Genomic DNA, 124,122 nt, shown 5'->3' with positions numbered 1-124,122 from the left:
TATGTATTATTTATTTATTTATTAATTTATCTATTTATTTATTTATTTATTATTTTATTGTTATTATTTAAATATATTGATATTGGTTGGTCTTCTAACATAGCAACATGTAATTTAAATACTTCATCTCATACATACATTTGTATACATCAAAGTTTGGTGCTCAAAGACATAAAGTTAATTACAAGAGTATATCCATCATCACACATCATATATATATATACATCAAAGTTTGTTTGTGTCCTCTAATAACCCTCTTTAGTAAGTTTGAGCTTACTAATCTCTGTTAGCACTCGGAACTCTGGCCTGGATAATTGGCTTTCATCGTCATGATATTTGCCTTCACGTGGAATGACATGCTTCATGATGAACGAGCAGATGTCCTCAACTATGTTGTCTAAAGCACGTTCGTCCATGCGCTCCGCCGTCCCTTGCTTATATACCTGCAAAGAAAGTTTATAAACATTATATATTTTATGACTTCTAACTTTAATAGACTATTACTTATATTACCTTGTCAGGGTTCCTTGCATATCGTCCGTTTTCTCTCATGTTCTCGCACACGTAGTAGCCACAGAGGACAGATAACGGTGGTTGCTTCATGCACTGTATAACAGGAGAGTGGTTATTTAATTATAGTTGCAATTGTGGTCGTATGTGTATGATTTGTATTCATAATAGTAAATTTTTATACGTACCGGTCAGTTATGTATAACCTCCAATGGTTGCCCTGGTCTCTTGGACTCGCACTTTCCATGATTTATCTAATAGAACCTGTATGCCCTATGATCTCAAATAGAATCACCATGTTATTGTCAAATTCTCACTATGCTTAAGTATGCATGCATAGCTTGACTTACAGCTCTAGCAGTTTGATGAATGGAGCATAGCTTTCTTTTGGGTAATCTGCGGAGTCTAGTACCAACACCCTTCCCTCCTTGGGATAAATGATGAAGCATATACAGTGCCTCCTGCTCGAATTAAATCCATGATGCATTTATGCATAGAAATAATTTAGATAGATATTTGTAAACTCACACTTACCCAAAGTGGTACGGGGCCACCACCGCTTTCCTGTCTTGAAACTTTATTAGTGAATGTCCAATATAGAAGGCGTATTTGGCTTCAAAATCAAGTTTCAACTTTCAGAGTTTCTCATCCCGTTCTGCACCTTCCAAACCCTATACCTCTGTGCTGTCATTCCCGATCCGAAATGTGTGCCGATCTTCGGCTATATCTATTGGGCAGAGATAGGCATTCCTTTCTTCGGCACAATAATTAAGGTCCGAACCAAAATACATATCTTGTTGATCATATAACATTGTGCAAGATAGAAGCATGTCAGATATTCAAAATTGATTCAACTACAATGTGTGTAACTATGTAACACTTACAATGCAAATGTCGTTACGATCTGTACATCTAGCATCTCGTGGTTCATCAGTGCCCACATGTCATCAAAAGTGAGCATGCATTTGTTAGTACTCTGGCTGAGAAATGCTATTTGCGGTATTCGCATGCTTATGGTGTCGATGCCAGCAGAAGAGGCTCTCATGTACCAGTCATGAAACCTTTTTATACCACTTAGTTTCTTCATAAGTTTAGTCCGACTGAGTAGAGGCTTTCCCCACACGTACTTTTTGGGGATATTCTTGTAGTCTTCTGCAGTTGGCACCTTGAAATTGACAGGAGTTATGACCTTAGGCGCCGGCACCTCTAACTTTGCTAGCTCAGAAATCTCATGCTCTTGTATTTTGCGTTTTGAAGCAATGCCTGACAAAAATCTCACTTGCCCAGCTGATTTTTTCTTTGGCTCGAATGGTGAAATCAACTTAGGTATCGGAAATACTTTCTTCTTTGTCACCTTTGGTGGCTCACTTCTTGGTTCTGGATCTTTGAGTTGTGGGGAAGGGGTGGAATTGAATGGTGGTGGAGATTGTGTTGACTATGGGGTAGAAAGATCATGGAGAGGAGATGGTTGATGGACAGGGAAAACATGGAGAGGTGATTCTGGTGGGTCAGGAAGAGATTGGGGAGGTGAAGGCGGTGGGTTAGGAAGAGGATCGACATGAGTTGACGACTCCTGGGTTAGTGGCATCTCTTGAGAGGGTGGTGGTGGCTCCCTTAGTTGCACGTCCCTCCGAGGCCAAAGGATGAAATTGTTTATCGCCTGTCCTAGTTTCACAATATCCTTGGGACCAGGGATGTCTAGAATCTCGTCCTCATATCCTTGGACCACGGTTGATACCTCTACTCTGCAGTAGTCTTTAGGGATGTCAGCACCATGGTATTTAGGTCCTCCTGGGATCGCTTTGCCCGTGGCTACTTCCCTTGTACGATGATTGTTAATCCCATATCTTATGACAAGGGAGCAAGGTGTAGAAGTAACAATGTCGTCAACTGGATAGTCATCCTTGTTTGCCGTAGATGCGATACTGCTTGGAATGATTGTTTCACTTGATGCCACCAACGGTTACGACACCACTGGGACTAGCTGCATTTGGGGAGCTTGAGTGCTCATTTGGGTAGCTGCATTTGACATGGCACTCGCTAGTTTCTGCATCAACTCAGGAGGAGGATTTTCTAGCAACTTCCCCATCATCTCTTGGAAGTCTTTCTTAGCCTCTTCCTGAAAATAATTTGCCATTTGTTCCTTGTACCGATCATGTTTCTTATACTCATTTGCCCATTGAGGGCCGAATCCATCCTTCCATCCTTCTTTGGATGAGATGCCTCGAACACGGCCAGGATGCTCGGGGTTACCGAGGCCAACACTAAGGATGTCTCTCTCCCTTCGTGGTGTAAACTTGCCTTCCTGCTGCATGCCTGCCACTGCAAAGATGCTCTTCATTGCTTCATCAAGCATTGGGTCTTCAAAGGACACACCCGTCTCGGTTTCCTTTGGCTTCCGAGCACGGATCCAATTCGCGGACCTTTCACCGACTTGCTCGGACAGCACTGGCAACCCTACGGCCTTCTTCGCAGCCTCTTCTTGCCTCCATTTAGGAACTTGGTGCCGGTAACCACCTGTGCCTAGATGGTGGTGATACTTGTTCCTCTTTGCGAGCTGGGAGTTGGCTTCGCTCCGAGCTAAGAAGTTAGGGTCATTTCTCTGCTCTAGAAAAACAGCCCACTACCCTTTAGTAATATTGTATTTGGATGTCGGATCCATCCTTGTCTTTGCATACTTGACATTCATCTCCGACCTCCAATTTTGGAAACTAACCGCACATTGCTTCATTGTATATGTCTTCACTAAATCTTCTGGCACATTCCTAGGAAACTGGAACCTTGTCTTAATCTTATCCCAAATTTTGATCTTGTGATTATTCGACACACCAGCCCAGTTCTTAACTGTGATATCAAAAATGTCCCTCACATAGAAACCAATTGCGTTCCTGTATTTGGGTAGGGCCTCCTCAAGAGCTAGGGGTTGTCCGGTAGGGCTCACATCTGTGATGGCATATGTGTCATCTAGAAATTGGTTCAACCCTCTCTCGCCTCGTTTCAAACCTAGCCGCTACCTTTTCCTAGACTGACATGGCCTCTCAGGGCTCGTCGTTGCGGTCGTCGGTTCCGGTGCATCTTCGTGTGCCACTTCCTCCTGAGACATCATCTCTCTAAACTGAGACATTGCCTCCTGAGTATAGACATGTGAATCATGGGCGTGTTTATATGTAGAAACTATGAATAGAAATCATTTAATTACATGAAATCATGAATGTCTCTAATTTACCTCATCGGCTTCTGGATTGTAATCAGGGTCACGTGCCAATTCACGACGAGTCTTCCTCACTCTTAGAGGCTCCATATCGTCGCTAGCTTCTTGTTCATAGGACGATCCTAATGCTTTGCCCGTTTCTACTTGTTTCGTGACCTCACGAGCTTGTTCCATAGGGTCGGATGACCCTTCTATTTGCTCCGTGGGTTGGGACTGCAGTGCTTCGTCCTTGTGCGGAGAACTCATCGCAGAAATCTATGTAATTTATGCATAAAATTAAATTTATGTATCTTGGGGTATGAAATACATATATAAAGAGAAATACCTACACTAATACATATACAAAGAGAAATAATAACAAGTATTTATAAAAGGATTAATTATGAATCCTATTACATATACAAAGAGAAATAATAACAAGTATTTATAAAAGGAATAATAATGAATCCTATTACATATATAAAGAGAAATAATAACAAGTATTTATAAAAGAATTAATTATGAATCATATTACATATACAAAGAGAAATAATAACAAGTATTTATAAAAGGAATAATTATGAATCCTATTACAAAGAGATTATAACAAAGAGATTATATCATACCTGCTTTTATTTTTATTTTTTCTGATTTTTCTATTTTTTGCTATATTTTATAACATTATAACATGTATTTACAAAAATAATAACAATTATTTATACAATAATAATTATGAATAAAATTACATGTAAAAGACATAATAATATACCTGATTTTATTTTTAATTTTTCTGATTTTTTCTAATTTTTTGCTATATTTTATAACATTATAACATATATTTATAAAATGAATAAATCTAATTTTATTTATAATATTTTGCACTCGTTTCCGGGCCAGCAGGCCCAGCACAGCCCGTGCCCTCTCCCCTTCTCTCCCTCACGCTGGCAGGTGGGCCCCACATGTCGGGGTTATCCCCAACCTCCAGCCGCGCCCGCCGCTTGCCACCACGCCCGCCGCTCACCGCCACCGCTACCATCGTCGTCGGGCCCGCGCACACCACTGCGCCTCTTCTTCGCGGTCCGCCACCACACCACAGCCACCACCGCCGCACACCATAGCCACCGCCGTCAAGCGCGCACACGCAGAGAGAGAAGAAGAGAGAGAGCTCACCGAAGTGCTTGACGCGGCGGCGAAAGACGGAAGACGTGCGAGGAAGAAGCTCACCGCAGATTTGGACAGCCTGACAGCGTGGTTTCAAATCAACTGGGCGCCAGACTTAGAAAAATTTCGAGCGGAGGACCGAAGGTTATATACAGAGGCATTAGTACAGGCGGTTGGCTTAGTCAACCGCATGTAGAAACCATCTCTATAGGCGGTTGACTAAGCCAACCGCCTGTACTAATGCATTTGTACAGGCGGTTGACTAAGCCAACCGTCAGTACAAATGCATTAGTACTGGCGGTTGGCTTAGCCAACCGCATGTAGAAATGTATTTTCAGTTTATTTAAAGTTTTCCTTATATATATTTTTAGAAATTATTTAAATGATTCAAAAAATCATATCTTCAAAAATATTTGTCCTAAATTAGTGAAAAAATATTTGTTGTGTTCCTCTTGACCAGAGACACATGTTAAAATTATGAAATTTCATGTTTGAGGTACTTTTATATGCAGCTTTTTTAAAATGATTTAAATTGAATATGTGCCTCATATCTTGTTTAATACATAAATAATTCTAGGAATACCAGAAAAATATAAATCTAATTTTGTTAGCTTTATTGTTATGTGTAAATGCTATGAAAAATATATTCCTTTGTGTAATTTATCGTTGACAATATAAATGTGAGGAACCCATATGTTTGAGCATAGTTCGGTGGAATGACTCTTATACATTTGTGAAGCATGTATGTTATGCCTATCTCCAAATGTCTTGAAATTTTTTTGACAAGCTTCTACACTCAAATGATAACCCCACACAAGATCTTAGGATTTTATAGTCATGCAAGCTATTATTACATTTTTCTTTGTGTTAAATGAGATGAAAAATGGTGGACTACACCTAGATCCCACTAGGTTTTTCCACCAACCACAAGGAAGTTTTATTTCCTATGGTATATAAGACCCTGTGAAGAAGTTTAGCACCATTTGGAGTCATTTTAGGGGTAGACTTAGTTCAAGCGCTAATTAGTGGGTGATATCGCACAAAAATTCAATTAAACCGGATAAAGTAATAAACCACATCAGAAAAATCCCAAATTTGGTGGATTGAATATCAATGGCACTAGTAACCCTTAGTAAAAGTTTGAGACCAATACGACATCAATGGCACTAGTAACCCTTACATGTAGAAATAGAGAAGGGCACATAGCATAAGGTACAAATAGATTACATGGCAAATGACAAATAAAATCTAGGCAGCTACTGTTCTTCCTTGTCCATCGTGACGCACCCAGGGCAACGAGCTCTGTGGAATGCTTCGCTCAACATTCCTTATCTTTACTGGATGGTCGTCTACAAAGAGAGACATGTCACTGAACTGGTTAAATTCATCCAAGTCAGATACACCATCAACTCCAATGGCTTGTTGCTTTCCAGGGAAAACTATGTGCTTTGGATGGTCCGTAATTTTCTTCTTATCATTAGGAGAGAGGACCTGCTCAGCATAGAAGACCTGTGCAGCACGGTTAGCCATTATCCATGGATCATCTTTGTAGCCTACCTTGCTTAGATCTAGAACTCTAATCCCATAGTTGTCCATTGTGACATGTTTGTCTTCAACCCATTGACACCGAAATACAGGGATCTGAAATGTACCATAGTCTAGTTCCCATATGTCCTCAACGAAGCCAAAGTAAGTTGTTTCCTCACCAGTTTCAGAGTCTAAGGCGTCGCATCGAACACCACTATTTTGTGCCATGCTCTTTTGGTCTTTGGACTTGGTACAGAACGTGAAGCCACTAATGTCATAGGTTTGCCAAGTCGTGACCTGGCGTGATGGCCTAGATGCCAAGACCTTGATGGTGCGATCCTCGAGTGTTTCTCCATCTGGAATGTCCTGCTCCCTTAGCCATGAGGTGAACTGATTCTTATGTTCCTTCATTATCCATTCATCTGTGTGCCCATGATTATGTTTTTGAAGCTCTTCAATGTGTACATTGATCAAAGGCTCCATTATCGAGAGCTGATGTAGGACGCTGTGATGTGCTTCGAGGACTGAATTGTAATCTTTTGGGACGTATGATTTCTTTCCCATCCTACCTCTTCCATTCAGCCTACCCTCATGTCGTGACGGAGGCAAACCTATTGCAACCTGGTCTTTTAGGACCCTATTGCAGAATGGACCTCCGGACTCAATGGCCTCTTCGGTTAAGTACCCCTCTACCATAGACGCATCTCGACGAGCACGAGTTGATACATAGCCATTTAGTATTGACATGAAGCGTTCATACGTCCACATCTCATGCAAATACATGGGACCCAATGCCTCTATTTGTGAAACCAAGTGAACCACAAGGTGAACCATCACATCGAAGAATGCTGGGGGGAAACACATCTCAAACTGTGAAACTGTCTCCACTACGAATTCCTTAAGAGACGCCAACTCATCACGTTCAATCACCTTCTGTGAGATCTTGTTGAAGAAGTAGCACAATAGTGTAACTGCAACCTTTATCCACAATGGGTTTATAGCCCTAATGGCAATAGGGAGAAAAGTAGTCAATATGACATGACAATCATGTGAGTTGTAGTTGGTGAGTGTAAGGTCTTTCATTGACACAATAATCCGTATGCTAAAGCAGAATCCAGATGGGACTTTCAATTTCTTTAACCACACACACATCTCATGTTTCTCTTCATTGTTGAGGTTGTAGCTTGCTGCCGGGAGGTGGTACTTCTCATTTTCTAGCCTAACAGGGTGAAGTTCTTTTTTTATGCCTAACTGTACCATGTCCAAGCGTGAATTTAATCCTTCCTTTGTCTTGCCCTTCATGTCCAACAAGGTGTCAATTACGCTTTCAAACACGTTCTTCTGAACGTGCATACCATCGATCGCGTGGCGGACATCTAACTCTGGCCAGTATTCCAAATACTCGAAGAAAATTGACTTCTTCTTGAATGTAGCCCCTGGAGCTGGCTTGACATTCTTTCTTGGTTTTCCATCTGTTGACACCATTTTTGGGCACGTGTCCAGGATGGCAGGACAGGGTGGCAGTACGATGCGGGTTGCTGGTAAGGATGGTTACCGATGAGGGAAAGGTTGAACGTGGCTAAGTCCTCAGACAGTAATATGGTGCCGATGACCAAGTAAAAGGGTCTGCCGATGACTATGGCAAGGGGATTGCCGACGACGCGAAGGAGGAGTCCGGAAGCTGCCAGTTGTCATGTAGAGGAGTTTCGGTTTGTCACGAAGGATGGTTTTATTATTTCCTTATGTTATTCATATCGTTTTGTATACGGGTTCCGTGTAATTTGGAATTCGAATTCTAATCGTGTCTGGTCGTAGCTCTTTGAGCAGGGTATAAATATAAGCCCTAAGACCTTGTAATCGGGACATCTATCAATCAATCAAACACACGTTTTTACTCATATTCTAGCATTTACTTTTCGACGACTTCGTCATACGTTTTCTTTTTGTTACGAGTTCTTAGGAATTCGTCGACTCAAGCTCGGCGTATCCTTAAGTTCCGTGTGAGTACCTCTTAGCCGTGACATCCGGGCGCATCGCTGTTGTCAGGACTAAAGTATTCGAGTTATCACCTTTGCCGATAGTAAGGTCAAATCGGCTGGCACGCCTTAACGTTTGAATCGGGTATTAGCCCTTTGTGTTTGCAGATTAGTTTTGCATCAACACATCTTCTGGCACGCCCGGTGGGACAGATTCAAGATCAAGATGTCGATCTCTGACCTCGACCAAGACAACGTCATCCCCGTGACGGAAGCTAACCTCAAGGATGAGCAGAAGCAAGCTATTGCCCAAGCCATGGAAGAGTTCAAGCAGCAGTGCCTGAAGTCTTTCAGCATAAACAGGAGCGGCGAAGTGGTCCAGAAAGATGCACTGCCGGCACCACGGCAGGTCACCTTTGACGCTAATCCTGGCAAGCTTCAAGACATGGTTGACAATGCCATCAATCGAGCGCTGATCAACCAAGCTGGTGTACTGTCTAATACGGTTTTCAACGCCGTGGCAAGAACCTTCAAGGAAGGACAAATCCCGCCGGATTATGTGGGCCCTTCCCATCATCAACCCACAGCACCAGAGGTCACGGCTCCATCGGCTGCCTTGACGAGTGCAAGTGCACAGTTTGCCGTCCCTCCAAGTACATTGGGGACTACTGGTGCACTATCTATGCCGATGGTAACCAACCCACAAATTTCAGTTGGGCAGCATAAACTGACAACAGATATGTTGGCATCGGCAATGTCGGGGTTAACTCTTCCTCCTAACTGGTGGGGTTATGGTATGCCTCCAGAGTTGACGCCGGGAACATCACAGATAACTGACATGAGGGGTAAAACTCCTATGACATCAGTACCTTCCAATGTGCCGGTGAACCAGAGTCCTCGGTATACCACAACTACTACTGCAAGGCCTCACGCCGGAAATCCTCAAGATCCAATGTTCCAGATGCCTAACGCATCGGCAGAATCAATGCTGGTGCAACAGAGGCCTATGGCCCAGTCAGGGTATGTCAATTCAACGACGGTACCCAATTACCAATCATCGGCAGCACCTATGCCGATGAACGCTAATAATGGATGGCTTGGACAGCAAGTCTTTCCACAGTCGCCCCAGCAGGGTTATCAGACTACAGGGTTCCAGCAAGGGCAGGTTTATCCCGGGTTCCAAGGTCAGGGAATTCCCAACCAGCCAATAAATTTTGGACAGCAACTCGGAGGACAGCCAATCGGTGGACAGCAGTTTGGTAGTCCGTAGATTGGAGGACAGGTGGCCAATACGATGTTCCATACAGGTCACGTCCCAAACAGACACGTGGAGGTTCGCCACCAAGTACCGGATCCGCAGCCGCCTCATCGGCAAGATGCCGATGCTTATTGGGCCGATAAGATTGCTGAAGTAATGAGGGAACAATTTGGGATAAAACCCAAAGTCAACACTTATTCTTATCGGACACCGTATCCTCCAGCGTATGATTTGATCCCGCTTCCACATCGATACAAGGTACCAGATTTTACAAAGTTTTCCGGGCAGGACGACACGTCAACCATGGAGCATGTCAACAGGTTCATTATTCAATGTGGAGAGGCTGGTAACAGGGACGAATTGAGGGTTCGTCTATTTTCGTCATCACTGTCTGGATCGGCCTTTACTTGGTTCATATCGTTACCTCCCAACTCAGTAATTACTTGGGCCGATCTAGAGAAACAATTCCACAGATACTTCTTCTCAGGGGTTCATGAGAAGAAGATCACCGACTTGGTTAAGTTGAGGCAACGTAATGACGAGTCGGTTGAGGGATTTGTGCAGAGGATACGAGAGGTCAAGAATAAATGCTATAGCCTGGTTCTGGATGATCGGCAGCTAGCCGATTTGGCTTTCCAGGGTTTGTTGCCACATATCAGGGATAAGTATGCATCTCAAGAGTTCGAGAGTTTAAGTCATTTGGTGCAGAGGATATCTGATCAAGACATCAAGCCTTTCGAGCCTAAGAGGGCATGGAATAAGAAAGTGTCATTTGTTGACGAAGCAACAAGCTCAGATTCCGACGAGGAACCAGTAATCGGTTTGGCAGAGTGGGTAAAAAACAAGAAGCCGATGTCTTGTCCTTTTGGGCAGAAAGAACCAGAGAAGTTTGCCTTTGACACCGCCAAGGCCGATAGGATATTTGACTTTCTACTTCAGGAAGGTCAGATCAAACTGTCACCTAACCATGTGATCCCGTCGGCAGAAGAGTTGAAGAGGATGAGATATTGCAAGTGGCATAATGCAACTTCACATGACACCAACGAGTGCAAAGTATTCAGACAACAGCTGCAATCGGCTATAGAGTCGGGGAGAATCAAGTTTGACAGTTTTAAAGCCCAAAAGCCGATGAAGATAGACCAACATCCTTTCCCGACAAACATGTTGGACGCTAAGGGGAAGGCTAAGGTCTTAACATCGGAGACAGCTGAGAAGAGTGCATCGGTAGATCCTCGGCATCAAGTTACTACCGCCGATGCAAGAAGTAAGGGCTTGGTCCAGGAAGGAGCTAGCTCAGGAAGACTTCCTCGGTCTGGTATTGTTATAACTCATAGAAGGCCTCGAGAGAGATGGCAACAACGGGAAGATCGATATCGGCGCCAGCAGGAAGATTATCAACGGGAGGAAGAAAGACGTCGGCAGGAGTGGAATCGGCACAGGGATCATTGGAGTTGCCCATTCTTCATCCATTGTTGGGAGGAAAATATCAAGCTTCCTACTGTCAGAGACTGCCCTGAATGCAACGGTTATGATCGGTACGATAGGAACGATCGGCGTTATCGTGATGATGAACGGCGATTTAATGGGCCAATCAGAGGAAGAGCGTCAGTTCATGATCGGCTGGGGGGCAGGCTTAGTGTTCGCGATCGGCTCGGTGACCGTGTCCAATATTTTCCCAGGAACCAGGAAGAGCTTGAGGAAATGGCTAATGCGCGGGTTCCCGATGAGTTCATATTTTGCAGAGATGCTAACACACATCGTATGGAGTCAAGGGAGAACCGACGCCCGGCAGTAAGGCAAAGGCCACTTCCTCCATGGTGCCCTCAAGGTTTAACCAAGACACAGAAAAGGAGGTTGCAACGAGAAAGGCAGGAGGAGTTAAATAAAGGAGAGAGTTCTGAAAATCGGCAGCCGGCAGACACTAAGAAGGAAGGTCCATCGGCAGGCGTCAACATGGTATTCATGTTGCCGATGGAGTTTCTTGCACCAGCCAGTGATGATGAGTTGGGATTTTCTGATCAGATAGCTCAGTTGGCTCTGGATCCGATGACGGCTATCTTTGAGAAACCTGCCGATAACGAGAGGCAGCATCTTAAAGCTTTGTTCCTCAAAGGAAGGGTTGATGGGCAGCCAATGACCAAGATCCTAGTTGATGGTGGAGCTGCTATTAATATTATGCCGTATGCAGTATATCGGAAGCTTGGGAAAGGGGATCAAGATTTGACCAAGACCGATATGATGCTCAAAGACTTTGAGGGAAACGTGTCTCCGGTCAAGGGGGCGATATGTGCAGAGTTGACGATCGGCAGCAAAACCTTGCCGACAACCTTTTTCGTGATCAGCGGAAAAGGTGCCTATAATTTATTATTGGGGAGAGATTGGATTCATGCCAATTGTTGTGTCCCATCTACAATGCATCAGTGCTTGGTTCAGTGGGTAGGTGACAAGATTGAAATCGTCCCAGGGGATTCTTCTTATGTTATCGCATCGGCAGAAGCGGATACTTATGAAAAGACTAGGTGCATTTCAGGAGAAGTTTGGGAGAAAGATTTTCTCAAAGTTGCCGATTATGAGATTCCACCGATCCAAGCAGTCGGTTCTGACGACGGTTTTTAATGGATAGATTCGCCGATGATGGAAAATTAGGCCAAGGATTCACATCGGCCGACGATTTGGTAGAAGTAGATATAGGTAGTGGTGATAAGCCTAGGCCTACTTTTATTAGTGCTAAACTAGACCCTGAGTGTAAACGGCAATTAACTAGTTTGTTGAAGGAATATAAAGATTGCTTTGCTTGGGATTATACAGAGATGCCTGGTTTAGACCGATCAATTGTTGAACATCGGTTACCCATCAAGTCTGGATTTCGGCCACATCAGCAACCAGCCCGCCGATGTAATCTTAACATTCTACCTGATATTAAGGCCGAAATCACTAAACTTATTGAAGCTAAGTTTATTCGGCAGTGTCGGTATGCCGAATGGATTTCCAATGTTGTTCCGGTTTACAAAAAGAACGGGAAGCTTCGAGTGTGCATTGATTTCAGGAATCTCAATAAAGCTACGCCGATGGATGGGTACCCAATGCCTGTCGCCGATCTACTGGTTGATGCTGCGGCTGGCCATCGGGTCATCAGTTTCATGGATGGTAATGCGGGTTACAATCAAATATTCATGGCAGAGGAGGATATTCCAAAAACCGCATTCAGGTGTCCTGGTCATGTTGGATTGTTTGAATGGATAGTCATGACTTTTGGGTTAAAGAATGCTGGTGCTACTTATCAAAGGGCTATGAATTTCATATTTCATGAGTTCATCGGCAAAATCGTAGAAATTTATATTGATGATGTGGTGGTTAAGTCTGGAGATTTCTCAAAGCATCTTGCCGATTTACGAAAAGTGTTGGAGTGCACCAGGAAGCATGGATTGAAGATGAATCCCAACAAGTGTGCATTTGGCGTATCGGCAGGGCAGTTTCTTGGTTTTATGGTACATCAGAGGGGTATTGAGATTAGTCGAAGATCTATTGATGCCATCAATAAAATAGTGGCCCCTACCAATAAAACCGAGCTCCAATCCTTGATCGGCAAGGTGAATTTTATCAGAAGATTTATATCAAATTTATCTGGGAGAATTCGTGCTTTCAGTCCCCTTCTTAAATTGAAAGCCGATCAGGAGTTTGTTTGGGGGGAAGAACAGCAGTTGGCTTTGGATGAGATCAAAAAGTATCTAGTGAATCCTCCAGTTTTAGTTCCACCCCAACAAGGGAAACCCTTCAAATTATATTTATCTACCGATGGATCGGTTATTGGTTCAGCTTTAGTTCAAGAATTTGAAGGAAAGGAGAGAGTAATTTATTATTTGAGCAGGAGGTTGATTGATGCTGAAACCAGGTATTCGGCTATAGAGAAGCTGTGCTTGTGCTTATATTTCTCATGTATCAAGCTAAGACATTATCTGTTGTCGGCCGAATGTGCTGTTGTTTGCAAAGATGACGTGGTCCGATACATGCTATCTATGCCGATTATGAGTGGTAGGATCGGTAAATGGATTTTGGCGCTGTCGGAGTTCGATTTGCGTTACGAATCGGCTAAGGCGGTCAAAGGGCAGGTTATGGCCGATTTTGTGACTCAGCATTGCGGTCTAGTGGAAACCTTGGAAATTGCACCCTGGACGCTCTTCTTTGATGGATCTACCTGTGACCAGGGAGCAGGAATCGGCATTGTATTAGTTTCTCCTAAGGGGAGGAAGTATGAATTTTCCTTGCCGATTGTTGCTACATCAACAAATAATCAGGCTGAGTATCAAGCTCTGATCAGGGGATTGGAGTTATTAAGAGAAGTTCATGCTGATGCTGTTGAAGTGTTCGGAGATTCCATGTTGGTTATAAATCAATTGGCCGGAAGCTATGAATGCCGGAGTGAAGTTCTCATAACCTATTTCGAGAGAAGTATACAACTGTTAAAGGAATTCAAGAATTTCCAATTGGAGCATATTCCCCGATTGCATAATGAAGACGCTAATCGGTTAGCCCAGCATGCCTCGGGATATCAGCCAATGATTAATGCGACATCGGTAGTTAGTGCCGGTGATTGGAGGGAAGAAATTATTGATTATCTAAAAGATCCATCCAAAAAAGTTGAAAGACGGGTTCGATTTCAAGCAACCAAGTATGTGATCCTTGAAAATGAATTGTATTATCGAACTATCGACGGAATTCTTCTCCGATGCTTGGGTGACGATGGAAGCCAGAGTGGGAGCATTGTGGCCGATTGAGGAGATCGGGCCTGATGGGAATAAGTCGATCGGCTTGCCACTCCTGCTAACCGATGGGGGGGTGTTGTCAATCTGCAAAAAGAATACAGGGGTAAGTTACCGATGGGAATAGTATTGGAAAATGAGACATCGGTTTAAAATACTTACAGTGTCGTCAGGGACTTCGTATTCGGGGTCGATCATGCCGCGGTATGAGAGGGCCGATCTGCAGAATAGATTCTCCTTCCATTCTGCCCACCATAGCTTGTATGCTTGAGTGATAAAGGCAGCTGGAACCCATTCTGACAGATCTACATCTGTATCGGCATTTGGTGGTAGCTGGGCTACTCGAGTCCACTCGAGGAGGTTAGCGATGGGTTCTCTGGGCTTTATTACATCGGCATAAGGAAGTGCGATCGGTAATTGGCCGAAAGCTAGCTGGCGAGCTAATGCCGATGGATTATAAAATTCATAGGTTTGGGGAGAGGTTTTCGTGCTGCCGAAGAAGTTCACTGGTATGGCTCTGGGAGTCACGATTGCCATCATCACCTCATTGTCCCTATCAAGAGCTTCGTCGAACGGATTGAAGGTCAGAGGGAGCATGCTATCCGGGTCGTCATAAGCCAGCCATGGTCGTTCATCTTTGGCCAGACCCTCATACAGCGTTTCGAAGAATCGGCCGATCTGATCCGGGGTGTTCCCTGAACCGGGTAGAACTATAACAGCTTCGCCAAAGTTCAGGGGGGCACGTGTTGCCGATTCCTCTTCACCCAACACATGGTTCTCGGCTATATCTCTTGGGAAGTGCTGAGAGAACAAGTTGAGATCGAGGCGCTTGTGCAGGTGCAGATTGAGCCACATATTAATAAACCACCAAGGACCTCCCAAGTTGCCGATAGGTTGGCCGAGCAGGAGTTTCTGGACTACCTGATGAAGAAGGTGATAAACGGCGCCGAGCAAATAACGGCCGAGAGGAAATTGACCACCGCTAGCCAATCTTTCTGCTGCCGATAGATAGACAGAAGTCGGTCCTGCCGATCGACCACAGAATACAAACTTGTCTAGCCACATGTTCAGAAAAGTGGTTTGTTCCTTTATGGTGACAGGCCCTCTCCCGCGGTACTTCTGGATGTACCCTGACCAGCCGCCGATAGCGCGAGTCTCCACTTTGGCACTGGGGGCGGTATCAAAAAAGTGGGTGCTATCGGCAGAAGATATGTCTAACCCAGTAAGCATGGCTACATCGGCAAGGGTAGGAGAAGCAGGGCCGTGGCCAAAAACAAAAGCGTTGAGAGTGTCTGACCAAAAGTAAGATGCGGCTATCAGCAATGACTCGTTCCTGTGCATATCGGCAATGGACAGCCTAATGCATTGAGCTAATTTCCTCTCACCCCATTGAACTTCATAAGAGTTGCTGACCCTCAAGAACCAGTCTTTCCACCCTACAGTAGGGCTAGGCCAAGAGCGAAAGGTGTCCTTCCATAGATCTAGAGCAAAGTTTTCAGCTCTAAAGGGAACCCTGTTGGTTTCTGCGTTGATAAGGTCGGTTGGATCTGGATCCCCTAGAGGGCCGAGGCATTGGAGATGTGGTTGATCGGTAGGAATGACGATTTTATTGGATAACTCCTGGTGTTTTGGGGAATAAAGATACAAAGAAAAAGGAGAAGGAAAATATTCGGTAAGGTAAATCGCAGATGAACAGGAATGCAGGAAAAAGGTACAGCAGATGAGATGGAAGTTTGACCTCAGGGACGACGAAGCCAACGGCCATCTTGTCGTGAAGGGGACGCTGGAAGACGCCGGAGTTGATGAAGAAGAATGCTTGTCAAAGATCTTGAGGATTGAGAATGGCGCCGCCGCTGGAAAAGTGAAGTTGGATGGCAGAATGATGTAATGGGGGAGGAGTACCCAAGAAGGAACTATTTATAGGGCAAGATGGACAAGGGCAAATCTGACTTATTTCTTTGCCGCATCCGAGAAACCCGAGGGTACTCAAGTGGATATGGTAACTGTTCGCACGATAATCCAGGGATTGTGCAGGTGATTTGACAGGAAGCGGTCATTATTTAAAGATATTTTACTGTGCGCGATCTCCTGGTCGGTCCATCGGTGATATTCTATAACGGTCGTCCTGCCGATGGACGGATAGAGGGAAAGTAACCGTTTTTGCGAATATCCTGGGCAGAGCATCGGCAGATCTTTGTAACGGTATTGTTGCCGATGTACGACTAAGAGAGATGCCCGTTTGGGAAGTTGTGGATTTCGAGGGATCTGCGGAGGATTAGGATCAGAGTTGCCCAGATTGAGGTTGTCGGTTACCAGGTTAGGAGCATTAATTGCGGAGAAGACATCATTACTGCAGAGAATTTCGGAGCATTAATAGTTTTATACTCCGAAACTGGGGGGCATGTGTTGACACCATTTTTGGGCACGTGTCCAGGATGGCAGGACAGGGTGGCAGTACGATGCGGGTTGCTGGTAAGGATGGTTACCGATGAGGGAAAGGTTGAACGTGGCTAAGTCCTCAGACAGTAATATGGTGCCGATGACCAAGTAAAAGGGTCTGCCGATGACTATGGCAAGGGGATTGCCGATGACGCGAAGGAGGAGTCCGGAAGCTGCCAGTTGTCATGTAGAGGAGTTTCGGTTTGTCACGAAGGATGGTTTTATTATTTCCTTATGTTATTCATATCGTTTTGTATACGGGTTCCGTGTAATTTGGAATTCGAATTCTAATCGTGTCTGGTCGTAGCTCTTTGAGCAGGGTATAAATATAAGCCCTAAGACCTTGTAATCGGGACATCTATCAATCAATCAAACACACGTTTTTACTCATATTCTAGCATTTACTTTTCGACGACTTCGTCATACGTTTTCTTTTTGTTACGAGTTCTTAGGAATTCGTCGACTCAAGCTCGGCGTATCCTTAAGTTCCGTGTGAGTACCTCTTAGCCGTGACATCCGGGCGCATCGCTGTTGTCAGGACTAAAGTATTCGAGTTATCACCTTTGCCGATAGTAAGGTCAAATCGGCTGGCACGCCTTAACGTTTGAATCGGGTATTAGCCCTTTGTGTTTGCAGATTAGTTTTGCATCAACACCATCTTTTGTCTTCTTTCCAAAAACAAATTTGAGTTTGCTGACTATGCTGAAAACTCTTTGGCATTTACACTGGCGGTTGGCTTAAGCCAACCGCCTGTGGAAATAGTTTATCACAGGCGGTTGACTTAAGCCAACCGTCAGTGTAAATGAAGCATTTACACTGGCGGTTGGCTTAAGTCAACCGCCTGTGAAAAACGTTTGCACAGGCGGCCGAAAATCTCTGACACCGTCCTATTTATACCAGAAGCGTGTCGTAACTGGAACCGTCTGTGGTATAAAAAGGAGGCGCCAGCTATGAGCCTGTCTACTAGTGTGAGATACAACTTCCTATAGTATTGATTTTTTTTCTCTTTAAGATTGTTAAGATGCTAAAAAATAATATACATTTTCAATAGCATATCAATCACGTACGGGGGCATGTCATCTTAGAAAAAAAATCAAGTCTTTTATGTACGGTGATACTTTGTACATGAAAGTTGTAGCGCTCGCTGAAATTTTGCTTATACTGATACTCAAAAATATTATTCGTTGAATTGTTATGAGAGAAAAACACCGCTGAAAAGTACTTTTTAGTTTTTAGTTTTTATTTGGAGTTGTTTAGATGTTCTAAAAAATGGTATGAAACACGATTGGCATGCTGCTGAAACATTATATTATTGTTCTGAGCATCTTAATAACTTTAAATGGTAAAACTCAAAATTAGAAAGTTGTAGATCGCATTGGGCATTATAATTTTCATGTACAAAGTAGTTTTATCCGACACCATCTAAGAAAGATATAAATTTTAACACAACAAAGCCTGGTATGCAATTATATGCTGCTCAAACTTTATATTATCTTTTTATCATCTTAACAATCTCAAATGACAAAGCTCAACTAGGAATTTATAGATTCAATCAAGATCTACAATTAATTTCTAGTTTTTGAGTTTTTTATTTGAGATCGTTAAGATGCTAAAAAAATTATACTCCCTCCAGGTTGGTAAAAGAAGTCATTTTGACAAGGTTTGAGTTAAATATTGGGAATGGAAATCATGAATAATTTTTAAGTTATTGAGTTTGGAAATATAAAAGTCATATAAATAGAATTGTCTTGAAATGTACTTTCATAAAATATATAGTTTTCAAAATATTTTTTTATAAAAATAAGGAGTTAAAGTTATGATTTGAAGACTGTGTCGCTATCCAAAACGATTTCTTTTACAAGTCTGGAGGGAGTATTAAGTTTGGGAAGCATATTAATTATTATATTAGAAAAATTATATTTTTCTTGCATGGTGTCAGATAAAGATACTTTGTATATCAAAATTATAACCCTTGATGAGATCCACATATTCCTAGTACTGATTTTTGTCATTTGAGATCGTTAAGTGCTCAACAAATATATAAAATTTGAGCAGCATATTAATCGAGTTCCAGGGCTTATCGTAATAGAAAAATTATATCTTTCTTTTGTCGTGTTTTGTAGGGAAAACTCATAAGCGCCTATGAAACGAGAAGGCGATCAAGGACAAAATACTATAATTCACTCTCCCCAATTAATGCAAGAGGTTCATGATGATCAATCAGATGATGAGATGACACAAATACACTGACCACAATTACACATCCAAATTCTTCCTGCAGTTTGGGCGCACATCTAGGTACACACACACGTACATGTACACCACCAGGTCGCCTCCTCATTTTGCTTCACCCCACTTCCAGAAAACGTTGGAGCCGCACTTGAACTTCTCCTTCCCCTCGCACTCGATCTCGAGGTCGTCGGTGATGAAGGGCACTTTCTGCAACAACACAAGCAAGCACGGACGACACACATGATATCTATATGGCACAACATGAGATCGAAGAAATCAATAATTCAGATTATTATCGATCGATCAGGTGAGGTTTCTTATGAGTATCGATCTCCTCTCAATGAAACACACATCAGCGAACTTGTTCTCGAAAAATAAAAAGTTTCTTATGAGTGTGATGAGAATATGTGAACAACCTTCTGCTTGGCGAGGTCCTGGCACCCAGTGAAGTTGTAGGGGAACGTGCAGCTGCCGAACTCGACGGTGTAGGCGCGCGCAAAGTTGGCGCCGCTGGTGGCCAGCCTCTTCTTGTCATTCAGCTCCTGATCGATCGATCGCAGCAAAAAAAAGGAAAATCCTGTCAGGTTTCACTTCCATGCATTGAAACAAGCTAGCAACAGCTCTCATAAAATAATACACACGAAACGACGACAGACCTTGTTGGCCTTGCTCTTCTCAAGGTACTCGTCGATGATCCCGGCCTTGGCCGATCCGGTGGTGGCGGTGACGGCGAAGACGGCCGCCAGGCCGAGCAGCGCGGCGCGGCGGCCCTCGGGCGCGACCAGCTGCACCCGCTTCGCCTGCGACGAGGCGGCGGCGGCGGCGGCCTGGGGCACTGCCGCGGCGGGCTTGAGTCCGACGACGCTGGAGTTCACGCCGGCCATGATCTTGGTGTGGTGTGGCTGAGTGGCTGTGCGTGCTTGGAGCTTGGAGCTTGGTTGGCTGGCAGCAGGGGAGAGTGAGGATGGTTTTGTTTTTGATCGTGGGTGCCTGCAGGTGTGGAGGCTGTAGAGGGTTGTGGTTGTGGTGCCGGGCGTGTGGATAGGGTGAGGCTGCTTCCATCCCATTGGCTGGGCTTTGCACACGTGGCACAAATTATCCAAATGTCGGTGGGCCCGTGTGACACGTGGCGGGTGACCCTTGGGTATGCAGATCTTGAGGAAGGCATTGCTTGCTTAGGTGGCATGGATGGAGAGGCCTGTGACTTTCAGAGAGTCCAACCCCATTCCAATTTTATTTAGTGGCATATTTTTGCTATATATAATGTTTCCTATAATATCTGGAGCCACGACTTGATATATAGCGTTCTACTTACATTACTTAGCATTGCTTTTTATTTTAAGGTCTAGCTGTTTGGATCATGACTTGGTTATTATAATCTGAATTATACATAATACTACCTTCGTCCCACAAATAAATGCATTTCTTTGACCGGTACGATTCATATTTGATCATTTGTCTTATTTAAATTTTTTATACAAATAATAAAATAACAAAATTATTGTAAAAATATATCTAACAATAAAATAAGTCATAAAAAATAAATAATATTTATTAAATTTTTTTGAATAAGACGAACAGTCAAACATGTATCGTAGAAGTCAAAGAAATACGTTTACTTGTGGGACGGAGGGAGTAGATTATAGTGATTGATAGTTGGTTAAAGTGAGAAATTTCTATTTTATCCTTTATAGTTTGGCAAGTTGGACAATTAGTTGGGAAAGAAACATGCATACCCGTATGTTTGTACAAAACGAACATAGTTTTATTTATGTCTCAAATCAAACTTTTCTAACTTTATTAAATAAATGTAGGGTGTGTTTGGTAGAGCTCGCTCTACTCTAACTAAAACTGCTCTGACTCTAGATCGATCTTTTGCTGGAGTAGTTTTCTTTAGATCTAGATAACTCCATAGAAAAATGTTTATTAAAACAATTTCTCATGATAAGTAAAAAGAGTAAAATATCCATAATGTTGTTTCTTTTTTCTATTGTAGTTTCTTTCTCCCTTTCCTTCCTCTCATTCGCCTCTACCTCAGCCACGCTCCCTTCTTAATCTCTGCCTCCTCACACGTGGTCGCCTCCCTCATCCCCACCCCGGTCATCGTGCCACCTTCTTCACTTCCACGATGCCTCACTTGCCTCATATCTCGGCGCCTCTGCCTCGTGCTCTAATCGTCGTCCACCATGCATCCAAGGAGGGATCCACATGTATGGACAGAGGAGCCAGACGAAGCAACTACAGTAGCTTTTTGGTTTCTATGGTTGCTTTCTAGCTCCACTAGTGAGCATGAATCCCAGACGATCGAAGCGAAGCGTAGCGCTGGCCCTCAAGCCCGTTTGGTTGGTGGCAACATGGACATGCGCTACCAAAAGCTAAGGGAGATTATATTATACAACAGGAAATCTAAACATCACTCCAGCATTAGTTATCTATTGCACACTATTAGCTGATCTTTCCTCGCCTATTGTTTTTCATGGTCTTGGCTTATTGGTCAAGATTAGAAAACTTTTGACTTGAACAAAATAAAAACATGTATTTTACCTACGTTCTAAAACTAATGAAGTATTTGGGGATTAATGACTTACCTTCACATCATCGTTTTTGTCATGTCATTTATGCTGCTGACATGTGGGACCCCTGGCACATCTCACGAGCGTGTGGTGTCGAGAGAGTGAGAGAGTACTCTCATAAGGAATGCCCATTCGTAGGCCTTGTTTAGTTCACCCTAAAAACTAATTTTTTTTTAAAAATTTTCTATCACATCGAATCTTGCGTCGCATACATGAGGCATTAAAAAGACATGAAAATAAAAATTAATTATATAGTTTATCTGTAAATCATAAGATAAATCTTTTAAGCTTAGTTATTTTATAATTAGACAATAATTATTAAATAAAAATGAAAGTGCTACAATATTTAAAACCTAAAAAAATCAGAAAGTTTAGAAATTTTTTTTATTTTGCCTACTCTGTAGTATTTTTGTTTGTATTTGATAAATTTTATCCAATAATAAACTAACTAGGCTCAAAAGATTTATCTCGTAAATTTTTGAAAAATTGGGAACTGAACAAGGCCACCAACATCCAATTTTCTAGGTAACAACGCCTCATTAATATATTGCAGTACGTATATCGTTCCAATAATGTTCTGTACTTATACCATCATTATTTATTTTTCTTCAGATCCCGACGCCCAAGAAGTCGAAGAATTGCACGTCCTTCCTGTTTGCAACCGCACCGGCACCGCCATCGTCACCGCCACGACGGCCATGGTCTTTGCTCATGTCATGACGACGATGGCCGTCCAATAATGCGACGGCAGCGGCGGCAGTGGGCACGTTGCAGTTCCTGACGACACCGTACGTTCCAGCTCGGCTGCTGCTGAGGCCGAGCGGCCCGGAACCAGCTGGCACCGCGAAGCACAGCGAGCGGGTGGTGGTCATCTTCGTCGTCGTCGCCGGCAGGCAGCAGCTTCCGAAATGGAAGTACTGATGATGAAACGGCGGCTGATGACGAGGCGGTACAACGGCGACATAGCCGGTGCTGGTGGCGGTTTGCTCGCCGTCGCCGACGAGGGTACGATGGTGGTGGTGGTGGCCGCGGCGGCGGCGCGCCGTGACGACGTGCCAGTGGTTCTTGACGGCGTTGTCGGTGCGGCCCGGGAAGAAGCGGGAGATGAGCGCCCAGCGGTTGCCGTGGGCGCGGTGCGCCTGCAGGAGCAGCTCCTCCTCCGCCGCCGTGAAGGGCCGCCGGTTGATCCGCGGGTCCAGCTGGTTGAACCATCGGAGCCGGCAGCTCTTGCCTATATGTTTCATCCGTGCCATTGCCATGTATGCATAAACACGTACGCATCAGTCACTCAGTCAGTAGCGTTCTGGACGTTCATCTCTGAAATGGAAAAAATTGGATGCGCAAGCAAGAAAATCTACTGTACATACTGATGCAGAGTTGCAGACATATATATTAATTGTCCTTGTGATATATAGTTTCTACTACAGTATATGCATATGGACGGGTCGTGGATCCATAATCAAGCAAACGGTGATGATGATGATGATGATGATATACATTTTTTTCTGCAGCACCAACATGTGGTACGTACGGCATGGTGAAAAGAGATGAAAATTTGTAAAGTAGGGCAGGCAAAGATGCATGGATGCCTCACGAACTTGAAATGAACCAAGGTGACATTCGAATATATAATTAGTATCTAGTAGTATCTTAATTATTACACATTCATAAACCAACTTAAACATTCTCCACATATGTGTACAAACACAAACGATGATGAACATCGATCAAACTTTTCTTGTCACTCGACCATCCAAAACGATCATGCATGCGAGAATTGACAAAAGCCTAGACGAACGAGAAGGAACAACACAAGTATACAAGATTAATTAAAGAAACAAAGCCATGGTGAGAAAACTTTTTCTTCACGTCATCATGCATGTGCATGCATGTATGTGCTTCAGAAAGCGGAGGAGAAACAATTAATCAGGAGAGCTTGAAAGAAGCCCTAGATATATACATACCTGATCTCCCCTCCAGATTCTCAGCAATGGAGTTCCAATTCTGAGGGCCATACTTGTCGACGAGCTGCCGCAGCTTGTCGTCCTCACCGGGACGCCAGTGGCCCCTCGATGGCCTGACCCTCGACGACTTCTCCATTGCAATCGATGTGTGGCCTGGTTTAATTTCCCCAAGAAACTGATCGATGGGTTTGCTACTTTGATTGATTAGCTGGAGCGATCGAGGAACAATTAAGCTAGCTAGCCAAAAGAACTAAGTTGTGAATGAGAGAGCTTTAATTTATTGCTTGGATGATCGAGCGCGCATGGTAATTAAATAGGATGTTTGTAAGGTTTGGATAATGGAGGTCACTCTAGCTAGCTTGTTTAGTTTTGCACGACAAGAGGGCGGCTTAACAAGCCTCTTTCAATCCACCACCGTACCTATATATATATATGTTCTCTATATTAACTTTGCGGAAACATACCCAGCTAATATATATCGTGTCTATACTATGCATCTCACCGACCGGACCTATGCGTGTTCAGCAATTGGCCAATGAGCTATATATCCTATGTGTCACAGCTCTCGTAAGACAATGGAGAATAGCTAGCGTCTTGCATGCTTAACTTCCTTAACAATATTCTTTCGTCATCACGTACGAGATATTTCTCTCGTGCATTAGTAGGGCAAACGACTGATGGTCTGCATCTACGCCGCCTCATTGGTCATCCACGTCATCGTCTTGATGTTCTTGTTCATGCCTGCACAATTTCGAGCTTAGTGAGTTTGTTTCATCTCCACTGTTAATTTGTTTCGAGCTTTACGAATGCTGCAACAGAAACAAGTTGTATTTGGCTAGCTGCACCACGTTGCATCCTTGCGGACGGAGTTCGACCCTCTACGGGAGCGAATTTGTTGGCCAGGGACGAAAAAAATCTTCTCGTCTATCTCATATCAAAGCACAGGTCTAAGGCCAACCAAATCTCACAGGAGCAGCGATACCGCTGTGTATGGGTAGAGCAGAGATTTGAGGGTTTTCTCAATCTATGTGAAAAGATCTTCTTAAGCACAATGTCCAGGGGCTGTCTTAGCCCTCGCAGATCGAGTTTTTTTCTTGCATTACAACGAACCATGAGTATACAAATAGTAGCAATCCAAGCAATTAGGATGTGAGCATGCAAGCACTAGCTAGGCTCTTTGAGGAATCGAAGGTGGTTGCACCCTCAAGCCTTAAAAATACAGGTTCTACATTATGTATATAACTATATATTGATGAAGCCAGGTATTATCTAAAAAATGATTTATGAAAGAAAAGGAAAGGAAAGAGGAACCAAAAAAGGGGGAAACAAAAGTATCTAAATGTATGTGAGTTTGCATTAGAAAAGTGGCGCAAGAAAGAAGAGCCGACACACTAACTAATAGCAAAATAAGTGGCATGCGCAACAAACTTCCGCTAAGTTTAACATAATTATATATTGTTGTTGGTAGTAATTGCATTTGTTTTTATTTCTTTTTTTGCATTGGTTACAGTATCGTTTAAAAGGGAGTTAACGATGCCGATGCTGTAACTTAGTGATTTTATTATTGTGGATCCCCATGTAAGCATTTGACATTTGAATTATAATAATTGGTTTATATTGTTCAGGCCTTGCTATCAATACACAACAAACAAATGTATGGGGAGTCTTTATATGAAAGCCCAAAGTTTTGATGTATATTCGTTTGTCATGTCGAATACTTACACTGATTAGAATGTTGCTTTCTCTCAGATAAGATCATGATAACCATCGAAACATGAAAGCACCCTTGCAACTGCTGGTAATAGAAAAATCATTTATGGTTACCAAATCCAAGCTTAAGAGTCACACTGTCAGTGTAAGCGTGACTTGGCTTTCTCAGAATGTAGCTTTAGCTTGTGATAGTGAAGAAGTGTTTTCTGAAGTATTGTTTATTGCAAAAAGTGGTATGGAAGGACTACATGAATGAGGTGTTGTTGGGCAAGTAGTTTCGTGTCTGGTAAAACTATGAATGGACAGTTCAGAGGCTGGCACGTCAGTATCGTGCAAGTCGTAACAATTTAGCATTTGTTAGCACTAGTTATTAGCTAACACCATGTAAACTGAGATTATTCTGGCTCAATAATTAAGTCAATAACAAAAACAAATTCATTTTGCTAACTACTAACAGTAGAAGATCAACTGTGCATCTGCTTAGCAGGCCAAAAAGGGAAATACACTGCAGAATGGAATTATAAGCATTCCATAAATATATATATGTTGCTTCAGGTGGTAAATGCAAATGCGTAGTCAGGATAACATTTTTTTTCTATTTGTTAGGTGCCATTAATTATATAGCTTTTGTAGCTGAAATGACTTTTTTTCCCCTTTCTCTACAAAACAAGTTGAGGTTACTTTCTTAGGTTCCGAAGGTTACCATTGTCACCAATTATAGTTTTTTTAATAGTAGGATGACTCGAAAGGAGCCCAAGTTCGAACCATTCTTGATCAAAGGCAACGTAACTGAAAGGGACAAACAACGAGTGACCAAAGGATAAAAAAAAGATATACCAAGAAAACTATCGAGCTAACCAAAGTACATCTCGACAACTGACCATGCAAGTTATGTTATGGTATAAACAACTGAGTTCACACCAACTTATATATATGGTTTGGTTCATGTGTCGTGTGAATGATGATGCACTTGTACAAACCAACTAGATTTGTGCCTTGTTTAGTTTCTTAGGTGAAAATTTTTTGAGTATTGTAGTATTTTTGTTTGTATTTGGCAATTATGGTCAAACCATAGACTAACTAAGCTCAGAAGATTCGTTTCGCAAATTAAAGATAAATTATGTAATTAGTTATTTTTTATCTATATTCAATGTTCTATATATGTGCCACAAGATTTGATATGATGAGGAATCTTGAAAAGTTCTCTAGATTTCAGGTGTAAGTAAACAAGACCTCGTTCTACCTCATCAATGTGAATGAGTTGGGGACATAGCTCCTGCATGCATGCGTACTGACCAGTGATTCACTTTGTTTTAGTTTCTAAACATTTTCAAGATTTGCTATCATATTAAATCTTTATCACATACATGAAGCATTAAATATAAATAAAAAAATAAGTAATTACACAGTTTATTTGTAATTTGCAAGACAAAATTTTTTAGCCTAGTTAGTCCATGGTTGGACAACAATTGTCAAATACAAACGAAAATGCTATAGTAGCCAAATCAAAAAAAAATCGTGAACTAAACAAGGACTAAATAAATTAAGCAACTCATAATGTTTTTTTGCCTTAGTCTCTGTTTGTAACAGCTCCACTCCACGTTTTTCAACCAAACATGTGTGGCTCCGCAAACTCTAGAAAAGAGAACATAAAATTTCTAGAACTCCTCTTTAGGTGTCTGTAGATCAGAGTTTGTGGATTACTCTCAAACAACACACTAATTAAGTCCATGAGGTTGGTTTGTTGGAGGTGTTCTCAATCGATTATGATCAAGTAGCTGACTAGACGTGGTGGACTTAGTTTCTGACATACTAATGACATGCAAAATCAGTTGTTTTTTATCGCACATTTTATATGTGTGTGTATTCTTGCTGAAATTATTGAATCATCTCAGGCTACATGAATTTCCATTATCAGTTCACACTAGCATTTGAGATGTCTGCTATAATGAACATGGTTCTTTTATAAAAGGTATAGAAAATATTTCTTACAATATAAGTTAGTGATGGCAAACTCCTCGATCAATCATGCTCCCATCTACCAATTTGTTCTTCCTTAAAAGATAAAACAAGCCGCGCATCAGTGGCAAGTACACCATCAACTAATTTAAGAACTTTCCAGAGAGCAGTCATGAACAGGTAACTAATATTTCTGTCACTGAAGGTAAGAAAGCCACATAGTTGGCTCCAGAACTACACCCAATTTTGTATTATACAACGAACCCACTTGAAGATTTGAGTGAGAGCAACAAGCAACCATAACATACTGGTCTAGCCATAAATTAATGAATTCAGCTCTGAGCTTCTGTCCATCAAGAACAGTTTGGGGTCAACAAACTCAATAGATGCCCATATAATTGGAATTCATCAAGCATTCTGCTGCATCCAGGATCAGGTTCACGTTTCATATTGTCAATTTACCGCGCTTCTGTCAGCAGTGGCTAAAGTTCTTTCTTTATGTTTTACCTCATTCCATTATCTAAAAAAAATACAAACATATCATTGGTGAAACAAATAAAAAGTTGTTTCGAAGGCACCATGTTGATGCCCAAAACAATTTTCTTCCCCTGGAGCAACAAAATTAAACCACTGAAACATGAACAAAGTTTCCTCGAGTGTAAATGGTAAGGGCCATATTATGAATTGCAAAACATGGTTTGATATCATATAATGATTGATATAACACAGTTTCCTCCTCTGTATATCAAGGAGAAGGGAATGCAATATATATATGCTGTATACACTTTAGCTTTGCTACATTTTTCGCAACTGTAAATGGTAAGGCTCATAGTATTATGGATTCCAGAACTTGATTTAATATCACAATAACATGGTTGTTACAACAGTTTCCTACATTCCTCCGTAATCCGTATATTCATCTGAAAACGAATGCTATCAATATGCTGACACGCTGCTTGCTAAGATACACCGATCATGCATCACTATGCCCTATGCTGACATCTACAGACTAATCCTAGCCTGACAAAAAAAGACAGCATGAGAATCTCTTTCAAAATTCAATCCACAAAACTATGTCAGCCAGAACTTTTCACATCAACAGGTCAGCAATTCAGCATGCATGCCTGACACCCTTCTATAATCGCTGAAGCCATGCCTGTTTAAAACAATTCAGAACGGTGCACTGTTCTGCTTCCAGGGAAAAAATTGTAGGAAAAGGAGGGCATAAAGACACTTACAATTAATGTTTTACGCAGCAGAAGCATAGAGCAACTTCCGCTTGGGCTTGTAAATCTCCCAAAGCTTGAACAATAGTTTCCCGGCTGTCTATTGTTTCTTCTTCATGGTGAAGCATTTTCCGTAATCTTCATGAAGTAGCACAGTTACAATGTATTGATGCATTGCATATGCTTTTTAAAGCATTAACATCCAAATTTTAATGTCGGTTATATGAGCATCATTTTTTGAGCTATAATGTCGGTTATATAAGCATCAACTTTTGAGCTATAATAGCAATTATATTGGAACAAATAAGATTCATCCAAATAAACTATATTTGACAATGCAGCCCAGCACGAAGCAACAAACACAAAGTGGCCCTAAAGGCAGCATAGTGATTTCATCACTCAGTAAGCAACCGCAATAGAACAGCTCTACAAGACAAACTGATAATGCTTCTACTAAAGGTAACATCGGACAATGACTTTGTAACTTAAAATAGCTTGTGAGCATCTTTTACTTGTATCTTAACAGACCAAATTATACTAGAAAGGGAAAAGGTACATGTATTGCTGATCTGCAATGACTATGTATTGCCAATTTGCCATGAGAAACTATGTATTGATGATTTACCACGAGTAACTTTACCTTTGTACTAGAGGAGTATCACCATGGCCAGTGCATACAATAAGCATAGCATTATCAGGTAGGGCACTATATAATTGCCTTATCTTTTTATCCAATTCACACAAAATTTCCTTTAATTCGGGACAAATTTGACTTCTTGCTTTTTTTGAAGCAGTTTTTCCATCACATGTTTTTAATGCAATAGCCTCTGCGACACATGATTTCAACTTCTCTGGATCTTGAGCTCTTCGGTGGAAGTAAGATATCAATCCTGAGAACTGAGTCCAAACGAAGGCAACTTTGTCATTCTTCACCTGCAGTAGGATTTCAACTTATGATTATGAAAACATCTTAAAACATTTTGGTAAGAATGTCTACACCTAGAAATGTATTGCACTAACCTCCTTCATTGATCTGGAGAGGGCATCATCATCAGAAAAAACAGCAATTGAATTGCAAGAAGTATCTGAATATCGCTCAAGAACAGACACGTCATCAATAAGGGAGCATTTTTTCCCACTCTCATGCAGTATAGATGTCAATTTCCGCCTTGACAATGATGGTTGGGAACCAAAATCAGGACCTGGTTAACAAGTTATTAGAAAGTACCAATGATATGCTTATGCCATGTTGTCTGTCTCCCTATCCGCATTAGCAGCTTACAGAAATGGATGTTATAACCAAACAAAAGCGATAGCAAAAATGCCTTCTTAGTCCTTACCATGTTTGATTTTCAATATAGCAAGTTCTAGAGCAGCCCTAGCATCTTCCACACTGTCATGCCCAGATCCTGTGTTCTGGATCTCCCGGCCGAGAAATTTTTTTGTCAAGACACGCAATGCAATCTTACAGCGAGACCCTCGATTATACTTGTACAAAACAGCTGTATCGATGATTAAACCATGGGATATCCGTAATGCCATAAGGTCATTTTCCAAGGAATGCCCGACAAGAATTGTTTCTTTATGTACAAGTCCAACAAACTCTTCCTGGAAACATGAACAAAATAGTGTAAAGCACAGGCAATGTTTCATGACATCCTAATATACACATGAAAAGATCACTAAAAAAATCTAAGAACTAACCTGAATTTCCTGTAGGGTTGTGGACACGTCAGCCAACATCTCAGCAGTGATTCCACTGAACCTGTGCTATTAAAAAACAATTACATCATGTAATGGACACTTAACAACCCGTTCAGAATATTATGACAAATGAAGTTCATATAACAAATAATCAGTTTTAATATTCATAATAGAATGGACAAGCATCAAAATACATCTGACATGTATTTTGAGACCAAGCTATAAAATAACCGTGCCAAAAGAAAAGGTTGGCATAAAAAACACAATATAGTGCATGCTAACTTAAAGGGGAGGTAAAAGCACCATATACCTTGTATTGTAATCAATGATTGGATTAGCAGGCTTAACTAGTTTATCTAGCACCACCTGAAAAGATTAGAACAAACTCAGAACTCATTGAACAGCGAAGTGTGATGAAAAGAATGGATCATACAGGAGCAACAAAGGAAAATGCCCTCATACTATTGACAGGAGGTGGAATTAAGCACTAAGAAAACAAATGTTTTAAGAACTATTAGCCATAAAAAAGGTAAGGAAAGTAGGAAAGAAAAGTTCATACCGATCCTTTAATATCAATTAGTGTCACTCTTGTAAGCTCAAATCCAGCTTCTGTCACGCACTGCAAAGGTTGAAAATTATCACTAGATATATTCAACAAATATTAGCAATAAGTATTTATGACACCAGCAGTCCGGCACAGTTGTAATAATGCCTTCTCAAATACAATAACACTAAAATAGTAGTGCAATTATTTAAAACAAAGCAGTGGCTTCAAACCATACATCATTACATTTATCAGGAGTCACATTACCATTTCACAATCAAGTGCAAGAACTTTATGTGGTGAGGAACCTGAAGGAGCTGAAACAGTAGGGACAAAACCTAAAATGGCAATGATAAAGATATGTCATTTGAATAATAGGCATTAAAGGGCAAGGAGAGGGACAATGAAATACTCCCTTCCAAAATATAGGATGTTTTGTCGCAAAAACAAAAAAAAAACAAGATGTTTCAGTTTTATCCATTAAACTTTACTAACTTTGATCAATTTTATAGAAGAATACACCAACATCGACAATAACAAATTATTTTCATTAAATCCACCATGAAACATCTTTATGGTGCAATTAACATTTTTCAATAATTTTGGACAAAACCAAAGAAGTTTGACATAGAAAAAAAACTGAAACGACCTACATGTTGGAACAGAGGAATAGAAGCTAACCTGGTAAATTGAAAGAGTAGCCATTATCTTCCAAGTCTTTCATCGAAAGTGTGTAATATGTAACAGGAAATGGTATGTCCCCAAGATCATCCAGACTTGATAGTTTTCCTGCGACCAAAATAAAAATATTAACCAGTTGCATAAAACATAAATTCTCAATCTAGGTTCAAAAGTGCCTGCTTTTCCATGGACAAAGATATATCTACTCTAATGTCAATAAACATACATATACAACAAATAAATAGAATAAATGCTACAGAAATAAGAGAGCATCTTCAGCTTAGAGAACCAGATAAAAAGTGGTCAGCAAGAGATGTATATGGCTGATACTACAAGATGAATTAAGAGGGAAATACTGCTATAGTCATAAACTTATGCAAGATGCCATACTGACAGTGATGAAATATGACTGATAAAAACACAATTAGCATTTAGATAAGTGTATAAAGAAAAATTCATCATCTGTAATGTCAGCTTAAAATGAAAAACTTGTGACCAAGTAAGGGCAATCAAAAGGATTGAAATTGTCAAATCAGTATGAGAATCTTTGAAATAAGAATGCCAGCTCTCCTCCATGTTCGAGAGAAGAAGAAAAAAAAGCATGCCATTCTTCATAGTCAAGCTCAAATCTTCTGGTGGCTATCACAATAATAAACAGACCAACACTAGGCCCAATAAAGCAGGACACTGTTCATCCTGAACCACATTGACAACACAGTGCCAAGATGTCAGGACATACCATCTATGTCAGGTTTAGATGACTGATTTGATGTTTTTACATCACGCTTTCTCTTTATTCTGCAGGTTAGGAGTGCATCAATGGTGTGCCTCTCATCCGGTATACAGCTGCTAGAATAGGATTAGATTATCAATCAATATAGGAAGAAGTCCCTAACTGTAGACTAACACAAAATGAACAACACAAACCTTGAAGCTAGAACAGGTTTTGGATTGCCACATAATTCTTTCAGAGAAGAAAGAAGTCGAGTTTGTGACATATATAAAGCTGCATCAAGGCCAGGAACATATAGTAGGACAACTCTGGGTATAAGAGGTTTGTTCTGAAAACCAACAGGAATATTTGTAGTGTTAATAAAGATAATATTTGTGAAAGCTGACAAATAACCTACAACTAAACTAATAGAAGAAGAAATCAAATGCATGAAGAGTGGGTTGATCACTGAAGTGCAGTGGGGGAAAAAACTCTGTTAAGATTCATAGAATGTGATGAAGATAACAGCAAGAAAAGACCAAGCTCTACAAATTGAAACTAAGATAACATATCAATACCTCAAAAAAGTAAGACATGTTTGAAAGAGCACAACCAGAAGGACAAAGTACCTTAATCTCAAAAAATAAGGGGGTACCTTAACAAACACCCAAGAAGGCAGCATGCCATCACCAATAACCCAAGTAACTAGACCCTGAACGTCCTGCATTACAACAAAATGGCTCTTTACTAAAATACAAGAACAAGAATAGTTTTCACGAGCCAAATTTCACTAAGCTTTTATTATGAACAAACCTGCAGATTTAGTGTGGAGTTTAAAGCAGCCTCCTTGAAAACAACATCAGGCTTCGCCTGGACAGGATAAACAAGAAGAGACAGTATGAGTTGGAAACCAAAAATACAAAAAAAAAAAAAGACAGCTACAGTGTCTATGAGCAAAGTAATCAGGCAGCAGCACAAGAATGATTCACCAACAAGCACACAACTAACAGCTAACTTTTCAACTAAATGAAGATTAGAGAGTACACTATTATAAATTAATAAATAGGCAGCATGCCATCACCAAATAGTCAATTATTATGCCATGTCGATAGCTCTAGTACAAACAACTGATATTGGATTCAACTTAGAAAGTCACTAATTTGATGAGCGATCCCTAAGTTGATGAGCAGGCTCCCAGTGCATTACTATTTGAATACAGATAGCATTACTACAAGTGCAGTATCACTTCACTATTTGAACTAGAGGAGCCCCATTTTGCTATCTATCAAGCAATCAATCTGGATTCACACCTTCGAAATTCAAAGTATAGAACTCCTAAATAAACAAGCTATGGAAGTTTCAAGCTTTGTCCTTGAAAAATGTTGAGCCGGCTAAAAGTTGATCAATGGATGAGTCCAGTAAGCCAGTCTCCCAAGTCCCAACCCACCATCATTGCTTAATTTCCATAACATCCATTTGCACAAATTTGCTTTGAAACAACAGTGCAAACTTCATAGGTACAGTAAGCCCCCCATTAGTAGGCTAGTAGCAAAATTTACACATAATCCCATGAACATTGATGTCAATCACAGTCCCCTCAGTCATGATGCAATACAACATCCCCTGTTTCAATCTCAGCAGAACTCCTACTGGAAGAATTCCAACCAATCAAATTAACATACTCGTAGCTAAAACCAACCACCGCAGCACCCAGTTTTGCCACACATCGGAGATTAAAAAAATAACACTAACAGAGAAACAGAGAACGCAAAAAATGCGATCTTTTTTTGCAATAACGGACCAACTCAGCTCAACTCGATGACAAATTCCCCTTCATGTCACACCACGCCGAAACCTTAATTTTCCGAGAGGGGACGGGGGAGCGGGAGGCGAAGAAGCAAGAGAGCACGTACGTTAGGGCCGTATAAATCGTAGAGCGCGGAGGAGGAGGTGGCGCCGCCGCCGTTGCCGTTGCCGGAAGGGGTCGACATGGAGGCCGCCGCCGCCGCCGAGGTGGATGCCCTAGTGCTTCTTTGCCGCTCTCGAAACTTGCAGGAAAGCCCTCCGAGTGTCGCCTTCTTTCGGGATGTCGGACTTGAACGGGGGCTTTTCTGCAAATATAGCATTTCCGTTGGGCTGTTTGGAGATTGGGAGGAGCCGAGGAGGGGCGCCGACCTTGCGAGTGTCCTGCCTCCGGGACTCGAGTGTCGAGTGTCGACTATAGAGTTGGCGAGTCTGAGCCGGTTGTTTGGAGGAAAATGTTGCGGATATTTTCTATTTGAGATCGAATTATTTAAAGAGATTTAGATCTGTTTATATCTGAGTTTGAATATTTAACATCCGATATCGTATCCGTATCCGAATACTTAAATCGTATATTTATGATGTCGACATTTAATCTTATCTTACATTATCCGTATTCGAATCCGAATCCGATCAGAAATATAAAAACAAATAAGATATCGGTGATATCCGTCCATATCCGATCCGTTTTCATCCCTAGCTGGTTGGATAGGCTTTCCAAAAGTATCTAAAATTTTTTAATTTTTTCATTATATCGATATAAATTATTAAATATATATAAAAATAGCAACTAATTATACAGTTTGTCTGTAATTTACTAGACGGATCTTTTAAGTCTAATTAGTTTATGATTGGACAATATTTATCAAATACAAACGGAAATGTTATAGTATCTTATATCAAAAATTTTACCAACTGAAGAAGGCCTAAGATTATTCTGATTGAACATATTTTTTAAATAAAAATAATAAGTTGATTTTGAATGATTTTTGGCTTTGGCTTGACTCGCTGAAAGTAGGTCTCAAATAAACCAAGTGACTATAATAAATAAAATTATGTTAATTTTTTAAAAAGAGCTCGAAGCAAAGTGTACTCGGTTCATTATACACAGCTCCAAACTAGGTAGGCTTAAACATGAAACATGTGTAGACGTATACTCAAAAACCCATTTTAACACTGCAATTAGACGTATTGAAACGCCCAGTAATACATTGAGACCATTGTTCGGTGGAAATAAGTTGTGAGAACATCTCTAACAGTTTGCTAAATAAGGTTGTCATCTTTAAAAATTTGGTAAAACACTAAAATTTCATCTCCAACAAATTACCAAATGAGGTTGCTATTTTTAACAATTTGCTATTCCACCCCTCCGCGCGCGCATCGCACTTCGCATCGCTAGCCACGGACGTCTCACCGTCGGTCCTGCTATCAGGTGTCAGGTGATGCACAGCACCTTGCCGTTCTTGTGATGTTGCTGTCCGCTGTTAGAGAAGTATAATAATACAGCCCACTTGCTGACTGTAAGGTTTCTTACAGCCTTCTCCCAGCCTATCCATACAATAGGTAGCTATTCACTATTAATACATGGCCTACTTATCTCTCTCACAAAGTTTCTTGGTTATTGTGTCTAAGCTGGCTGTAAGCTTACAGCCTGCTTCTCCTCTCTCTCCTCACTTCTCTCCTCCACATCAGCATTTAGTCAGCTTACAGCCCACCATAATACTTGCTATTAGGTGATGCACCACGCCTCGCCGTTGTCAGATATCTGCTGATGCTGCTGGTGGCCGGCCGGCAGTTTCTGCTTTGGCCCTTATTTAGTTCCGAAAATTTTTTGGTTTTCGAAACGGTAGTAATTTTATTTTTATTTGACAAACATAGTTTAATCATGGAGTAATAAGATTTAAAAGATTCATCTCACGATTTACAAATAAACTGTACAATTAGTTTTTATTTTCGTCCATATTTAGTGCTCTATGCATATGCCACAAGATTCGATGTGATACGGAATCTTGAAAAGTTTTTGGTTTTTTTTGTGAACTAAACAAGGCCTTTGTTCCGGACGCGGACGCACTGATTTTGCTGCCTATTTCTGAATGTGGATGCTCATTGTTTCCTTTTTCTGAATGCAAACCAAAATTTTCACAAGACAATAAATATTGTGGACATTTATTCTACTAGAAACTGAATGAAATATAAATCTAGATAATATGCAGGTTCTTTAAGTTGGGAACAGTAGGTTGTGGGCCTATTTTTTAAAAGTTTACTAAGTTAAAATAGCAAACTATTAGAGAGAGTCCGTTTTTTCACTTGCTATATATTTTAGAGAGTTGACAAATCACAATATTTGCTAAGTGAATTTTGGCAAACTGTTGGAGATACTTTATATGACTATTGTGTTAAATGCGAGCTGGATACCATTTTTTTTGAGTTCTGGAATAAACATTTCCGTCTCATTAGAATTGTTCTTATAGGAAAATGATTTTCAATAAACATAGGCCTTGTTTAGTTCTATTTTTTTTTTAAAATAGACACTGTAGCACTTTCGTTTGTATTTGATAAATATTGTTCGCATGGACTAACTAGGCTCAATAGATTCGTCTCGTAAATTATAGATAAATTGTGTAATTAGTTATTTTTTATCTATATTTAGTACTTCATGCATGTGCCGCAATATTCGATGTGATGAGAAATCTAAAACTTTTTGCAAAATTTTCTGACAACTAAACGAGGTCATAGTGTAGTTCGGCTTGCTGTAGGGTGGTACCCATCAACCAGGTTCCGCGAATTAGGCCTTGTTTAGTTCCTTCTAAATATCAAAAAAAATTTAAGATTCTCCGTCACATCGAATCTTTAGATGCATGCATGGAACATTAAATATAGATAAAAATTAAAAAAAATTGCACAGTCTGTCTGTAATTTACGAGACGAATCTTTTAAGCCTAATTAGTCTATGATTGGATAATATTTGTCAAATACAAACAAAAATGCTACGGTAGCCAAAATCAATATTTTTCGTAAACTAAACAATATTGTAATGAAAAAAATATGGTTGTAAGGATTCAAATTCTCATATAACATTTTAGATTAAAATTCTCTCAAAAACGTAATACACGATGAACCGGAATCACTTTCTAAGATTGTTTGGATAGTTAGCTAGATTCTAATTTAAAAAATAATTTTTTTTCATAAAAACCATATGGATGAAAATACTCTTAAAAATAAAAAACAGGTGAAGAACAATCTAAATACAACCCAACTTAATTTATTTTGCTTAAAAGATTATGTAAAAAATTATGGTTGCTAGTATAAATGGGGGCAAAAATAAGAATCATGTGAAACCTGGCAGCTCCTATTTCTCTTTACTAGTAGACAAAAAAAAAGAGAGAAACAAATCTAGTGATTGTGGAGTAAAACGTCATTGATTTTGTCTATTGTCGCAAGAATTAGAAACGATCAATGTGCCAATCCAATACTATTTCTACTAAAACGGTGGTAGCAAACCCACCTACAGGTAATTTGGATATTTTTATTTAATTTCTTTGCTAGCTTTGGGTCTGTTTTTTATACACATGTTAGTTACTTGATGAGGCTAATAATTAGTCTAAATTAACTATAGTTGACTAGCTAGTTAACTAACAGTTACTTAAAGCTAGTTTAAATGGTCTGTTTTTGATACACTGTTAATTACTTGTTGAGGCTAAAAAAAATAGTCTAATCTAAAACTAATTATAGTTGGCTAGCTACTTCCTCTGTTCCTCTTTGTGCGTTGTTTTAGGAGGGCCACTCAATATCCAGGTTCACTCAGTATTCAATGTATCTATACATAGGCCTAGATGCAAAAAGTTTTAGGATTTTGACACTGTAGCACTTTTGTTTTTATTTGACAAACATTATCCAATCATGGAGCAACTAGGCTTAAAAGATTCGTCTCGTGATTTACAGATAAACTGTGCAATTAGTTATCTTTTTTAACTATATTTAATGCTTCATGCATGTGCCGCAAGATTCGATGTGATGGGAAATCTTGTAAAGTTTTGGGTTTTTAGGTGTATCTAAACAAGGCCATAATTTATGTCTACGTTTATACACTTTTTCACTGCAGACGGAGGGAGTAGTTAACTCACAACTACTTAAAGCTAGTTAAAAAAACAATTGCTTAAAACTTTGGCTAAAAAGTTAGTCCAACTGTACTCCGTATCAGCTATCGTGTTTAAATATATTAAAATTAAAGTAAAATCCATCAACCGTCCTTAAACTTGTTCGAAAGTGTCGTCTTAGTCCTTAAACTCGCAAAATAACCGTTTAGATACCTAGACTTGTTCGATTATATCATCCTGGTCCGTAAACTTAAAAATCTCTCATATATGTCCTCAAACTTATTTACTTATGTCATTCCGGTCTCTAAACTTGTTTTTAAGTCTCATTTGGATAAAAACAGGACGAATCTAAAAACTATATATAGAAAAATAACTCATAACTTTTTTATATGAATCCAAATGAAGATAATTTTATATCAAAATTGTAGACAACAACGCAATCTACAACTTCCGCAGTTGAAATGTTTTTAAATTAAAACCGTTTAGGGTCCCAAAATATTTTTTTATAGGTTTATAGATTTTGAAATTTAAAATTTAAAATTGAATTTTTATAATACTAAAGGACTTCAAATAAAAAACTTTTCAACTATAAAATTGTAGATTATGTTGAGGACTATAACTTTGGTATAAAGTTTGTCTTCATTCGAGTTCATATGAAAAACTTATGAATTATTTTTTGATATAGAGTTTTTAGATCGCTTTGTTTTGACTCAGATGAGATTCAAAACCAAGTTTAGGGATCGGGATAACACAACTGAACAATTTTGAGGACCTAAAACGGGTGATTTCTAAGTTTAAGGACTAGGATGACACAACTAAACAAGTTTAGGGACCGAGATGACATAGATGAACAAGTTCGAGGACCTAAACGATCAATTTGTAAATTTAGTAACCAGGATGATATAACAATACAAGTTTAAGGACCGGTGGTAGACTTTACTCTTAAAATTAATTGGAGATACTCCGGTTGGAGATCCGGTTCACATCCTCGTCAGGCAATGAGGCTACGAGTGCCAGACCTGGTAGTCAGATTTTCACAAGCTCATTTTATACTAATTAGGTGGCTTGCTAGAAACACCTAATTCGGGCGTTTTCGCGGAGCCTGGCTTAGCTAGAGACGAGTGACGGTTCTCGTCACCTTTGGTCCCTCCCTTCGACTTTGGTGCTCCTCCTCCAAAAGACCCGGTCGGTGAGCCCTCCTCTTCCTCCACCCCACCGGCTGGCGAGCCTCCTCTTCCCCCTATCGCCCGAGCGGCGAGCTCCACATTTGAGTGAACGAGTCCTGCTTGTTTCCCCACTCCTTCCCATCGCCGGCGTAGGCTTGTCGAGCAGCGCGACTGTGAGGAGCTTGATGCTGTGGTGGTGGAGTTGCTCGACGGCCGCACGGAGGAGCGAGGTGGGTGTCGTGGTGTCCCTCCTCTTCGTGGCTCGCACCTGGGAGGCTGGGACTCCATCGGGGAGTTTCTCCTCATCGAGGCTGTCTTCGCACTCCTGCGGTGGCTTGACCCAAAATTCGCCCCCACCTCCAAATCCACGCCAACAAGGTCACTGCACACCTCCTCCCCTTCCTCCTCGCACAGCTAGGTCCTCGAGCGGGAGCCATGGCCGGGGGTCCTCGAGCCCATGCCATGGTCAGGAGTTCGTCAAGTGGGAGCCATGGCCGGAGGCAGAGCTCGTCTGCAACGTCTGCAGCATCGGCGAGGCAGAGCTCGTCTACAGTGCAATGGAGATTCTAATGCTCACCAACCGTTCGATGTAATCCCTCAAAGAGATAAAGCTACTAGAACAAGAAAGAGGTGATTGTATTCAAGTTGAGCAAGACAACCAAACATAATCAAAGTAATCCATATTTAGTTAAGACAAGTGAACCAAACAACTACCTCTTATGTTGGGAGAGCCAGATTGTGAGGTACCTGGCTTAGTTGGCTGGCCAGACCAAGTCGAAAACAAGAAGGCAAATTTTGCCAGGGAACACAGTTAAAATGTGCCTTTTGCCACAGGCCATTGAAAAAACTTGTCTTTGCCAAAAGACATTGTAAATCTGGACTAATATGCTGTAGGACACTAGACGCATTACAACCACGCCAGATGACGAATATGTCCTTTTCTTTTATCTCCTCCCTTGCAGCCGATTCCTGCGATCCATTGCTCCCTTCCTCTCCCCTTTTCGCTGAAGTCTCCGGCAAACGCCTTTGTCTTCCATGGCCTTTACAAGACCTAGCCCGACCTCCCAATCCACGCCCTGCTCTCCGACTGCATCCTGCCCGTCCACGCCACCAATGGGGGCGCCAACCATCGACACCACCACCACGACAACGATGGCGATGCGGCCTCTGTGTGTGATGACGACAGTGTGACCCGTTCGCATTCCCTACACATGATCAGCTGCAGGCTGCAGCGGGGCCAGGGGCTATCTCCGGAGGACCAGTTCCGCAACGGCACGCCGGCGTGGGGGCAGTGGTGTGTACGCGTGGGCGAGGACGCGGCGGGCCTATGTCGATGTGTGCCGCCGCTGGCTCATGTGGGTCACGCGGATCTCCGGCAGCACGCTGCATCCTCGTGAGTAGCTCAACTGGATCATCAAACACTATTACATGCTTGGATTGGATCTAGATTGTAGACTAATCTCGTTTTGATCTGATCTAATCTAATATAGACACCTAATAATCGCTTGATTTCTGGCTACATGTCTTCTAAGCGCTTGATTTTTTGTTACTTAAAAAGGGTATATTCGTCATTTTGTGTGACTGTCTATTAATATCAAATATAATAATAAGTTTAGTGTCTTGTAGCATATTACTCCAGATTTACAGTGTCTCTTGGCAAAGACAAGTTTTTTCAATGGTCTATGGCAAAAGCCACATTTTAACAGTGGCCTTGTTTAGTTCCCAAAAAATTTTACAAAATTTTTCAGATTTCCCGTCACATCGAATCTCTAGACACATGCATGAAGTATTAAATATAGACAAAAATAAAAATTAATTGCACAGTTTGGTCGGAATTGACGAGACGAATCTTTTGAGCCTAGTTAGTCCATGATTGAACAATATTTGTCAAATACAAACGAAAAAACTACAGTGTCGATTTTGCAAAATATTTTGGAACTAATCAAGGCCAGTGTCTTGTGGCAAATTTTGCCAAACAAGAACCAATCCAAACGCCCCCGAAGTTCTGGAACTCGACCGCGGAGAAACCTCGCTCGCTCCTCACAGCAGCCGTCCTGTCGAGCTCGGCGCTCGGAGCTCGGAGCTCGGTGCCCCTCCCTCCCCATCCGCGGTTTTCACATGTCAGGCCACCATCAGCACCACCATCGCCTGCACGCTTCCCCGTCTCCCGGCCTCCTGCACCACATCTCCCTCCCCATCCGCAGTCTTCACCGTACGCGGCCTCCCACGGCCTCATTCCGTACGCACCTGCCCCGGCCGCCGCAGTCTCTCCCTTCCCCTTTTCCAAAGAAACGCTCCGACCACGAAGCCGCGGCTGATTTCGGGGAGCTGGGCGGCGCGGTGGCAGATGATACGACAGAGGCGGCGGCGGAGCAACTGGAGTACGGGGACGGGGTGTACACGCCGAGCGTGGGCGCCGCTGGCCTCCCGGCGCTTCTTCGCGCGGGCCGCGCAGGACCGGCTGGCGACCCGGTGTTCTTCCTCCTGACCGCCGTAGCCGTCACGGTGAGACTCGCCTGGCCTGGGCTTGGCCTCTATTGGTTGGCTCCTTTCCTTTTGTGCAATATAAGCTCATCGGCTGTTCTGCCTTTTGTTGTGCGGCCGGCCAGACGTCAGTAGCGTTCTCGAGCATGGTGGCCGTCGCGATTCCGACGATGCTAGTAAGTCTTGCGATACTGATCCTAGCTTAACCTGTAAAGTTGAGCTCTGCAATTGCTGTTTCTATTGTGATTAATTTGCTTTTAGTTAGGAATGCTGCAATTGGTAACCATTCCAGTATTTTTCAAAAAGATTAGAATTTTACTGCTTTATGCTGCTTTACCCCCATTGAAGCTTTGAGGGTTCGTGGCGGTTAAAACTTAAAGGAGATATATATAGTCCATCATACTTACTGAATGAATGGGTAAAGGCAATCCTCTATGATGCAGTATATCTTCTATTTGGAATTAATAACAATGTCTGTCCCAGGAATAAGATTTGTAAGGGTTGTCAAAGTGCAATTATCGTGTTACATCTTCTACTTGGAACTAATTACATGGCAGCTCCTTGTTAGTTAAGAATATCAATATTCCTAAGCTCCATGACTCTTTCTTTAATGACCCAGACAAATGTATATACATCGGGCTGTGAGATTCTATCAACTCCAAACCAACTTCTCGGTGAAAAACCTCATGAAGCTAGTCCACAAGTGGTCAGAATTTCTCTAAGTTTTCGTGGGTGTGGGGGCAGAGACATTTTGTTCATGATCAAGCATTCAAGCTTGATAGAAATAGTAGCAGCCATATACCTGAACTTGTCTTTTTCTGTTTCTCCCAAATGCAATTGAGTTTGTTCATGATTTTTTTTATGCTCATGTAGAGACCACCATCCCCATATACCCACAAGTGATTTGAGAATTTTTCAATTGTTATATGCTTATTTCTGATGAGGCCACATGCCAGTTGTAACTCAGAAGTTTGTGCTGCTTCAGTTCGAAACAGTTGGTTTTGCCTATTATATTCCTTAACTGGTTATATATTCCCGTAGTGTAATTAGTCTGATAGAATTTTAAGACTTTGCTGCTCATCAGGCTATGAGGAGAGCTGCAAATTCATTTACCATGCTGGCAGATGCAGCTCTTGAGGAATTACCGAGTACAATGGCTGCTATAAGGCTTTCTGGCATGGAAGTCACTGATCTTACCCTTGGACTTAGTGACTTGAGGTAAGAGTGTAAAGATGGAGTACATATTGCGTGAAATGATGTTTGGGTTCAATATACTTTCTGACAAATATAAACCCATCTTGGTTCGTCTTTGCCCTAAGTCAAAATTATTGAACTTTGACCATTGAACTCAAAAATCTTATAGTAACATAAGATTGATAGTTCCAGATGCATTACAGAAAATACTTTCATATTCTTGTATTGTTCTATGTAAAATTTTAAATATTGTGGTCAAAGTTAAAAAGAGGTTTGACTTTGGATAAATCTATATGGACTTGTATTTTTTATTGGAGGGAGTAGTACTCCTGTCAACATAGGCACATTCTTTCCCTTTAGTAGTTCAGGCGCCAGTTAACATACACTGTAACAGATCATTCTAACATCTGCTGGTTTATAGTTTCAGACATTCATAAATTCCAAAGGACCTCAATTCCAGTTCATATCTTTGGACAGCGATCCTTGATGTTTAGTCTATATTATGTGATATATGGATTTGGTTGGGATAGAGGGAAGAACCAGTTAGTCGCCCTCCCTCTGCAGGCTCTGACTACTTTCTAGTTTTCTTCTTGCTTGATTCTAATCTGTTTCTGTTTACATAGAGGTGACACCTAATAAATCCTTATCTCTAGATAACCCTATCTTATTTGCTAATTAACATCTAGCCAACTGCCAACCTTATTAACTTGGGCCATTTTCCTTTTTTGGAGGCACACTAATCTCCTTCATGGGCCTATACTGCCCATGACATTACATGACCTCTCCAAGACAGCTTGTCCTCGAGGTTTGGTAGTGGTCAAAGTTGTTGGCCATTGAATCTTCAGAGTCAACAGATGGACGTTATGGCTTTTGCGAATGAGCAGTTGCTGCCACAGAAGATTCATGATGCTTGATGTTTTTTTTTTTTTTTTTTTTTTTTTTTTTTTTTTTTTTTTTTGCGAACGATGATGCTTGATGTTAGTAAAAAAAGCAGCACCTATGTGCCACCAGCCCACCATCATATGGCTGTGGCGGCCAAGCTTACCGAGGAAGCCAATAGCTTCACATGACAAATGGAAGCAAATGGTGGAGTAGCAAATTTTGGGTTGTTGGACTCCTTGCAAGATTGAGAATGCAGCACTGATGGAGAGGGCTCAACAATGACTTGGTAGCCAAAAAGCCTGCCCATTATGATATTGATGTGCTTAGTTCCATAAAATAGTTTAGCTGAATTAACTTTAGAAGCGATTTTGATGTATTCTTTATAAAGTCAAGTCACAGACTATGCATATTCAAGTAGGATCTGTTATCCTAAGACAGATGGCACTAATCTAGAACTAGCAAATGGAAAAGGTGCTAGCTATTTTTCTTTAAGAAAGGCATATACCGTCGTCTAACTAGTGTGTGGCATATCCATTTGCAGTCATGAGATAGCAGATGGTGTCAATAAGTCAGCAAAGGTTGCGCAAGCAGTGGAAGCTGGCATGGGACAAATGCAGGACATAGCAATGTGTATGTTTTCCTGAGAGAACTTCACCATTCATCTTTACCACATTTATGTTTTATAATTGTTTTTCATCATTCATATGCGCAGCAATGATTAAAGAGCGAGCAAGCTTGCAGACTATTCCCACTGCCGGACCAGATAATAGGTCCCATAAATCTTCTGGACAGCAGGGGCGACGAGAAAGAGGTGCAAATACTTGAAAGTGAAGTATTCAATTTCCTTCAAGAGATGCATCTTCTTCTTTTTTATGTTTTTTCCTTGCTCTGGAGTATGTACAAAATGTCAGATAGTAAGTCTAAATCTTTCTTCGAGGCCATGTATGTTTCTCAAACATTTTCAGCTTGATCTGACTAATGTAAGTTGAGCAATGTCTACCACGCATTCTATTTGTTTCTGGTGCCCATTTGTCTCTGGTGCCACAAAAATATATTTATGTAAATGTAATGTGAATGTGGTCTCAAATGACATGGCTTGCCTCAGAAAAGAAATTTTGCAGACTAGGTTTGCATGTCCGCAAGACCCAAACTGACATTAGGGTGACAACAAAGGGTGGACATGTATCTGTTCCGGCCACTGGAGTGACAACAGAGGCTCTTAAGCCTGATGTCCTAACCTAACAACTAACAGCCTGATGCCCTAACCTAACAACTAACATAGCAAGATTGAAATTATGCAGGTCTCAAAATCCCAGGCCACCTTTTTCTTTTGGCCTCATCAACTTCTCCCAATTCAACCGGTCATTTTTATGTTCATTTTGCTGGCTCCACCTGAACTTACCTGTCATTGTACCAAACTCATCACTGGATTTTGTGTGGTAGAAGCATGACAAGCATGCCGTGCGCTGGTATTGTTGCGACATAGCTTTGGTTAGAACTTAGAACTCCTACCTTCGTGAATTTTTGAACGGAGTGTGGCCAACCATGTGTTTTAGCATCTACGGTAACACTTCCAGAGCTCATATCCTCCTGTCATAGTGATCAAGGTAGGTCAACGGAGCATGTATTTTGCCTGTTCGTTTCTTCTCCATTGCAATTTTCTATATATTTCATGTATAATTTGATATTTATTGTGTGGTCAAACTAGTTTCTACCCCTATTTCGATCACTCCAAGATTCATGTTGGGACTAATCCAAGTATCCAACATAGGGCTCCAAACATATACTATATAAAAACAAAGTCTCCAACTATCAAACCTTGTGGATACAACTTCCCTAGCTATGGGGGTGATTGGTTGCTCCTTGGTCTGCCATCCGGGATGGAGGGCCTCTGCAGGCTCAAACTATTCCAGATGAAACCATGCACCTTGGTTTGTTTGGTTGCAAATGAGTGTAGCATACTGGATCATAGGAATCGTGTTTGGTTGCTTGTCTAGACAGTTTTGTGGTATGACTTGGTGTGACCAGCTGTGTTTGGTTTGGTGCATGATAAAAGGTGAGAGCACACGTGTATGGTTTTGGTGAGGTTACCACTCTAGTCACCAGCAAGAACAAAGACTGAACCATAGCAATAAATGATGTAGTATTGAACAGATTGGCCTCAGATATTAGATGCTCCTCGGTTGACCTTGAGCTTGGAGCATAAGAAACAAAGTTTTAGTACCTGAACACAAGCTCAAGGTCATCCGTTTTTGGTAACACACTTGACATGCAAATAAGATATCATCATTGGCAATTCGATAGCGCCAAAGTTCTATTAACCGCACAAAAATGCAAGAGAAGAAACAATACATCATTGCAAAGTGCCATAGGTCTCAGTGCTTATTACAGAAATTTACCCTTATCAGTACATATTAGAGAATGCAAGCAAAAGTTCAGCCATCACAAGATAAACAAGGCGCGGCTGCCACACTCAAAGGTGCTCCTCCAGCGCCTACAGTTACATTCACATCATCAACCATAGGTACTTTGCTCAGTTTGTAATAAATCAAAGTATCATCATGTGCAAGTGCAAGGGCAGACCACCACATGTCCAAAGCTCAAAAAAAGGGTTTAACCATCACAGATCTGAATGTAAAACATGTGAAATCACAAGTTGACTGGTAGATCTACACAAGCACCGCACAGATCTAACCGGGTAACATCAAGAACCCTAGCTCTAAACCGCAAACAAAATCACCGCACACATCAAAGCTCATACAGGGGGAGAGGGGAGGGGGAGGAGGGGGAGGGGGAGGGGGAGGTGACTTGTATACCGACGCGATCTAGGGAGGACCGCCAACGGTCCGCCAGAGATCGACGACAATGATGGCGGAGGGAGGCCGAGAAGGTGGAAGAGGATTCACCGCACCGGGAGAGGAGAGAAAGGAGAGGCACCAAATAAGGGAGGTAAGCCTAACACCCACCCGCGCGCGCTAGGACGCTCCAATCTCCCGCGCTCGCGCCTCCCCTTCCCGCCAAGGAGCGCACCGTCCGGGATGGCGAGGGAAGCTCGCCTCAAGAAGAGGTCTCAACCGGAACGGAGGGGGAAAAGAGAATGAGAAGATACACCAAACGATACAAGTTGAGGAACCAAACACGGGCTAGGTGCACAGAATCATATCGGATGGGCATTAGGATGCCACCGTCGCGGCAACCAATCACCCCCTATATACTCACTCCGTCCCAAAATAGATGTCATTCTCACATCCCGAGAAGTCAAAACGCTTTTTACTTTGACTAAATATATCTAAAAGATTATTAATATTTATAACACATAATTAATATCATTAAATAGATCGTTGAATGTATTTTTATAATAAATCTAGTCAAAGTTGCGAAAAATTGACCCGCATGCATCCCATAGCGACATCTATTTTGGAACGGAGGGAGTATGGTATATAGTTTGGGTCCCACGTGCTAACTTCATATATGCCATATAGTTCCTTTTTTTGTCAAATAATTTTTATGAAGGTTGATTACTGTTTGGCATGTTGTCATATATATTTGTAGAACTCTGCCTTGTTGGTTTTTGTGTTAGTAATCCTATTTCTACCCCAAAAAAACACTATTTAACTTGGCATGGTCTTCTTTGGATTTCAAAATGCATGTAATATGCACCTTATAATTCTGGATGGAGACCGGAGAGACTGACATATGTAGGTTTACTATGATATTTTTTCCCAAGATCTTTTTACCACGATATTACTTGAATTAGAGGTGGCCCAGGCCAGACAGCAGCGCAGAGAAATGTTACCACAAAAAAAAAAAAGGAAGATCATCACGTGCGGACAAGTGGACAGCGCAGGATCGGAGCTGAAAAAAACCACCTCATCCACATGCACAGCCGGAGGCTCCTGCCCACCTCACAATGCCACCCCAGCCTGCTCCCAAATATCCATCCAGTGGCAGGGAAACAAATCCTATCCCTTCCTACGCCGGCTCACCTGGAATAGTCACCACATTCCTTCTCGCCGCGGACGCGCGTGAGGTGAGTGTGAGAGACGACCACCACACCCGCGACAACAACAATGGCCCTGGAGACGTGCTTCAGAGCGTGGGCGCTGCACGCCGCCCCTGCCGCTGGTGGCAAGGACAGCAGGCTCCTCGTCGTCGGCAGCAGCAGCGGCAGCGGCAGTAACCTGGTTCTGCCGTCGAAGCGGGCCGCCGCCGCCGCGGTCGTCGCGCCGCTGTCCGTCGGCCGCGTCGCCACGCGCCGGCCGCGGCATGTCTGCCAGTCCAAGAACGCCGTCGACGAAGGTAACCATATATATATATATAGGAGTATTTTCCGGCGGCAAATATATAAAGATAGATAGACTGACGGTTGGGGCATGGATGCAGTGCTGGTGGCGGACGAGAAGAATTGGGACGGGATGGTGATGGCGTGCGAGACGCCGGTGCTGGTGGAGTTCTGGGCGCCGTGGTGCGGGCCGTGCAGGATGATCGCGCCGGTGATCGACGAGCTGGCCAAGGACTACGCCGGCAAGATCACGTGCTGCAAGGTGAACACGGACGAGAGCCCCAACGTGGCGTCCACCTACGGCATCCGCAGCATCCCCACCGTGCTCATCTTCAAGGCCGGCGAGAAGAAGGAGAGCGTCATCGGCGCCGTCCCAAAGTCCACGCTCACCACACTCATCGACAAGTACATCGGCACCTCATGAGCATATAATAGCTCACTGTTGTATCGTAATATTGGGATCGATCGATGCGTGCATGAACAACTTAATTAAATACATAAGTGTCCATATGCTCGCGCATATACACCACCCATGTATCTCCTCTAGTCTTGCATACGGATGTCATGATCGACGCGTTAATTAATTCAGGCAGGGCAGCCATCTGCTACTGCTCAGTTATTATATGTATGTATACTTCTCTATATGTCAAATCCAAAGTACATTAATTAGTTTATTAAGTGCATGATTTCACTTCATCATATGTTAGTATAATTCATATGTGTATATATTGTTGGTGATGTGCCCAGGAGGCAATCATGCCTATTATGGGTTGGATATCCATAAATGGGCTAAACCATAATTCATTAGTTTATAGTACTAATAATGTGCCCATAATAGGTGAAGATGAAACATGCAATATTAGTTTGTACCATATTTGCTGTTGCCGTAGAGATAGAAAGTTATCCGCTTGTACAAAAATGTACCAACACCCCATGAAAAGGACAACTTTTGGTCCTTCAAAGCCTATATATAATCATAAGCCCCTTTTCTCTCCCTCTCGGCAGCTCTGCCGGTGCTAGTGCTAGCACACGGGTGCTTGGGCTTCCATCTCCGCACATGTGGAGATTTGTGCTGAACCTGACGAGGTGAACTCGTATGTGTTGTCACACACGCATACTCTCCAGAACAACACATCTCCAGCTACAGGTCATAATACAAAGGCAACAGATCTAGTGCAAACTCATCTCCTGTGCAAACTCTAATCTGAACCGCAGGATGTTGATCCAAGAAGACGCATAAGAGAGGTGGAAGGAGGGATTTGTAAAAGTGTGATTAAGAGCAGACGGTTAAGTGCAAAATTACCCAATCTCTCCGCCCCTTAGATCAACATCCTATGGTCCAGATTAGAGTTTACACAGTTTGCACGGGAGATGAGTTTACACTAGATCCGTTGCCTAATACAAATGCACATGAATGATACACATAGTAAACTCAGAGCCCGGCTTCCAACCCATGTTAATCAAACAAAGGAAAAGAGGAAGCAAGAATGCCCTAGAGCGGTGTTTAGCAATACTAGTGAGTGTCAGCGAATGACAACACGCTGTGCTCATGTATACAGATCAACCTGCTGCTATCAAGCAACCAAACGAGATCATTCATCCGAAGAACAGGTACACAGATGAGACATCATGATTCACACCCTCTTTTAGAAAATTTTCCTGATGCTTTCCACTAGTAAATAACAGCTTATACATAGTATAGCACAGCTACAATGAGATTCTTGGCCATCAAAGGTGGAAATAGGTACTCATGCTTTCACAACTTACGGAGAGCCATGGTACACAAGAGTACAGACTGGAAGAGAGAAATCATCGTCATCCAACCCGAAAAAACAGGGGAAAGACGCTCTGATCTTCCCCCCAGTTTGGAATCCGCCAACACTTGCCCCAATGGGCACAAGTGAAAGTAGGCTCTCATTTCACAGATCTCATTTTTGCGGTAGGATCGCCTAAGCAGACATGAATTCCACAGGCGGAATACAAAGGAACACAGCCATACAGACAGTTGTTGTAACATGTACCGATCATCGCTAATGTTTCCTTTTTGCTGTAACATGTAGCATGCACCATCAGTAAGAACCCGCCACTTCCGAGGGAGGGCAGGTTGTGGCGACGTAACTTTTGTGTTGTCAGTGATGGACCCAGCAAGGATAACTGTATAATATCAGGTGCGACCTTTCTGACTCCTGCTCACTCTACTGAGCCGATTTCCAGTCGTATTGAAGGTTATTGAAGCTGTTTGCAGCTCTAAGGCCCCCGAGCAATTGGTTTCCTAAATCTCGCTGTTGCTGCTGGTGGCTCAACTGTGTCAGGTCATGCGCACTGTGATTCATCCCGGTCCTTCCATTCATTGCCAATGCGTTGGTCCCCATTGCCGTTCTCATTTGTTGACCAAGGCCACCCATAGCCCCAAATCCCATTCCATTGATTCCAGGGTTATTTGTCATAGGGTTACCAACTAAGGAGTTGACACCATTAAGACCAGGAGTAATTGTGTTTGCTCTCCTCATATCGCTTCCCACTGGTCCAACACCATTAATATGGGACTGCATCATCAAGTCTTGCAATATCCTCTGGACCGAGCTTTGAGACTCATTTGGCTCAGGTTCCTGAAGTCGACTTGTAGGTGTTTGCATAGGAGGTGGGTTTGATGACATGGTTGGCGAATTCATTTGGCTTGAGTGCTGAGGAGCAGGCATCATATTGCCATTTGATGCCGAGGGTGCTGGTGAAGGAAACGATGCTGGCCCATTTGATTGCATGGAGTTCGTTGAGTTGGCCTTAGCAACTGAAGCACTGTTTCCACCATTATACAGACCATTGCCACTGCTTGTTGGATGGTCTTGTCTGCCACTTACTGAGCCTTGGAGGAGACCAACAACAGATGAAGAAGATGGTGCGGAAGTAGATGGTGCACAATTGAGTGAATTGTTTGACGCAGCATCACCATTGACAGAGGCAGAGATTTGCATTCCAGTTGCAGGAGCAGAATTTTGACCACTCTGGTTAGAATTCTGTGGAACAGGTTTCTGCTCCTCAGATGGCTGCTGGGCTTGAACAGAACTAACCCCCCCTGAATTCCCCCTCCTAGGGAATTTATGCAAGCTCTCTGGAGAAAAAAAGAACATGATTGTGTATGTTAAAAACAAGCAGAAGAAACTGATTAATACCAAGGCTTGCCACATTAAAAATGTTAAACAACTTATGAATAATAATACTATAATAATGCATGCCAACTCATAGCCAATAACTACATGATGTATGTTCAATTGTATATTTCATTAGCTTTTCATCTAGACAAAATCCTAGAGAAACTAAGATACAGAAATTTGGATGGTTAAGAACTATATAAGAAACAAAGATATGATGAACATTAACAGATAGTGTCCATATGTTTTTTAGTTATCCTGATTTTGTTGGAACATCAAAGACATCCCTTACCAAGATAGTGTCAGAAACATATGGGCTGCAAAACAAAGAAACAGAACTGTTCCAATGTGATACGGTCATAGCCGGCAGGAGATATGTGTAAGTAGCATGGTTCAAAATCAATGGTAGAACAGACAAAATCCCTAATAAAACTTGTACCACTTGACAAATGAGAAATTAACATTGATACTGTACTTGAAGTTACAAACAACTGGAGTCAGAATTGAGTGAAGTGGTACAGATAACATTTTCCTTTCTCCATATTGAACAAATTATGTTTCAAAGCAAGAATACTTAAGCAACAAGAACGCATAAAAAAGGTGAATAATACTGCACCTATTGGACCAGACCCAGTCTGCCTGCTGTGATCAATCAAATCTTTCATACAATTGACCACCTCTGCAATCTGATTATCAATGTTTAGACAAAAGAAAAGATTAATCATGGTGATAACTTCACTTAAATAGGAGTGGCATAAAAGAAGACAACATTGGTAGCTAAATCTACACCGCTAAGTATAATGGAATCATGTGGAGTTGTGGACACAAATTGCAAGAAAGTAGGGGATAATATTAACTGAATCAAAAGTTAAACTTAAATGGAAATGCGTAAGGACCCATGAAATAGTCAGTACCTGGAGGCAGCGGACATATCTTTTCGTGTATCCTAAATCATTTACCAACGGCACTTCCAATGCCTTAGCCAACTGGCGAGCACATGCGACAAACCTAGTTCAATAATTTTTGTATATTAGAACAACTATATAATGCAGAGTACACGGAAGTGGCAATCACATGTGCCGATACAAACAGAAATTATAACAAGGGAAATAAAAGCAGTTCTCTTAATTCAGGGTAACACGACATCAAATATTGGAGGTTTGACGTTAAACTCCCCCATCCTAAAATATAAAGCATGCACGTATTTCAAAATTCAAACTTTGTTATCTTTGACCAACAAATACTTTAATCATATGAATTTGTATTTTAAAATATTTTCAAATGATCAAACTTTTGTTGCCATAAATTAAATATAAGCGGTCAAAGTGCAATCTTGAAGACTGCACTAAGTCAAATCCCGCCTTATATTTTAGGACCCAGGGAGCACTAGATTACAGGAGCAACAAACATCTGTACATACTACACACGACCAAACTTCATGTGGCCAGGCCAGCGACTTGTATGGCAAGGAATTATAAATCATTGCTCCCGTGAACCCATGCAGGAGCTACAGCCCAAAACCCATGCAGGATACATAGGCCTTGTTCAGTTGAGGAAAACTTTTGGTTTTGGCTACTGTAGCACTTTCGTTTGTTTGTGACAAATATTATCCAATCATGGGCTAACTAGATTCAAAAGATTCATCTTGCAAATTACAGATAAATTGTATAATTAATATTTGTTTTCGTCTACATTTAATACTCCATGCATGTGCCATAAGATTTGATGTGACGGGGAATCTTGAAATTTTTTGGGAACTAAACAAGGCCATAGTTATTACTAATGGTGCCCATTACTGCTCTCAACCCATTACTGAAAATCAATTCAGCAGCAACCAAGACGGAAATGCCATAAGTTGATAATAACAAAGCAAGTCAGGGGCCATTAATAATGAGGCCATATTAACTACAAGGGCACCACTTGAAGCATATAAATGTCGGCTATATAGAGAGCAGTATAATTGATCAAAAGAAAAGAAGAAAGAGCAGTATAATTTTTTAGGAGGTTGGGGAAGTTCCCCACCTATTTTTTTATAAATATTAGCAGGTCCTGCAAGTACAGGATAACAGTATCATTCAAAATCTAGGTGGCTCACAGCAGCATAGAAAAATATGTATGTGTTCAACAGCTTGTATACTACTTCCTCTGTTCCAAATTGTAAGACACGCTTTTCTACATACATTGCTATAAATGCCCATCTAATATAGGCCCATATAGCCCATGTAGCTCTCTCTATATACAGTCATCTCCACTACTGAAGTTATTATCTTCTGAATCCCCAAGGTTAATAACATGTATATCTAAGTGCACAGCAAAAGCTATGTATCTAGAAAAAAGCCAAAACGTCTCATAATTTCAGATAGTGTACTTATGTCAAAGGAAGCTCAAATGTCCAATAGCAACAGGTTTACTTGTTCATTCATTGCAGTATTTTGATGCTCCTACTCCTGCTCCCAGTTTAGTTTCAGTTTTTTTTTGGCTCAATAAAATATTCTTTTGAAACAGGAACCATGTTTCTGGTATAAGTGTATTAACTACTTACTAACGCAGCTGGCATGCATGCTATACAAGCAGCTTCCAACGCACACATAGGATGATGTCTATGCATGTTCTAGTTAACTTAACAAAGCACCTTGAAACTCTCCATTTTGTGCAGTGTTCGAATGCAAAGTACTAGATACTCACATGCACTAATATTTTATAAAATGAAGGTTATGGCATGCAAAATTTAAATCACGACTCCAGTATCTTGCCAAAAAAAATAGCAAATAGCAAATAACCGGTTCTATGATGAGGATGCAAACTATGGTTGATGTATAGAGGTACAACCATACAAGCACTAGAAGCGCTAATCAATAAGAGGCAAAATCTGCAAAGATCAAGAAACCATGCGCCACAAGTATGGATAGTTATATCAGCATAGGATTGTGGGGAGATTGCCAGACTGGATAACTAAGCTCAGAACAAAAGCTTGGCAAAATATTGAATTTAACAAAGAACTGGGTTTGAAGTTCAAAGTGTCCTTACGAGTTACAATTGTTTTGCAGGTCCTGACTTGAGAGCGATGCTGAACTTTGAACGGAAGACTGATACTTTTGCACCACAGAACCAAGTTGACTGACCTAATAGAAGAACAAAAGGTGCATGAAATTAAGTCCATGATCAGAATCACAATGCAGATGAAAAATACACATTCCATTATCTTTGGGAAAATAATACCTGTGGTATGATTGATCTCCGAGGAATAAGTTCCTCGTGACGCCGGGCACAGAACTCCCAAGATGCAATCTAATGAGTACAATGGGCAACAGTTTAACAGTGTTAAATTTAGCAGAAGTGTAACAAACTACTCGTACTACATAATTATGCTTCATTATAGGTCTTTTCTTCATTCACAAATGTACATCATCCTATGTTTTGAGGTGGCTTTACTAGTATCCCTTCCTTTAAACCCTTTTGCCTTCCATAACGAAGGGAGACAGAAAAAGGCTACCTTTGCCTTCCTCTGAATTATAGCTCTACGAGTGAATTCATGAGTGCATGCATGCATGGGGGCAAGAAGATTGCCTAGTGTAATAAATTTCAGTAATTGCAATATTTTAGTAAAATGTCTCTTTAATCACATGAGAAAAAAAGCACTAATGCTTGATGACATTAATTAACAAGGCTAGAATGGTATTTTCAGACCAGACTATCATTCAGTTTACCCTAGAATGCCAAAAAGAAAATGCGGGGAACACCAACCCAACAAAATAAGAAAGTATCTCAACTAGAGAACATATTACCTTCAGGTCTTGGTTGAATACAATTCTTAGATGCCCCTCACGAACTACTCGCAGTTGCTCAAAGACACTCTCCTGGATCGCTTTGGTATAGTCCAAAACAATCTGTCCAGATGAATTTTGGGACTCTCTTGGCATATCAACATACAGAAGCTCCTCAAGTGTACCACTGGCATATTTGATTTGGCACAACCGTGGCAAGACCTCAACCGTCGTTTCTATAAAAGGTAGGATACCATCAAATAGTTATTAGTGATGCATAATAGCACAGAAATAGAAAATGTCTAGTAGGATAGATTTCAATCACAATTATACCCACCAAAACCTCGGCCTGGCTTCCTATTGCATATCTCACAATGCCAAACATCCTAAAACATAAAATGAAAGTGTATACAGGTTAAAGAATAATCAAAAAGACCAAACTGGGGTATTCCCAAAAACATATCACATGCAAACAAAAGACTGCATGATTGCTATCAATCATAACAACACTCAGGACATTTAAATTGAACTACCAGCCTATACTCAACATTAAAATTGAACTACCAGCCTATACTCAATGTCAGAGAGAAAAGGTAAACCTGAGGGAAAACTCCAGTAGTTTGACGACCATTGCCATAGAGAGAAACGCACCACCTCTTCTTGGCACTTGGGGCAAAGTATTCATTGACAAAGTTTCTCCAGTACTCGATGTTATTGTCCTAATACCATATCTTTAATAATAAGCATCCACCAAGGTTGCAATAATGGAAATATTTATTTGTGAGAAATGTTTACCTGTGGCCTGTTTTGCTGGTGATACATGTAATGTGTCAATCTCTTTGCACAGGTCCCTGGTTCATAAGCAGGTGTTTTACCAGTTCGCATATTCAGACTTTGTTGACGAAGCAACTGCTGGTGCTGATGTTGCTGCTGCTGTTGTTGTTGCTGTTGCTGCTGCTGCTGCTGTTGCTGCAATTGGTTTCTCTGCAAAGGCAGGTTCTTGAGAATCTGCTGCTGCTGTTGCTGTTGCTGCAGCTGTAAGAACCGCTGCTGCTGTTGTAGGAGACTCAACTGAGTAGCTGCAGCCTGGGGGTTCTGCTTAGACAGCTGCATCATATGTTGCTGCTGCTGTTGCTGTAGGAACACAGATGGGTCTGAGCTTTGGTGCTCCATCTTGACAGCACCCAAGCTCCTCAACGCTTGCAACTGCGGCTCGAGCTTCACGCCGCCACTCGAACTGCGCAGCATCTGTGTGGAAACACTCTGATCAGGCTGCCCCATCTGCTGCTCCAGTTTGACCCCGCCAAGGACGCCTCCGTTCTCCAACTTCACTGCAGGCTGCTGCTGCTGTTGCTGCTGCTGAGTTTGTGGCATCATATGCTGCTGATTATATGCCATTGACATTTGCTGTTGCTGTTGCTGCTGCTGCTGCTGCTGATTTTGTGAATCTTGTGGTGCATCCAGCTGCTGCTGCTGCTGCTGTAAGCCGTCAGCACCAAGCTGGTTGCCCAAACTACCAGGGCCCGAGGACGAGAACACCATGGAATCGGGCCCTCCAGTGGCAACCAAATCACCAACGCCATCAAGGCCGCCTCTATGCTGCATCCCACCGATGGGGAGACCAGCACCGGTGCCCGGCATTGCCCCAGTCCCCCCATTCCCATACGACTGCTGCCTGCTGAGCATGGACGCGACGCTGGACGCGCCCGCCAGCAAGCCGTTCCCGCCGCCGCCATACTGCGTGCGCGGCGAGACGAGGGACGAGAAGGGCGACTGCGAAGGGAGCACCCCGCCGCCGCCGCCCATCCCCATCCCCATCCCCGGCTGTCCACCGGCACCCGCGCCGGCTCCGCCGCCGCCGAGGAGGCTGGAGCTGGTCCGGAGCAGCGACGCGCCCACCACCTGCTGGTGGCCCGGGCCGCCCATCGGGTTGGGCTGCCCCGACGGCACCATCAACAAAATCCTGCCGGAGGGAACCGTACCTTTTCACTCCGCGGCGCAGGAACAACGGTCGTCGAGATCCGCCGCGCGTCCAAGCAGCATCCCCCGCCGCAGCAAGGCAAATCTAGGCGAGATTGCGACTCCTCCGGTGGCAGCCGAAACCGGAGCCGCGCGAACGCGTCACCTCCCCACCACCTTTTTCGTCCTGTACGCCAGCGCGCGGAACCAAGCGAGCGAGGGAGCGAGTAGCGGCACCGAGCAGGCAGGCAGGCAAGGCAGGCAGGACGAGGCAAGGAAGCAAGCGAAGCAGGCACGGGAGCTCCGCCCCCTAGCCCCGCGTGTCGGAACGCAAGGCGGACACCGCGGGAATTGCGGCCGGCGTAGCCACAGCCCTCCGCGCCTCCTCGATCCGAGCGAGCCCGCGGCGGAATCCGGCGATCCGGGCCTCAACTCAACCCCTCCTCCTCCGCTGCAGCACCGCGAACAAACGACCCTCCCTCCTCCGGCGCCGAGGTGGCGCCCCCGGACTCCGCACTCCCGCGACGGCGAGACTCCGCTGGACTTTCCCCGCGAGCCGAGGCGCGCAGCAGCAGGAAGCGGAAGCGGAAGCGAGCGAGAAGGGAAGGGAAGGGGAGAGAAGCCGAGAAGGGCAGGGAGCAGTAGCAGCAGTAGAAAATCCTGCGACTCGGGTGCGTGTGTGCGCGTGTCCCCGGGGCCGGGGGGAGGGACCCGTCCTTGGCCTTGCGGACGTCAAAACGCTCACAACCGCATTGGATTCCGTCAAGGTACCCGCGCCCGCCGCGCCGCCTCCTCGCCCCGCGCCCGCTGACGCGCGGGCCAGACACGTGGCGGGCCCGGCGTGGACCCCAGGGACGAGGGAGACGTCACGCCGGGCGGGTTCGCTGGACCCCCGGTAGCAACCGCCTCGACTCGCTGTTCCGGCGCCCCTGCGGTTCGCTGCTCGCTCGCTTCGCGTTCGTGTTTGTGTGTGCGGCTTTGTTTTTTTTTTTTTCGGTTCGCCTGTCACATCAAATTTTTAGTATTAAATATAAACGAAAATAAAAACTAATTACACAGTTTAGTCGGAATTGACAAGATAAATTTTTTCAACCTAATTAGTCTATAATTAGACAATTTTTAGACGCATGTATTGAGTATTAAATATAAATTAATTTTTTAAAAACTAGTTCATGTATTAAAAACTAATCGTATTCATGTATTGAGTATTAAATATAAACGAAAATTTTTAGACGTATATATTGATTATTAAATAAAAATTATTTTTTTAAAAGGACTTTTTTTTTCTTTTCCTCCCCGAAGCGTCTTCCCTTTCCGCCGCTGGCGCCTGCTGCTGCGGTGTGCGAGAGGGGGGGGTGGGGGGAAGTCAAAAGGGACGCGTGCCGGGGGTCGGACGCAGCGTGGGCACGCGCGGAGGACACCGGTGAGAGGGGCCCGGCGGGTGGTGGGGTAAGTGGTGTCAGTGGCGTGGGGTGGCGGCGGGGAGGGAGGGAGGGCGAGGACGGACGGTGGCGCGGCGCGTGACGGCATGGTGGTGCGACTGGCGTCTGCGGTGTCAGTGAAGCGGTGATGGATGGATGGATGGATGGGAGCCGTCACGTCTACCCACGACTAGTCCTGTCGCTCGCCGTGTGAACGCGGTTGCGCGCGGGCGGACGCTCTCACTACATGACTCCCGTCATTCTGATGCCTCGACCACTGTTTTTACTGGTCCTTCAACGGTTCCGCCTTGTTTAGTTTTTAGTTTCGAAAAGTGAAAATTTTTTACCACTTTCATTTGTTTGTGACAAATATTATCCAATCATAGACTAACTATGATTAAAAGATTCGTCTCGTGATTTCCAGCTAAACTGTATAATTAGTTTTTATTTTCGTCTATATTTAATGTTTTATGCATGTGTTATATGATTCGATGTGACGGAAAATCTTAAAAACTTTTTACTTTTCAGGGTGAACTAAACATGTTCGGTAAAAAAAAAGGTCCACCGATGTGCAACGTGCCAGTGCCACCGGTTTGATCGGTCTTTAGTTCCGAAAAGATTTCGGTACCGTAGCATTTTCGTTTTTATTTGATAAATATTATTTAATTATAGACTAACTAGACTCAAAAAATTCATCTCATGATTTCCAGGTAAACTGTGCAATTAGTTTTTGTTTTTATCTATATCTAATGCATCATGCATGTGCCTCAAGATTCGATGTGACGGAAAATCTTAAAAAGTTTTTGGTTTTTAGTTGAACTAAACAAAGCCTAGTTAAAGTTTATCGTTTCATCACATTAAATGTTTGTTTAGATATATAAATATAGACATTTACAAAACTAAAAATATAGCTAGAGAGTAATTTACCAGATGAATCTTTTCAATCTAATTATTTCATGATTCGACACTAATTACCAAATAAAACAAAAATGCTAAGTACCCGGTAACTTTAACAACTCCAACAAAAACACCCCTAGAAATGAGTCTCGTTTAGGCTTTGTTTATTTCCAACTAAAACTCAAAAATTTTCAAGATTCTCCGTCACATCGAATCTTTAGACGCATACGTGGAGTATTAAATATAGACAAAAAATAAAAACTAATTGCACAGTTTGGTTGAAATTGATGAGACGAATCTTTTGAGCCTAGTTAGTCCATGGTTGGACAATAATTATCACAAACAAACGAAAGTGCTATAGTGTCGTGAATTTTTTTCCCTTCAGAAACTAAACACGGCCTTAGTTCCAAAAATTTTAAAGATTTTCTATCACATCGAATTTTATGGTACATACATAAATGAAGCATTAAATATAGATAAAAAATAACTAATTGTACAGTTTGTCTGTAATTTACGAGACAAATCTTTTAAACCTAGTTAGTCTATGGTTGGACAATAGTTGCAAAATACAAACGAAAGTGTTACGGTACCCAAAACCAAAAAGAATTCCAAACTAGACCTTGTTTAGTTTATCCCAAAAACCAAAAAAATTTTAAGATTTCTCGTCACATCGAATCTTGCGGCACATGCGTAAAGCATTAAATATAGAGAAAAACAAAAACTAATTGTACAGTTTAGCTGTAAATCGTGAGACAAATCTTTTAAGCTTAGTTACTACGTGATTGGATGTTTATTAGATAAAAACAAAAGTGATATAGTGTCGTTTTCCCAAATTTTTTTGAACTAAGGCCTTCTTGTTTAGTTCCCAAAATTTTCCAAGATTCTCCGTCACATCAAATCTTGCGGCACATACATGAAGCATTAAATATAGATAAAAAAGATAACTAATTACACAGTTCACCTACAATTTGCGAGACGAATCTTTTGAATCTAGTTAGTCTATAATTAAATAATAATTATTAAATAAAGCCGAAAGTGCTACAGTAGTGAAACTTAAATTTTTTTGCCAACTAAACAAGGCCTAAAACAAGTCCTAACTTCACATGAAGGGCTACGGCTCCGGCTCGAGCTCTGTCTACAAAACAAGACCATGTAGCTAGGGCCTTCATAAGATGGAGAAAACTCAAGGAACGTTTGGTTGCTAGTCATAGTCTATGACAACTAACTTAAGGCAATTGTGGCAAGCCATAAAAAGTGTGGTTAGCAAATTGGTTGTCACATTTTATCATGCCTAAAGGAATCTTGCCACACTTTTTAACTCTATGACATGTGGAGCCTAAAAAAAATCACGCCTAAACTTAGTTATCAACCAAACACATGCCAACTTAATCAAACTTGCCTAAGGTAAAGTGTGGCAAACTGTGGCTAGCAACCAAATAGCCCATCAATTCCTTATATTAGATTAAAGGGGAATTCAATTCCTTATATTTAGATTATTAAAGGAAATTAAGAAAACAAAACTCTGAATTATACATGGAATATGCTTCAACGGATTGAGAAAATCATCACCCCTTTCAAACTTGGGGTACACCTATTAGTTGGGAAAATATCGTTTTTCTCCATGTCTCTCTTCTCGCTAGTTCATGCACGATGCATTACTCGATTCCTTGCACGCTCAGACGCTATAAGCAGGGACGAAGCCAGCGGTGGGGCTAGGGGGGCTCCAGCCCCCCTACCGCTGCTGGCCCCAGTAGAACTCCTAGTGCTCTCCTACTGTTCTTAGGTGCAACGCCAAAGAGAGAAAAAACACTTAAATATGGTAATACTAGAATATGGAATGGGTTAAATCAATAGACGGGGCTGCCTAGACATGCGAGACTCGGTGGGGCTCTCATTGTAAAATTGTGGCCAATATGGTTGCTATTTATTGCACAATTTATGATAGACTCATAGCTCTTGGAGAAGATACTCACAAAGAAGTGAATGGCCAAAAATACGTACTATGGTTGGAGTTCTTGAGTCATTTTATTTTTTTTAGTGCTCATTTTATGCTTGAGATTCTTGGACACACAAATGAATTATTCGAGTGTTCATAAAGAAGAGACCAATATATTCCATGCAATGTCACTTGTCTGTTTGACAAAGAGTAAAAGAGACCAATATATTTGCCTCTCTACAGCACGTAACCAATCATCTGCGTCCATAGGATCAGCTGAGTGTGTAAACACCGAAGGTCTTCCCTTTATAAATTCGCCACGCTTATCTCTCACATGAACAGGTGGCGGTGGTGGTGGAGGTTGCTGCTGTAGGTGCTGCATGAAAACATGCATCATCTCATTCTGAGTTTGCATAAGCTCTTCCTCGGTAATTGGATCATTGACACCCATGCCACAGCCTCTGCCTCTGCCTCTTCCTCTTGCTGCCATCTGCATTCCATCATGATACAGAAACATGTCTTAGTAACGTCCAACATAACAATTACAAGAGCTAATGGAATCTAAAATTTTTCTGGTAGCATCCAACATCAGCAGATCAGAAAGTCAGTCATATCTCGAGTTCTAGAAACCAAAAGATTACATTCTATACACCGTTGGAAAGATAAATAAATTATATACAACTTTTATTTGGACCATATTAACAGATTCCATTGTTAAATTAACCAATAACTGGGCACAACTGAAACTGTTCCAGAATTTCAGACTGCGCAAAACCCTTAACTTTGAACAACCATAACTCACAGCTCATAACAGCTAATAATGTCATTCTTGTGGCATTGGAAAGTTATGAAGGTCTACTTGTTCCTAGAAAAATTTGATGAACTTTGCACAAACAGATTTTGATTTGTACAAGATTTATTGCAGACTACTCCAGAAAACAGCAAAGGACAGAAACAGAATTTTAACCAAACCCAACTATTTAATTCATTAATCCTTATGCCTTAGGCCTATAAACTAAATGAAATTATGGAGAAAATGTATAAGATCATTACACTCATTACAAAGATCCAAATCAAGCATAAGCATAATAACAACCCAAACCAAGCATTCAAAGTTTAACACTTCAAGCATTGACTCAACTTGTGGTACTATCGTTCTCTTCCTATTAAGGGTAAAGATCCTAAAACTCCTATTTCAATGACGCCAGAAAGTGGTAAGACAAGGTTCTAAAAGCATATCAAGCAAGGAGTGGGGATGAGAACAAGTCTTTAAAATAAGCATCAAGGTGAAGATGAATAGCAATGAAAAGGATATAGTATAGGAGAAAATATCAAGGTTTACAGAACAAGGATTTTATAGCAATTTCAAAACCTTCAGACGGCCAATTTCTAACTAGGCTTGCGTCCGACAGTCAACAAAGCTTTGATACCAATTTGTCACACCCATATTTTAAGAACAAAATAGGATGCATAAAAGACTCATATGTGCCCAAAAACAGTCGCACACATAAGTAGACAAATCTCAAATGTACCATTGCAGTGTTTATTACACGCGGAACATAATAAATCAAATAGTATTATACAACAATAATAATAGAAATAAACAACGCTCTCGACGGAAGCACCACACAGGGACACTGTTGACTGGTTGACTCCAAGCCTAATACTTATAACGGTAGTCCTCAATCCAATCATCATCCTTAGCATAACCTGGGGTGTTGGGAAATTGCAAGAGTGAGCACATATCGTACTCAACAAGTATAACCAGGGGTTCATGAGGCTCAAAGAGCTGACACTGGTTTGACTGCATTTAGCTTTTAATAGTGGATAGCATGTTCATAATAAAATAGCAAATATCAAGGTAGCATAAATGATCCGATAATCACATGATCAAGTGTATGCATAATTAACTCTTAGCATAAATGATAATCAAATGAACATAACAACTTAACAAGCTCATCATCGTTGATGTAAGAACCCCCAAGGCCGCTTTTAACCGTGAGCACGGCTAGTATACCAGTTTTTAACACTCTGCAGAGGTTGTACATCTTTACCCATGAGTCATGATTTACCCTTTCGCCCGAGGTAGCTAGTCTCTTAACCCCCTTCCTAAGAAAGTCGGCAGGGATCACTATGAAGCCTTTCAAAAGTTCGTCTAACATGTTGGGCCGCAAGGTTTCCTTCGCGCGCAGATATAGATGCCCTCCTTCCAAATGGCACAATGACGCGTAGCCTATACACATAAGGACAGGGGCTCGCACTATACCCAAAACGGTTCAGCCCCTCTAGCGCCCTTTCGGGTAACCTCTAACAAGCTAGAAAAGGTCTTCATACTGAGCTAAAGCCAGAGCCATTATAGCCCTCATGGTTGCACTGTTGTCCCGATGATCACATACAGACAAGATCTCATATAGTTATTTGTCATCTTTTAACGTTCATTGCATAGCTATTAATCATCTTACAAGATCATGGATTATATCAAGCACTAGCACATCTACACCAAATGCATATCAAGTAGGTAGCAAGGAATCCAGATAACAATCATCTATGATTTTGCTAAGGTCGACAAGGTGAAAGCATGCATATGATATATATATGTATATTTATAAGTGAACAGGTAACAAGGATGATCCCAAGTTATACTTGATCAAAGCTCTCCTGAGCCTGCTACTGATCTTCAAAAGATTGACTTTGATCACCAACATATCGCTCACCGTCTATACCCGATCATTAATCAACAACACGCAATCCAATGTAGACAATCATACACGAGGCAAACAAGCTATAATTAGAACAATACACCAAACAGTGGTAAAACAAAGATAAAAGTTTATCAAAATATTCTACGCAGCGCTATGATCACACAAACATAAAGTTCACGAAAATTGGAATTAAAACGTAGAAGTTATGATTTTTCTAAGATTCCCTATAGATAAATAATTAATTAAATGCTACTGCGAAAATAAAAAGTTTCGAAACAGTGAACTAATACTTCCAACATGTAGAGCTCGTAAATACGAATCTAACGAAATTTGAATGGATTAAATCGGAGTTAAAATGAGTATTTTATAAGCATTATAAATTCAGTGGTAATCTTGTAAATAACGGAAAACGTATTTCAAATTAAACCAGCAAATCTACGCTTTCGAAAAAGGGAAAACGTATTTTCCTGAGTACGCTGAGGGACTGTGGGTTTGATTTCCCCAGACTCCAGGGATAGAAATTTTACAGCCGAACCGTTTTCTTCTAACGGGGGTCGTTGATCTTGGATCCAACGGCTACAAATTGATAAGGGCGCTAGCGGCGGCCGGCCGGCCGGAGATGGCCCCGACACGGCGGCGCCATGGTTGGTCTCGCCGGAGCTCGAGAAAAACCCGCTGCCGAGCACTCAGGACGAAACCGAGCACACCAAAACGCAAAGGAGCTCCTTGCGCACTCACCCATGTGTTTTTCTTGAGCTGGGAAGGGGCAGGGATGACCCGCGACGGTGGTGTCTTGACTCGCGGCTCGGCGAGATCCAAACCATGCAGAAACGACGGCTAGGGCTTGGTTGAAGCGACTTGGATGTGAAAGGAGAGCTTCGAGGTTGATTTAGAAGTTTTATAGGGCACCAGGGCTTCGATCCGTGCCAAAACATGTGAAAGCCGGGATCCGTTGCTTTCTAGGGAGAGAGTCCGGCTCGGCGCTGAAGTGGAGAAGAAGGAAAGTAGGGAGAGGAGACTAACACGCGGGGCCTAGTGGTCAGCGAGAGAAAGGGGGCGGTCCCAGCTGTCAGCCAGAGAGGGAAAAGGGAAGAAGTGCTGCAGGGCGGGGTTTGGCCGCGGTTGCTGGGCCGAGCGGGGTTGCTGGGCTGGGGGGAAGAAACAGGCCAGGGGGTGGCTGGGTTTGCCTTTTTTTATTTTTCTTTTCTGTTTTCTTTTTCCTATTTCTCCTTTGTTTTCTAAAGTCTTTTTGAAAAGAGATTTTAAATCCTTTTTGAAGATAAACAAAATACATGGAGAATAAGCAAACAAGCAAGCAAATAAATAAATTAATTCCAGCATGAATGCACCACCATGTTTCTAAACTTATGATAAATTTTAATTTTGACAAAAATTATTTATTTACTAGATTAAATGCTCACAAAAAATGCTTAATTAAATCAAATTAAATCCTATTAATTAAAAATCAGGTTTTGGGTGTTACAGAGCTTGACGGTTGATTTGACGAGACAAATATGGAGTTTCTTTCTAGTGTACGGTTGATTTGACGAGACAAATATGGAGTTTCTTTCTAGTGTATGGATGCTTCGAGTCTAGCCGATTCCTTTGCTTATTTTTGACACAAACAAGGTACAAAGACTTGTTGAATTCTACCCCAATGATTTTTCAAGCTTTGACTTGCTACAAGAAAAGATAAGATAGAGAGAACTTGTTGACATGAGAAAAGATGAAATGTTCAAAGGCCTAAACGATCATGTTGGCCTCTAAGGCCTTGTTTAGTTCCCAGCAACAAAATCCAAAAAGTTTTGAAGATTTTCCGTCACATCGAATCTTGCGGCACATGCATGAAGCACTAAATATAGATGAAAACAAAAACTAATTACATAGTTTGCCTATAAATCGTGAGATGAATCTTTTGACTCTAGTTAGTCTATGATTGGACAGTATATATTTGCCACAAACAAACCAAAGTGCTACAATAGTGAAATCCAAAAAGTTTTCACATCTAAACAAGGCCTAAGTAGAACTTGTTGACGAGACAAAGAGGGATACCTACACTGCTGCAGGATTAGGCATTAACACCGGTCGGGAACAGCCTGTTGCCCCGGTTCCCGAGCCGGTGTTGCCCTTCCGGGACTAAAGGCCCACCCTTTAGTCCCAGTTCTGGCAACTGTGGCTAAAGCCCCCCACCTTTAACACCGGTCCTGCCAGGGCTACCACGTTGCAGGACCACCAACCGGTGTTAAAGGGTTTCTTTTTTTTGGTTCACTTCTTCGGTTCTGTTTATTGTTTTTATATAATAATAATAGGTTTTTCAATATATGTTTTTGCTGATACAATAATATATTTATATTACACGCATATTAAGCATATATAAATGAAAATTATAGGCTTAGCTTAATAATTAAGCTTTGCCTATAATAAAATGAATAGGCCACATCAAAAATTAGATAGATATGTAAAAAGATTTATATATATATAGTTTTATATGTACAAAATTCGTAACACATATATACATAGAGTTTTTTTCTCCCAATGTCTACAAACGATACAAATGATCATCGTTGTTTGGAATAAGAGTTTCGTTGCCGTTGAAGGGAAACTCGCCGTTTGGATTGATCACTTGCTCGCGGAGAAATCCAGCTATCGTCTCTTGGATAGCTTTGATTCGGTCTTTTTGTATGACCTTTTCCCTCAACCATTCCGTCTTTAATTTAAAATAAATAAAAAAGGTATTAGTTATCTAAGTTATTCAATATAATTCAGGAGTTAATGAAAAGAGACATGTAACGTACTCTGAGCGTCTCTGTGGGTGTTTGATTGACTTGTGCCATCATGAATTTGCACACGTAATATGCACATAGATTGTTCCCCCCTTCTTGTCTTAAACACCACTGTACGTTATATATATAAAAAAAATATTCACGACCACGACAATAAGAAGGCTAAAAGTTAGCGAAAGTTTGCTAGCTAGTAGAACTTACTTGTGGATGTATTATGTTAAGCGACGCTTTACATCCACTGAGATGTTCACGGTCAATGAATCTTTCCCAAACCCTACACACAGCCATTGTGGATCGTGAACTAATAATTACAGAGTCATATTATGATATTCTTCTAGCTGAGATCGACATTACGTACCTTTGAATAATGTTTACCATTTGTTGATAATTTTCTTGTGGTTTTCTCATTGAGTCAAAGATTATCAACCAGTTCTTGGGAATTTCAATGACTATGAGTATCCAGTGAAAGCTGTTTACACACATATATAGTCAGGCCTATATATAACTATATAAAACTTGTCTCGAGTAATAATTATTAAAATAAAATATGCATGCACTTAATAACTATACAACTCACTCGAAGTTGAAGGGGAAGAATATTTTTTGTTTTTCTTTTTGTTTCACAAAGAACCTCATAAGATTGGTGCAGACTTCTGTCTCATGAGCTGCTGTCCACACTGCCTGCGGAGCTTTGAAAACAATATAAGGGTCAACGAACCCAATACTATTGTCATTTCTGATTCTGAGCTCTCTCATTTGGTGCCTGCATATATACATACAAATCCTAAGTGTGTAAGGATTATATACATATAATTAAAGAAGTTAGAAGTATAATAAAAAAATACTTACAGACAAAAGCAGCTGACAAGAGATTTGTCGAGAGCGTCGAGGTGACATAATTGGTGCACTTCTTCGAACTGCACGTATATGAGGTCATCTCCACGGAACTAGTGATGGTGTCTAATACGAACAGAAATTCAATTCTATCCCCTTTTAGACGCCTCAATGCACCATTTGTTTATTGCAAACATTTGTGTGCCGAGCTCATGTAAACGCTGAGGGTCGAATAGACTCCTGCACGGTTCATATCTTACCCTCCATTGATCAACTACCTCGGCTTTTTCAAATGTTTGGCATCCAAGAATGGCCACAATTTCTTCCATATTTAAACCGCTCTGTCCAAAGTAACGCTCAAGCGAGTCTAGCTCAGACAACGCTAAGGATTTCTTTAGCATCAAGTCTTCATTTGAGCCGTATTGATTTGGCACAATCAAAGGGGGCACCGGTTTTGATACTTCTCTGAGCTGTCGGACACCCTTTCCTACTCTCTTCCTAGACTGTGAAGACTTGACCAGAGACCGCTCATAGTCCAAAAGTGTTGGCTTTTTCTGAGCTTCGCGTTGCTTCTTTTGCTGGTCTGCCACCTTCTGCCTCAGTTCCGATGGCTTTACATAAAAGTACGACATTTCTGGGTTTAGCCGTTTTTTCTATCCTACTTCAATTTATCAAAAAATTGTTTCACCTCAGCTTTGGATGTAGCAATTACCTCCTCTTCACTCTTTTCGTAAGGTAATTTTTCTGGTGTCTTAGCTCTCTTTGCTGAGACAGCCTTCTTTGGAAGTGGGATCGATGACTTCGGTCGTTCTTGGGCGGACCGCTTCTGACTACCTCGTTTTGGAGGCGAGAGGACCGACTGTGCACTCTTTGGAGAGGGCGGTGCAGGCGGTGGAGGTGGTGGGGCCGATCTTTTCGGTGTTGGAGAACGCGGTGGAGGAGTTGGAGACCTCGGTGGAGGAGGTGGAGACCGTGGTGGAGGCGGTGGCGGGGTCGGTGTGGCCGCCGCAGGTGTTGGAGGAGATCCAGCATTGTCACCGCCCGCAACACTATGAGGCGCTGGGGAGAGAACTGGACTTAGGTTGGAGGAGTCCCTGCAAAGAAAATAATTACAAGTTTTGTGAGCAAACTTTTTTTTAATTTCAATACATAATAAATAATATAAGAAGTAAAATCACACATAAACCTATGTTGAGGAATAATTATGAAGCGCTTACGCCAACAAATAAATCTCTTCTCGGCTTCACCTAAGGTCTTCTCTCCGTCTCCTCCTTCTATGTCTAGAGGCACATTGCCACAACCTTTCTCAACCCTATCAAACGAGACGCTAGCATATCCACCAGATACTGGTCGATTATAGTTTCTTGGAGTTCTCGTTCGGTCGATAAGGTTGACAAGAGCGATAGCCACCTTTTTTGTTGCATTCCCATCTGGTACATGCAGCTCACAGGTAGTAAAAGCCTCTGTGACATCATCCACGGGGAAGTGTAGCTTCGTGTCATCCTGAATGGTTGGTACTTCCGTGGATGCGCAGCTGCTTTTCAACTGGCCTGGAGGGCTAACGTTGACCTCAGGCTGTGATGTACCTTGCCCTTTCGTCATTTGACTAAGTGCTGCTTGCACTTGCCTTTGAATCTCCGCCTGCATCCATTCTTCACGAGCTTTCTCGCGCTCTTCTGATTGCAGAACAAAAGCTTCCAGGCGGCGGATCCGCTCTGCCTCCTCATCCTTCTTTCTCTGGCGGCTTCTGTAGGTATCTTGATCGGCTTGGAACGATTGCAGCCACGGAACTGCCCCATAGCCTCTCGTACGCCCACCGTGCTCAGGATTTTCAAGCGCATAGGTGAGTTCATCCTTCTCCCTGTTAGGCCTGAACTCACCAGACTGAACTGCCTCTCGTGTACGGACTAGTCTCTCTGCTGCTCTAGAGATTTCTTGGCCCCAAACTAGCGCCCCGGTGTCTAGGTCCACGCTTTCCCCATGACCGTAGAACCAATGCTTGGAGCGCTCGCTCCAATTCTTTGCTGTTGTCTCGGGTGTGACCCCCTAGCAAGCATCTCCTGTTCCATTCGGTCCCACTTGGGAACATCACTCTTATAACCACCTGATCCCATATGATGGTGGTATGTCTTTTTACTTACATTCTCTTTGTTTCTAATGGCTCGTTCCTCGCCCTCTTCTGATGTTTTGTACTGCACAAAGTCATCCCAGGAGGCCCTCGGCTTTACATATTGATTGAGGTTGAAATTTAGAGTCTCGTTTTTCTTGACAAATTTATTGTACAAAGTCTTCTTCTAATTCTGGAACAGTACTGCCATCTTCTTCATAGTCCAGTCATAAATTCACACCTTCAACTCTTCGTCGTTGGTGTCGAAGGTGAAAACGTCTGTGACGGTTTTCCAAACTAACTCCTTGTCACGATCAGAGACAAAACTGATCTCAGGAGCACCTCGCTTCTCTCTCCATTCACGAGGAGTGACTAACATATTTATTTGCATGTTCACCAAGTGGTTTGCCAGTAGCTATCTCAAACTCGGAGATTACATAGCGGCCCTCCAACGGCTTCTTTGGCCCTCGTGGAGGTACGCTTCTCCCCGTAAAGGTCGATCCAGAAGGCTACACGTAGATATAGAAAAAAATACTAAATTAATAACCAAGTAAGTCTAAAACCTAATGTAAGAGATGCATTAATTATATATGTTTACATTTACATATACCTCGCCAGTATTTTCTTCTTGTTGCACAACAAGTTGTTGCTCAGGTGCATTGCTCTCTTGTTGCTCAGGGGCATTGCCCTCTTGTTGCTCAGTCGGATTGCCTTGCATGATCTCGTGGTAATCAATAAAGTACTGACTACCGTCATCGATCATATTTTGAATGACATCTTCCATATAATCAGGATCATCATGAGGACGGTCAACCATTTCTACAAAACACTACTAGAATATATATTAGAGACTTATATACTACTACTAGTACTACTACAAATGAAAGTGTTGGAGTGCTCTAAAAATAATACTAGAATCTTTTAAGCCAAGTAATACACTAGAATAATATACTAAAAAACAATACTAGAATAATAGTACAAACAATAATATATACAAAACACTACTAGAATAAATTTGGTGGGTAAACACTACTAGAATATATATTAGAGACTTATATACTACTACTAGTACTACTACAAATGAAAGTGTTGGAGTGCTCTAAAAATAATACTAGAATCTTTTAAGCTAAGTAATACACTAGAATAATATACTAAAAAACAATACTAGAATAATAGTACAAACAATAATATATACAAGACACTAGCAAATAAAATATGATACAAAAATAATACAAGAATAATATACTACAATTATATACTAAAAAAAATACTACTATAAATAATATACTAAAAAAATAATACTACAAAACAATACAAGAATAATATTAATATATTACAAATATATACTAGCATAATATAATTTATAACAGGTCAACACTACACTTATATACTAATATACTAAAAACTATTACTAGAATAATATATTTTTTAGTGTATATAATATATATATATACCTATATATATATACAATTCAGTGTGGTTTAGTGTATATATATAATAACATTTTATATATATTTATTTTTTAGAGATATGCATGCATGGCGGTTGTGGATCGAGGTATATACGTGAGATCGGTTCTCGGTGTAGAGATGACCGGAGTTGGCCGCGACTGCGGCGGCGCTGGCGGCGGAGGCGGCGGCGCGGCGGCGGCGCTGGAGACGAGTCGTGCGCGGTAGACGAACGGCCGCCAGCGCAGGAAACTTCTCTGCTCGACGAAGACGAAGACTGCTTCAGATCTAGGGCGCCTGTGCGCTTATATAGGGGCGGACCCTTTAGCACCGGTCCGTGGCTGGAACCGGTGCTAAAGGGCCTTTAACACCAGCTCGTGTTACGCGCCGGTGTTAAAGGCTGGTGTTAGGCGGGGTTCTAAAAATTTTCAGGACCCTTTAGCACCGGTTCTCACTATGGGCCTGTACTAAAGGCCCTGTTTTCTACTTTAGGGTTTTTCAATTGTTTATATATACAGTTTATATTATAAATTGTATAGTAAATTAAATATTTTGCATAATACAGTGACATATATTGTAATTTTTTTAATGTACACATGAAAATTTTTAACCTTAAATATCTTACTATATTTTTATAATTTGCAATGATTTGTAAGAAATGTTTAGTATTTTGTTAATGCAAAAATATATTATTCCAATAAATTTACAAAAACTATATCCAATCAACTGGAAATATTTTTTCACATCATATTGACGTTAAACTTTTTATTTTTGTTATTTATTACTCGGAATGCTAGTAGGGTATTGTTTTCATGAAATAAAAAATTTATTTATCATATAAAAATATATATCTTGATGAACACACCCTTTGACCGAACCTTAGATTGTCCCAAATGGAAAAGTCATGAATACAAAGTTTGTTACACTCATCAAGTTCTACATTTTGTCTAATGGTCAACTTTTCTTTTGGAAAAGTTTGAACCACTGAATTTTAAATTTTCAGAGAATTCATAGCCACGCAGCGGTTTCAGAACCCTAGATGGTCTCGAATGAAAAAGTCATGAATACCAATATTGTTCCACTCATCAAAATCTACATTTCATATATAGACTATTTTTGCATTTGACAAAGTTTTCGAAAGGTGTAGTTGAAAATCCACAATTGACACATATAGTTTCATATAGTTTGTGTGAGATTCAAGATTTGGTGGGTATTGTTAACTTAAACTTTCTCAAATGGAAAAGTTGTGTATATAAAAAGTTTAGATCTTGATGATATCTAACAATTTGGTATTCAAAATTTTTTTATTTTAAGTAATTTAGTTTGTCATTTGACCAAGTTTGACCAAAACCCGTCTTGGATTTTATAGAAATGTGATTAGGATTGGCTTAAAATTATCCAAATGGAAAAATGGACAATATATAAAATGTAGATCTTGATGATCTCTAACAACTTTGTATTCAAAATTTTTTCATTTGAAGTCATCAAATGGGCCATTTGATCAAGTTTGATCAAAGTCAAAGCATTGGTTTTTACAAAAACACCCTTTGACCGAACCCTAGATGGTCCTAAATGGAAAAGTCATGAATACAAATTGTCTAATGGTCAACTTTTCATTTGGAAAAGTTTGAACCATTGAATTTTGAATTTTCAGAGAATTCATAGGCACGTAGCGGTTTCGGAACCCTAGATGGTCTCGAATGGAAAAGTCATGAATACCAATATTGTTCCGCTCATCAAAATCTACATTTAATATATAGAGCATTTTTGCATTTGATAAAGTTTTGGGAAGGTGTAGTTGAAAATCCACAATTGACACATATAGTTTCATATAGTTTGTGTGAGATTCAAGATTTGGTGGGTATTGTTAACTTAAACTTTCTCAAATGGAAAAATTGTGTATATAAAAAGTCATGAATACAAAGTTTGATACACTCATCAAAATTCACAATTCTCAAATATAGTTTCATACAATTCTCAGAATTCGTACATTTTACAACACATACTATTAAACATGACTTTATGTTAAGCCGACACAACAGTGAACTTCTTCTTGACGTATGACCCTTGGTTATGATCCTGCCGTAACCATGGAGTATCCTCATTGTTTAACAGAATGCTTGGGTCTTTGTTGACTATGAAGGGCGGAATTCGATCATCCCTTTCGTAATCGGCTGATATGTCTGACTTGTCCTCAATCCCGACAATGTTTCTTTTCCCAGAAAGGACAATGTGGCGCTTTGGCTCATTGATGATTGGGTGGTCATCATTTTTTCCTCTCTTTGGTTTCATAGACATCTTTGACATAGAACACCTGACTCACGTCTGCAGCAAGGACGAATGGTTCGACTTTGAACCCACTATTGTTAAGGTCCACGGTTGTCATCCCATACTCCTTGTCGACTGTTACCCCACCTCCGGTCATCTTCACCCATTGGCACCGGAACAAAGGAACTTTAAAATTAGCTGCATAGACTAGTTACCATATGTCTTCTATGCGTCCATAATATGTTTGTCTGTTCCCATTTGGATCCGTGGCATCCACGCGTACACCACTATTTTGGTTGGTGCTCCTTTTATCTTGGCCAACTGTGTAAAATGTGTTACCATTTATCTCGTACCCTTTGTACGTGATGACATGCCATGATGGTTGTCTGGCCAACAAATAAAGCTGCTCATCAATGTTTTCATCACCTTGACATTTTTTGCGCAACCAATTGCCAAAAGTTTCCATGTGCTGACGCATTATCCAAGCTTCATTCTTCCCGGGCCACTGGGACCGTAGGAAATCTTTGTGTACCTCAACATATGGTTCCACCAATGAGGAGTTCTAGAGAACTGTGTAGTGTGCTTTATTGAAGTAATCGTCTCCTGTACCAATATATATTTTCTTCCTAAGTGTTCCCTTTCCGCTGAGTCTGCCCTCGTGTCGAGATTCAGGAATGCCAATTGGGTCAAGGTCTGGAATAAAGTCAACACAGAACTCTATGACCTCCTCTGTTCCGTAGCCCTTGGCAATGCTTCCTTCTGGCCAGGAACGACTATGGACATATTTCTTTAGGACACCCATGAATCTCTCGATGGGGAACATGTTTTGTAGGAACACAGGACCGAGAATACGAATCTCTTTGATTAGATGAACTAGGAGGTGTGTCATGATATCGAAGAAGGATGGAGGGAACACCAACTCAAAGCTGACGAGACATTGAACGACATCATTCTACAGAGTAGCTAGTTGCTCTGGATTGATTGCCTTCTGAGAAATTGCATTGAGGAATGCACATAGCATTACGGTGGTTAGACGTACGTATGGTGGTAAAATTCCTCTTAAAACCACCGGAAGCAATTGCGTCATTAGAACGTGACAGTCATGGGACTTCAAGTTCAGGAATTTCTTCTCTGGCACATTAATTATTCCCTTGATATTGGAGGAGAATCCAGATGGGACCTTGATGCTGCTAAGACATTTAAACATGCTTTCCTTCTCTTCTTTGCTCAGAGTGTAGCTAGCAGAGCTTAAGTAATGACGTCCATCATCTGTCTTTCTAGATGCAGGTTGTCTCGTTTTTTCATGCGCTGCCATGCATAGCCATGGAGGAAGGTTGTAGATACATAGAGTAACTGACCAAGTGCTGTGACTACTGCTCTTCTCACCGAAAGGATTCATATCATTTGTACTTAAGGCGAACCGTAAGTTTCTAGCATCATCTGCAAAATCTAGGAATTCTGTGTCTATCGCTCTCCACTGGGATCCATCGGCAGGGTGTCTCAGCATATTGTCTATCTTACGGTCTTCTTTATGCCACCGTAACAACTTTGTATTGTCCTTATTTCTAAACAAACGTTTTAATCGTGGTATTATAGGAGCATACCATATAACCTTGGCAGGAATTTTCTTCCTATGACGTTCTTCACCCTCAACATTGCCAGGATCATCTCGTCTAATCTTATACCGTGATGCCTTACATATTGGACATGCATCCAAATTCTCGTATTCCTCTCCACGGTAGAGGATGCAGTCATTAGGACATGCGTGTATCTTCTGGATTTCTAATCCCAAAGGGCAGACAACCTGTTTTGCTTTATACGTAGTGGTGGGCAATTCGTTGCCTTTCGGAAGCATCTTTTTTATGATCTTCAATAACTGCCCAAATGCCTTGTCAGATGTACCATTCTTTGCCTTCCATTGCAGCAATTCCAGTGTGGTACCCAGCTTTTTTTGCCCCTCTTCAGCGGTGGGATATAGCGATTTCCTGTGGTCCTCTAGCATGCGCTCGAACTTGGCTTTCTCTTTATCACTTTCACATTCTCTTTGTGCATCATGGATGGCATCACCAAAAGCATCATCGCCCCGATCATCTTCTGCCGCTACCTCTTCTTCATTATCTCCCCCATTGCAACATCATTGAAGCCACCGTACTGAGCAATAATATTGGCATGGTCCAATTCTTCTTCTTCTTCTTCTTCTTCTTCTTCACCTTCATCTATTATAATCCCGCTTTCTCCATGTTTGGTCCAACAAATATAGTTTGGTACGAAACCAGACTTTTATAAGTGCGAATGAAGAGTTCTTGAGTTAGAATATTCCGTCAAATTCTTACACACGGCACATGGATAGCACATGAAACCGTCTCTCTTATTTGTCTCAGCCACACTTAATAGTGCACGCCATTAATGAACTCTTCGGAGCGCCGATCGGCATTATACATCCAATTACATGTTACCATCTGCATTAAATATAACATATATATTATGAAAACCATGCACACATATAGTTTGTCATCTTATTGCACAACATGTCTAAGATACTATAACACTCCAAATTTTTGAATTTCAAATTTAGTTTAAATTTGATTTAATTTTGGCTTAGTTTGAATTTTTGGGAATTATTAAATAATTTACAAAATTAAATAAAAAGAAATATAAGGTAGAAACATGTTTTTTTTCTGCATTCATGCTGCTGCATTGTTTTTGCTTGATTTATTTAATGATTGGTTGCGCTCGGTTTTTATTTTGTTGGAAGAAAGGTTTAAATAGGAGGAAATCTGTTTTGAAATAAAAAAAAAGAAAGGGAAGTGGGCAGCGCCTCCCCTCCCCGGCCCACAACCGCGCGCGGCCCAGCCGCACGGCAGCAGCGCCCCCTGCCCCTGCTCTCTCTGCCGCCCGCTGACTGGTGGGCCCCGCAGGTGGGACCCACCTATCATCACCTACCTCCGGCCGAATCGGAGACGGACCGGAACGGCCGGCTCCGACTTCCGTGCCGCGCGCGGATCGAGGACCCCGGCCCGTCCCCACCTATTTAAAGGCCGCCGCAACCGTCCGCGCCCCCCCAAAAACCCTAGCGCAAACCCCGAGCCGCAAGTTCGCAGCGCCGCCGCCGTTTTCGTCGAAGTCCGCGCCGCCGCCGTCGAGCTTCTCTTTGCCGTCGACGTTTCGCGAAGGTGAGAGTCCCATCGCGTTCGCCTCGTCGTGCCGACCCCGCCGGTGCCCTTGGCTCGCCTCCCCGCGCCCCGAACCGCCGCCGCGGCGAGCTCCGGGCGGCGCCAATGGCGCCACCGCCGCCCGCCGGCCGCCCCTGCGCGCGCACCCGCTCCGCACCGGCGCGCGGTCCACAGTGGACCGCGGCCCAGCGCCCCGTGCGGCCGGTCCACGTGGACTCGGTCCACGCAGCAGCCACCGCCTCCCCCGGTCCACCATGGACCGGTGGACCGCCGCCCCCTCCCCGGGTCCACAGCCCGCGCCATGGACCGGCCAACCGCGCGCCGCCACGTGGCCAGGCCGGCCATGGTCCCGCGCGCCCCCTGGCCTTTTTGCGAAAAGGCCCTCGCGTTTCTTCAAATTTAACCCGCGATCCAACTCAGTTATAGTTTCATTTAAAATATGCCCCTGCTTTTACAGTTTAGCCCCTGCACCCATTGGTATTTATGTATTTAATCCAAAATGAGTTTTAATTCAGTTTTAATTAGTTTTAATTACGAAAAATAGTTCAGTTTATCTACAGAAATGCCATTCAACTTGTTTTAGCCATAACTTTTGCATCGTAACTCCGATTTAGGTGATTCTGGTCGCTATAGTTTCGTTTCATCGAGTAGAATACAGTAGTGCAGTTGCTTTATGCTTTCGCATGCTTTAGTGTACTGTTTCTGATTAAGTTTGTTTGCTTGCATGTATTGTTCCTATGATTGATGATTGTCGCGTATGGCCAACGAGACGTTCGTGAAGGAAGAGGTTCAGGATCCCGCTGAGTTCGAGCAACCCGACTTCGATCAAGGCAAGTGCAGACACCGTTTGATCATTTTGAACCTACTCATTAATGTCATTTACTTTATATGCATGTGTCCAATGAATGCAAACCCTAAGGACATGACTAGCTTTACTTATTATTCCTTGCTCACCTGGGGTTATGTATTTGGGTAGACTAGGCTATACTAGGTCTGCTTAGCTGCTCTACTCATCTTATACACATGTCTAAACAAGAATTACTCTCTACTTAACTTGATGCTTAAACTGTGCTGAATCTTTGGTCACTGCGGTGATGGCGATGTTGGATGCTTGCGAGCATCGTGATGATGGTGGTGACAGGGGGAGCGGGTACCGTTGGTGGTCCGGTTTGCCGGGCGTACCCGTCTCTGCTCTCCGTAAGGACTTAGTCAGGGAGCGGCCCCCTAGGACTTACAGTGCAGCTCCAAGCTATATGGCTCTGGCTTGACTAATTAGCAGGACCTCCACTAGTAGGGTGTTACTTTCCGGGTAGGTGTGAGGAAGTAACTTGGGTAATGAATATTAAGTTGTCGGTTGATCGGTACGCCATGGCTATGGGTATCGACTGCCGAGCGCCCCGGCAAAAACTTGCGAGTGGCATCCTATTAGTTGGACCCTGTGAAAGGTCTCGTAGTGAGACCCTGCCTGCTCACCTCGGAAGTGTTTTGGGGAGTCGCGACCCCGGGCAAATGGGAATCACGACTTGGAGTGAACGTGCACACCTCTGCAGAGTGTAAAACTGATATATCAGCCGTGCTCACGGTCACGAGCGGCCGAGACCCTCACTTGATGAGCAAATTGGATTCACTGGTTACTTGGAGATGGACCTTGGCGAGGTTGCTACCTCGTGTTTTGGCAGAATGGCTATTCCGTGATGGCAGGATTGCTATCCTGTGGTAATAATTGGGGTTAATCCCTGGACTTCTATAATTTTTAGGATAGTACTTAAAAGATACTAATTACTACTTACACTAATTAAGGGTTGGGTTTATGCTACTCATAATTAGTAATAGGTTGTTCTAATAATAGTCATAACTAAAAGTGTTCAACTAAAATGCTACCGCAGTCAAACCAAATCAGTTTTACCTTGTTTTAAGCCTTGCATGTCATTACTTTCCGTCTGTGCTTGCTGAGTTCGATATGAGCTCACCCTTGCTATAATCATTAAAGGTTGCTCGGACGATCAGGAGTACAATTGCGATTTCCCTGAGGACTACCCTGAGTCTCCTGGTTGTTAGGCTCGTGTGGTTCTGCCGTCGACCTTCCTGTGGCAAGGTGGACCTGCTGCGTCGACGTCTAGTTTCCCTTTTATTTATGGAACAGTTTAGCTTATGTTTCCCCTTCGCACTTTGATAAACTTTTGGCTTGTATTAATGGTACGTTTACTCTCATTTATGTAATTCGTTTGAACACTGTGTTTTGTACCATTGATGATGTCGGTCCATGTGTGTGAATTTGAGATCCTGGCGCACATGTGATTTGGCACCCGAATGCTCTTTTACATCCGGGTGTGACAGAAGTGGTACCAAAGCCGTGTTGACCGTAGGATCACGCAGCCTAGTTAGAAACAGCCGTTTAGATTGTCCCTTTTGGGTGGAATACACCATTGGATCTATTAACTACCTTACTAACCTGTCTCATTAGACTTTATCTATTAGCCTTATCTACTTACTTTTACTAACAATTCAGTTTATTCACTTACTTCCTACATTTATTACCTTGTTATCATTTATTGCTTTCTATTTCTCATATTGCATTTATATTCTTGTTTCAACTTTTACTACTTGTTATTTGAACCTTTCTTTTATACCTTGTCTTTTATTATCATTCTACTCATATTACCTTCTTGTTCCTTGTTTTTCATTTATTACTTGAGTTATGTTTTATTTCTGCCTTGACAATAAATTTCATTACCTTGTTTTCACTTTATACCTTCATTACTTGCTTTTATATCTTACCATAAATACCACCAAAGTTCATATTGTCCATCCATTGTATAATCTTGGTTCATCTTCATTACACATACACTTTTACCTTCATTTATGTTATTTATTTACCTATCATTGTCATGATCTATTAACCGTTTCCTGCATGTCTATGATCTTATGCATAAGTAGATGACTCGCCACCTGACCTGCCGCAAGAGCGTTATTCGTTTCCGCCCCGTTCAAGCTGTGGAGTTCTCGTTGACTGGTCGCGTGGATAACATCGTGTTCCAGCCTAACCAGCATCTTGATGACGGTGCTAACCTCCAAGACGCGGAACCCTATGAAGGACAGCAACCACCTCAAGCTCTGGTGGTGCATGGAACGGCGCCTTGTTGGGCACCTGGAGGAGATGATCCCTTCGGTGATGATGACATGGATGATGATGATGAGGATGCACCTGGAGGACCTGGAGGACCCGGAGGACCCGGTGGACCTGGAGGACCTGGAGGTCAAGATGGACTTTTTGCTGCTGATGATGGGTGGATTGTGACAGTCTGCACAAGGGATGGTGGAGAGTGTTTCTTCCACAGCGAGCTGAAGCGTCTCCTTGACCAGCAGCTGGGACATGGCATGTTCTCAGTGGAGTACCGCAGTGAGCACTGGAGTCACCCAGACTACCCGGCGTATTGGAAGGTCTGGGCACACGTCGGCAGGCCTAACCCGACGTTGAGGGCACTGAGGATCGTGTCCATACATGAAGCTGTGGCTGAGAGGTCTACCCAGATGGCGGGCATTAATGATGCTGCTCGCCAGGCTTTCTACGCATACCGTGATCACTTCTTCGAGGAGATCAGCCAAGATGAGCGTCGCTACTACCCTCGCCGTCGCCGTGGAGAGTTGGCAATGACTATTGCTTCCACCACTGATGAGCAAGACCCCCGCGTGCACAGGACTGTCAAGCTGGTGGCGGTCACTAACACCGAGCTCAACAGTTCACTAGTGGAGCTGAAGCAAGTCAGGAAGGAGCTGGACGACGCCAGGAAGAGGATAGCGCAGCTGGAGGCTCAGATCACTGGAGTGCCACCGCCTTCACCTAAGTGGCCTGCTTTCTCTCCGCCTCGTGAAGATCCAGCCTATGGAGATGCCAGCGCTCGTACTACTATAGAATAGGAGCTATTCCCAGCTTAGTAATAAATAGTGCCACGCTTAGAACGTTAGCACGATCTTAGTTATGCGAGCTTAGTGTTTAGTCGTTTGCTTAGTGTGCTTTGCTTGGTCTGTGTGAGAACTTGATTTATTATTGTGTTAATGGTGTGATTTGGTTCTTTGTAATGAGTGCGATGAGTTGTGGGTCATGTCCACGACGCATCAAGAACAAGATTAAGTATTAAGTTTATATGAGATAGTTAGTTTGGGTTATCATCGGTCTCCTTTATTTGTGCTTTATCATATTTCATAATCGCTTTATCTTATCAGTCTTACTTTATCATGATCAGTTCAATATCTATATATTACATCTGTTCTGAGTACTGTGTTTATCAACTGAGAAAGGAAAGTGACTATCAGCTGGTTCATACTTTGAGGAAAGATTATTACATTGCAGTTTACATTACAGCTCAGGTTTACACATATGAACTACATCTGATTTTATTATATTATTTCTATACATCAGATGCCTGTCCACACCAGGAGCAACACCAATGGAGGAAACAACGGGCAGTCCAACAACAACAACAATGATCACAGCGGGACTAATGCCAACCCTCCTCCTCCTGGGAATCAGCCCATGACCATAGAGCAGTTGATGACTATGCAGACTCAGCTGATGCAAGGGATGGCCCATATTATGAACCACATGCAGCAGAACCAAAATCAGAATCAGAATCAACATCAAGGAGGTAACAACGCGTTTGCCCCACCCAGGGACAAGCGTGGAGAGTTCATGAAGGGACGTCCACCGTTCTTCTCTCACTCAGCTGATCCTATGCAAGCTGAGGATTGGCTTAAAGCTGTGGAGAAGCAGCTGGTCATTGCTCAGTGCAATGACCGGGAGAAGGTTCTGTATGGCTCTGGGCAGCTTCAGGGAGCCGCACAGGACTGGTGGGATTCATATTGCTTTGCACATCAGGACCCGGATACTATCACTTGGGATGAGTTCAAGGTCGCCTTCAAGACTCATCATGTGCCTGCTAGATTGGTGAAGCTGAAGAAGAAGGAGTTTCTGTCTCTAAAGCAGGCCTCCATGACAGTTTGTGAGTACCGTGACAAGTTCACTCAGTTATCGCGGTATTGCCCCAATGATGTGGAGAATGATGAAGACAAGCAAGACCACTTCCTGGAAGGTTTGAATGATGGTCTGTCCTACATGATGTCAAATGTCAAGTATGCCAGTTTCCAGGAGATGGTGGACAGGGCATTAGTGCTTGAGAGCAAGCGCCGCAAGATGGAAGACAAGAAGAGGAAGTATAATTCCTCTCAGCAGCAGGCTGGTGCCAGTCGTCCCCGTTACAACAACCAGCAGGGCCCTCAGTCTCGCCCTGCATATCAGTCAGGCAACCAAGGACAACAGCAGAATGTCAGGTACAGCAACCAGAGTCAGCAGACGAGCCAGCGCTACAACAACAACCAAGTGCAGCGCCCCGCTAGTCAGGCGCCTCGTCAGAATGCCCCAGCACCATCAGGCTCTCGCCAGAACTCCAACACTGTCCCAATGAAGCCCAATGTCAACCCCGCCCCCACTGGAAATACCTGCTTCAAGTGTGGTTAGCCTGGACACTACGCGAATGCTTGCCCCCAGAAGCAGAAGAACAACAATGGAAGGGTGAACCATGTGAAGCTGGAAACTGCTGAGGAGGCTCCAGATGTGGTAGTTGGTACGTTTCTTGTCAACTCTTGCCCAGCTACTGTTTTGTTTGATACTGGAGCATCACATACTTTTATAAGTGCACAGTTTGTTGAGAAACATAGTATAGCCACCTGTACCATGCAAAACACCATGCTAGTTAAATCACCTGGGGGAAAGATGCATTCTAATACTTTGTGTCCGGGAATGAGCATTAGAATAAGGGGGGTAGATTTTCCTGTCAATCCTATTGTGTTGGGTTCAGAAGGTTTAGATATGATATTGGGAATGAGATGGTTGTCCAAGTTTAAGGGTACTATTCAGTGTGCTGAGAAGACAGTGGCTCTAACAGCACCTAGTGGGAACAGAATTGAGGTCATAGTTTCTATGTCACCTAGCAGTGAAGGAACAGTTTACCATGTGAGCAGTGGGTCAGTAGAAGACATTCGAGTTGTGAAAGAGTTCCCTGATGTGTTCCCAGTGGATTTGCCAGGTATGCCATCTGAACGTGAGATTGAATTTGTTATTGATTTATTACCTGGTACTGCACCCATATCTAAGAGACCTTATAGAATGGCTGTTAACGAGTTAGAAGAACTTAAGAAACAACTAAGGGAGTTACAGTCTAAGGGGTATATCCGTCCTAGTTCCTCACCTTGGGGAGCTCCAGTTATTTTTGTAGAGAAGAAGGATGGGACACAGAGGATGTGTGTAGACTATAGATCTTTGAATGAGGTCACAATTAAGAATAAATACCCTTTGCCTAGAATAGAGGACTTGTTTGACCAGTTGAAAGGAGCTTGTGTGTTTTCCAAAATAGATCTGAGGTCAGGTTATCACCAGTTGAGGATTAAACCTAGTGATATTCCAAAGACTGCTTTCACCACCAGATATGGACTTTATGAATATACAGTTGTGTCTTTTGGATTGACTAATGCTCCAGCTTACTTTATGTATCTGATGAATAAAGTTTTTATGGAGTATTTGGATAAGTTTGTGGTAGTCTTTATTGATGATATCTTGATCTACTCCAAGACTGAGGAAGAACATGAGGAACACCTGAGACTTGTGTTGCAGAAATTGAGGGAACATCAGCTCTATGCCAAGTTGAGTAAGTGTGACTTCTGGTTGAAGGAAGTGTCTTTTCTTGGTCATGTCATTTCAAATGGTGGAGTTGCTGTGAGTCCGAAGAATGTGGCAGATGTTCTTAAGTGGAGTCCACCTCAGACTGTTGGAGAGATCAGAAGTTTTCTTGGAATGGCTGGTTACTATCAGAGGTTCATTGAAGGGTTTTCCAGTATTGCCAAGCCCATGACCGCTTTGTTAGAGAAGGGTAAGCCATTCAAGTGGAATGAACAGTGTCAGGCTAGTTTTGAGGAGTTGAAGAAGAGGTTGACTACTGCACCAATTCTGACTTTGCCTGATGTGACTAAAAGTTTTTCTATCTATTGTGATGCTTCCAAGCAAGGTTTGGGATGTGTACTGATGCAAGAGGGAAAGGTGATTGCCTATGCATCTAGACAATTGAAGAAACATGAGGTGAATTATCCAACTCATGACCTTGAGTTAGCAACTGTGGTCCATTCAGTGAAGATCTGGAGACACTATATTCTGGGTCATAAGTGTGATATCTACACGGATCACAAGAGTCTGAAATACATCTTCACTCAGAATGACTTGAATCTGAGACAGAGAAGATGGTTAGAATTGATCAAGGACTATGAACTGGAGATTCATTACCACCCTGGCAAGGCTAATGTAGTTGCTGATGCTCTGAGTAGAAAGAGTCAAGTGAATATGATGGAAGCCACGGAGTTACCGATGGAACTACTGGCAGAATTTGAGTATCTCAATTTGGGGTTTGTTGCTAATACCCAAGGTACTTCCATGGACATAGAACCAACTCTTGAGCAAGAGATCAGAAAAGGTCAGAAAGAGGATGAAGAGATCAAAAAGATACTTAAGCTGATAGAGGAAGGTAGAGCACCTGGATTCAAAGTTGATCAAGAAGGGATTGTTTGGCACAAGGACCGATTGTGTGTGCCTGATATTCAAAGAATCAAGGATGTGATACTGAAGGAGTGCCATGAATCTGCTTACTCTATTCATCCAGGAGGTACTAAGATGTATCAGGACTTGAAGCAAAACTATTGGTGGCCTGGTATGAAGAAAGATATTGGTGAATATGTGGCATTGTGTGACACCTGTCAGAGAGTGAAAGCGAAACATCAGAGGCCAGCAGGGTTGTTGCAACCGTTGAAGATACCTGAGTGGAAGTGGGATGAGATCAGCATGGACTTCATAGTGGGATTGCCGAAAACTCAACGAGGTTATGACTCAATATGGGTTGTAGTAGATCGATTGACCAAGGTAGCTCATTTCATACCGGTCAGAACTAACTACCGTGGAGATCAGTTAGCAGAAAAGTATATGGAACGGATTGTGTGTCTGCATGGAGTTCCTAAGAGGATTGTGTCTGATAGAGGTACACAGTTTACATCAAAATTTTGGGAGAAGTTACATGATGCTTTGGGAACCGAGCTCAGATTCAGTACTGCTTATCACCCTCAGTCCGATGGTCAGACAGAGAGAGTCAACCAGATAGTAGAGGATATGCTTAGGTCTTGTGCTTTACAGTATGGAGATAGTTGGGATACTAGCTTGCCCTACGCTGAGTTCTCCTATAACAATAGCTATCAGACTAGTCTTAAGATGACTCCTTTTGAAGCCTTGTATGGAAGGAAGTGTAGGACTCCATTGTTCTGGAACCAGACTGGTGAAAGGCAAGTGTTCGGCCCTGATTCATTGAGAATAGCCGAAGAAAGAGTTCAGTTCATCCGACAGACTCTAAAGGCAGCTCAGTCTAGACAGAAGAGTTATGCTGATGTGAGACGAAGGGAACTTGTGTTTCAGGCAGGTGATTATGTATACCTGAAAGTGTCTCCAATGAGAGGTCTAAAGAGGTTCAATGTCAAGGGAAAGCTAGCTCCAAGATATGTAGATCCTTTCAAGATTTTGGAGAGGAAAGGAGAAGTGGCTTATGAGCTTGAGCTGCCTGTTAGTTTATCCAATGTGCACAATGTTTTCCATGTCTCCCAATTCAAGAAATGCTTGAGAGTGCCTGAGGAACAGTTGCCACTAGAGGAACTGGATTTACAGGATGATCTAACTTATGAAGAGAGTCCTATCAAAGTCCTGTACACAGCAGAGAGAATTACCAGGAGTAAAACTATCAGGATGTGTAAAGTTCAATGGAAACACCATTCTGAGGAAGAGGCAACCTGGGAAAGAGAAGACGATTTGAAATCCAAATACCCTCAGTTATTCCCTGGTTCATCCTAATCTCGAGGACGAGATTCTTTTAAGGGGGGTAGGTTTATAACACTCCAAATTTTTGAATTTCAAATTTAGTTTAAATTTGATTTAATTTTGGCTTAGTTTGAATTTTTGGGAATTATTAAATAATTTACAAAATTAAATAAAAAGAAATATAAGGTAGAAACATGTTTTTTTTCTGCATTCATGCTGCTGCATTGTTTTTGCTTGATTTATTTAATGATTGGTTGCGCTCGGTTTTTATTTTGTTGGAAGAAAGGTTTAAATAGGAGGAAATCTATTTTGAAATAAAAAAAAAGAAAGGGAAGTGGGCAGCGCCTCCCCTCCCCGGCCCACAACCGCGCGCGGCCCAGCCGCACGGCAGCAGCGCCCCCTGCCCCTGCTCTCTCTGCCGCCCGCTGACTGGTGGGCCCCGCAGGTGGGACCCACCTGTCATCACCTACCTCCGGCCGAATCGGAGACGGACCGGAACGACCGGCTCCGACTTCCGTGCCGCGCGCGGATCGAGGACCCCGGCCCGTCCCCACCTATTTAAAGGCCGCCGCAACCGTCCGCGCCCCCCCAAAAACCCTAGCGCAAACCCCGAGCCGCAAGTTCGCAGCGCCGCCGCCGTTTTCGTCGAAGTCCGCGCCGCCGCCGTCGAGCTTCTCTTTGCCGTCGACGTTTCGCGAAGGTGAGAGTCCCATCGCGTTCGCCTCGTCGTGCCGACCCCGCCGGTGCCCTTGGCTCGCCTCCCCGCGCCCCGAACCGCCGCCGCGGCGGGCACCGGGTGGCGCCAATGGCGCCACCGCCGCCCGCCCCTGCGCGCGCACCCGCTCCGCACCGGCGCGCGGTCCACGGTGGACCGCGGCCCCGCGCCTCGTGCGGCCGGTCCACGTGGACTCGGTCCACGCAGCAGCCAGCGCCTCCCCCGGTCCACCATGGACCGGTGGACCGCCGCCCCTCCCCCGGTCCACAGCCCGCGCCATGGACCGGCCAACCGCGCGCCGCCACGTGGCCAGGCCGGCCACGGTCCCGCGCGCCCCCTGGCCTTTTTGCGAAAAGGCCCTCGCGTTTCTTCAAATTTAACCCGCGATCCAACTCAGTTATAGTTTCATTTAAAATATGCCCCTGCTTTTACAGTTTAGCCCCTGCACCCGTTGGTATTTATGTATTTAATCCAAAATGAGTTTTAATTAGTTTTAATTACGAAAAATAGTTCAGTTTATCTACAGAAATGCCATTCAACTTGTTTTAGCCATAACTTTTGCATCGTAACTCCGATTTAGGTGATTCTGGTCGCTATAGTTTCGTTTCATCGAGTAGAATACAGTAGTGCAGTTGCTTTATGCTTTCGCATGCTTTGGTGTACTGTTTCTGATTAAGTTTGTTTGCTTGCATGTATTGTTCCTATGATTGATGATTGTCGCGTATAGCCAACGAGACGTTCGTGAAGGAAGAGGTTCAGGATCCCGCTGAGTTCGAGCAACCCGACTTCGATCAAGGCAAGTGCAGACACCGTTTGATCATTTTGAACCTACTCATTAATGTCATTTACTTTATATGCATGTGTCCAATGAATGCAAACCCTAAGGACATGACTAGCTTTACTTATTATTCCTTGCTCACCTGGGGTTATGTATTTGGGTAGACTAGGCTATACTAGGTCTGCTTAGCTGCTCTACTCATCTTATACACATGTCTAAACAAGAATTACTCTCTACTTAACTTGATGCTTAAACTGTGCTGAATCTTTGGTCACTGCGGTGATGGCGATGTTGGATGCTTGCGAGCATCGTGATGATGGTGGTGACAGGGGGAGCGGGTATCGTTGGTGGTCCGGTTTGCCGGGCGTACCCGTCTCTGCTCTCCGTAAGGACTTAGTCAGGGAGCGGCCCCCTGGGACTTACAGTGCAGCTCCAAGCTATATGGCTCTGGCTTGACTAATTAGCAGGACCTCCACTAGTAGGGTGTTACTTTCCGGGTAGGCGTGAGGAAGTAACTTGGGTAATGAATATTAAGTTGTCGGTTGATCGGTACGCCATGGCTATGGGTATCGACTGCCGAGCGCCCCGGCAAAAACTTGCGAGTGGCATCCTATTAGTTGGACCCTGTGAAAGGTCTCGTAGTGAGACCCTGCCTGCTCACCTCGGAAGTGTTTTGGGGAGTCGTGACCCCGGGCAAATGGGAATCACGACTTGGAGTGAACGTGCACACCTCTGCAGAGTGTAAAACTGATATATCAGCCGTGCTCACGGTCACGAGCGGCCCAGACCCTCACTTGATGAGCAAATTGGATTCACTGGTTACTTGGAGATGGACCTTGGCGAGGTTGCTACCTCGTGTTTTGGCGGAATGGCTATTCCGTGATGGCAGGATTGCTATCCTGTGGTAATAATTGGGGTTAATCCCTGGACTTCTATAATTTTTAGGATAGTACTTAAAATATGCTAATTACTACTTACACTAATTAAGGGTTGGGTTTATGCTACTCATAATTAGTAATAGGTTGTTCTAATAATAGTCATAACTAAAAGTGTTCAACTAAAATGCTACCGCAGTCAAACCAAATCAGCTTTACCTTGTTTTAAGCCTTGCATGTCATTACTTTCCGTCTGTGCTTGCTGAGTTCGACATGAGCTCACCCTTGCTATAATCATTAAAGGTTGCTCGGACGATCAGGAGTACAATTGCGATTTCCCTGAGGACTACCCTGAGTCTCCTGGTTGTTAGGCTCGTGTGGTTCTGCCGTCGACCTTCATGTGGCAAGGTGGACCTGCTGCGTCGACGTCTAGTTTCCCTTTTATTTATGGAACAGTTTAGCTTATGTTTCGCCTTCGCACTTTGATAAACTTTTGGCTTGTATTAATGGTACGTTTACTCTCATTTATGTAATTCGTTTGAACACTGTGTTTTGTACCATTGATGATGTCGGTCCATGTGTGTGAATTTGAGATCCTGGCGCACATGTGATTTGGCACCCGAATGCTCTTTTACATCCGGGTGTGACAGATACATAGTTGCTTAATTTAGGAAAGCTTGGCTACAACAAATACAATCGCAACTAGCACTAAAAAAACCAAAACTAAAATGCACTTAAGCAACATAATTTGTTCGCGTCCGATCCCAACTATAATAGATAGATCATTCGCTTGATCAACATCATTGAACTCCTTTCGTCGGCTCACTGCCTCACCACCTTCAGCCTCAACCACCTGTTGTCGATGAAAGCTGGTCGGCAGTCTACCTTGGGGTATACCCACGGTAGTAGTTTATCGGTAGATGGTGCGCAAACTACGAACTCGATGGTGACGCAAGACACGGGCAAGCTTTTTATCCAGGTTCGGCCTTCGAGTTGGCGTAATACCTACGTCCTGCGTCTTGTTGTATTGATTTGTGTTGAGAGAATAATGTGTCTATATCCTAGGGGGGCCCCTTGCCCCTCCTTATATAGTCCGGAGGGCAGGGTTACAGATCTGGAAACTAATCCTAGTCGGTTACAATTGCCGTAGATAGTTCGATATCAATTCCTATTCTAACCGACTAGAATCCTGCTTGATCTCCACGTCTTGTTTCCTTGCGCGAAACTCCAAGCTGTCGGATCAAACCTTGAGCTTGTCTCGTAATGAGCCAAACCTCCTGACCCAAGTCTAGCCGTAAGGGTATAGGGGTTTATACCCCCACAGCTAGTCCCCGAGCACCATGTATTGTGAAGTAACACGCCATCTTGAGCTTCTTCGACCAATGAAACTTTGACATCTTCAATCAGCATGAATATTGCCCAGACAATTGCGACGGTATTTTGACCAAATCTAAACATATTTGATCAACATCATCATAGAAGAAGCCAATTGTTCGATGAATGCATGGTGCTCTTGCGAAAAAATATTTCTTTTTCGGTGAAGTGTGCCCACTTTACTTTTCTGAAAAGTACGGATCCTCAAAAAATCAAGCATATTCACCGTAAGGTGAAGTGTGCCCACTTAGTCCCCGAGCCTGGTAGTAGGTGACGTAGGCACGTGGTGCCAGGGTCAAAAGAAAATTCCCCAAAGTAGTTTTGAAACTGAGATGCATCGCCAGATGCATCGTACCGATGTAGTCCCCGAGCTTGCTGGAAAGCGAAGTATGAGCCTTGTAGCAAGGTCTAAAAAATTAAAATTATCCAATCCCCGAGCATCTCATGCTCATTTACCATCGAATAGACTTATCAATTTGACGAACTGGTCAACCAGTCCCCAGGTGTACAATGCTCGAAGATCGATACAGCCCGCTGATTCCCGAACTAATAGACTAGGCGACCAGTCCCCGAGCATCAAGCGCTCGGTGGTCGGTGCAGTCCCAACAAATTTGACGACCAGTCCCCGAGCATCAAGTGCTCGATGGTCGGTTCATTCCTTGAAGTTCCGAGTTGATAGACTGGGCGACCAGTCCCCGAGCATCAAATGCTCGGTAGTCGGTGCAGTCCTTGAATTTCCGAGTTGATAGACTGGGCGACCAGTCCCCGAGCATCAAGTGCTCGGTGGTCGGTGCAGTCCTTGAATTTCCGAGTTGATAGACTGGGCGACCAGTCCCTGAGCATCAAGTGCTCGGTGGTCGGTGCAGTCCTCGGATTGTTGACTCTCTACCATTTTTTGTCTTCTTGTTTTGAAAATTTTTACCACATAAAAGTTGACGTGACGAGACCTCCTGACGGGATGTCAGATGGCTGCATGAAAAGTTGCGCCTGGCAACTGTGCAGCCGTCCTTTGCACGGTTTGAGAAAAGGAAACCATCAATTTGTACGAAAACTCCGCCGCATTAATTGACGATAATCATTAAAAACCGAAGCGCCGCGCCCGCCGTATGGCCCGCCCACTTCCCGAGAATGCGGGAAGTGGAAGGGGTGAAGTTGTGGTTTATAAGGTCTCGACAGTTACCCCTGCACTGCTTACCCTGCCATTGCCTTCAAGCCTTCCGCTCTTGCCTCCTTCAATCACCTGCGCCTTCCTAACTCGAAGCCACTCCTGTGCCTCCAATGGCGAAGAGTGACTCCAAGAAGAGGGCCGAGCTGATGGCCAAGGAGTGGAAGAAATCCCGCAGCACCGCAAAGTCCCTCGGTGACCTCGTCGATATGGGGCTACTGCACAGCCCGGAGCTTGGCGGCTGGAGGGCGCCGGAGGGGGAGAGCTACCCCGACCCCCGCGCCGGTGAGATCGTAGTGTTCAAGGATTTTATTAAGAGGGGTTTTGGGGTTCCTGTTCATCCTTTTCTTCGGGGTCTTCTTTTGTATTATGAGATCGGGATTTGCAATCTGCACCCGAACTCAATCCTTCTCATCTCCACTTTTATCCATCTGTGCGAGGCCTATGTTGGCATAGAGCCGCATTTCGATCTCTTTCGTTATCTTTTTTGTTTAAGAAAGAAGGGAGCGGTTGGAGGCTCCAAGATTGCAGGTGGAGTATACCTCAATCTTCGCGACGGGATGAAGAACCGTTATCTGCACTGTCCGTGGAACACTTCCCTAACCGAATGGTACAGGAAGTGGTTCTACGTCAGGGAAGAACCGGGCAGCTCCACGTTCTGCGAGGTGGGGTACATCCCCGAGAAGAGGGTGAGCTGGACCGACCGCCCAGAGTTCGACGGCCAAGTGGCGGACCTGATGAAGCTGATCGACTGGTCGCGCTTGGACGGGCTAGGCGTGGTCGGCAACTTTGTGTGTCGTCGGGTGATGCCCTGCCAGAAGAGGGTACACTCGGCGTACGAGTACGCCGGGAGCCTGGACCCGACCAGGATGCGGCCTGAGGTCTTGGAGAAAGCAGAGGTGCAGCACCTGTTGAACGAGCTGTTCAACTTTGCGGACGGGGGCTTCGTCCGTGGTAGTGATCGGGTGCAAGCCTTCAAGTTGGGGCAACCAGCACCTAAGGTATCTTACTGTTTATTTCTCCTTAGAATTTGTTTTTGTCAGCTGCTGACTTATCTTTGTTACTTTTGCAGATCGGAGACGTTGAGCGGTGCACAGTGTATGTGTCACTGGCACCTGGGATGGAGAATCCTGCGGGGGAAGATCCACCGGAGGAAGACGCTGCTCGGTGTACTCGTTACACCAGTAGTGAGGAGGACCAGGCCCGCCCCGTCCCAACCACAGAGGAGAGAGTGGCGGGGAAAAGGCCGTTAGCAGCAGATCCTTCGCCTGCGCCGACGTTGCCAGCAGAGAGCAGCCAAGCGCCAAAGCGCCGTCGGCTCGTCCGGATCACCGACGACGACGAGGAGGAGGAGGAGGCCGCACCGTCGCTGGTCCGAAGGCCTCGTAGCCGTCCGGACAGTGCACCGGCCACTACTGATCGGGTGGCCAGCGACCCTCCTGCGCCGCGCAGGTGCCGACCGGCAGGGCTAGGAGGAGGTTCACCGCGGCCCATCGTCGATCAGACCTGTAAGTGTTCGACTTACGTACTTGGGTGATTTTTTTTCGCTGAAAATGCTACCTTGTTTTTTAGCGCGGCGTCGGACGTCAACCCCGACCATGCCGCCGGCCAGAGGGTGACCGAGCCTGCTTGTGCCGCTGAGGACGCGGCGCCGCAGACCGCGGAGCAGCCTGCGGCAGCAGCCGTGCCTGAGAGCGCCGAGGAGCTTCCGGGCTCGACAAGGACTGCGGCGAGCAGTCCGACAAGGGTTGAGGAGGCTATGGGGACCCCTCCCCCGAGAAACGTTGCGGAAGGGGAGGGCAGAGCCCCGACCCCTCCCCCCTTCGAAAGGAGGGAGGTCCCAACGCCGCCTCGGGCAGGAGTCTCTTCGGCCACAGGATCCCCAGGCCTGGTCCAGGGGCCGGTGATGCCTGCGACCACCGCCGGGGGCGATGCAGCGGGCGAGGAAGCCCAGGCGGCCTCCAGCGACGAGGTGGAGGAGATTGAAGGTCGTCCTCGTGATGGCCGCCAACACGTATATGTGTGGCGCCAACGCGGGGACCACTTTATCGGGCACGAGGAGCTCGCGGAGACAGAAGAGGCCGCCAGAGTAGAGCGCGCGGCCAAGCGTCTCGTGGACGAAGTCAAGGTAAGTGATTCTTTGCACTGCTCGACACTGTTATGTTATCTTGCTGGGTCAACATATGTTCGTCTTGCAGGGCGCAATGAAAACGGCGAAGTACCGAAAGAGGTACTTCGACCAAATAGAAGGCATTGTAGTCGAGAACAAGACCCTAGCCGCAGAGGTGGACCGGCTTCGGTCAGAAGTTGGAGAGAAAGTATCCGAGATGAGCGCTCAGGAATAGCACCGTCTCGAGCTTACCCGACGCTTGGCCGACCAGTTTCGGCAGCGAGAAGGTTAGTCTCGTACTCCGAGGCAGCTGTTTGTAGCCGCGTTGGTTGACTTCGTGTAACACCCTGGCTTTTAAAATAAGACCAGAGTCGTCATATGTGTGCCCAGGAAGTCCACACATACAACAAAAGAATAGAAATATCAGAAACAATGTTATATATAGCGGAAAACATATTTATATTAACACTTACAAACATCAGAGTACGCGGAAACAGTAGCTAAAACTTCTTAGGCTCCATTCTTCTTAGGGACGGTTGACTGGGGGCTCCGTACGCCAAGCACTTCTCATAAGCTTCTAGAAAACTCCATAGCATCTTTATCCCTCTTCTGAGCAGCACTTTACTACACACTGAGGTGTGGGGGGGAAATAGCAAGGGTGAGTTCATGTCGAACTCAACAAGTACAGGCGGAAAGTATAATGACATGCAAGGCTTAATCAAAGGAAAAGCTGACATTGTTTAACTGCAGGTGAGCTTTTTAAGTGAACAAGCTTTTATTACAACTTCTATCATTAAAACAACCTATTACTAAATATGGGTAAAGCATCCCAACCCTTAATTAGATGGAAGTAGATTAACCATTTTATTAATCATCATCATTATTATTAATATTATTACCGAGGTAGCAACCTCAGATAGTAACTCGGGGTAGCAACCCCATTAAGGTCATGGGATAGCAATCCCAATTAAGAACACAGGATAGCAATCCTGCCAACACGGAATAGCCATTCCGCCAAAGCACGAGGTATCAACCTCAACCAAGTTCCGCCTCCAAGTTCCATGTGATTCCAATTTGCTCATCAAGTGAGGGTCTGGGCCGCTCGTGACCGTGAGCACGGCTGATATATCAGTTTTACACTCTGCAGAGGTGTGCACGTTCACTCCAAGTCGTGATTCCCATTCGCCTGGGGTCGCGACTCCCCAAAACACTACCAAGGTGAGCAGGCAGGGTCTCACTACGAGACCTTTCACAGGGTCCAACTAATAGGATGCCACTCGTAAGTTTTTGCCGGGGCGCGCGGCAGCCGTGCCCATAGCAATGGGACCCCGAACTGACCGACCTCTTAATATGAATACCCAAGCTACATTCCTCACGCCTACCCGGAAACTAACACCCTACCAGCGGAGGTCCTCATAATTAGTCAAGCCAGAGCCATATAGCTTGGAGCTGCACTGTAAGTCCCAGGGGGCCGCTCCCTGACTAAGTCCTTACGGAGAGCAGAGACGGGTACGCCCGGCAAACCGGACCACCAACAGTACCCGCTCCCCCTGTCCTCAACCAAACCACGATGCTCGCAGGCACCGCAACATCTCCATCACCGAAGTGACCATTGTTCACCATTTAATCATTTATCATCATTGAAGAATTCATTAAACAAGATTATTATTATTATTATTATATAGATTAGATGAGTAGAGCAACTAAGCATATCTACTGTTCACTATACTACCCATATATAAACCCAGGTATACAAGGAATATAGTAGAAGACTAGTCATGTCCTTAGGGTTTGCAGTATTAAGACACATGCAATGGAAAGTAAATGTATTTAAAGTTTATAGGTACAATATGATCAAAGGGTGCCTGCACTTGCCTTAATTCCCAGTGTTTATCTGCTCAGAATTCTTTGGCTTCTTTCTTCTGATCTCCAACTTCTGCTATGATTATCGGTCCTCAGCGCCTGATCTTCAATGCTGACGAACCACGCTTCTTCTACTCGTAGCAACCAAGCAACACAAACAGACAAACAAACAATCATGACTAAGAACAAGCATCAATCAAAAGAAAAGCTTAGAAAGAGCGCACTAAACGACACGACTTATTGCTACGATCGTGACAACGCAAGAACGATTGAGAACGAAGCTATCGTTAAACGGACACGACTTTCGAGGTTCGGAGTGTAACGGAAAAGACGACTATACGCTTGTCGTATCTTATTTAATAAAAGAAGGTGATAGACTTTTAGAGAAATATCTCAAAGTTGAATTGACCAAATTATAAAGAATTATAAAAGATGGAGTTAAACTTTAGTCATATTTTAATTGTAGATGGTTATATATCATTTAAGCCATTTACGCCTTTGTAATTTTAGAAAACATAAAGCAAGTAAGAGCAGCTAATCAAATCCTAACATGCGTCGCATGTATATTAAACAAGTTATAACTAATAAAGAACCATTTAAGTTGATATTAATAATGTTAACATTTATTTATTTATAAAAGATCTAAATTATATACATAGGTTACTTTTAATCCAAAAAGACATTAAATAAATATTAAACAAATTAATTATATACTTTATGTCTAACTAAAAGAATTATAATTAATAAATATTTAAGTTAACTTCAATCAAGTTAATATTAGATTATAAAAATAGCGAAGTGTAAACTTAGATTGTTTTTTTGTTAATTAAAAATGACATTCAAAAAATATTAATTAAACTAATTATATTTATAAACATGGGACATGGAAAACAGTATCGCTAATAAGTCATTTACGTTGCCATGGTCATAAAACAATAGAAAACATGATTATAACTCTATATTGCTTTTAATTATAAAATTAGGTGCATATATTAATTAATCTAATATTCAATTAAATATGGAAAAAAAATATATGACATAATAAAAGTTAGCACTACTGCGTAGAGCGCGACGTTACGAAACTAACGCAATTGAAACGGAATGAAACAGAGTTAGAACGATTAAAAGGCTAAGGATTAATGACCAGTGGCAAACTTGTAAATATGTCTTCTTCTACCTTGAGTCTGCATCTCCTCTTCCTGGACTTAGATGGCAGCCATGGAAGCTCTCTGTTCTCGCGGACAGGACCCGATGGGAGGAGAGCTCGGCCCGGCTGGGGCACGGCCGACGGTGCAGCACCGCTAGGCCGCTGCGGCGGGGGCCACGCAGGGCAGGGCAGGGCAGAGCGCGGCCTGTGCCCACGCGGCCACGGTGAACACCGGCTGCTGCTGCCTAACAGCAAGCGTGCAGCGCAGGGGAGGGGCGGGGCGCGGCAGGGATGCTACGCGCGGTTCGGCGAGGGGAGGAGGCGCTGGGGTGCGGGAAAGACAACGCAGGGAGAAGTGGAAAGAATGGTCGGAGAAAGAGGTGACCGGCCATGGAAACCTCTCGCCGGAGATGAAGATGGGATGGAAAATATGTTAAACGGTGATGGATTTTTGTAAACAAATATACCACGGCGAAGAGAATGACGAGGGCTACCTCGTAGTGGTGGTAGAATTCACTGGAACGCGACGAACTGATCGGAAAAGCTCGCCGGAGTGTTCGCTGGAAAAGTTCACCGGTGGAACTTCGGCATTAGATCTAGAGCAAACGGAGTGGCGGCTCGAGATAGCGTTTGTACTTCTGGAATCAGCGCGAGAAGGAGAACGGCGGCATATATATAGGTCTAGGGTTTGGAAAAGTTTCAAAATTATTAATTTCGGGATTTTTAGAAATTCATTTTCAGTTCAAAAATAATTCCAGAAAAAGCTGAAATCATTTTAAAGCCCTGAAAAATATTTCCAAAATTCTAAAAATTAAAGGAAAACTTTTAGAGATATATTGAGAGTTGATCAATCCAAATAAAGTTTTTGGTGTCCATGAAAAAGAATTTTAGAGCATATAAAAAATAGATTTTGTTCTAGGAAAATGGGAAAAAGTTCCGAAAAAGTTTTGGAAAATTCTCGGGAAGGACCGGACGGTGTCTAAACACATTTATGAAACCTAGCACACTCAAAAACACAAAACTCAAGCAACAAGCAAGCATCACATCAACTAAAGCTCTAATTAAATACAAAACATTTGAAAAGCACCACTTTTCTTTGATAAAAATATATAAAAATCTAAACTATTGTTGGCAAATTTTATCCGTATATTAAAACCATTCATTTTATTTAGTATTTTCTAATAACAACCCAAAATAGAAATTTCGGGGTGTTATACTTCGCTGACTAGAGGATTATTCATGTAGGTTTGGAAGAGGAGGTCACGCGCTTTCGACAGGAGAAAGAAGAGCTCAGCCAAGAGCTTGTCGGTGCGCTGGAGGCCGGGCGCTGAGTAGGAGAGGAGCTGGGCCGGAGGGACCGGGAGTTGTCTGGTAATACGCGCCGCCCCCGTTATCTGCCGCTTATCGCTCTTTTTGATATGTTGAAACTAACATCTTGCTTGATTTGCAGTGCTCAAGGTGAACGCCAAGAAGCACCTGGACGAGCTGGTCAAGGATCGGGACTCCTGGAAGGTTAATTGTTGTAAGATCTGGAAAGGAGTAGCCCCGGTCCTGGACTTGATCAGCCCCGAGCTTCCGGAGAGCCAGCCCCGTGCGCCGAGATTGACACCAGTTGAAAAGGCGCAACGGGCGTGGGACTGGCTCCAGCAGTTCGTGAAGGACGCCGGGGAGTTTGCTTGCGCGCATATCCTCAGCATGGTGCGCGCCCACTACGCCCTGGTCGACTTGTCCAGGCTGGAGAAGGGGTACCCTAAGAAAGTCGGCCCGCAGGAGGCGGACGAGCTTCGGGCTGGACTGCTAGACTTGTCGTCGACGGTGATCGGCGACATCAATCTATTCGGGACGGCCACTCCCCCCGACCAGCCGGGTTCAGACAGGTCGGCCAGGGAGTTGTCGGGGGCGTCCATTGCCGGAGATGGGCGGTCGACGCCTGCGGTCTCGACCAGCCAGGCGCCGGTGGCCCCGACCCCTTCGTCCGGGCAGCAAGGCCAAGCGGGTGATCAGCCCGAGCAGTAGGCCAGTAGAGTAGTCTGTAGGAGTAGACTAGTGACCGCCCGTCAGGGTATTTATTGTAAACTTTGCATCTAAAGTTTATAATAAAGTTTGCTTTTGTCATGACTGTTATTTTGAGCGTTGTGAAGTTATCTGAGTGACGTGTCACTGTGTTTGATTCATGGTCGTTAAGAGTTTCCGTCGCAGAGGACATTGTTGTTCTTCGCCGAAAGCTCTTCGTGTAAACAAAGTATAGCCAAAAAAACAAAAAACTTTTATTATTGCCAACTATCTACTTACAAGCAAAAGTTACTGGAACTTATGGATAAAATCGGCGCAGTTTGTCTATGTGCCAAGAGTTAGGCACGCGTGTTCCGTTTGCCTATGTCATCGCAGAAGTCCCAAAATGTGGTGCCAGTGAACTGAGTACCCAGGTCGGTGATTATACTGTTTGGGATCCCGAATCTGTGTATGATTTGATTGAGGAACTCCACAGCCTTCTCGGAGGTTGCTTTGACCAGTGGCATGTATTCAATCCACTTTGAAAACTTGTCGATTAATACGAAGACGAACTTGAAGTTACCAGGGGCCGGTTTAAATGGCCCGATCATGTCGAGCCCCCAGCAGGCGAAAGGCCAGGACGACGGGATAGTTTGAATCTCATGAGCAGGTACGTGGGTCCTTTTAGCGAAGAACTGACATCCCTCACAGTGTCGGACCAGTTTTTCTGCGTCGTTGACCGCGGTTGGCCAATAAAAACCTGCTCGGAAAGCTTTCCCGACCAGCGTTCTGGAGGCAGCATGATTGCCGCAGGATCCGACATGTATGTCGTCTAGGAGCTTGATGCCATCATCCTGGGATATGCATTTGAGCAGCACTTCAGAACTTGCATTTTTTCGCATAAGTTTGTCGTCCACCAGTATGTAATTCTTTGATCATCGAATGAGGCGCTCGTTCTCTGTTTTGTCCTGAAAGCCTGACCCGTCCGATATATATCTGATGAATGGGGTGCGCCAATCGCGGTTACTGGTTGTCGGAGTAACGTCGTCTATGAGCATTGCCTCAATAGGTTGCTTTTCGGGCGGGTCTTTGCCCACACTTGGCTCATGGATGTCCTGGACGAAAACACCTCGCGGGATCTGGGCCCGAGATGAGCCTAACTTTGACAACGCATCTGCTGCCTGGTTCTTATCCCGGACCACGTGGATGTACTCTATGCCATAGAAGTTGGTTTCCCATTTGCGAATTTCTTTGCAGTAGAGATCCATCTTCTCGTGGGTTGCGTCCCACTCCTTGTTGAGCTGGTTGATAACTAAAGCGGAGTCGCCATAGACATAAAGGCGTTTGACTCCCAACTCAACGGCTAATCGTATGCCGTGAAGGCATGCTTCGTATTCGGCGACATTGTTTGATGCCGGAAAAAGGATTCCAAGGACGTAACGCAGTTTGTCCTTGTTAGGCGACACGAAAAGAATCCCCGCACCGGCGCCGTTGATGTTCAAGGACCCGTCGAAGAACATCGACCAGTGGTCGGAGACGTCGGGAACGGGAGGCTCATTGAGATCCGTGCACTCTGCAATGAAATCGACCAGGGCCTGAGACTTGACTGTGGTGCGGCTCTGGAATTCCAGGGAGAATGGGCATAATTCCATTGCCCATTTTACAATTCTGTCGTTGGCGTCTTTATTGCGCAGAATGTCCCCAAGAGGGAAACTGGTGGTTACCAAGACTCGATGGCCGTCGAAGTAGTGCTTTAGCTTTCTCAATGTTATTAAAATGGCGTATATGAGCTTCTGTATTTGTGGATATCTGGCCTTGGACTCGTTTAGGACTTCGCTTATGAAGTAAACGGGTCTCTGGACCTTGTAGACATGACCTGGCTCGTCTCGCTCGACCACTATTGCCGTGGAAACAACCCTGTCGGTTGCAGCAATGTAAAGGAGTAGGTCTTCATTGGGCCGAGGCGCTGTAAGAACAGGCGGTGAAGTGAGGAAAGTCTTAAGCTGAGTGAAAGCAGCGTCGGCTTCCTCTGTCCAAGAATATTTTTCCGACGCCTTCAAGAGTTTGAAGAAAGGGAGGCCTTTTTCTCCTAGTCTTGAGATGAAGCGGCTGAGTGCGGCCATACATCCGGTGAGCTTCTGAATATCCTTGACATTTTTAGGTGGTCGCATGTCGAGTACTGCTTTTACTTTTGACGGATTCGGGCGTATGCCGTCGCGGCTGACGACGTTGCCGAGTAGTAGACCGGAAGGGACGCCAAAGATGCACTTTTTGGGGTTAAGCCTCCACTTGTACCTGTTTAGCGCCTTAAAGGTTCGGTCTAAGTTGTCAATTAGGGTGCTTGCATCCCTTGTTTTGATGACGACGTCGTCTACATAGGCCTCGACGAGGTCATCACAAATCTCATCGTGGAGGCATTGCTGGATGGCCCATTGATAGGTGGCTCCGGCGTTTTTGAGTCCGAACGACATGGTCGTGTAGCAGTATGCGCCGGAAGGAGTAATGAAAGACGTTTTTATATGATCGTCTTCCTTTAGCGAGATCTGGTGATAACCAGAGTAGCAGTCTAGAAAAGAGAGGAGTTCGCATCCGGCCGTTGAGTCGACCACCTCGTCGATGTGAGGGAGACCAAAAGGATCTTTAGGATAGTGTTTATTGAGATCAGTGTAATCAACGCACATTCTCCATTCATTATTCTTTTTGCGTACAAGGACCGGATTGGCGAGCCAATCGGGATGATACACTTCTTTTATGAATCCGGCTGCTAGAAGCCGTGTTATTTCTGTCCTAATAGCCTCCTTTTTGTCACGAGCGAACCGTCATAGCTTTTGCTTGATTGGTCTTGCGGTCTTTGAGACATTTAAGGAGTGCTCGATCAGGTTTCGTGGGACGCCGGGCATGTCTGCGGGTTTCCATGCGAAAACGCTCACGTTGTCCCTTAGAAACCTGACGAGCGCGTCTTCCTATTTGGGGTCCAGATTGGCCCCGATGAGGGCCGTCTTCTCGGGGCTGCTGTCGACCAGTTGTACTTCTTTATGCTCCTTGGATTTTGAATTCTTCCTGGCGGTCTCCTGCTCGGGTAGTCGGAGCTGGTCGGGAGGTAGCTGTGCGGCTTGGGTTGCTGTTTCTGCCATTCGGATTGAGAGATCAATTGCTTCAGTGATCTTGAAACTCTCTTCCTAGCAAGTATATGCAGTGTAGACATTGCCTCTGACGGTCAGGACGCCCTTCTCAGTAGGCATTTTGAGGACCAGGTATGAGTAATGCGGGACCGCCATAAATTTTGTCAGCGATGGTCGGCCCAGTATGGCGTGGTAGGTCCCATCGAAGTCGGCGACCACAAAGTTGACGAACTCTGTCCGAAAGTGGTCGGGCGTGCCGAATTGGACAGGCAATGTTATCTGTTCGAGGGGCACTGAACTCTAACCTGGCAAGACTCCCCAAAATTGAGCGTCGTAGGGTTTTAATTGTGCCGGAGATATCTTGAGAGCGGACAAGCTGTTGCGGAAGAGGATGTCAATGGAGCTTCCTCCGTCCACGAGCACGCGCTCGAATCTGATGCTGTTAATGCAAGGGTCCAAGATTAGAGGGAAACGACCCGGTTCCGGGATAGCGGCCCACTGATCCTTCCTGCTGAAGGAGATCTCCCTGTGCGACCAGGGAGGAAATTTTGGATCGGCGATCAGACCATCAGTGCTGTCTACGTTGAGGCAGGCTCTCTTTAGGAGCTTTCTTTCTCATTTAGACTCGATGGAGACCTTGCCTCCGAAGATGGAATGGACCACGTCAGTAGGACTGACATACTGGTGTCGTGGGTCCCTATCTTGGTCTTCGTCCTCGTCTTCGTGATCGCGCCCATCTTGTTTCCCGTTTTTCTTGGAGGGATCGTCTTGAGCAGCCCGCTGTGTATAGATGCTTTTGAGGACGCCGCATTCTTCCATGGTGTGGTTGGATTTGGGATGTAGTTGGCACGGTCCCTTCAACATCTTGTTGTAGTCTTCTTGGTAATCCCGCCGTCCGTTGGGGCGCTTGACCGTATTCACCTCGTGGTCGTGATCGCGAGGGCGCTTGCCTCTGAAATCATCGCGGTTGTCGCGGCGCCTGTCCCAGCCCTCTCTGTGGTCCCGATGATCGGGGCGGTGATGGTTTCTGTTGTCGAAGCGGCCGCGACTATCGTCACGCCGAGAAGGCTGGTCAGGACCTCTAGTGTCATCTCGGATGAGTTTTTCTGCGTCATCTGCGTCGGCATAATTTTTGGCCGTGTCGAGGAGCTCTGTCATCGTTGTTGGCCTTTTGCGCAGTAGCTTGTTCCTCAGTGTTTCATGGAAGCGCAGCCCCTTGATGAAAGCAGATATAGCCTCGTCGTGGGAAATCTTCGGGATCTTTAGGCGCATATCCGAAAATCGTCGGATGTAGTCGCGCAGAGGCTCATTTTTCCGATCTCGTATCCTTTCGAGGTCGTACTTGTTCCCAGGCTGCTCGCAGGTGGCGATGAAGTTGTCAATGAAGGCTTGGCGTAGTTCTTCCCAGGAGTCGAAGGAGTCCTCGAGCAGGCCTAGAAGCCATTGATGACCGGCCTGGTCGAGGACTACCGGAAAATAGTTGGCCATGACATGCTCATCTCCAGCTGCTGACCGGACTGCGATCTCGTAAAGAGTGATCCAGTTCTCTAGGTTTTCCATGCCGTCGTATTTTTTGAGTTTCTCGAGCTTGAAATTGCGAGGCCACACGACCTGGCGGAGGTGTGAAGAGAATTGCTTCAGGCCCGGGGGGCCGTGCGTTGCGTCGTACTCGATACGACGCAAGTTTTTGTAAACTGCCCTTTCCGTGGCGCGCCTGTTGATGTGGTCCCGGGCGTCTTTGGGAGGGATGTTGTATCGAAGATCCCTGTACTGGTTTACTTCTTGACCACGCCTGCGATTCTGCTCGCGGTGACCGCCAGCGTCCCGACCGCCATCGTCACGTCGTGAATCTTTCCGATGATCGTCGGGGGAACGGCTGCGGTGGTGCCTGCTGGGCTGCGGTGAGGTTCGGCTGCGGTGAGTCTGGTCAGAGGTGGCCTCTGTATAAGAGACGTCTTGGGCTCTTTTGAGCAGAGTGGCTGTTTGCCCCATTGCGACGATCAGGTGTGCTCGAACGCTGGTTCGGACGCCCTGGCACTCGGGAGTATCAGGGAGTCGATCTAAATTGGCCATGGCGACGGCCACATTGGCGCTTGGCGTTTTATAAACTTGCCGATCTCCGACCATGTCAAAAGCGTCGCTGAGATTATGCGGCGGGATTTGACGTTCCTCGTCCGCGCGTCGTCGGGCGCGATCGGCGTTACGCTGCTCGCGGAGCTGCCTCTGCTCGTCTGTCTCTCCGTCAACGACCGGCTCGTCGGCGCTGACGTTGAAAACGATATCTCCTCGCCGGGGTGGGAAGACCGGGAAACGAGGGAAGCCCGGAGGATGTGACGGGAAATCCAAGTCGTAGTCCTCGTCCTCGGAATTTATGACTTCAGTGGGGACGGAACCAGTGCTCGAATTTGTGCTGGAAGCCTGGCCGTCCCGTATCTCTTGGATCGTCACCATGTTGACGTAATGACGAGTTGGTCGACCGCTCCCCTTTGGCAACCAGCCAGCTTTGTTAAAGAGGGATCGGACGTGTCTCGAGTAGAGAGAGGCCGAGTTGTTCAGATCGCGAGGATAATCTTCCTCCGGGTTGGCCTCGATCTTGACAGATCGTCCTGTGGGAGTTGAGGTTATCGTCAGAGACGCCCCCAGCCGTTCGTGTGTAACGACACGAGTTGGCCGGTGGGAGTTGAAAGAATCCGCTAGAGCGGCTTGGAGGCTGGCGCAAGATCCCATCTATCAGTTGAGAAGCTTCGAGTAGCTTGGAATCAGCGCGATCAAGTGCTTGGAGAAGGTCCGAGCAGTCGATTTTCTTCCCCTTGTAGAGCGGGAGTGGTGGTCGGGCGCTCGATGCCGTCATCCGAGTGGTCGGAGCCGACGTCATCCCAGATTGGATCTGGGTTCCTTCCGAAACCGTGGTCGTGAGACCACCGCCGCGCGTTGTCCACGTGATCTGGCCGACGGTGAACGTGAGGCCTTCAGGCACGGCCGCGGAAGCTGGAATTGTGACCATCTTGTTCGTCGGAGAAGTTGTACGCACACCCCCTACCTGGCGCGCCACTGTCGACGAAAGCTGGTCGGCAGTCTACCTTGGGGTATACCCACGGTAGTAGTTTATCGGTAGACGGTGCGCAAACTACGAACTCGATGGTGACGCAAGACACGGGCAAGCTTTTTATCCAGGATCGGCCGCCGAGTTGGCGTAATACCTACGTCCTGCGTCTTGTTGTATTGATTTGTGTTGAGAGATAATGTGTCTATATCCTAGGGGGCCCCTTGCCCCTCCTTATATAGTCCGGAGGGTAGGGTTACAGATCTGGAAACTAATCCTAGTCGGTTACAATTGTCGTAGATAGTTCGATATCAATTCCTATTCTAACCGACTAGAATCCTGCTTGATCTCCACGTCTTGTTTCCTTGCGCGAAACTCCAAGCTGTCGGATCAAACCTTGAGCTTGTCTCGTAATGAGCCAAACCTCCTAACCCAAGTCTAGCCGTAAGGGTATAGGGGTTTATACCCCCACACCTGTGCAAAAGATTTCTTAATGTGTTCAATGTATTCTTCCTCCCAGTACCAACCTGTACATCCGCCGGTACCGTCCCACTGAAATTAAAATAGAGAATCAAAAGTTTAATTAATATTATTTAAAAAAATATGCACATATATAAGCAAATGTCTGGAAATAACTCACATTACGATCTGGACGCTTGTAGAATATACGACCCTTGTTTACTCCCTCTTTCGACACTTTGTACTCCATCACAATCTTCTGCCCACACTTGCCACAAGTAATGAGAGGGAGTTCCGGCCGGTATCGCTTTTGAACCCGTTGAGAGACCGAAGACCCGGTCACGGTTGCCATCTACTATCCATACTCAATTTTGAAACAATTATAAATTCCACATTTACTAGTAAACATGTATGATTAAAGAAGAACCTAATAATATCATTTATTTGTCTAGTTACTTCAACAAATCTTCTAAATTATACAATGGACATTATGTAGTAATAAAAATAAATCAAGTGATATTAACAAACCAATTAATTTGAACTATCCTACTTTCTAAGATCATAAAAAGATACTATAATTCATTCTTGCAAACTACATTAATACTAGGTCAACCATGAAATATGATATATATATATATATGGATACTAATTCATGTGAATGATTCAAAATAACAAAGTGGATTTGAGCTAAAAATAATGGAAACATCACAAGCCAAAAACAACATGAAAAAGACAAGAAAGACAAAAGTTAGCCACCTCCAAACACGAAGAAACGATGACAGAGTCGAAGAAGATCAACGATGGGCGTCGGAGATGAAGAACAAATGAGGAAGAAGAAGCTCCAAGAACAACAATGGTGAATGGTGCTCTCGATTTCAAATGGGCAGAGAGGAGGAGAGATCCGGCCTATAAACCGAACCTTTAGCACCGGTTCAGGGCAAAAACCGGTGCTAAAGGCTTTGCCTCGGCCCGTGGCGCTGGCCGGTGCTAAAGGGGTCTTTAATCCGGGCCGCAAAAAGGCCGAGGTTTTGACTATTTTGGGCATCGACCAATGCCTCATTCTGTAGAGTGCATGGATGGGCTCACTATGCTTGTCCACAAGTTTTCTTTTTTTGTTTTATTTGATTTATCGAGACGGATATTTAAAATACCTTGGCGAAGATCCATTTACCAAGACCTTTAATATTAGAGGCATTTATGATGCTCCCCTCGCTTAGCCCACCTAAAAAAAGTTTCGGTAATAGTGTGTTGCATCTCCCATGTTCCTGGCCTGATCTTTTAATTAATTTGGAGGCAGCACTAACGTTTTACCATTCCCATTAGCGCTGTTGCTAGCATGGAAGATATGGACACTAATATATTATATATGGTAAAAGGTAAAGAAAACCTTTTTGCGGTTTAATATGAAGAAAATAGAAAATGGCAGAAACTAAGAAAATTTTCATGATTTAATAGAAAAAAGGACTGAAATTTTTTAAAAAATAACTATTCATGGTTCAGTATTAGGCCGGGTAAGACATGAACAATTCAATTCAAAAGAACCAGACTGGAACCTTTTCTTTTTTCGGTAGAAAATTTTTTCGGCACCTACCGATAAATAAGATATTTCGAAAATTTTGGACTAAATTGAAATTAATTCAAATTATTTTTATAAAAAAATTTGGATTCATTTCACTAGAAAAACTTTCTAATCTATCACTCACTACAAATTTATATAATACTAACGAAACGAGCTGACGCTGGGCGAGCTGCATATGGTAGTGCCATGGAATATGTGAGAGTGAGAAAATTAAATAATTTTGAAAAAAAATTAGGGCTTTGATAGGGCCAAGAGATATGTGGTGGGTCATTTTAGTGTGATTTGGAGTAATTTTGAAACAAAACATGAATTTAATCGAAAAAATTGACTGATATAAAAAAATTTCAGACCTTAGCAAAAAATGTGAAATTTCGAAAATTTCAGCAAAATTTCGCTGAAAAAAGAAAAACCCCGCTAGAGGTCGTGGTGGGCCCAGTAGCAGGAATCTAATGCTATATGCCACGCCCACGTCCTCTTCCTGCTCCGGGATAGAGGGGTTCTCCCCGTCGGGCTACTTAGCTCAGCTGGATCACAGCCGCTCCACCGTCCGGTCACATTCGTACGACACGCAGCTAGCTCCAACGCCGGATACCGACCGCTCGCGTCGGGACTTCCCCTTAGGACTCAAACTTTTCCTCGATCGATCGATCATCCGTCTCTTCTTCATAATTTTGCGGCCTCCGATACGATCCGATCCACGCATGCACTTGCTTTTTACTCTCTCTCTTTCTCGTTTTCATAGCGCGCCTCCGATCCCGTTCTAATTAAAGAATATATATGTATGTAAATAAAGACGCCTATAGATAGCTATTTTTGGATAAGCAGCATATATACAGCTCCATGCATCTTGTTAGAAAATTAGATATTTTAATATTTGATTTAATCCAAAAAATTACACATAATAGTGTAGTGACATATATGTACACGTGTGCAATTCACTACTCAGATTAGAGATAAACATTGCAAATATTACTGCAACTACAGTAGACATACTGAAAATAAAAAAAATCGTTTAAGATTTTACCCCGAGAAGGAACCAGTATCAAAGGCACCGGCGGCTCCATTCACACTAGTCGACACAGTGTGTTGCCTGAAGTAGTGGACCTCAGTCGATGCAAGAAGATATTCGCGGTGCAGTCCCGCGAACGTCCACCAGGAAGAAGACGGAGACGAAGTAGTCGCAGTCCCGAACGTCCACTAGGAAGAAGACGACCCCGATCCACCGGAGTGGAAGAAGACGATCTCGCTGGCGAGCAGTCGCGGAAGACGCTCCCCAAAACCCTGATTGCCCACACACCCGAGCAGGTGTCTCGATGCAGGGCGTCGGGTTCCGGAGGCCTGCTCTCCCGATCTCTGTGCGCGCAGAGGTTCAGGACGGGGACGAACAGTGAGCAACTCGACAGGAAGATGAGAGGAGAGGACTGATTGTGTTGTTTCTCGCAGGGAAGGAAAGTGTGTCACGCGTATGAAATATATAGGCCCCATGATTAATGACAATCAATAACAATTAATTGTCATTAACGAGTCAATCAATTAGTAATTAATTGTCATTAATTGCACAACGGTCAGATCCCGTTTTCCTCCCTTTCCTTATTCACCACGCGTGTGCCACGTCACGTCTCGACTCGACCTAGACAAGACAAGCAAGCACGCACGCTCGGCTCGGCTCGGTGGCGGCGGCGGCGCGCGCGTGTGGCACCCCTTTTCCCTTCCTCAACTTCTCCATAGGAGCTATCAAAGGCCACTTATTTAAGTTGAGTTAACACATGGTCAATCATCAATACGGTACTAAACCGTTTTTATTATAGCATTTATTATGGGCCCTTGAATTAATCATCAAATATAATTATGGGCTAAAAGCCCATTTATATTCAACAATCCCCACCTATTTCTAGGGCACATAAGAAAAGCTCTCAAATTTCCATGTCGTTTCATATATCAGTTGTTTCGATGGAGACTGCTAAGTTGAACTTCCACCAAGAGTACAGACTACACTTAGTCACAACTTGAACATTGGACTATGCCTTGAATTGCAAGTTTTGTGTGATATAAGTTTCATCTAAACTCATAACTGATACCGGGTTGCATGAACATCCCCTCTGGTTGAAGCATATAAGTCATACTTCTGGCCCATTCATGAGTATCTAGAGACCACCCAAATCTCATAGGCTGTGACTAAAAGTCAAACTCATATAGAAGTATTCCTTAAAGATGTTCTGTAGGACAACATCTATCGCTTCACAAGCCGCTTTGGAATACATTAAGGTATATAACCAGCCTTTCTTACAGACTTAGGAAAGAAGTGCAATTGAGATGAGTTAAGTAAAGGGTCTTTCCTCACAATCTACTTCTGGTTTGTTTCACTATTCTACTTCACGGGATCTCCGATCATATAGAATAGGTTGCCACCATGGCAGACCTTACGTGGGTCTCAAACCCATCTCACTCGATGCACTACCTATCACATTACGTGATAGTCCCTTTGTGAATTGATCTGCCAGATTCTTAGACGTATGGACATAGTCCAACGCTATAACTCTGGAGTTTCTCAATTTTCTGACAGTCTTCAAACGCCGTTTGACATGCCTTGTGGACTTCATATTGTCCTTAGAACTGTTGACTTTTGTGATCATCGTTTGATTGTCACAGTTCATGGAAATAGCGGGCACAGGTGTTTCAACCACCGGTAGATCCATCAGGAGTTCACGAAGCCACTCGGCCTCAGCGCCGATGGTGTCTAATGCTGTGAGTTCTGCTTCCATGGTTGACTTCGTTAAGATAGTCTGCTTGCAAGACTTCCATGAAACAGCGCCACCTCCAAGCAGAAACACATATCCGCTTGTGGCCTTTAAAACATCAGCATCAGATATCCAATTAGCATCACAATAACCCTCTAATACCTTAGGGTATCTGGTATAGTGAATGCCATAGCTCACAGTACCTTTCAAATAGCGCATTACTCTCTCAATAGCTTGCCAGTGAATATCTCCCGGATTTGACACAAACCGGCTAAGTTTGCTAACTACAAACGAGATATCAGGCCTCGTGGCACTTGCAAGGTACATCAGTGAGCCTTTAATTTAGGAGAATCTTAGTTGATCCCTTGCTATTCTTCGATTTTTCCTCAATAGCACACTAGGATCATAAGGCGTAGGAGCAGATTGACAGTCACTGTACCCAAAGCGATTTAAAATCTTTTCCACATAGTGGGATTGCACTAGTGTAATCCCACCATTGCCTTCTCTTAAAAGCTTAATGTTTAGAATAACATCAGCTTCTCCCAAATCTTTCATCTCAAAGTTATTAGACAAAAGGTCTTTAACTTCCTTGATCACATCAAGGCTTGTCCCAAGGATCAGTATGTCATCCACGTACAGACAAAGGATCACACCTTCACCCCCGCCAAACTGACAGTACACACATTTGTCAGCTTCATTAACAGCAAAGCCGGTAGAAGTTAAAGTTCTGTCAAACTTCTCATGCCATTGTTTTGGAGCTTGTTTTAGGCCATATAGGGATTTTAATAGCTTACACAGCTTACCCTTTTGACCACTTATTACAAATCCATCAGGCTGATCCATATAGATCTCTTCCTCTAACTCTCCATTTAGGAAAGTTGTCTTCACATCCATCTGATGAATGAGAAGACCATAAGAGGCAGCCAAGGATAGTAACACTCGAATTGTTGTCCAACGGGCAACTGGTGAATAAGTATCAAAGAAATCATTCCCTTCTCTTTGGGTATAACCCTTAGCCACAAGCCTAGCCTTGTACCTCTCAATTGTACCAGCAGGCCTAAGCTTTTTCTTGAACACCCATTTACACCCTATAGGTTTACACCCATAAGGCCGTTCAACCACTTCCCAAGTTCCATTAGACATTATTGAATCCATCTCACTCCTTATTGCTTCCTTCCACAAGTCAGCATCACGAGAGGAAAATGCCTCTTTAATGGTTGTTGGGGTATCATCCACGAGGTACACAATATAGTCATATACAAAAGACTTCACTTTTCTTTGTCTTTTGCTCGTTCGAGTGACTACATTATCATCCTCCTCAGGATAGTGAACATGGGGTTCCTCAGATTATTCTATCGGAATAAATTGCTCATAGAAATTTATAGACTCATGACTATAAATATTAGGTGTACTTTTCATAGGGAACTCACTTTCAAAGAATGTTGTATCTCTGGATTCCATTATAGTACCAACATGCATATCTGATACTCCAGAATTTATAATTAAAAACCTATACCCTACGCTATGAGTAGCATAACCAAGGAAAATACAATCAACTGTCTTAGATCCAAGTTTGCGTTTCTTGTTTATTGGCACATTCACTTTAGCCAAACAACCCCAAGTACGCAAGTAGGAGACATTTATTCTTTTCTTTTCTCATTCCTCAAATGATGTGATTTCTTTATTCTTTGTAGGAACTCTATTCAGGACATGACATGCTGTCAATATCGCCTCACCCCACCATTCCTTAGATAGTCCCGAAGTCTCTAACATGGCGTTAACCATCTCAGTTAGAGTACGGTTCTTTCTTTCGGCAATCCCATTGGACTGTGGTGAGTATGGTGGTGTCCTCTCATGAATAATTCCATATTCTACGCAGAAATGAGAAAAATCACTTGAAAAATATTCTCCACCACGATCAGACCTTAAGCGTTTAATATTCCTCTCAAGTTGATTTTCTACTTCAGCTTTATAGGCTTTAAAATATTGTAATGCTTCATCTTTTGTTTTAAGCAAGTACACATGACAAAATCTAGTACAATCGTCTATAAATATAATGAAGTGTCGTCTACCACTTTTAGTCAACTCACCATTCATCTCGCATAGATCGGAATGGATTAGTTCTAATGGTGCCAAGTTCCTCGCCTCTGCAGCCTTGTGAGGCTTGCGAGGTTGCTTGGATTGCACGTATATATGGCACTTAGAACCTTTGACTAAATTAAATTTCGGGATTAAATTCATATTTGCTAGCCGCGTTAAACAACCATAATTAACATGACAAAATCGCGAATGTCAAATATTCGACTCATTCAAAATAACAGTATGGTTCACGATTTTATTACACACATTGTTGACGGTTCTTAAGTATCAATTTTAATTATGAAATAAACAAGGGAAAGGACTAATATACAAACAACACCTAGAATTAGGGTTTGATCTGACAGAATTCCATAAGTTTTGTTGTTTATCTATTTCTGCAGGGGGTTATCAGGAAATATGGAAGAAAGGCCCACACGTCGGGTTTACATAGAGATATTAACATGCACCGTGATTATTCAACATCTAGAAGAGTCCAGAAGCCACGGGAACGAACGGGAGGCCGATCGGGCCCGGGGGCAGGGCGCCCGCCCTCCCCCCTTGGGCGCCCGCCCACCTCTGGTGGCCAATCACGGTGAATCACGCGGATTATGCTCCACTGCCTTTGAGGATCAAGGAGAACCGTTCAATCAATGTCGGTTTGATCCGACGGCCCAGATTCATTTGAAAAGGCTATATAAGCAAGGCCCCCTGGCCACTGGGGGAGAGAATCCAATTATTCATTAGCATATTTTTCTAGAGAGGATTCAGAGAGAGAGATTCCTTAGGGTTCCCACCTCATAGGGCGTAGCATCCAATGTGAGAGTAGACTAGTTCTACTAGATTGAGAGAGATAGAGTGGAGGTGTAGATCGGAGGAAGCCCGGCCTGTCGGTGTCTACTCCGAGGTTGTACCTACGGGATCAAGTCTTCTAACCCGAGGCTTGCTCCTAGGATTCTTCAGTATTTCGACTTCTAAATTCTTTGTTTTATTGTTCTTTGGTCTATGAGTTTACTTTGATATCTTCGCGTAGAGTTTAGAGTAATCATCTCTAGCGTAAACGTGGTGTTTGGGCTAGGATACTCATAGATATCCCCTGACTAGCTGGACCGTGGTAGTAACGAGGAACATGACATTTCCGAGTTACCTTTGTAGCCCATATCCCGTTAGTAGGCTCGATAGGGTTTATAGGTGCGGGTCGAACATCCTATGTGGTGTCTAGATTTTGTGAGCCTCCCCAACAGAATAGTAGATCATCCTTACCAAGGTTAGAGCGAGAGTGCGGTTGTAGTCTTCTCTATACATCACTCACATCGAATCACATAGTTTGTAGCCTAAAGGTTAGTAGTAATAGACCGAGTTAGTCAGATGCACGCTTTCTCCTAGTGGTAAGAATATAAATATGATACTCTGGATAACATCCCGGGTGAAGTGCTCACCGATATTCGTGCGCCTGCGGATTAATTCCTGATTGCGTTACCAAATATCAACACACATCATGCATAGATAAGTGGAACAAGCCTCCGCAATCAAAACCTTTACCAATAAAAGTTTCAAACTTTGAAAGTATAACTTTATTGGCCTCAAAGACTATTTTGTAGCCATCTCTGCAAAGCTGTGAGCCGCTAACTAGATTCTTTTTGATGGAGGGGACATGCTGCACGTTCTTCATCAGCACCGTCTTTCCCGAAGTGAACTTCAGAATGACCATACCAACACCAAGAACACGTGCATGAGAGCCGTTTCCCATCAGTAAGGCTCTAGTGTCGCCGGCCTGATAAGAAGAAAACAAAGAGATGTCAGCACATACATGAACATTAGCCCAGTGTCCATCCACCACTCAGGTGAGTGATAGACTGAAAGAACAGTGGGTAAATAATTACCATACCCAGATGTTCCTCCTTCAGCCTCTCTAATGACCATGTTCACTGACTTTTTCTCTTCTCGTTTGAATTTGCGGTCTGGACAAGCACTTGCCCAGTGGTCATCGCTACCGCAAATAAAGCAGCCTCCATCTGCCTTTTTCTTCTTAAAAGTTGTAGTTTGCTTTGGCTTCAGATTTGTCCCTTGCTTGTTCTTTTGCTTGTTCTTTTTCTTATTACAGAATGTCTATTGCTTTTTCTTCTGCACCACATTGGCACTAGAAGACTCAACACCTTTCTCATGTGTATCTTTTGCTCTCGCCTTCTCCTCAACATCAAGAGTTCCCATGAGTTCGGCAAGACCAAACTCTTTCCTCTGATGTTTTAGAGAAGTAGCAAAATCCTTCCAAGAAGGTGGCAGCTTAGCGATTATACCGCCGGCCACAAACTTTTCAGGCAACACACAAGGAAATTGTTCTAGTTCCTTAGCTAGTGCCTATATCTCATATGCTTCTTGAATCACGGAACGGTTATCCACCATTTTGTAATCAAACAGTTGCTCCATGAGGTACAGCTCGCTACCAGCATCAGAAACCCTGAACTTGGCCTCAAGCGCATCCCGTAATTCTTTAGCAGTGGTGCAAATGATATAGTTGTCAACATACTTTTTATCGAGCGCACTAATCACGGCACCTCTAAAGAGGTTATCGGCTGCTAGAAACGTTTGCTCCTCAGGAGTAAATTGTTTCGGCTTCTCCTTCGCGGCGTGATAGCAACTTGTTGGGGGCTGGACGCTTCCTTCCCCCTAGTCACTCCGAAGGATCTCCTCCGCCCGAAGAACCTTCGTACGAAAGAGTGCGGAGGTTCGAGGCAAGCCTAATGTTAATGCATCTCTTGTGGTACTGAGCAAATGCAGGAACCAAGATAAAGGCGGAGGTCGTGAGCGGAGAAGGAATGAACCTTCGAATCCTCCCGCGACGAAGGATGGCCGAAGGCGGAGGTCGCAAGCGGAGAAAGAATGAACCTTCGAATCCTCCCCGCGACGAAGGATGGTCGAAGGAATGCTGGAGGACGCAGCGGGGCCGGCGAGCCTTCGGAGCGCCTGCGTCAGGAAACCTCCGGCGTGGCCAAGCCGAAGGACCTTCGGTGTAGAAGCGTCCAAGGTTCGGCGCCCAGGCTGAGGATTCGAGCCTTCAATGAGCTGAAGACCAGGACCCGGTTGCCATCTACTATCCATACTCAATTTTTAAACAATTATAAATTCCACATTTACTAGTAAACATGTATGATTAAAGAAGAACCTAATAATATCCTTTATTTGTCTAGTTACTTCAACAAATCTTCTAAATTATACAATGGACATTATGTAGTAATAAAAATAAATCAAGTGATATTAACAAACCAATTAATTTGAACTATCCTACTTTCTAAGATCATAAAAAGATACTATAATTCATTCTTGCAAACTACATTAATACTAGGTCAACCATGAAATATGATATATATATATATATGGATACTAATTCATGTGAATGATTCAAAATAACAAAGTGGATTTGAGCTAAAAATAATGGGAACATCACAAGTCAAAAACAACATGAAAAAGACAAGAAAGACAAAAGTTAGTCACCTCCAAACATGAAGAAACGATGACGGAGTCGAAGAAGATCAATGATGGGCGTCGGAGATGAAGAACAAATGAGGAAGAAGAAGCTCCAAGAACAACAATGGTGAATGGTGCTCTCGGTTTCAAATGGGCAGAGAGGAGGAGGGATCCGGCCTATAAACCGGACCTTTAGCACCGGTTCAGGGCAAAAACCGGTGCTAAAGGCTTTGCCTCGGCCCGTGGCGCTGGCCGGTGCTAAAGGGGACCCTTTAGCACCGGTTTGTAACACGAACCGGTGCTAAAGGGTCCCTGCCCCGACAGCACCTGTCAGTAGCCATTGGGCAGGATCCTTTAGCATCGGTTCGTGTTACGAACTGGTGTTAAAGGGGCCTTTAACCGCGGGCCGCAAAAAGGCCGAGGTTTTTGGCCATTTTGGACATCGACCAATGTCTCATTCTGTAGTAGTGCTAAAGCCGTAGCTGAGCTATCTGATGACGTGGTTAGGATTAGAGTTGCAGAGAACATCTTTTTCACTTAGAGGAGGTGCAAACAACGTTCTAGTGCTGGATACACGTGCAAACTGTTCATGCTATACTGCTACGATTTCAAGGGGAAAGAAAGAACGCACCGAAAGAATGTTTTTTTTTTTTGAAAAGTGTGGAAATATCTCTTGGGTGAAGCAGCCATATGCATGCGCCTCGCGCGCTCGTCGTGGTTACTTTATCTATTTATTTATACTGTTCGAAAGAGACCCCGATTAAAGTTTATTTCCTTTTTCTTATTGGAGAGTTCAGGGCCGATTATCAGGCCTTGTTTAGTTCACCCAAAAAGCAAAAAGTTTTCAAGATTTCCCGTCACATCGAATCTTGCGGCACATACATGAAGCATTAAATATAGACGAAATCAATAACTAATTATATAGTTTAGCTGGAAATCGCGAGACGAATCTTTTGATCCTAATTAGTCCATAATTGGATAATATTTGTCACAAACAAACGAAATTGCTACAGTACCGAAATCCGAAATCTTTTCGGAACTAAACAAGGCCTTAACTTGCACGACGTGCATCACCATCTCTGAGATTTGAGATGAGATGTCACGTGGACCACGATGAGGCCGCAGCAGCATGCAGGAGGGCTGCACTGTCCAGATATCCGCACGTGTAGCACCTGATGTACTACGAGCTTACTGTGTTTTCCCTGTACCAGTCTCTCTCTGAACCCGGTGTGCAGGAAGGCGGCACTTGTTGACAGACACTTGGTGGTCGTTGACACTTTGACACACGCACACGCACGCACATAAACTCCATAGACCTTCCCGTTCAAACCAAACTTAATCCAAAGGGTTGAGTAAATCAAATGCTTTCATGATTGATTAATTAAATTAACTGCCGATGCAAATTGCAAGTGTTTTGTGTAAAAAAAAGTTTGGCCATGATACTGCTTCGAGAGTGGAATTGTCAGCTTTTCATATACCCTAGTAGAGGCTCATAATGTCCGCAGTGTGTGGTTCGCAGCCGCTCCTATACACTAAATGCTAAGTTCAAACACGCTCCCATACACTGCGAGGCCAACTTTGTGAAGGAGCTGCTCCTTACTATCGAATTGGCCCCGAGCGAAAAAAGAAATCGCTCTCTCTTTATATCTCTCTTTCCTGTCGTTGACACTCCCGTCGATAGAGAAGAAGCCATCCTTGCGTCGTCGATCCCTAGATCTGGGCAAAGGAGCCTGTGGTGCCAAAGACGAAGGACCCCTTGGTGGCAGTGGCGAGCTCCAAGTGATGGACAATAAGGCGACAACGGTGGGTGCCGAGCCGCATCAGATCTGACGAAGAGAAAGTTGGTGGAGGAGGGAGGAGAAGGCACCAGGGAGGCGCCGAAGCCTAACCATGTGAGGAAAGAGAAGGTGCCACAGTCGGTGCGAAGAAGAAAGAGACGAAAGGAAGTTCGGGCGATGTGTGGTTGATTTGCGGGATGTTGGGTGGGAGAAGGAAAAAGCAATTGGGCAGAACTATGTATTTTTGAGGATGTGGCCCATGTATAGAGTTAGGCATGGTTCTATACGTTGTGGCATATTTTCATCTACTGAACAGGCGAAGTAACATCACCATATAGAATCAGGGCTGATTGTATACACTGCTGATGCTCTTAGAGATAAAATAAAAAGAAATGGTATTGATAAAATATAAAAAGAAATGGTATGGCCACGATGCTAAGTTACGTTGTCAACCTTTTCGTATAAATATGGTAACACAACCATTTTTTTCATTCTTTTTCATGCCAGTACAACACGGGGAAGAAGCAGCCCATTACACAAGGACAACGAAGGCTAGCGTTAATACTTACTGGAAGGGAAGTATAAGTACAAGGACTGAAGGACAAGATTTACCTGGCCGATAATAACTGTAGAAAAGAAAAGCCCGGTCTTGCGCAGAAACAACAACCCGTTACAGTTGGCCCACTGTCAAGTCAAGTTTATATATCCTCTCATAGCCAACAAGCTCTCAGATAAAGTCCTTGTCTTTGACTCGCTGGTTTTTTGTCAAGGCCTTGTTTACTCTAAATTTTTTTTGCAAAATAGGAATAGTAGCACTTTCGTTTGTATTTGACAAATATTGTCCAATTATAGACTAACTAGGCTTAAAAGATTTATCTCGTCAATTCTGACCAAACTGTGCAATTAGTTTTTATTTTCATCTGTATTTAATACCCCATGCATACGTCTAAAGATTTGATGTGACGGAGAATCTGAAAAATTTTACAAAATGTTTAGGGAACTAAACAAGGCCTAATACAACTTTAGTTCCAAGCAACATCTCATGTCTACTTCCATATATAACAAACACGAGCCAAGGGGGTTGGTTCTACATTGAGATATTCCGTGGGGGGATCTATGTATACATGTGTGGTGGTGTGTGTGTGTGGGAAGACACTACTCCTACATACATTCTTTGTGATTAATACGACATTTTCAATTGTTCAAGCCTCTTACTATTTTTTATTAGAAATCGTGGCAATGTAGAGACAGCATGCAACTTCTCCATCCTATGTATAGAGCTTGCACGTGAAATAAATAGCTAGTAATGTTTAGGATATACTCCTGTTTGGTAGGAGATGGTTCATCGGTGGCTTTCTGGCTCGACAACTGGGCTGATGACGCTCCCCTCGCCCAATGCTACCCAGCCCTCTTCAGTCATGCGACTGAGCCACATATCTCTGTTGCGGCAGTGCTGTCTTCGGGGCTGGACTCCTCCCTACAACCCAGACTATCAGCGGCAGCAGCGGAAGAGAGATGGGTGCTTGCTCCCCTCCTCGACGCCACCGTCTTGAGTGAAGAGCCAGATCGAAGAGTCTGTAAGTTCGCAGATGACAATAAACTTCACACAGCTATGGTTTACAGAGCCACCACCTCCTCCGGTTCCACCTGCCCCTTCTACAATTTTGTCTGGCGAAACTACGCGCCCCCGCGGGTGAAGTTCTTTGGGTGGCTGCTCATGCTCAGTAGGCTTTAATGCCGGGCTAATCTTCTGAAGAAGCACATCATCAATAGTGACACCTGTGAGCTCTGTCATGTTGCTTCGGAGACAGGCGACCATTTGCTCCTCGGGTGCCCCTTTGCCTATGAGTTCTGGGAATCCTTGGGATTCCGGCTCCCGAACTCCCCCACGGTGGATTGTCTGCTTGAGTTGGAGCTCCCGACGACAGCGCCCTCGAAGCTTCGCTCCACAATACTTCTTCTCTGCTGCTGGCAGCTGTGGTTGCACTGGCATGACGTGGTCTTTAGAGGGCTACGTCCCTGCCGTCGACGCCTCCTCTCCGCCTGTCAAGAGGCTTGTAAGCTCTGGGTGCATAGACTAAAAGTAGATGATAGATGGATCCTCCATCAATGGTGTAACCTCTTCTCTCCCCCACCTTAACCCTCCTCGTGCCCAATCATGGGGTGATTGTAAAAACTTGGCCATGTGTCGTTTTGGTGCTTAGCACCCTCCATCACCGGTTTACCGGGATCAATGGAATTATTCAGGTGCGGCGCTCACCCCCGGTGTTCTATCAAAAAAAAATAGATACCTCTAGACCCTAGTAGAGGCTTATTATATAAATAAACTACAAAGAAATGGTATAGATAAAATAAAAAAAGAAATGGTATGGACGCCATGCTAAGTAATGTTGTCAACTTTTTCATATAAATATGGTAACGCAACCAGGTTTTCTTTCTTTTTATTTATGCCAGTATAAATAGTAGCCCGTTACACAAGGACAGCGAGGCTTACTCTATTCGTTTTAAAATAAGTGTCGTTCTCATTTCTGAGGAGTTAGAACCTTTCAATTTTGACTAAATATTAATATTTAAAGTACTCCCTCTATTTTAAATTATAAGTCATTGTAAGAATCTTAGAGAGTCAAAGCATCTTAAGTTTGATCAAATTTATATGATAAAATAATAATATTTATGGTACCAACTAAGTACCATTAGGTTCTTTATTAATTATACTTTCATAGTATATCTATTTGATGTCATAAATTTTTACAGTTCTTTTTATAATTTTAGTCAAACTTGAGATGTTTTAACTTTTAAGATTCTTGAAATTTGAAATGACTTATAATTTGGGATGAAGATAATATATAATTAGTATTATTAGATAGAGCACTAAATATATTTTTATAATAAAAATTAACCAGCACAAATATTATAGTGGCACTTATTTTGAGATGAGGGAGTAATCAGAAGGACCAAAGGACAAGATTACCTGGCCGATAACCGTATAGGGGGAAAAAGAGCCGAGTCCACTGTCAAGTCAAGTTTATATGTATGATGTCATGTCATCAACATCGATCCCAGATGAAGTCCTATTGACTAGCTGGGTTTTGTCAAATGCAGAATACAACTTTAGTTACAGTTACTACATCCCGTGTCTACTTCCATATGTTTAGGCCTTTTTTTAGTTCACCAAAATTTTTGGATTTGGTTAGTATAGTATTTTCGTTTTATTTTTGTTTTATAAATAAGACAAATTTTTAGGAACTAAGGCCTTGTTTAGTTGGTGAAAATTTTTGCAAAGTGCTACTTTAGTACTTTCATTTGTATTTGACAATTGTTGTCCAACCATGGATTAAATATGCTCAAAAAATTCATCTCGCAAATTACAGGTGAACTGTATGATTAGTTATTTTTTTATCTATATTTAATACTTCATATATGTGTCGTAAAATTCGATGTGACGGAAAATTGTAAACACGATTTGAGTATAACAAACACGGAGCCGGTGGTTGGTTCTATGTCAAGATATTCTGTGCGGGGATCTATGTATATATATGTGCATAGACAAGCATCCTAAGTTTCTTTGCGATAAATATTTTCTCAATTGTCAAAGCCACTGTTCACCTAGACGGCCGTTTAGACCATTTAAACGCTAAACGCTACACATTGGTACACTGTTTCCGTTTAGTCATATGTTTAGCCTGTTTAGTGGACTGTTTAGTCCAAATAATAACTAAATGGCAAGTGGCCAATTATTTACCGTTTAGGAAAACATTAGTTAACGCCTCAAACTTTAATTACCTTTTTTAATTATGAATCCAATGTAGTAATGTAGAGACATCATGCAACTTCATCCGATTGTAAATGCAAGCGTTTTATAAGTTCGTCTTTTTAACTTTACTGACCAACAATATCTATATAAATATTTTTTTAACTTCATTTTTTAAGCTAAGTTTATTTGCTTATCTAAAAAGCCATGATTAAAAGTACTATTTGTTGATTTATTATGAGATAAATAGTATGACTTTAAAAAAATATGGCTTATTACAAATATATTGCCAAGAAGCAGAGCGGTGGCCACAGGGTTGGCAATAGCAATATGGCAGTTGTGGCCAGTGGACACGTGCCCAGTCCCAGTGGTTGGATGCTTTTCATGGGTGATGAGTGATGACTGATGATGACATTCCAACTCATACTATAGCCATAATAAATAGGTTCCTGGCCCACTCGCAACTCATGACCATACTGAGGCATGCACACCTGGCCAGCCACCCCCCTCCCCACCCAAAGAAAAGAATCCTCAAATCCTAAATGAAAAACAAAAACAACCTGCCGCCATACACGCCGTGTTCGTTTGGCTAAAAAAAATAGCAGCACGCACTATTTGTTGATTTATTATGAAAAAAAGACCACTGAATAATAGCTAAGGCCTTGTTTAGTTCAAAAACATTTTTGGATTAGGCTACTGTAGCACTTATATTTTTATTTGACAAACATTATCTAATCATGGAAAACTGTGTAATTAGTTTTTGTTTTTATCTATATTTAATGCTCTATGCATATACTGTAAGATTCGATTTGACGGGAAATCTTGAAAAGTTTTTAGTTTTTAGGTGAACTAAACAAGGCCTAAATTAGACTGATAAGCTCAAATGAATGCTTGCCAATTCCATCAAGGTAGGAACTAATAAGGCCCTGAGAAACCAGGCTAGAAACAATTATGCCTTTCTTCAAGAACGAAAAAAAAAATACTGCACTGGCAGGCAGGCTGGCCTACAGAACGCATGTGCATTGCCGTTCTTGCAACCCATGGATACACTCTCAATTTTTAGTGGAGCACGTGAGGTGCATAGGCCTCGTTTAGATGTGAAATTTTTTTGGATTTCGCTACTGTAGCATTTTCGTTTGTTTGTGGTAAATATTTTCTAATCATAGACTAACTAGGATCAAAAGATTCATCTCGTGATTTACAGGCAAACTGTGTGATTAGTTTTTGTTTTCGTCTATATTTAGTGCTTCATGCATGTGCCGCAAGATTCGATGTGACAGGAAATCTTGAAAACTTTTTGGATTTCGAGATAAACTAAACAAAGCCTAACTGCATATATAAATATAACCTAGCCGCCTCGGCAAAGAGCAATTCGGTTTCAGTGCTACTAGTCGTCGTAAGAGATTCCGATTCCAATCCAGCGAAAAAACAGGCAACAGTAGACTACTATAGGTGTGTTTAGTTAAAAAAAATGCAAAATGACAACTACTTTAGAATAATGGAATATAAAATGCTAAAATTTTCAAGGTTATGCTTATCAAAAATGCAGATTTGTTGCCTTCATGAAGGCATCTCGAGGCTTTTTTTTTTTGGTGGTGGTGGTGGGGGGTGGGGGGGTTAGTCTCTTGAGGCTAAAATCTAAAATGAAAAATAACCACTTTTTGACAAAAAAATTACATTGTATTTAGTTTCATTTTGCAAAATGATGAACCAAAACCAAAACAAATTTGAACGAACTATACACCCCCGAGACATGATGCAAATGGATACAGCTGATACTTTTCAGAAGCCTAGTTGGGCCCCAAGACAGAAAAGCTCTGCTGGTTCTCCTGGCTCCTGCATGTAGAACTCTCAGGGCACCACCCGTCATCTCCTCCAGTGAGCTCCCACCAATCTTCACCATTGCATTGGACCACTGCTTCTCGTCACATTGATTTTTATTAAACACCATTCATCAGTGCAGCTTCTCAACTGCCACAGCAGATATCTGTATATACCTTCAGCTCCACACGGAGAAACTGAACTGAAGAATGTTTTCTTACATCTCTAGAGACCTAAACAATTTGCAAACCATACAGATCAGCCAGCCTTCTGCCTTCGTCAGGGGAATCTGGCACACCAGCTATATCATAATACCATCACACAGCATAAACAAAAACAAGCACATACCCATGCGCACATTCAGTTGACGAGTTGCAAAGAATCGAACCCTACTAAACTATTTTTTCTTAATGAAAGGCCACTCACCCATTACTACCTAAGGATCTCACGAACGACCGGCGCCACCAGACCTGGAAGGCTCTGATAAGGTCAGGGCATTCCCGGCCTTGACCACTGAAAGCCTCAAACCACTGCAAGAACAGCGCCTGCTGCTGCTTCAGCGTGAGCGTCAGCAGCGCCTGACCGATCCCTTCCTCCAGGGCCGTCATGTTGAGGCCCTTCGGGTATCTCCGGAGCCAACTGAAATCCACCAGCATTGGCCTGAACCAGGCCTGGAAGACGGCGAACCTCCTGTCTCCGGTACAGTGGAGCTTGCCGCTCCCCATGGCGATGAACACCGTGGCTGAGATCCGGCTGAGCTCGTGGCGTACCATCGGGGACACCCGTTGTTCGTGCATGCTGCTGAGGGTCTTTTGGTCTGCCCATAGGTCGATGAATTCCTCTCCCATTTGCCTGTCTATTAGAATCTGCAGCAACCAGTTGATGTCCTCGACTAGCTTGTAGATCCTCTCAAGTGGTCCTTTTCTTCCAATTGACGATAGTGATGTTTGATCAGCATGGGCCAACTCCGAAGATTCTTCGAATAATACCACCAGGGAGTTCAGGCAAGAATGGCAGATACAGTAAATGCTCCTGCTGTCCAGCTCTTTATCACCCTTTATGTAGACGGATGATTTTGATAAGATCCCATTGACTAAATTCCGCAGCTCTTTCCGAGCATTGTTGTTGGTCCCCTTTGTGATGGAATCGGCTAGTTCAACTACCAGTTCTGCAGACGAGGCAGGGCTTTCTGGCTGTAACCTTGCCAGCAAATCTCTGAAAGCTGCCTTGTACGAAGAATGCTGGTACACCAGTTTCTTAATTGCCTCCTCTTCAGATTCATTCCACGGAACAGCATCCAGATACCTTAGACAATTGTTAACTCCTCTGTCAAACATAAGTGACAAGGATACCTGAGAAATTTGTTTAGGAATTAAGTGAAATGTGTTGAGAATAATGTAAGCATAAACTAATACACATTTTTAGACAAATTAACAGACATATAAAATGGGTAAAATGAATGTGATAATGACACAAACTTCTCTTGTATAGAAGTACACTTCAAAGAATCTGCATTCAGTAGTCTACATTTCCTGATTTCCAATATAATAAAGTGGGTCATTATCCCCCTCAAAGATCATATGGAAATGTTAAAGTCGATTTATGGGCAGCATGATTGCTGTTGCAAGCCAACAGCATGATAGGTAGCTTTTCACAGCAATACTTCTTAGTATACTGTTGCCATCATACATTAGTGAAGATTACGGGCATGTTTGGTTCGAGCCCTCGCCTAGGGACCTCCACCAGGCAGCCACATCCAACCCTAGGCATTCAAAATCGAATGGCTGGAGTTGATGTCTGGACCAGGCGTGTTTCTAGGGTGGGAACCAAACACGCCCTACACCTACAAGATGAGGCAGACAGGTTCCTTTTGTTACTTGGAAGCACCGGATTTTACACTTAAGAATAGTAGCTTGAAATAGCGAATTGTCTTCTCTCTTAATGAAATGATACACAACCCTCTTGCGTGTTTGAGAAAAAAATAGTGAACTGTCTTCTCTCTTAATGAAATGATACACAACCCTCTTGCATGTCTGAGAAAAAAAAAAAAGCAAACTGTACCAGATTGCAAAATAGGACTTGCTAAAGTTGCTATTATCTTGTCTTTGATTTGTGAAACTACCAAACTCAAGGAAATAGTTCTACAGTCATATTCCTAAAAAGGCAAAAGCATAATTAGGTAGGCATGTGTCTAGAGAAGGTGTACAAATCAGTGTCACACTGATGGGATTTCTTAGTTTGGCCTTGTTTAGTTCCGAAAATGAAAATTTTTCGGTACTGTAGCACTTTCGTTTGTTTGTGATAAATATTATTCAATTATAGACTAACTAGGATCAAAAGATTCGTCTCGTAATTTACAGCTAAACTGTGTAATTAGTTTTTGTTTTCGTCTATATTTAATGTTTCATGCATGTACCACAAGATTCGATGTGATGGGGAATCTTGAAAACTTTTTGGTTTTCAGGGTGAACTAAACAAGGCCTTTGTGAAGAAGTCAATTTCTAACAACAAAATTGATATTAGTTCTTGTGTTCTCAGGGACAGATCATAAAAGGTATCGATTATCAAATCAGATGGCTGTCTTAGAATGAAGCAGTCATTTCAACTGCAATCTTAGCAATTCACTAAACATCAGTGAGCTCTGTATTAAAATTAAGACATGAATGGAAGATGGTGGAAACTTAGTCAATTCAGCAGGCTACACAAACTTAAATCTACACAATAGTTAGGAGTTTGCTTAATGCATATAATTGCCTAAGTGTACAAAATTAAACTCGACACCGGTGCAAGTGGAAGCAAGGATGTAACTCCCTCAAACTTGCTTCGGTTTACAGTTCCCTCAAAGTTACTTTCCAGAGTGAAGAGCAAAATACTTATCTTACTGCACAGCCTCAATT

At 43.2% G+C, this 124,122-nt stretch overlaps 7 protein-coding genes and 1 long non-coding RNA gene across 11 annotated transcripts in view; 2 read left to right on the top strand and 6 right to left on the bottom strand.

The window, feature by feature from the left end:
* Nucleotides 18,983–20,035, bottom strand: LOC110437651 (photosystem I reaction center subunit N, chloroplastic). Its single transcript, XM_021466168.1, has 3 exons — nt 19,710–20,035; nt 19,470–19,595; nt 18,983–19,260 (listed from the first exon to the last, which is right to left on the bottom strand). Exons 1-3 carry the CDS (start codon nt 19,935–19,937, stop codon nt 19,159–19,161), a joined length of 456 nt encoding a protein of 151 aa, XP_021321843.1. The 5' UTR covers nt 19,938–20,035; the 3' UTR covers nt 18,983–19,158.
* On the bottom strand, nt 22,144–24,284 carry LOC8054118 (transcription factor MYB23). Its single transcript, XM_002441897.2, has 2 exons — nt 23,591–24,284; nt 22,144–22,857 (listed from the first exon to the last, which is right to left on the bottom strand). Exons 1-2 carry the CDS (start codon nt 23,724–23,726, stop codon nt 22,235–22,237), a joined length of 759 nt encoding a protein of 252 aa, XP_002441942.1. The 5' UTR covers nt 23,727–24,284; the 3' UTR covers nt 22,144–22,234.
* On the bottom strand, nt 27,245–34,312 carry LOC110429827 (small RNA degrading nuclease 5). Of its 3 annotated transcripts, none has more exons than XM_021446486.1 (15): nt 34,040–34,312; nt 32,940–32,996; nt 32,782–32,847; nt 32,342–32,475; nt 32,154–32,263; nt 31,415–31,522; nt 31,001–31,071; nt 30,749–30,808; nt 30,500–30,555; nt 30,190–30,250; nt 29,826–30,093; nt 29,506–29,687; nt 29,126–29,418; nt 28,498–28,623; nt 27,245–27,779 (listed from the first exon to the last, which is right to left on the bottom strand). In XM_021446486.1, the coding sequence occupies exons 1-14, from the start codon at nt 34,250–34,252 to the stop codon at nt 28,500–28,502; spliced, it is 1,803 nt and encodes a 600-aa protein (XP_021302161.1). In that variant the 5' UTR covers nt 34,253–34,312; the 3' UTR covers nt 27,245–27,779; nt 28,498–28,499. The 3 variants fall into 3 exon arrangements, with proteins under 3 accessions (XP_021302161.1, XP_021302160.1, XP_021302162.1); XM_021446485.1 differs by lacking the exon at nt 27,245–27,779 and adding an exon at nt 28,075–28,415 and having other exon boundaries at nt 34,040–34,311; XM_021446487.1 differs by lacking the exon at nt 27,245–27,779 and adding an exon at nt 28,075–28,415 and having other exon boundaries at nt 32,154–32,260; nt 34,040–34,310.
* LOC8054117 lies at nt 41,130–44,839 on the top strand. 2 transcript variants are annotated; one of them, XM_021466277.1, is made up of 6 exons: nt 41,130–41,697; nt 41,802–41,852; nt 42,296–42,382; nt 42,761–42,894; nt 44,294–44,382; nt 44,465–44,780. In XM_021466277.1, the coding sequence occupies exons 1-6, from the start codon at nt 41,311–41,313 to the stop codon at nt 44,575–44,577; spliced, it is 861 nt and encodes a 286-aa protein (XP_021321952.1). In that variant the 5' UTR covers nt 41,130–41,310; the 3' UTR covers nt 44,578–44,780. The 2 variants fall into 2 exon arrangements, with proteins under 2 accessions (XP_021321952.1, XP_002442947.2); XM_002442902.2 differs by lacking the exon at nt 42,296–42,382 and having other exon boundaries at nt 41,140–41,697; nt 44,465–44,839.
* On the bottom strand, nt 44,611–45,444 carry LOC110437694. Its single transcript, XR_002455632.1, has 2 exons — nt 45,265–45,444; nt 44,611–45,154 (listed from the first exon to the last, which is right to left on the bottom strand). It is a non-coding gene; the product is annotated as an uncharacterized LOC110437694 (long non-coding RNA).
* LOC8082775 (thioredoxin M-type, chloroplastic) lies at nt 47,700–48,712 on the top strand. The gene is made up of 2 exons (XM_002442901.2): nt 47,700–48,051; nt 48,136–48,712. The coding sequence occupies exons 1-2, from the start codon at nt 47,823–47,825 to the stop codon at nt 48,456–48,458; spliced, it is 552 nt and encodes a 183-aa protein (XP_002442946.1). The 5' UTR covers nt 47,700–47,822; the 3' UTR covers nt 48,459–48,712.
* Nucleotides 49,526–57,601, bottom strand: LOC8082774 (transcriptional corepressor SEUSS). Its single transcript, XM_002441896.2, has 9 exons — nt 55,743–57,601; nt 55,547–55,666; nt 55,285–55,333; nt 54,969–55,183; nt 54,403–54,471; nt 54,211–54,305; nt 52,098–52,191; nt 51,800–51,869; nt 49,526–51,143 (listed from the first exon to the last, which is right to left on the bottom strand). The coding sequence occupies exons 1-9, from the start codon at nt 56,898–56,900 to the stop codon at nt 50,230–50,232; spliced, it is 2,784 nt and encodes a 927-aa protein (XP_002441941.2). The 5' UTR covers nt 56,901–57,601; the 3' UTR covers nt 49,526–50,229.
* The window catches only part of LOC8082773 (BTB/POZ domain-containing protein At2g13690), a 4,741-nt gene continuing 1,667 nt past the window's right edge, over nt 121,049–124,122 (bottom strand). The window contains exon 2 of the mRNA XM_002441895.2: nt 121,049–122,577. Within this exon, the coding sequence (XP_002441940.1) occupies nt 121,648–122,577 (930 nt within the window). The 3' untranslated portion in view covers nt 121,049–121,647. The remainder of the gene's footprint in view (nt 122,578–124,122) is intronic.

This window comes from Sorghum bicolor, chromosome 8, assembly GCF_000003195.3.
Source record: "Sorghum bicolor cultivar BTx623 chromosome 8, Sorghum_bicolor_NCBIv3, whole genome shotgun sequence".
Classification (NCBI taxonomy): domain Eukaryota; kingdom Viridiplantae; phylum Streptophyta; class Magnoliopsida; order Poales; family Poaceae; genus Sorghum; species Sorghum bicolor.
Note: the sequence above shows the minus strand (reverse complement) of the source record. Positions and strands in the feature narration are given on the sequence as shown.

Excerpts from the sequence above, each read along its gene's own strand:
- LOC110437651 (XM_021466168.1), bottom strand. The coding sequence starts at position 19,937 with ATGGCCGGCGTGAACTCCAGCGTCGTCGGACTCAAGCCCGCCGCGGCA. Across the intron at positions 19,596-19,709 it reads AGAAGAGCAAGGCCAACAAG|GAGCTGAATGACAAGAAGAG; the intron begins GTCTGTCGTCGT and ends TCGATCGATCAG. Across the intron at positions 19,261-19,469 it reads AGGACCTCGCCAAGCAGAAG|AAAGTGCCCTTCATCACCGA; the intron begins GTTGTTCACATA and ends GTGTTGTTGCAG.
- LOC8054118 (XM_002441897.2), bottom strand. The coding sequence starts at position 23,726 with ATGGAGAAGTCGTCGAGGGTCAGGCCATCGAGGGGCCACTGGCGTCCC. Across the intron at positions 22,858-23,590 it reads GAATCTGGAGGGGAGATCAG|GCAAGAGCTGCCGGCTCCGA; the intron begins GTATGTATATAT and ends TGAAACATATAG.
- LOC110429827 (XM_021446486.1), bottom strand. The coding sequence starts at position 34,252 with ATGCTATATTTGCAGAAAAGCCCCCGTTCAAGTCCGACATCCCGAAAG. Across the intron at positions 30,556-30,748 it reads TAATTGATATTAAAGGATCG|GTGGTGCTAGATAAACTAGT; the intron begins GTATGAACTTTT and ends TAATCTTTTCAG. Across the intron at positions 29,688-29,825 it reads TATATTGAAAATCAAACATG|GTCCTGATTTTGGTTCCCAA; the intron begins GTAAGGACTAAG and ends CTTGTTAACCAG.
- LOC8054117 (XM_021466277.1), top strand. The coding sequence starts at position 41,311 with ATGTCAGGCCACCATCAGCACCACCATCGCCTGCACGCTTCCCCGTCT. Across the intron at positions 42,383-42,760 it reads ATGAAGCTAGTCCACAAGTG|GCTATGAGGAGAGCTGCAAA; the intron begins GTCAGAATTTCT and ends GCTGCTCATCAG. Across the intron at positions 44,383-44,464 it reads AATGCAGGACATAGCAATGT|CAATGATTAAAGAGCGAGCA; the intron begins GTATGTTTTCCT and ends TCATATGCGCAG.
- LOC8082775 (XM_002442901.2), top strand. The coding sequence starts at position 47,823 with ATGGCCCTGGAGACGTGCTTCAGAGCGTGGGCGCTGCACGCCGCCCCT. Across the intron at positions 48,052-48,135 it reads CAAGAACGCCGTCGACGAAG|TGCTGGTGGCGGACGAGAAG; the intron begins GTAACCATATAT and ends GCATGGATGCAG.
- LOC8082774 (XM_002441896.2), bottom strand. The coding sequence starts at position 56,900 with ATGGTGCCGTCGGGGCAGCCCAACCCGATGGGCGGCCCGGGCCACCAG. Across the intron at positions 55,184-55,284 it reads GAAGCCAGGCCGAGGTTTTG|AAACGACGGTTGAGGTCTTG; the intron begins GTGGGTATAATT and ends TACCTTTTATAG. Across the intron at positions 51,144-51,799 it reads GACTGGGTCTGGTCCAATAG|AGAGCTTGCATAAATTCCCT; the intron begins GTGCAGTATTAT and ends TTTTTTCTCCAG.